At 45.4% G+C, this 144,179-nt stretch overlaps 3 protein-coding genes across 5 annotated transcripts; 2 read left to right on the top strand and 1 right to left on the bottom strand.

Annotated features, from left to right (window-relative positions):
• Nucleotides 1-54,431: 54,431 nt before the first annotated feature.
• CUNH6orf62 (chromosome unknown C6orf62 homolog) lies at nt 54,432-62,107 on the top strand. The gene is made up of 5 exons (XM_073566137.1): nt 54,432-56,020; nt 59,071-59,247; nt 59,737-59,859; nt 60,125-60,259; nt 60,847-62,107. Exons 1-5 carry the CDS (start codon nt 55,892-55,894, stop codon nt 60,970-60,972), a joined length of 690 nt encoding a protein of 229 aa, XP_073422238.1. The 5' UTR covers nt 54,432-55,891; the 3' UTR covers nt 60,973-62,107.
• Nucleotides 62,108-65,179: 3,072 nt separating this feature from the next.
• Nucleotides 65,180-89,943, bottom strand: ACOT13 (acyl-CoA thioesterase 13). The gene is made up of 3 exons (XM_073566136.1): nt 89,597-89,943; nt 87,176-87,360; nt 65,180-65,450 (listed from the first exon to the last, which is right to left on the bottom strand). The coding sequence occupies exons 1-3, from the start codon at nt 89,678-89,680 to the stop codon at nt 65,294-65,296; spliced, it is 426 nt and encodes a 141-aa protein (XP_073422237.1). The 5' UTR covers nt 89,681-89,943; the 3' UTR covers nt 65,180-65,293.
• A 31-nt stretch (nt 89,944-89,974) lies between these two features.
• TDP2 (tyrosyl-DNA phosphodiesterase 2) lies at nt 89,975-126,401 on the top strand. Of its 3 annotated transcripts, none has more exons than XM_073566134.1 (7): nt 89,975-90,106; nt 91,630-91,745; nt 95,257-95,433; nt 99,936-100,027; nt 107,699-107,817; nt 114,705-114,875; nt 125,862-126,401. In XM_073566134.1, exons 1-7 carry the CDS (start codon nt 90,101-90,103, stop codon nt 126,141-126,143), a joined length of 963 nt encoding a protein of 320 aa, XP_073422235.1. In that variant the 5' UTR covers nt 89,975-90,100; the 3' UTR covers nt 126,144-126,401. The 3 variants fall into 3 exon arrangements, with proteins under 3 accessions (XP_073422235.1, XP_073422236.1, XP_073422234.1); XM_073566133.1 differs by having other exon boundaries at nt 89,986-90,250; XM_073566135.1 differs by lacking the exon at nt 114,705-114,875 and having other exon boundaries at nt 89,981-90,250.
• The last annotated feature ends 17,778 nt before the right edge of the window (nt 126,402-144,179 follow it).

Raw genomic sequence — 144,179 nt, 5'->3', positions numbered from 1 at the left:
ATGATCCTCATCTAGCTGCCACCAATCCCGCAGCCCCGCTACCACTGAGGCCTTGTAATACGCCATCAAATTTGGCAATCCCATTCCCCCCAGATCATAAGGGTAATACAAAAGGGACTTGGCCACTCGAGGTGTTTTGTGGGCCCATATGTATTTGTTTGTTAAGCGCTGAAGGTTTGTTATAATTTTGCTTGGGACCCTCAAAGGGAGACATCTGAAATAATATATCTTGGGGAGAATTTTCATCTTGAAAATATTAATTCTAGCCACCCAAGAGGTCATAAACAGATGTAAGGTGTCCAGCTCAGTCTTTATCTGTCTGAATAAAGCAGTATAGTTCGCCTCTATGATATGTTGAGAGTGTGTAAGCTTTATACCAAGGTAAGGGATACCCTGATCAGTCCAACGAAAGGGAAACGTATTCTCTAATTCAACTTTGGTGACCAAAGGGACCGCGACAGGGAATACCAGTGATTTGGATGCATTCAATTTGTAATAGGATACTGACGCAAACTCCTCTAGTTCAACCATGACGGCCGAAAACGACCGCTCCAGGTCCACACAGGCTATGATGACGTCGTCCGCGTAAAGAGCGATCTTGTGAGCAGCCGGGCCCACCATCAGACCTGAGATATCAGAGTTAAGATGGATTTTCTCCGCCAGTGGCTCCATGCATAATGCAAATATAATGGGGGATAGTGGGCATCCCTGTCGCATCCCGTTAGTGATCAAAAAAGGGGTAGATACAAACCCAGAGGCTAGGACTCTGGCAGATGGGGTGGAATATATGGCTAAAATCGCCGAAAGGATGGGGCCCTCCAAACCAAACTTCCTAAGAACACTTCCCAAATATCCCCAGTGCACCCTATCAAAGGCCTTCTCAGCGTCCAAGGACAGGAATGCACTGGGAAGGCCCGACAGTTCCGCCACCCTAATGAGATTCAACATTCAGCGGGTACCATCCTTGGTTTACTTTTTTGTTAATTCTATAATTCCACATGTGTTAATTCATAGTTTTGATGACTTCAGACTGAATCTACAATTTTCATAGTAATTGAAATAAAGAAAACTTTTTGAATGAGGTGTGCCCAAACTTTTGGTCTGTACTGTGTGTATATATATATACACATACACTAACACTATGACTTATCTCAGCAAGACAAAGCCTAGATCCTCAGGCTACATTCACACCATGGGCGTAGCCAGGATCAAACCTGGGGGGGGCAGAACCTCATACTGCACACCTCAGCTGCTGCAGAACCTCATACTGCACACCCCTACACTTGAAAATAAAGCCTGCACCTTAAGAAGATGTGGTGGTGATGAATGCAGTCTATTAATTCCAACTATCAATTGATGTTGATGTTTTACTGAAGACGAGCAATGCCTGTCCTGGGCGTCCTTTTTGGCAGCTATGAGGTGTACCTGACTGGTGCTAAAAAAAAGGAGTGTTAGTCTGTGTACTACCCGGTTTTCATTCTTTTTGGTACAGATACGATATGGCTAGACAGATATGGATAGATAGAGCAGATTTCTAATCTGCTTTTGCTATTGAAAACATTATCTTTGAGCGCAAAAACCTTTCAGGTGATGCAGTTTTTTAATAAGCTGATCGGCTTTAGCAGCTGAAAAACGTATCCTCAAAAAACGCAGGAAAAACGCTGTGTGAATGTAGCCTTAGATCAGGAATATTACAGCCATTTATAGGACATTTCATAATCTCCCCAAATTCCTATGAAAAAATATTCAGCACATCCTGCATTGAATTACTGTACCCAATTTATTATATATTTTCGGAGTCGGTCCATTTTATACCGACTCCACCAAAATGAGCTCCGACTCCACGACTCCGACTCCACAGTCCTGTGTACCAGTCGTGACTTGTATTGTTTAAGATTACTGTACTTGTATGTATTATGTATACCCCTCCTCACATGTAAAGTGCCATGGAATAAATGGCGCTATAATAATATGCAGGGCTGTGGGGTTGCAGGGCTATGGGGGTACATATGCAGGGCTATGTGGGGGTAAATATGGGGTTTGCAGGACTATATGAGGGGTACATATGGGATTTGCAGGGCTATATAGGAGTACATATGCAGGGCTGTGGGGTTGCAGGGCTATGTAAGGGGTACATATGTGGGGGTTCATATGGGATTTGCAGGGCAATATGGGGGTATATATGCAGGGCTGTGGGGGTGCAGGGCTATATGGGGGTACATATGGAGGGCATGGGGGGTTGTAGGACTATGGGGGGTACATATGGAGGGCTGTGAGGTTGCAGGACTATATGGGGGTACATATGGAGGGCTGTGGGGTTGCAAAGCTATATGGGTATACATATGCATTGCTATATGGGGGGTTGCTGGACTATATTGGGATACATATGCAGGGCTATATGGGGTTACATATGCAGGGCTATATGTTGGGGTTGCAGAGGTACATGTGGGGTTGCAGGGGTACATATGCAGGGCTATATATAGTGGTTGCGGGTTGCAGGGCTATGTGAGGGTACATATGGGGGTACATACGCAGGACTATATGGGTGTACATATGCAGGGCTATATGGAGGTTGCAGGACTATGTGGGGGTATATATGGGGGTTGAAGGACTATGTGGGGATACATATACAGGACTATATGGGGATACATATGGAGGGCTATATGGGGGTACATATGCAGGGCTATATGTGGGGGTTGCAGAGGTACATGTGAGGGTTGAGGGATATATGTGGAGGTTGCAGGGGTATATATGGGGTTGCTTGGGCTATATGAGCAGAAACGCAATAAATCGCATGTAGCAAAATACTCATTGCAGAACCTTAGCCTGAGGCGCAGTCAGGAGGCCGTATAACTTGGATGACTGTCACATCGCAGTGCTCGGACTGGCTGGCGGCTCTCCTGACTTGAGCATATTTCTATACATCTGTCATGCTCGGTTGACGAGAGATACCGCCGTTGGTCAGTCCAAGCATTGTGATCGTCGTCGTCCGTGTTATTCGGCTGTATGACTGCATCCGGGTTCTGTCCAATTTTTATTTTTCCCATATTTGTCCCATAAAGTAGAATAGATGTATTCACACATTGTTACAACCATAGATCTGGTAGTGAGATCCCTGTAACTCAGAACAGGTCTTAATCTGACCTATCTGCTGATCAGACTTGGTCACTCAGGTCTATGGAGATCAATGAGACTAGCTGCAGATTGGAGACTTCACATTTTGCTTCCGTTTTTCATCATGGATTTGTTGCTTAGTGATAAACTTGAGTAAAATCGTGATCTTCCAAAGGCTTTTATTGCTTTGGAAGCATGGACTCCTCCACACACAGAAGCAAATAGGGACAACTAGGACGACACCTGAGGAAACATTGGCTGTTTATCTTGGATTTTATTTCTCACAATCGATGTGTGAATGTGGCCTTAGGGCTCATGCAGACAAGCATTTACAGCCTTTTGCTGTCTTGATTTGTGATCAGATTGCACACGGACAGCACACTGATCAATGTTATGCATTAGGACTGTTCAGTTGAACGATTTTTTTTTTTCACTCCGACTGTCCATGAGAATAAAATGTCAGCAGGCACTACTTTCTACTGAGTCTCAGATGAGACTCACACATTGAAGTCTTTGGGTGCGAGAAAAAAATCTGATCTCCCATGGAAACCTAGGAAACTGTATGTGATCATGGACGTGTTTTAAAGTAGTTGTATAAAAGCGGCTCTCACACGGACATAAAAAATGGACACACGGTTGGCGCATAGATTAAAATCTGATGAAAATTGTCCAAGTTTTCTGGATGAAACCCAGGTGACTTCTCATACGCTTGTCCCTTAGACTGCCAGCCGAACCCGGTGATACCGGCGAGTTTGGCCGACACTAGTCTGGGGTGTATGGGGGACTTTAACTAATATCTAAAGATAATGGGCACTTTTAGTATGGCTTATCAGTAGGGGGCGTCACGACTTAGAGTGCCTAGGGCAGCATGAACACCAAATACGGCCCTGCCAACAAAGCACATCAACGGACCTCCAGTCAAGGACATGATCATGAGTACACAACAGCGGAAGACCTAGGAGTAGTGGGTGCAACAGACCAGGCAGCACATAAAAAGCGATATTCTCCATATGCAGCACTCCTACAGGAAGGTTTACCTGCTTTGTAATAACTTGAACAACTTTGGATAGAGCCTTTCCCTTGATGGAGGACACCATTAAGGGATTCTGGAGGCGTCAGACGGGAATCTAATACCAATCCACCATGTTTTGCTGAAAAACATTTCCTGCTGAACCAGAATCTAGGTTTCAACAAACTGAGCACCTCTACATGATACAGATACATTCAGGGTCAATGGTGGAGAGGAACTACTCCTGCCCAGGTTCACTTCTCCTACAGACCCAAAGTTTTAGAGTTTCTCCGACTTCTTATGGCAAGCAGATGAGATGTTCCATGTTACCACAGTAGTAGCACAATTCCTTCGCAGTTGACTTGCATAGATTCAGAGTAAACCGCTGTCTAAGTAGGCGGTGCTTGTAAGGACGAGCCAGACACGACGGTTTCCTAACCTCTCTGGACCGTACTGAAACCTGACGTTTATGTGGGATAGTAAATATGTTAGTCTCTGCTAGGAGGAGGAAGAGGGAATATGTAGGGACATTGGCATTAGCATTACACATTAGAGAAGAATAACTATGTATATAGTGATGCCAATAGTCAATATAGTTTTTAACCCCTTAACCCCCAAGGGTGGTTTGCACGTTAATGCCCGGGCCAATTTTTACAATTCTGACCACTGTCCCTTTATGAGGTAATAACTCTGGAACGCTTCCATGAATCCTGGTGATTCTGACAATGTTTTCTCGTGACATATTGTACTTCATGATAGTGGTAAAATTTAATGTATATAACTTGTGTTTATTTGTGAAAAATTGGAAATTTGGCGAAAATCTTGAAAATGTCGCAAATGTCGCAATCTTGAAAATGTCGCAATTTCCGAAAAGTTCGATTTTGGCGCGCACGGCGCACCGTCAAAAGTGCGCAGCGCAGGTCAAAGCGCAACTAGCGCACGGCCTGCGCACGATCTGCGCACCCTATGCTAAAGATAGGGTGCGCCGATCGCAGGCGCCGCTGTCCGCTAGGAGGCGGCGCTACAAGCAAGGGGCGGGCACGCCGGGCAGAGAGCCGGCTCGGGGGAGGAGCTACCCCCGGCCGTGCGTGCACTTAAAAAGCGCTAATGTGAAACCAGCCTTAATAAGTAACATTTTCTACATGTTTACTTTACATCAGCACAATTTTGGAACCAAAATTTTTTTTTGTTAGGAAGTTATAAGGGTTAAAAGTTGACCAGCGATTTCTCATTTTTGCAACACCATTTTATTTTTACGGACCACATCACATTTGAAGCCACTTTGAGGCCTCTGTATGATAGAAAATACCCAAAAGTGACACCATTCTAAAAACTGCGCCCCTTAAGGTGCTCAAAACCACATTCAAGAAGTTTATTAACCCTTCAGGTGCTTCACAGGAATTTTTTGAATATTCAAAAAAAAAATGAACATTTAACTTTTTTTCACAAAAAAAATACTTCAGGTTCAATTTTTTTTATTTTACCAAGTGTAAAAGGAGAAATTGGACTGGAAAAGTTATTGTGCAATTTGTCCTGAGTACGCTGATACCTGATATGTGGGGGGGAACCACTGTTTCGGCGCATGGCAGAGCTCAGAAGGGAAGGAGCGCCGTTTGACTTTTTCAATGCAAAATTGGCTGGAATTCAGATCGGATACCATGTCACGTTTGGAGAGCCCCTGATGTACCTAAACAGTGGAAACCGCCCACAAGTGACCCCATCTTGGAAACTAGACCCCCCAAGGAACTTATCTAGATATGTGGTGAGAACTTTGAACCCACAAGGGCTTCACAGAAGTTTATAATGTACAGCAGTACAATTAAAAAATCATATTTTTTCCACAAAAATGATCTTTTCACCCCCAATTTTTATTTTCCCAAGGGTAACAGGACCCTAAAAGTTATTGTGCAATTTGTCTTGAGTACGCTGATACCCCATATGTGAGTGTAAATGACTATTTGGGCGCATGGCAGCGCTCAGAAGGGAAGCAGCGCCATTTGACTTTTTTGGCTGGAATTGAGATCGGACACCATGTCACGTTTGGAAAGCCCCTAATGTACCAAAACAGTGGAAATCCCCCACAAATGACACCATTTTGGAAACTAGACCCCCTAAGGAACTTATCTAGATGTGTGGTGAGCACTTTGAACCCCCAAGGGCTTCACACAAGTTTATAATGCCCGGGCGTGAAAATAAAAAAATTGTAGTTTTCCACAAACATGATCATTTAGTCCCCAATTTTTTCTGTTTTCCCAAGGGTACCAGGGGAAATTGGACCCCAAATGTTGTTGTCCAATTTGTCCTGAGTACGCTGATACCTCATGTGGGAGAAAACTACTGTATTGACACACGTCAAGGCTCGGAAGGGAAGTAGTGATGTTTTGGAATGCAGACTTTGATGGAATGGTCAGCGGGTGTCATGTGCGTTTCGAGAGCCTCTCATGTGCCTAAACTATTGAAATTCCCCACAAGTGACCCTATTTTGGAAACTAGACCCCCCCACGGAACGTATCTAGATGTGTGGTGAGCACTTTGAACCCCCAAGTGCTTCACAGAAGTTTATAAAGCCCAGGCGTGAAAATAAAAAATCATATTTTTTTTCCACAAAAATAATATTTTTGCCCCTAATTTTTTATTTTCCTAAGGGCAACAGGAGAAATAGGACCCCAAAAGTTGTTTTGCAATTTGTCCTGAGTAGGCTGATACCCCATATGTGGGGGTAAAACACTGTTTGGGCGCATGGCAGAGCTTGGAAGGGAAGGAGCACCATTTGACTTATTCAACGCAGAATTGGCTGGAATTGAGATCAGACGCCATGTTGCGTTTGGAGAGCACCTGATGTGCCCAAACAGTGGAAATCCCCCAATTCTAACTCCAACCCTAACCCTAATGGGAAAATGGAAATACATTTTTTTTTATTTTATTATTTTTCCCTAACTAAGGGGGTGATAAAGGGGGGTTTGATTTACTATTTATGCCGTTTTTTATATTTGGCAGCTGTCACACGCTAAGGCTGTGTGCCCACGTTGCGTTTTTTTTAAGAGTTTCCGCAGCGTTTGTGCCGGCTTAGATGCTGCAGAAAAGCTTAAAAGATGCTTCAAATTAATGTGCATGAGATTTTGTTTTTTTGTGCCAATGCATGCATTTTTAAACGCTCAGGAATCGCTTAGCGGCTAAAAACGCAGCATGCTCATTCATTTCCGCATTGCTGAGCATTTTTAGCCTTCCCCAATGTTCCCAGAAATTGCAAGTCAAAAAAAGCGCGGCTTTTTTGCAAGAAACGCGCGGAAAAAAGACGCGCGTTTTCTGGGAAGGGGATCAGGTTCCTGAGCGTTTAAAAACACTAGCGTGGGCACATAGCCTCAAAGACGCTTTTTAGTGTAAAAATAGTTTTTGCATCACCACATATTAAGAGCTATAATTTTTCCATATTTTGACCCACTGAGTCATATGGGGTCTTATTTTTTGCGGGACGAGTTGACGTTTTTATTGGTATCATATTCGGGCACATGACATTTTTTGATCGCTTTTTATTCCGATTTTTGGGACGCAGAATGAACAAAAAACAGCGTTTCATGAATTTCTTTTGGGTGGTGCGTTTATACCGCTCTGTGTGCGGTAAAATTGATAAAGTGATTTTATTCTTCGGGTCAGTACGGTTACAGCAATACCTCGTTTGTCATTTTTTTTATGTTTTTGCGCTTTTATGCAATACAAGCAATTTTATATAATAAATAATTTTGCATCGCTTTATTCTGCGAGCTATAACTTTTTTTATTTTTTCTCTGATGATGCTGCGTGGCGGCTCGTTTTTTGCGGGACAAGATGACGTTTTCAGCGGTAGCATGGATATTTATATGCGTCTTTTTGATCGCGCGTTATTGCACTTTTTGTTCGGCGGTATGATAATAAAACATTTTTTGCTTCGTTTTTTATTTTTATTTTTTAAGGGGTTCGCTAAAGGGGTTAACTAATGGGACAGTTTTATAGGGCAGGTTGTTACGGACGCGGCAATACCAAATATGTGTACTTTTATTGTTTTGGGTTTTTTTTATTTCCAAGAAATGAATTTATTAGGGAATAAATATATATATAAGTTATTTTTACACTTTTTTTTTTCTTACTTTATTAGGTTGTCCCAGGGGGACATCACTGTCCTGTGACAGATCGCTGATCTGTCACATCACAGATCACTGTGACAGATCAGCGATCTGACACAGGCATTGAAGAAGACTTCCTCTTGCCTGCTCTTTGCAGGCACTTAGGAAGCCAGCTCCCTGCAGGCCCCCGAAGGTCCCCGTCGCCATCTTGGATTCGGGGACCTGCAGGGAAGGAGACCCCCGCAGCAGCACTGCACATTGTGCTGCTGTGGGGGGCTCAGGGAAGCACGGAGGGAGCCCCATCCCTGCCGATGCTTCCCTTTAACCCCCGGTACACCGTGATCGTGTTTGATCGCGGTGTGCAAGGGGTTAATGTGTCGGGGGTGGTCCGTGACACAACTACTTTTTCAGATTTGCATCAGTCTGGAGCAATCAACTCTATGATGAATTTTGAAAATAACTTACAGCAGTAAGTTCTGAACACAGATGTATATTACACTTCATGTCTTCCTCAAAATGTGAAATTCATCACTGCTCAAGTAAAATGTATAGAACTCAAGCAGTGTGAGGGTCTACAGTATATAAATCACATAGGAGACACTGAGACTACACTATATACATCACATAAGAGACACAGACTACTGTACATACATAATAAAGGAGACATTGTGGCTGTAGTATATACAATACACAGGATACACTGGGACTGGAGCATATACATCACAAAGGATATGCTGGAGCTAGGGCATGTAAAGGGTGGGCCATTTATAAGGTTAGACCTGGGTGGGCCATTTATATGAAAACACCTAAATTAAATGGGAATGTTTGGTGATTTCAACTTCCTGTTTGTGGCACATTAGTACATGGGAGGGGGAAAAGTTTTCAAGATGGGTGGTGACCATGGTGGCCATTTTGAAGTCGGCCCACCCAGGTGTATCTATATAAATGACCCACCCAGGTGGGTGTATCCATATAGATGGCTTACCCTGTACATCACAAGAGACACTGGAGCATACCCGCTGAGACGCCTAGGGGTGGCGTGCTTCCAGAGTGGACCCTCTGGGTCGCAGGACCGAAGCTCCCCCGGGTGAGCGGACCAGGTGGAGCCAACCCCTATACAGCGATTGTTAGGGGCAGGCCAGAGGGGGTCAGCTACCGTGACAGCTGGCACCGAGAGGGACGGCTAAAGAAGAAACAAACAACTCGGACTAGACTAGTGGAACTGATGGAGACACAACTAGGACGGAGCGGGAGGCTGGGGACAACCAGGATGGAGCAGGAGGCTGGGGACAACTAGGACGGAGCAGGAGGCTGGGAACAACCAGGACGGAGCAGGAGGCAGGGAACACGGAGACAATGGCAGCCGACTGGCCTAGGAGAAACAAGCATAGACAGGGTTAAATGTGAATAGTGGGCAAGTAGCCACAAAAGGGGCCTAGACAAGTGTACAAGATGCGCATGATAATCAGGCTCCTCCATTATGGAGGAGACGCTTGATATACCCTGAGACAGCACCTGATAGGAGCGATAGCACTTCCGGATCAGGTGCTGCAGGGTTAAAGGGACGGCAGAGCGTGTGCCCACGGGCTAAGACGCATTCGCAGATCCGCCGCCGGCCGGGAGACCGACAGCAAAGGAGAGATTCGCCGGGACCCCTGACCAGCGGGAAGGCGGCTCGCCGGAATGGGGAGGTACATAGAGGAGCGTGAGGCGGGCGCGGCAGCTGCGGACATTACAGGTGGAGCGGTCGCAGCAGCCGCAGTCATGACACCCATCACAGGAGAGGCTGTGACATATACACATCACAGGAGGCACTGGAGCATATAAATTATGGGAGACTCGGGCGTATACATCACAGGAGACACTGGGAGCATATACATCACAGCAGATGCTGGGAGCATACACATTACAGGAAATGCTGGGGCATATACATCACAGGAAACGCTGGGGCATATACATCACAGGAGATGTTGGGGCAAATGCATCCAAAAAGGAGCATATAATTTACAGGCGATGCTGGGGCATATACATCACTGGAAACACTAGGGTATATACATCACATGAGAGGCTGGGACACATACATCACATGAGAAGGTGTGGCATATGTATCACATGAGATACTGCAGGCATACACCATGATAGCTACGATCCAATGTCTTATTCCAAAGATGTCCATGTTTTTCTTATATGTAAATGAACTGTTCAGGACTATTGACAAGACACTGATCTGCATGAGAACCTGCCTCTGGAGATTATAATAAATAAAAGGGGGAATAATCACTGTGAGACAAGTAACTAACACAGAACCGTAGAACTGAACTTTGCCTCATAACAGATTTGCAGCTGGAGCTCTCAGCTCTGCTGTATTGTAACAATAATTTAACCCTGTCCACCTGTGAGATGGAAGCTGAAGCTGAGAGGAACCTGCAGATGTGTCAGGTATAATCACACACAGCTCTGCAGGGAGATAAGGACAGCAGAGAGCTGCCAATACATATCATACTAGTATCTACCCCATTCACTTATAATAAGCTCTGAAGACAGATTCTCATGCAGATCAGTGTCAGGCCCATAGTCTGGAAAAGCTCATCTACATATAAGAAAAACATGGGTATCTCTGGAATCACAGATATCAAGGTGTCATTTTATTCCGTTTAAAGTTAGCATAACTTTCATTTCTTAATTCTTCTTGCATTTTTATTTTAAAAGAAATTGTAAATTGAGACACAATTAGTAAGATACCATGATGTAGAGCTTTTCCGAGTCTTGAGGCTACTCTGCTATTGTGTGTAGTAACACACAATAGCAGAGTAGCTTCAGGACTAGGAAAACAGCATTAGAAACATTTCCTTGTTACTGTTGGCTGGAAATTGGACAGTTGTTGTAAACAAGGAATGTACATTATACTGTTTTTCCCAGATTGGGTGTTTGGTGGTAAAAAGGACTTTATTTAGAACTTGCATTCTCATGCTCCCTCATGTAGAGCTATTGTAATTACAGTAATTGAATGTCTAATCTTCACCCTAAGGTGGTTAACATACAAAGCACATGGTCATTACCATTTTAAATGTGTGTTTCTTACCTTTATGACTCTTTCACAGGGGTAAAGAGAGGGATTTTGGTCAGTATTTGTAAGCAAAAACAATGTAATCAGAGGCGAGATTCAGCTGATTCATACCAGTTCGGGGGGGAACAGATTGCTAAAAATGCAACCGATTTCCCAAACCAGCAGGAAGCAGTGTCCTGATTGGGTTCTGGGGGCCCGCCAGTTTCAACAGAATGTGCATCCTTGGACGCACATTTAATTGAAATATGTAATGGTGCAAGAAGCCCTTCCTGCACCTTCATAATTAAAGTAGCCTATCAGAGGCTTGCAGCTGACGTTGGTGCACACGTTGCTGTGTATGACATCACTGCCATGCGCAGGCCCAACCACGCCACCAATGAAACAGGAAGAGGATGCTGCTGACAACAGACAGGTAAGAAGAATCTTTTTTTATTTTCTTACAGTAGAACGCAATATAAGGGACATAAAGTGACCTAGATAAATGGGACATATTGGGACCTGAATGAGTGACATATGGTATGGGGACCTAGATGAGGGACATATGGAATGGGGACCTGGATGAGGGACATATGGGGATCTGGATGAGGGACATATGGGGATCTGGATGAGGAAGATATGGGGACCTTGATGAAGGACATATGGGGACCAGGATGAGGAATATATAGGGACCAGTATGAGGGACATATGGAGACCAGGATGGATGACAAATGGGACCCCTGATGAGAGACATAGGGACTAGAATGAGGGACATATGGAGACCAGGATGGGGTCCATTATTACATAAAGGAGTAAAGATGGAGGATATTATTACAGGAAGGGGCCTAGAATCGGGAAATTAAGTAAAGGGTCCAGGAGGAGGGACATTATTACAGGAAGGGGCTAAGATGGTGATATTATTACAGGAAGGGGTCCAGGATGGGGGACATTAATACTGAAATGTGCCAGGACTGAGTAAATTATTACAGGATGGGGGGCATTATTTCAGGAAGGGACAGGATGCGTGGCATAATTATTGTATGGGGGCCAGCATCAGGAACGTACTGTAGATTATTAATTTATGGTGGCAATTGGGGGATATAATTACTGTTGGGGCCAATTTGGGGACAATATTACTGCTGTAAAATAATTTACTTTTAAGGATACAGTTTTACATGGAGGAAAAACAAAAGGGAGGTCCTCTTACTGTGCAGGGTGACACTATATTGCTTTTTTTCTTCATCTGGCGCAGTATAGAAGTCAGGGGAAAAGTGAGAAAGTTGCTCTAGAATCGATCACTTATAGATGATTGTGTGCTATTGTCTGCAGAGTCGAGTCCTGGCTGGAATAAGTGATAGCGGTCTGCACTGGATGAATGGGAAACGTGAATGACTTCAAATAAAGACGACACTGGTAAGTTAGTGCATTAACTGTACACTGAAAGTATTTGGTATATACAGAACTCCTGGGTATAATGTTACCAGTGATCACTGTATTACCTGTACACTATATACAGTACTCCTGTGTATAGTGTCACCGGTGATCACTGTATTACCTGAATACTATATACAGAGCTCCTGTGTATAATGTCACCGTGATCACTGTATTACCTGTACAATATATACAGAGCTCCTGTGCATAATAATAATAATAATAATATTTATTTATATAGCGCCAACATATTCCGCAGCGCTTTACAGTTTAAGTTTCAAAACACAAGTCATAAGTAACAACGTTAACAATACAATAATTAAAGCAAAATAAGACGAAATAAGACGACCCTGCTCGTGAGAGCGTGATCACTGTATTACCTGTACACTGAGACTATGTCACGCCGCCGCCGCATACTCACCCGGCCTCCGCTCCCACGCCGCAGCCCCCGCCGCCCGTCAGCCACGGCAGTCCCTTCTGACAGGCTCGCGGCCAACGAGGTCTCTGCATGCAATGCGCATGCGCTATAGACCGCGGCCGCGCCTCCCTCCTGTTACTTGTGCTCCGGCAATGCCCTGACCCAGAAGCACCTACCGACCAATGGCAGACCTGACAGGGCCATATCAGGCCGTTTCCCCCTGAGGGAGGCGCCTGATCGTTGTGTTTGCAAGCACACTGGGCCCTGCTTCCTCGTGTGCTCTCTGCTCCTGTCTTCAGTGATTCCTGCAGTAGCCTCGCAGTCCTGCCTTCTGTGGTCCCTGCAGTAGCCCCGCAGTCCGGGCTCCGTGGGTCCAGCTATCTATACTCCAGTCCTGTCTCCATCCTGCTATCCACACTCCAGTCCTTCAGTCCTGCTCCAGTCCTGTCTCCGGTGTTCCTGCTCCACCCTGCTATCCACACTCCAGTCCTTCAGTCCTACTCCATTCCTGCCTCTGGTGTTCCTGCTCCATCCTGCTATCCACACTCCAGTCCTTCAGTCCTACTCCAGTCCTGCCTCCGGTGTTCCTGCTCCATCCTGCTATTCACACTCCAGTCCTACAGTCCTACTCCAGTCCTGCCTCCGGTGTTCCTGCTCCATCCTGCTATTCACACTCCAGTCCTACAGTCCTACTCCAGTCCTGCCTCCCGTGTTCCTGCTCCGTCCTGTTGTTTATGCTCCAGTCCTGCAGTTCTACTCCGGTCCAGGCTCCAGTGATCCTGCTCTGTTGTCTATGCTTCAGTCACGCACTCCTACTCCAGTCCGTCCTGAGCCACCCCTCTTGGTACCGGCTATCTTGGTACCCGAACCCCTGGGCCTGCTCCTAACGATCCCTGTATAGGGGTCGGCTCCACCTGGCAGCTCGCCCGGGGCCCTTCGGTGCCACGGTCCAGAGGGTCCACTCCTGGAGATTTGTCTCCTGACCAGCCGTGGTAACAGACTATGTAAAGAGCTTCTGTGTATAATGGCACTGGTGATCACTGTATTACATGTATACTATAAAAAGCTCCTGTGTATAATGTCTCTGGTGATCAATGTATTACCTGTACACTGACACTATATACAGAGCTCCTGTGTATAATGTCTCAGGTGACCACTGTATTACCTGTACACTATACACTATATACAGAGCTCCTAAATATAATGTCACTGGGGAACCCTGTATTACCTGTACACTATATACAGAGCTCCTGTGCATAATGTCACCGGTGATCACTGTATTACCTGTACACTAGATACAGAGCTACTGTGTATAATGTCACTGGTGATCACTGTATTACCTGTACACTGACACTATATATAGAACTTCTCTGTATAACATCACTGGAGATCACTGTATTACCTGAACACTATACACAGAGCTCCTGTGTATAATGTCACTGGTAATCACTGTATTGCCTTATCTCTGAGAGTGGTTTCTGTACCACTATTCACTTAAGGACTTTTAAAGATATGGATTTATAATAAAGCTTGAAGATTTTTTTTATCTTCAGATGTGCTTATCCACTTTACACCATGTACAGAGCTGTTGTGTATAATCTCACTGGTGATCCATGTATTACCTGTTGTTAGGAACGGCGGAACGCACTAAATAAATAATAAAGTGTTTTCGCCGCTCGGGGTCCACCGTACAGAAAGTGTTAACACTGCTGCTAAATAATGGCGAACACTAAATATGGCGGTATTATTGCTCGCGGGTTGGACGTCACCCGGTGTGTGCTAAGCGTACTCTGTTAGCTTCACAGAGATGCCTAAGGTATTAACAAATGCTGAGCCTGTTGGACTCACAAGTCTCAGAGAAGTGCACGCACAGTATAAGGTCACAGGAGCTGAACCCTAGGCAGAGGGTCAGAGTCCGTCTAGACCTACCATGCGTGCGGTGTCGCAACTGCGGACGCCAAGAGGAGCTGCAGACTGCAGAGCGGCGACAGATACTGCCGCTAATCAACAATGCCCGATAGCTGGCGCACTGTCGGACGCTAGCACTGTGGAGGAAGCTGTTGTGGCTTGAAGCTTGCCACTGGCTGGTGCAGACTCTAAACCTAAGTCCCTATACACACTCGTAATATCAGAGGAAGGGGATCTTAATGAGTCATTCGCAGGTTCATGCATCCATCATCATTCACACAGTAGCAACTAGAGACTATACTAGCGCATGGCCGAGCGGCCATGCGGACCTTTTATAGCCGTGCGCTTCCGGGACCTTCCAGATCTCTGAGATGGACCAATGAGATCAGGAGAAGGACCAGAGCATGTGACTCCCGATCTCCAATGGGAGATCGTCTCGTGAGCATGCCCAGTAATGCGACGAGAGGACTTAGCCTCTGGAGCGTTTTGCTGCAAAGCAGCCTGCATTGATATTGCTGACCCAAAGGTGGCAGCAACAGCCAGACCCACAGAGCAGGTCTGGGCAGAGCGTCTGGGACGGTGAGACTGCTGAGCAATCTCCTCTGCAGTCGATAGACAATGAGAGACCGCAGAATGTGAGGCTCTGGATTCCAGCTGAGCCGCTGCAGGCTGCAGGAACCTGATGCCTAACATTACCCCCCCCTCCTAGGGCCCCCTCCCCCCTGAGCCTTCCAATCCATAAAAAAATTTTTTTTGCCACGTACCACCTTGTGTCCCATAGAGGCATAGGCCTCAGACTCGTCCGAAGACAAATCTGATGTCCCGGCAGATGACTCGGAAAACCGGGACATGTGAGCAGGTTTGAAAAGGGACATGTGAAAGGCGTCAGGGATGGCAAAGTCGCCAGGAGCAAAAGTTGGAGCGGGGTGCCGATATGTGTCGGCGGGCATCTTCATTCTCTCTTTAGAGGCTTGAGTGAACCTCCATTGCCCAGTCTGCCACCGGCAAGGGATACAGTAACCCAGCCGGCCTCTGTTTAGAGGAGCTGCTCTGAGTACAAGAGGCGCATGCCTGAATGTATTTTTTAGTGTCCCGAGCCCTGTGCGGCCACCAATAAGACCATGCCAGGAAGTTTTGTGGTCCGCTTGTAACCAAAGTGACCACCCATCCTGGACGCGTGTGCCCACGCGAGAACCTTGGACCGCAGGTGAGGTGGGACAAAGGTCTTGGCCAACGGCACTGATTCAAGGGCAGCCGTAACAGTGGACCTCAGATTCCCAGTGGAGGGCGCGGAATAACCCGCGGGCACCTCCACAGAGGCTACTTGGACACTGCTCCCCATGCACCTTCCCACACAGTCCTTGCTCCAGCCCAGTATACTCCCCGAGGACCACTCTATATCAGGGGAATGGCAACGGAGCCAGGGAAGTCCGAGAAGCACCTGGTCGATGCCCTTTGGCATAATGCGCAGGGACAAAGTCTTGTGATGAGATGGGGAGATTGAAAACCCCAGGGGTGCTGTCTGGTGGGTAATCTGAGATGGTAAGGTAGATCCGTTGACCACCCTGATGGTCACGGGGTGAGGAAGTGGCACCAGTGGAATAGCATGCTTTTGGGCGAAGGCCGAAGACATAAAATTTCCTTCTGCCCCAGAGTCCACCGTGACCTCTACCTCCCAGGTGGAAGCTCCACTGTCTAACGTCCATCGGAATACCGGTTTGGAGGAGAAAGTTTTCATATTAGGTAGATCCCCACCTACTGCGACGGACTCGGCTCCTGCTGAGCCCATTTTCCTTTTTAGAGTGGACCCTCTGGGCCGTGGCACCCACCCACCTAGGGCAAGCTGACCTAGTGAGAACCCACCCCCTGTACAGGGAGTGTCAGGGGCAAGACCAAGGGGGTGAGCCACCACGACTGCTGGGACCAGACGGCCGGCTCAGGGGGACACTACGGGAGTGTCTGACGACCAGGGACATGCAGGAAACAAGACAAGACAAGAGATAAGTGCAAGGTATCTTCATTAAGATCTTCAGGATCACATTCAGTGCAAACATGAAAACAAGCAAAACGTGCAAGGTGCACGTGGGCACGCCAAGGTCCATAGCATAGTACGTGCCAGGTGGCACGCCTAGGTACAGGTAAAGGCACAATGGCATCAGACTCCGGACTGCTGGCAACGATCGACATGATCAGGGCATCAGGCTGCAGTCATCCAGCTTACAATCTCTGGCAGCGATCGGCAGGTTCCGGGCATTCGGCAGGCAAACCAGGGTTCAGGCAAGGAGGCACGACAGATATCCAGGCATGGTGCGTGTTAGGGAACACGCCAAGGTCCAAGGCTAGGTGCAAGGCAAGGTGCGTGTAAAGGGGACACGCCAGGGTTCAAGGCTAGGTGCGTGTGTAGGGGACACGCCAGGGTTCACAAAACGAGACAGGGTGCGTGTGTAGACACGCCAAAGCATACGGTAAGAAAGAGTGCGTGTGTAGAGACACGCCAGGGCACAAGATAACAAAGCAGAGTCCTGCACGTGCAAAGAGGCACGCCAGGGTCAGGCAAGGCAGAGTCCTGCGCGTGCAGAGAGGCACGCCAGGGTCAGGCGAGGCAGAGTCCTGCGCGTGCAGAGAGGCACGCCAGGGTCAGGCGAGGCAGAGTCCTGCGCGTGCAGAGAGGCACGCCAGGGTCAGGCGAGGCAGAGCCCTTCGCGTGCAGAGAGGCACGCCAGGGTCAGGCGAGGCAGAGTTCTGCGCATGCAGAGAGGCACGCCAGGGTCAGGCGAGGCAGAGTCCTGCGCGTGCAGAGAGGCACGCCAGGGCCAGGGTTCCAGGACAGGGATAGGGCCTGTGCATGCAAGAGGGCACGACAGGGGACATGGCAAAGCCTGCGCGCACTTTTAAAGAAGCACGGGGAGGTATGCCATGGGCAGGCGAGACCTGCGCGTGCTATAGAGAGCACGTAGAGCCCAGTGCAGGAACAGCATGAGGTGCAAGAGAGCACAGAGAGCACGGCTGGGGCACTGGATAGCTGATCGGGCTGCGGCACTAACAGACGGGCAAGACTCCAGCGAACCCGACTGAGGCATGGCAGGCGACACAGCTGTCACTGACCGACGAGCACGGCTGAGGCACAAGTAGGTGGGCACGGCTAGGGCGGGCACGACTGAGGTACAAACAGGAGGCTAGGAAGGCCAGGCGCATGCAAAGAGCACACGAAGCAGCAAGGGAAGACAAGACAAGAAACCAGGCAGAGCTTAGACAGAGTACAGAACCAGGGACGGAAGCATAGGCAGAAACATGGAATCAGGTCAGAGCAAGAACAGAGCTAGCAGCGGAGCGTAGGCCGAAGCCCAGAGCCGGGCCAAGGGAGAACCTTGGGACTAGCCTAGAAACGTGCAAGAGAGCATAAAAGGAAAGAGTCTAGCAGCGGAGCGTGGGCCGAAGCCCAGAGCCGGGCCAAGGCAGAGCCTTGGGACTAGACATGGAAAAGAGCACAAAAGGAAAGAAAGGAGGGATGGTGCATGTGCCAGGGAGCACTACAGAGCACCATAGGAGAGAGCGAGGCAGAGCAAGCAAAGACTGAGACCATAGGGAGGAACAGGCAGAGCAAGGCAAGGTACGAAACAAGGCATAGCGAAAACAGGCAAGGCAGAGAATAACAGAAGGACCACAAGTCCAAGCAGGACAAGGACGAACATGGCACAACGGACAAACATAAGACAAGGCACGGGACAAGAGACGGAGTACGAGCACGGAGCGTGTACAGAGACGCACTACAGAGCTAGGTACAAGGGCACAGAATAGAGGGAGCGCCCCACAGACCAAGCAGCCATGCAGGGACACAACACAGGAAGAGGCGGTCTAATATAAGGCATAGCACCTCCTCTTCCGGGTCAGGACTAGGGGAGAACTTCCTAGTTCAGATGCTCCAGGATTACAGAGCACAGTCACATGATCAGAGTTTCAGACATGACGAGATGATCACAGAACCAGACAGTGCAGGATCTTAGGAAACGTCATATGATCAAGGTTTCAGACATGACGAGATGATTGCAGAACCAGACAGTACAGGATCCTAGGAAAGGTCACATGATCAGAGTTTCAGACATGACGAGATGATTGCAGAACCAGACAGTTCAGGATCCTAGGAAAGGTCACATGATCAGCGTTTCAGACATGACAAGATGATTGCAGAACCAGACAGTGCAGGATCTTAGGAAACGTCACATGATCAAGGTTTCTAGACGTGACGAGAAGATCACAGAAGGCAAAGCAGAAACGCAGGCATCTTGCAGCTCAGCAGACATGAGGTGAGTGTGCACACTGCTCTAGGGAACAAGCAGGATAGCAGACATGAGATGCGCGTGCACACCGCTCCAGGGTCAAGAGGCAAAATAGACATGGCGGACATAACAGACATGGTGAGCATGACACCTACTACTACGGGAGGTGAACTTTTTTTCGATCGCTGCGGACACCTGTTAGCCAGGTGACCAGACTGTCGACACAGGTAACAGCATGTGGAGCCCTGTGCCGGACGCAGTTTGGGACCGGTACGAGACACATCCATGGGCTCAGGAGGTATAACTTCCAGATCAGAGGGGTTAAGAAATTCAGAGAAGTCGGGTGCCAACCCAAGCTTCTGTCTGGATTGAGTACGCTCCAGCCCGCGCTCTGTAAAACGGAGGTCAATACGGGTGGCAATCGCAATCAACTCCTTTCGGCTTAAGGGAACCTCCCTGGTAGATAAAGCATCTTTGACATGCTCTGCCAACCCTCTCCAGAACACAGGGATGAGTGTTTTATCAGGCCACTCCAGCTCGGAAGCCAGTGTCCGGAAACGGACGGCTTACTGACTGACCGACAGGGATCCCTGTGTTAATGCAAGTAACTGGAGAGAGGTGTCGTGAGTGACCCAGGGCCCCAAAAAGACCTGCTTTATTGATTTCAGAAACTGAGCAGCACTCAGTACCACAGGGTCATCACGCTTCCATAGTGGCGTAGCCGATTCCAACACCCTGCCTGACAGGAGGGAGACGATAAACCCCACCTTAGCCCGCTCAGTAGGGAATCACACGGCCAGTAACTCGAGCTGTATAGAGCACTGGCTCATGAAACCCCTAGAGGTGGCGCTGTCACCAGAAAATTTATCGGGCAACGGGAGATGGGAAATTGTCGGCATGGGTGTGGACATGGACGCACGGGAGACAGCCTCTGGAGCGTTTTGCTGCAAAGCAGCCTGCATTGTTATTGCTGACCCAAAGGTGGCAGCAACAGCCAGACCCACAGAGCAGGTCTGGGCAGAGCATCTGGGACGCTGAGACTGCTGAGCAATCTTCTCTGCGGTCGATAGACAATGAGAGACCGCAGAATGTGAGGCTCTGGATTCCTGCTGAGCCGCTGCAGGAACCCGACGCCTAACACCTGTATACTATACACAGAGCTAATGTTTATAATGTCACTGGTGATGATAATAGTGTTATTAGTATTGTGGTTTTTCATTAATGATCAGTATTCGGTCACTATGTGGTGGTAATATGCGGTCTGATAATGGTGTGGCAGTATTTTGCACATATTTGGCCTGTAAATGCTGTAGAGATTAGGTGCTGCAGACAGTTGAGGTGACAGACAGGTGGTCATCCTTTTCTATTTGAGCAGTGTTCCTTTATTATTTAATTTTAAAAACTTTTAGAAAATCCTTTAATACTATTCACTATAGTAAGACATGACTGACAGTGACTGAAACAATGTGCACATGACAGGAGGCAATGAGACTAACTATGAGGTTAAAAGGGGAAAGCTCTTTTACTTTTAGCTCCTGTATTTCATGGTTGAGAAAATTGGGTGTTAAAATGGGTGTGGTTAACAAAATTGGTGTGGCTTTAAAATAGGTGTGGTTTCTTAACCTGCTTTTTAAAATTTGAATCTCACCCCTCGGCGTAAGTAAAGTTCCACACAAAGAAAATAGGAGACGTTTATTAGCATCCTGAATAGGACCTGTGCACAATATATACCGTATGGGAATAAACATGCTAGAAATAGGAGGAAACCACTATGGCTAAATAGAGCTGTAAGGGGTGCAATAAGAGATAAAAATAAAGCATTTAGAGAATTAAAGCAAGTAGGTAGTGATGAGGCATTAAATAAATACAGAAAATTAAATAAATTCTGTAAAAAGCAAATCAAAACAGCAAAGATTGAGAAAGAGAGACTCATTGCCAGAGAAAGTAAAAATAATCTCAAATAATTCTTTAACTACATAAATAGTAAGAAACTAAAAAATGATAGTGTTGGCCCCCTTAAAAATAGTCTGGGTGAAATGGTGGATAAGGACGAGGAAAAAGCCAATATGCTAAATGACTTTTTTTCAACAGTATTTACACAAGAAAATCCCATGACAGATAACATGATCAGTGATAAAAATTCTCCATTAAATGTCACCTGCTTAACCCAGCAGGAAGTACGGCGGCGTCTAAAAATCACTAAAATTGACAAATCCCCGGGCCCAGATGGGATACACCCCCGAGTACTGCAGGAATTAAGCACAGTCATAGATAGACCATTATTTTTAATCTTTAAAGATTCCATAATAACAGGGTCTGTACCACAGAACTGGCGTATAGCAAATGTGGTGCCAATATTCAAAAAGGGGACAAAAACTGAACTTGGAAATTATAGGCCAGTAAGTTTAACCTCAACTGTGGGTAAAATCCTGGAGGGTTTTCTAAGAGATACTATACTGGAGTATCTGGAGAAGAATAACCTTATGACCCAATATCAACATGGGTTTACAAGGGACCGTTCCTGTCAGACTATTCTGATAAGCTTTTATGAAGAGGTAAGTTCCGGACTGGACCAAGGGAATGCAGTGGACGTGGTGTACATGGACTTTTCAAAAGCTTTTGATACGGTGCCACACAAAAGGTTGATACATAAAATGAGAACAATGGGGATAGGGGAAAATATGTGTAGGTGGGTTAAGAGCTGGCTCAGGGATAGGAAACAAAGGGTGGTTATTAATGGAGCACACTCGGACTGGGTCATGGTTAGCAGTGGGGTACCACAGGGGTCAGTTTTGGGCCCGCTTCTTTTTAACATTTATTAATGACCTTGTAGGGGGCATAGAGAGTAGAATTTCAATATTTGCAGATGACACTAAACTCTGCAGGGTAATCAATACAGAGGAGGACAATTTTATATTACAGGAGGATTTATGCAAACTAGAAGCTTGGGCTGATAAATGGCAAATGAGCTTTAATGGGGATAAATGTAAGGTCATGCACTTGGGTAGAACGAACAAGATGTATAATTATGTGCTTAATTGTAAAACACTGGGCAAAACAGTCACTGAAAAAGACCTGGGTGTATGGGTGGACGACAAACTCACATTTAGTGGCCAGTGTTAGGCAGCTGCCAGTGTCAGGCAGCTGCTGCAAAGGCAAATAAAATAATGGGATGCATTAAAAGAGGCATAGATGCTCATGAGGAGAACATAATTTTACCTCTATATAAGTCACTAGTGCGACCACACTTAGAATACTGTGTACAGTTCCGGTCTCCGGTGTATAAGATAGACATAGCTGAACTGGAGCGGGTGCAGAGAAGAGCGACCAAAGTTATTAGGGAACTAGGGGGTCTGCAATACCAAGACAGGTTATTACACTTGGGGTTATTTAGTTTGGAGAATCGAAGGCTTAGGGGTGATCTTATTACAATGTATAAATATATGCGGGGACAATACCAAGACCTTTCTAATGATCTTTTTACTCTTAGACCTGTAACGGGGACAAGGGGGCATCCTCTACGTCTGGAGGAAAGAAGGTTTAAGCATACTCACAGACGCGGATTCTTTACTGTAAGAGCAGTGAGACTATGGAACTCTCTGCCATATGATGTTGTAATGAGTGATTCCCTACTAAAATTTAAGAAGGGACTGGATGCCTTTCTTGAAAAGTATAATATTACAGGGTATATACACTAGTTTCCTTAATATTGCGTTGATCCAGGGAGCTAGTCTGATTGCCGTATGTGGAGTCGGGAAGGAATTTTTTTCCCCAATGTGAAGCTTACTGTTTGCCACATGGGATTTTTTTTTGCCTTCCTCAGGATCAACAAGTTAGGGCAAGTTAGGATAGGATATGGGTTGAACTAGATGGACTTAAAGTCTCCCTTCAACCTTAATAACTATGTTACTATGTTACTATGAGCTCCAAGGAAACCTTTGGACCTCGGTCCCCCTACAACTACCAGTTTGTAGCTCTGAATCATGCGCCCTTGTGGCTCTGCTTGCATCTATAAAGCTAAATGTTGCTCCTCTCTCAAAAAGAAAAGATAACACAAATATATACAGAAAACACAGTCTTATAGTTATAAAATAAAATTACTATGCAAGTAATTAATACCACCATACAAAACTACCAATAATACTACCAATATTTTTTTAAAAATTATACCGTAACACCATGACCACATATTACCACCTCATAATTACCAAATAATGCCACCACACTGATCATTAATAATAAAAACACTGTACCAAGATCAATATTAAAACTATACAGTGATCCTTGGTAGATGCCAGTTTTACAGCAATGCTCTCTATAGCCTCTATGTGTGTAACGTACAGGTAACTCCAGTGACTCACTGGTGATGTACTCTTTGATTGTTCTCATTCAATTGTCCCATTCTTCTCAATCTGGCCCAGAACACCATGACAAATTATTCTTGTTTCTGCAGAATGTAAGCATAAGTTCCCACAACACATTTTTCTTAGTTTATGATACTGTATATTTCTGCTGTACAAAAAATGCAATATCTTAAAGTTCCAGGAAAGTAGATGGGATGTATAAAAAAGATTTTTATGTTGCATAAACTGACCTGCGGTGCATTTTTTAAATCCACAACATGTCAATTTCTCTTGCAAGTATGCTGCGTTTTATATGCACATATTCCCCGTAGAATTGCATTAGATGCAGAAAAAACACATTTTTCAGTGTTCTTCCATTGCAAAAACGCACTAAAATCGCAAGTATTCCAGACAAAACTATTTCAATATAGTTTTGTCAAAGCCAAATACCAGAGAGTATCCAAAACAACGCAGCTTAAATTAAAACACGACAAACCAAAAAGAGACGAAAACTGCAGAGTCAAATATGGGATAAAAATGTATGTAAAAGAATTACTCAAAAAGGCGATGAAAAAACTTAAGTCACTCAATTTAGGCTAGTTTCACACTAGCGTTTATGAGCGCAGCGACGGCCTGCGCACGGCCGCCGCTAAGCCCCGCCCCTGCCGCGCCTCCGCCGGTAGCACCGCCCACCGGCGCATGACGCTGCATGCGCCCTGTGTCCCCTATCTTTATCACTGGGGGCGCAGGCCGTGCGCAGTATGCGTTTGGCGGCGCATGCGTCCTTTTGACGGTGCGCCGACCTGCGCCAAACGCAACCTGCTGCAGTTTGGTTGCGTCGGCACACCGTCAAAAAGGCGCATGCGCCACCAAACGCATACTGCGCACGGGCTGCGCCCCCTGTGATAAAGATAGGGGACGCAGGGTGCATGCAGCGTCATGCACCGGTGGGCGGAGCTACCGGCGGAGGTGCGGCAGGGGGCGGGGCTTAGTGGCGGCCGTGTGCAGGCCGTCGCTGCGCTCATAAACGCTAGTGTGAAACTAGCCTTAGCTAACATATGCAGAAAATTCGTAACATAAAAAACTCATCAATTACCCATGGGAATGTAGTCTAACATACAGAAATCTTTTGCTCATCACTTTTCCAGTACCCTCCTCCCTTTTACCCACCTCTAAACAAAGCTTACCCCCCCGTAAGCTAAATTTGTCCTGTAAAACAGACCCCCCCCCCATTTTCACATTAAATACCGTATTTTTTGGACTATAAGACGCACCGGACCATAAGACGCACCCCAATTTTCAGAAGGAAAATAGGGAAAAAAATAATAATGTGTCAAATGGGGTCCGTCTTACAGTCCGAATTCCGCTTACCTGGGAAGGGATCCGGCACAGATGGAGGAGTGGTCACAGGGGTCATTCAGTGCTCCAGGCTGGTGCGGTGGCGGCGGCTCTGTGCTGGGGCAGGTGGGCTGTGCTGGGGTAGGTTGGTTGGGCTGGGGCAGCTGGGCTGTGCTGGGGCAGGTTGGTTGTGCTGGGGCAGCTGGGCTGGGCTGTGGCAGCTGGGCTGGGCTGTGCTGGGGCAGTTGGGCTGTGCTGGGGCAGCTGTGCTGTGCTGGGGCAGGTGGGCTGTGCTAGGGCAGGTGGCCTGGGGCAGCTGTGCTGTGCTGGGGCAACGGTGCTGGGGCAGGTGGGCTCTGTGGGGTGAGGGTGGCGGCGGGCTGTGCTCCGGTGCAGGGGCAGCGGCTCCGCCGGCATTTCCTCGAAGCCCGGACGCCCCCGCACATCCGTTGCTGGCTGCTGCCATGTTGCGGTGGCCTCCGGGAACATGGACGCCGGGAAGATGGCCGCCGGTCCGGGGACGGCGCATGTGTATGTTTAGATCTCGTCCCGAGATCTCGGGAGACGAGATTCAAATCTCGGCAGCGAGATCTCGGGACGAGATCTGAACCTGCGCATGCGCCGTCCCCGGACCGGCGGCCATCTTCCCGGCGTCCATGTTCCCAGAGGCCACCGCAACATGGCAGCAGCCAGCAACGGATGTGCGGGGGCCTCCGGGCTTCGAGGAAATGCCGGCGGAGCCCCCCACAGAGCACAGAGAGCCGCTACCCCTGCACCGGAGCACAGCCCGCTGCCACCACCGCACCACAGAGCCCCGCGGCACCCGCACCAGTCATGGACGGATGTAAGTATATTGCGACCATAAGATGCACCTCCAACTTTCCCCCAAAATTTTGGGGGAAAAAGTGTGTCTTATGGTCCGAGAAATACTGTATTCTTTATTTTCTTATTTTCCTCCTCAAAATTTGGGGTGCGTCTTATGGTCCGATGCGTCTTATGGTCCGAAAAATACGGTATATTGCTCAGACAACTAATCAGATTTCAGGTTTTTCATGATAGGGTTTGGGAATTGACATTATTGTCTAATGCATTCAGCAATGTCTTTTATCCGCTATGTTCCCACAGTGGATCAGATCCGCTGTTGAATAGACTGAAATAAGCAGCAAATTCTGCATATATGATATACAGCTTGTAATGAAGAGTTTCCAGTTGAATTTACCTATTGCATTATTATTATTATGGTTCTCTTATATAGCTCCATCGTATTCCACAGCGCATTACATACATTACCATACATACTGTAGTAGAGCATCTCACTTGGCTGCATGTAGAGGTAGACACAGGAACTCTGTTTCTTTAATTCTTCCACTGGTTTATTAAAGGTACTGTATCAACCAGTGCAGCATTAGCAAAATAAACACTGCCTTTCTGGCCTAACAGGAAAGCAAAACATAACATATGGCACAGTCTGTGTTGCTTTGGGAATTGGCCCACTCAGCAATAAACAAAAAAAGTTCAGCTTTCCTTGTCGTGAAAACACAGCTCTGGAGCTTGCACCTCCAGGCACGCTCAACACTGAATGAGCCAGAAGGCTGTGTATTTATCCTCTGAACTTGGCCCACTCTACAGCTGTTCACACAACCTAGCCCTGGCCAATTAGGTTAGTGTGCTGGAGCATTTTCCTAGGTTCATATCACTGAAGCTAACGACCGCAGTGATACATATCTCCCCTTCACTACTTTGCCAGTGACTTTGTCATATATTCTCCCCCCCTCTGCCCAAAGCTGGGGATTTTGGCACCTTCAGTCACCAAACAGTGAAGTGTACACAGGGCATCTTTGTTACCGTGCAGCTTCCCAGGCCTGTGATCCACATGAAAGTTGAAGTCCTTTAGCCTTAGAGACCATCTAGTCACCCAAGCATTCTTCCCCTTCCTTTCCCTCAACTATCTCTGTAGCGCATGATATGGCACTAGCCTGAACTTCAGGCTTAACTGGTAGTACCTCAGGGTGTCATTTGCCAATTTGATGGCCAAGCATTCTTTTTTGTAATGGCATAGTTGCTCTCACAGGAGGAGAGTTTCCTACTTAAATATATAAGAGGATGCTCCTCCCCATTTGCTTCCTGGGACAAAATAGTTCACCACCCTACCGCTGAGGTGTCTGTCTGGACCAAGAATTCCCTACTGAAGTCAGATGCGATCAAGACCGGCTGCTGACATACACAACCACAGTGATACATATCTCCCCTAAAGTACTTTGTTAGTGATTTTGTCACAATACATATGTAAGGCCTCTTTCACACTTCCGTTTTTGACCATCAGTCAAAATCCGCCAGTTTTTGAAAAAAACGGATCCGCCTTTTTTTGGCGGATCCGTTTTTTTCCCCATTGAGTTGCATTACCGGCGGATCTTGACGGATGGCCATCCGTTGGATCCGTTTTTTTGCGGATCCGCCAAAATGTTTGCGTCCGCCGGCATGCCTGGACGGACCCTGCAACGTTTTTTTGGCTGTAGGATCCGCATTTTTCAGTGCGCATGACCGGAGAAAGGAAGTCAGCCGGGGATTTAACCCTGAAATCCTTTCTGGCGGTGGAAAAAAAAATTCTCTCTCTCTCTGCGGTTCCTTTAAAATTCTGCATTCAACGGATCCGTCACAAAAACGGTCCGGTGGCATCCGTTTGCATCAGTGACAAACGGATCCGCTTTCTGCCATTTTGGCGGATTTTAACTGACAAGAAAAAATGGAAGTGTGAAAGAGGCCTAAGATAACGAGTAGGAATGCGGGATGCAGTGATGGTACGTAGGCAGCAGAGCAAGGGTTAGCAGGTTTATTTACAGGGGAATACTCCACGCAGGGAGGTAAAGAGTTAAACAGCATAAATGGAAAAAGATGTCTGGAGATAAAGAGTTAGACAGGGGAGACGAATGGTACATTAAGGAAAAGGATAAAACAACGGTTCAGATAACGGCAATGTGTTAGCACAGATGTAAGGAAGTCTTTAAACTGCAGCTCCTGCTGTGAATTCAACGGCGTCGGCAACAGCCGATGCAGTGTCCTTATTAATGGGGTCCGGCAAGCAAACCATACCCCTTCTTCTGGTAACAGTGGTCGGTCTCCGGTACCTTCCACTGCCCCTAGTTCATATACTGTAGATGCCTACAAGGTTACAGGCCACGGTACTGTCTAAGCCCAACTTGACTCTTGCACAACTCTCCTGACAGTCTCAGTCAAGTGGGCCCAAAGTGGCTGATGGTAATACGGGTCACGGTCTTGTACGAGGCCAATGTGGTTCGGCAGGTGTTTAATGGCCCAGCCAGGGTGCAAGTGTCTGTGCTGTCCCTGATTTTGAGACAGGAAAGATATATATCTTTGTTCCATGCTAGCCAGTATATCTACTATATCATCATCTAATTCTGTCTGTCTGTCTGTAACAAAAATCCCGCGTTACTGATTGGTCGTGGCCGGACGGCTGCGGCCAATCAGCGACAGGCGCAGTGCGCAGGCGCAGTCTGGAATTCGAAGGACGCACCCCACCGCTACCGTCAGGAGATCAGCGCCGCTAGCTGCTGATCTCCCGACGGTTGCCGCGGCTCTTCTCCGGCCACACTGATGTCAGCGGCGACGCAGCTGGGAGATGACCGGCGCTAGCCGGTACCCAGAGTTCGGAGGAGAGGAGACTCCTCCGGACCCTGGGTACCATAAACCTGTCGAAAATAGAATTAAAATTGAAAATAGTGATATACTCACCTTCCGACGGACCCCAGACTCTTTGTTTCTTCTTACCACGCGCCCGGCATCTCACGTTCCCAGTAATGCTTTGCGCGAAAGACCACGGATGATGCATATCCAAAAGAACCTCCATTGTTATTGTCTGCTGTTTTTTTCCCCTTTTGGGGTATGTTATCAGGAAACAATGAATATGTAGCCAATTTTAAATTTTGTTTAATAAAGTTCATGTTTTTAATATAATTGTGGTTCACTTCATTTTGGAGAATAAGGAGTAATATTCATGCGAATTGGCCATATTCTAGAATACCCGATGCATTAGAATTGGGCCACCATCTAGTAGAAAAATATTCAGAATTGAGAGTCCTCAGTCGTTGATACCTTTTAATGGCTAACTGAAAAGATGCTAACACATTGCAAGCTTTCGAGACTACTCAGGTCTCTTCATCAGGCTAGACTAATACAACATCTGAAAAATCACATATTTATACACAAAACAGCACAGAAATAATGCAATGGATAAGACAAGTGACATGAAGCAGAATTGTCATTATGGGAGAGGGATAAAAATAAATATTGGAACAGTTCATAGATAAGGTTATAAGGTGAAAGTTATATTGTCCTCTGATTGGTGTCTGGTTCTGTGTTGTGTGATGCCCCCAGAAGGTCTGAAGAGCAAATTCCTTAATTGATGTAAAAAGACATAAATCCATTTGACACATTCATTCCTGCACTGAGTGTGTCAAAGGTCGTCATAAATTTATACTCCCAGACCCTCGTGTCTCTCTGAGACTTGAAGTTACCTTTTAATACAAGTAATTTAATGTCCATCATGCTATGACCGGGGATACAAAAATGTTTGGCCACAGGTAGATCCATTCTTTTTTCTCTTATTGTGTGACAATGAGAATTCATCCTTGTTCTCAGTTTTTGCCTGGTCTCCCCTACATACAGACCCCCAGTTGGACATTTAGTACAAATGATTAGGTACACCACATTAGATGTGATTCAGCTGAAAGTACCTGGGATCTTGTAGCCCTGATGTGAGTTGGGGATCTTTATCTTGTCCGTGGTCATTATAAATGGACAGGTTTTACATTTTTTTCTAGTTGCAAGGAAAGGTTCCTGCAGCTGTTGGGGAGGACAGGGAGCTTCTGACAATGATGCTGCTTAAATTTGGGGGCTGCATAAAACAGTAGTGGGAGGTCTGGAAATATGAATTGTAATCGGGTATCTTTTTGCAGTAAAGGTTGCAATTTCCGTGCAGCTCCCCTTAGCACCTCCAAATTTTGATTGTAGGTGACCACTAGGGGCACCCACTTATTTTCATCTTTAGCTTTGTAATGTAGCAGGTGATTCCTTGATATTCTGGTGGCTCTTGTAATTTGGCTTTCAATTGTTCTTGGATGGTAGCTCTGATTCAAAAAGGTTTTTCTGAGGTGACCAAGGTGTTTGTCTCTATCCATGGGGTTGGTACATATACGATTGTATCTGATGGCTTGGCTGTAGACAATAATGTTTTTGTTTTTTATGTGTTTTGGATGGAAACTGTCCTGTTATGAATGGGTCACTGAGGAGGATGGCAGGAACAGGCTAAGCCACCAGAAGACCAGAGAGGTTGGTAACTAAGCGGATTGCAGACCCCTGATCCTATCCGCACAACTATCAGAAGCCGTGGAGCGTTCCTACGATGCCCTAGACACTTCGTCACAGCCGGAGGACTAACTAAGCCTAAAGACAGAAAGATGAAATCTAAACTGCCCCGGAGCAGATCCTCAAAGGAATAGACAGCCCCCAAACAAATATTGTCGGTGAGACTAGATGAGACACAAACACAGGCAGAGAACAAACTGAGCAAACGGTGGGGCCCAAGCTGTCTAGACAGGACAGAAAAAGATACTGTCTGCAATCACGTGCAAAACCCTGAAAAAGTCCAACACTTCTGATATACAAAAAAGACCTGCGATCACACGATCTTACCCCCGCTAGATCAGCACTCTGGTATAAACTGGCAGCAAGCAAAAAGATACTAACATAACAGGGGACTGAAAAAGCTGCAACATATGAAGCAGGGCCCAGCGCTGCCCCCAGCAGGGAGCACGCTGAACCCTAGCAGCAAAGCAGAAAAAAGACAATACCAGATTAGATGCAAAGTATTAGCAAAAGAATCACTTAGCTGAAAATGCAGATCAGGCAGTGGACAAAAGAGCTCCAAATGCACATAGAGGAAAAAATCACCAGCAACCTTCAAAAGCAGCCAGCTCCATTATATGCTCCCAGCCAGCAATCCCAGATTCCCAATTATCATCGTCAGGTGGAGAACCTCCATCCACCTGGCCCGTTCCACTACTCTCAGTAACCACCAGAGGGAGCAGAGGGAGCTTCGGCTCAGAAATCCGAGCAAGGGAGTTCACAACACTGTCCCATTTAAGGTACGTTGGACGGTGGATTGGCTTCTGATACAGAGATGTCTCTATTTCATTGTTCTTTAGCTTAATGATGATGTCTAAAAAGTTAATTTCAGTGCTGGAGTAGTTGATGGTGGAATGAAATTGATTAAACTGTTCGTGGAACGTCTTTAGCTGTTGCTCAGGCTCCCTGGATCAACCCAATATTAAGGAAACTAGTGTATATACCCTGTAATATTATACTTTTTCAAGAAAGACATCCAGTCCCTTCTTAAATTTTAGTAGGGAATCACTCATTACAACATCATATAGCAGAGAGTTCCATAGTCTCACTGCTCTTACAGTAAAGAATCCGCGTCTGTGATTATGCTTAAACCTTCTTTCCTCCAGACGTAGAGGATGCCCCCTTGTCCCCGTCACAGGTCTAAGAGTAAAAAGATCATTAGAAATGTCTTTGTACTGTCCCCGCATATATTTATACATTGTAATAAAATCACTCCTAAGCCTTCGATTCTCCAAACTAAATAACCCCAGGTGTAATAACCTGTCTTGGTATTGCAGACCCCCTAGTTCCCTAATAACTTTGGTCGCTCTTCTCTGCACCCGCTCCAGTTCAGCTATGTCTTTCTTATACACCGGAGACCAGAACTGTACACAGTATTCTAAGTGTGGTCGCACTAGTGACTTATATAGAGGTAAAATTATGTTCTCCTCATGAGCATCTATGCCTCTTTTAATGCATCCCATTATTTTATTTGCCTTTGCAGCAGCTGCCTGACACTGTCCACTAAATGTGAGTTTGTTGTCCACCCGTACACCCAGGTCTTTTTCAGTGACAGTTTTGCCCAGTGTTTTACAATTAAGCACATAATTATACATCTTGTTTGTTCTACCCAAGTGCATGTCCTTACATTTATCCCCATTAGAGCTCATTTGCCATCTATCAGCCCAAGCTTCTAGTTTACATAAATCCTCCTGTAATATAAAATTGTCCTCCTCTGTATTGATTACCCTGCAGAGTTTAGTGTCATCTGCAAATATTGAAATTCTACTCTCTATGACCCCTACAAGGTTATTAATAAATATGTTAAAAAGAAGCGGGCCCAAAACTGACCCCTGTAGTACCCCACTGCTAACTGTGACCCAGTCCGAGTGTGCTCCATTAATAACCACCCTTTGTTTCCTATCCCTGAGCCAGCTCTTATCCCACCTACATATATTTTCCCCTATCCCCATTGTTCTCATTTTATGTATCAACCTTTTGAAAAGTCCATGTACACCACGTCCACTGCATTCCCTTGGTCCAGTACGGAACTTACCTCTTCATAAAAGCTTATCAGATTAGTCTGACAGGAACGGTCCCTTGTAAACCCATGTTGATATTGGGTCATGAGGTTATTCTTCTCCAGATACTCCAGTATAGTATCTCTTAGAAAACCCTCCAGGATTTTACCCACAGTTGAGGTTGAACTTACTGGCCTATAATTTCCGAGTTCAGTTTTTGTCCCCTTTTTGAATATTGGCACCACATTTGCTATACGCCAGTCCTGTGGTACAGACCCTGCTATTATGGAATCTTTAAAGATTAAAAATAATGGTCTATCTATGACTATGCTTAATTCCTGCAGTACTCGGGGGTGTATCCCATCCGGGCCCGGGGATTTGTCAATTGTAGTGATTTTTAGACGCCGCCATACTTCCTGCTGGGTTAAGCAGGTGACATTTAATGGAGAATTTTTATCCCTGGTAATGTATCATGTATCCCCGGTCATAGCATGATGGACATTAAATTACTTGTATTAAAAGGTAACTTAATGTCTCAGAGAGACAGAAGAGTCTGGGAGTATAAATTTATGACGTCCTTTGACACACTCAGTCTCAGTACAGGAATGAATGTGTCGCATGGATTTATATCTTTTTACATCAATTAAGGAATTTGCTCTTCAGACCTTCTGGGGGCATCACACAACACAGAACCAGACACCAATCAGAGGACAATATAACTTTCACACTCTTTATCTATGAACTGTTCCAATATTTATGTTTATCCCACTCCCATAATGACATGCTTCATGTCACTTGTCTTATCCATTGCATTATTTCTGTGCTGTTTTGTGTATAAATATGTGATTCTTCAGATGTTGTATTAGTCTAGTCTGATGAAGAGACCTGAGAAGTCTCAAAAGATGCAATGTGTTACCATCTTTTCAGTTAGCCATTAAAAGGTATCAACCACTAAATATTTACTAAATACTAAATATTTTTCTGTCTTATCCCCGGTCACTCTTATGGCGCACATGTGTTGTACTCACAGACACGGATTGCTCTGAGTCTTGCTTACTGGTACTGCACGTCCCTCTCGCTCTCTGTTCCTGGCTGCTGGCGGCGGGAAATGATGGTCGCTGGTCTGCGGGGCGCTGGTACTCCCCGAACAAGGCACTTCTCTCTTTCTGACTGCAGCACGACCGGCTCTGCTCTGTTGCGGCTCTGCTCTGTTCTGTACCCGACTACTCTTGGCAGCGGTCCCGCTCTAGATCGTCAGAGCCTGCCTCAATGCCGGTACCCGGTGGGGGAAGGGGCAGCCGACTGCGCTGCTCACCACTCTGCGTTCTCACCAAAGTCCCATCGATCGCGCGCTTTTCCTTTTTATATGCCGGCTGCTGTGCACGCTTTCTATCTCTCGCTCCCCACCTCTCTGGGTCTTCAGGAAGGTCCCTCCCACTCAGGCTTCCCTCAGGCTGCAGGGGAAGGTCCACCTCCTCAAAGCTGTCCCCCAGGAACAGAGGATGCAGCCCTTCTATTTCGAACCCGGCATGCAGGTACCCATGGTCTGGTCTATCTACTTACATTCCCCCTCTCTTTTAGCTCATCATATCACTGGTGAGGACTCTTCGTACTCCAATATGCTCTTCTGAGGGCCGACAGATGCCCACAATTTCTACATATGCTCCTGCCTCTCCTGCATCCCAGTCTGCCAGTAAAGCTTGTTAGGGTCATTCCAAACCAGGTTGAGTGGCAGGGAATGGGGGTTCACCCAGGTCCCATGGAGTAGAAACCTCCGAGGCCTGTTCCTCTTCTGGATCAACATATGACAGGTCGAGAAATTCTCCCTCTTCATATTCCATAGCTGCAGGAGGAAACTTCTCAGGCACACCTTGCATCTCCTCTACTTGGTCAGGATCCCATGGGCTTGCGGGCGGCAAACCTTCCACTTCAGAGAAAAGAACAAGTGGTTCTTCCTCCTCACCATCAGAAACCTCGGGAATGAGCGTCGCAGGAACACGTGGAACTTTCTCCCCTTTTTCGGGAACTTGTGGTAGGCAAGGTAGCAAAACACTTCGATGGTTCTCGGGTGGACGTCCCTTCCTTTCCTTCGGGCTAACTCTCACAGATGGAACCTTCAGACCCAAGTTGGAGTTCAACCAGGCTCGCCTCCACGTCCCTGACCAATGCAGACACCTCACCGTAGACACTCGACTCTTTCTCCATCTCTTCTCAGCTCCCGACTTTGTGGCTCTGTCTTGCTCTGGGTGCGGCTGCTCTCTTCTCGCTGTACCATTTCTCCCAGGGACGGCATTCTCTCCAACTCGCAGGACCCTCGGAGGGAAGCATGCCCCTCTGAATTCGTTCTTCACTCCTCGACCTGGAAGCAAACTTCGGGACAACTACTGGGGTACCTCTGATGCTCCGCACCTCTCCCCTGACTTCCTTTAGGTTTTGCTGCGAGTCACCTTGGGGTATGGCACGGGACTCCAAGACAGCCGTAAGAGCTTCCTCCAGTTTTTCTCACACCTTCTGTATTCCCTAATTTTGGGGGACCATGCCAGCTCTTCCTCGTTTGGGCTGGGTACTCTGCAACACCGGACCATCGCTGTCAAGGCTGCAACCCCCTGCTCCTGCTTGCCTATGCGCACCTCTGCCCCAATTTCTGCAAAAGTCATGCGTAGGTTAGCCCCACAGGCGCTGACGCAACGCCCGCCCAAGCAGCACATCTCTCAGGCCTGTCACCAACTTTTCTCGCAGCACTATGACGGGGGGTCCTATGCCGTCTTTCTTAAGAATTGCAGTGTGTAACTCCTGTAGCACCTTCATGTACTGCATCACAGTCTCCCCCTCTTTGAATACGCCTAAATAAGCACGTGCGTAACTCCCCTACGTCCGTGGAGTCTCCGTGAGTCTCTTCGAGTATTTTCAGTACTTTGTCAAAGGTGTCTCACTCATGGGGAGGTCGTAGCATGATGGAATCCATGGCCTCTTCGTCTAGAGCTATCAGGGCAACCTCTGCCGCTAATGCAGGAGTCATGGGGTACATTCTCATCATCCCCCTGACCCGCTCACTCCAGCTCCATAACAGAACGTTGCTCCCTGTAAACTTGGGGAGGTTACTCAAAATTGTCCCCAGCGGTATACTGGTCCTTGGAGCTCCCCCAACCGCTTGGTCTGCCACCCCTGCGCCCGTAGACGGCATCCTGCCGACTATGCCAAGTGTAAGATAACGAGCAGGAACGCAGGATACAATGACGGTACGCAGTCAGCAGAGCAAGGGTTAACAGGTTTATTTACAGGGGAATACGCCAGGCGGTGAGGTAAAAAGTTAAACAGCATAAATGGACAAGGATGTCGGGAGATAAAGGGTTAGACAGGGGAGACCAACAGTACATTAAGGCAAAGGATACAACAACGGTTCAGATAACGGAAGTTCATTAGCACAGATGTAAGGAAGTCCTTAAACTGCAGCTCCTGCTGCGAACACAACAGCCTCGGCAACGGCCGACGTGGTCCTTATTAATGGGGTCCAGCAAGCAAACAATACCCCTTCATCTCGTAACAGTGGCCGGTCTCCGATATCTTCCACTGCCCCTAGTCCATGTACTGTAGATGCCTACAAGGTTACGGGCCACAGTACTGTCTAAGCCCGACGTGACTCTTGCACAACTTTCCTGACAGTCTCAGTCAAGCGGGCTCAAAGTGGCTGACGGTAATACGGGTCATGGTCTTGTACGAGCCCAACGTGGCTCCGCAGGTGTTTAATGGCCCAGTCAGGGTGCAAGTGTCTGTCCTGTCCCCGGTCACTCTTATGGGGCACATGTGTTGTACTCACGGACACGGAATGCTCTGAGCCTTGCTTACTGTTAGTCACCGGCACACACTGCACGTCCCTCTCGCTCTCTGTTCCTGGCTGCTGGCGTCGGGAAAAGAAGGTCGCTGGTCTGCGGGGCACTGGTACTCCCCGGACAAAGCACTTCTCTCTGACTGCGGCATGACCGGCTCTGCTTTGTTCTGCAGCGGCTCTGCTATGTTCTGCACCCGGCTACTCTCCTGGCAGCGGTTCCGCTCTAGATCGTCGGACCCTGCCGCAATGCCGGTACCCGTTGGGGGAAGGGGCAGCCGAGCGCGCCGCTCACCGCTCTGCACACTCCTCTGCGTTCGCGCCAAAGTCCCGTCTTTCGCGCACTTTTCCTCTTTTTATGCCAGCTGCTGCGCGCGCTTTCTAACTCTCTCCCCGCCTCTCTGGATTTGCAGGAAGGTTCCTCCAACTCAGGCTTCCCTCAGGCTGCAGGGGAAGGTCCACCTCCTCAAAGCTGTCCCCCAGGAACAAAGGATGCAGCCCTTCTAGTTCCGGACACGGCATGCAGGTACCCGCAATCCGGTCTATGTCCTTACACATACATAATTGCATAGCAATGGGTGATATATATGATAAATCCGTAAAGAAATCTGTTTATCTGAAAATTTGTAATATTCCCTTAAATCACAAGGGTTTTCTGCAGCATGTGAACAGTGTTTTAAAATCCATAATTCACACATTGTTAGTATGTAACTTATTTTAATCATTTACTGTATGATTTCAAGATCATTTCTTCTTACAATGAAAATATTCATACAGACACCTGAAGATGCTTTTTGGGTATTAAAAAACAAGTACTCTGGGAGCTGGGACTTTGGAGACTGCTAGAAATCACACGCCCATACCATATATTTCTTCTGATCTCACTCCACTATAACATAAATCCCAGACACTTCAAAGTGGAGATTACCCCTACTACTACAGGAGCACACACGTAATTGACAATGAGATTGATAAAAATAATAAAATATATAAATACATTTCCATAAAGTATAACATAGTAATTACACACATTGTCTTGTATTCTACCTGTGACTGCATGTAATCAGTATTGTATTTTACACATAGAGTTTGCAGAGGGATAGTACTCTGTTACCCTTCTGAGTAGATCCAGTATCCAGGGCTGGTTTTAGGCAAAGTGGGGCCCTAGACAAAGTTTAAATTGAGGCCCCAAATGCTAACATATTGCACATCACACAGAAGCATTTTGATTATATTTACATGCGCTGAGTTCAGGATGCTAAATGAGTGTGATCGACAATATTGAAATCTTTCAACACTTGTTTCCCGGCCTCTTTCCACCGTCTGAGAAAGAATGATGGGGACAGAACAATCACTAATAGATCAATCTGTCCCCATACAGTATCATGTTATCAGCAGCACATCTACAGTTAACACATATAGTATAATACACTCCTCATATTTCTCCATACAGTATAATGCACCGCCATAGTCATCCATGTAGTAAAATTCACTTCCCATAGTATAATGCACCCCATAGTTCTTCATATAATGTATTCCCCCTAGTCCTCGATACAGTATAATGCAGCCCACATATAGTATAATGCAGCCACCCCACAGAGTATAATGCAGCCCCGCCATACAATATAATGTAACCCCCCATAGAATAGAATGCAGCCCTTCTCTTATAGTATAATGCAGCCACCCCTTAGAGAATAATGCAGCCACTCCACAGAATATAATGTAACCCCCATAGAATATAATGCAGCCCCCCTCATATAGTATAATGCAGCCCCTCCATAGAATATATGGCAACCCCCTCATAGAGTATAATGCAGCCCCTTATATAGTATAATGTAGCCCCTCCATAGAATACAATGTAGCCCTCCTCATATAGTATAATGCAGCCCCCATAGAATATAATGTAGCACCCTCATAGTATAATGAAGCCCCCATACAATATAATCTAGCCCCCCATAGAATATAATACAGCCCCCCATAGATTACAATGTAGCCTCCTCATATAGTATAATGTAGCCCCTTCATAGAGTATGATGCAATCACCCTTCATAGAATATAATAAATATAATACAGCCCCCCCATAGCATATAATGTAGCCCCAAATAGAATATAATACAGCCCACCTCCCCATAGAATATAATGTAGCCCCCATATTATATAACACAGCCTCCCCCATAGAATATAATGTAAAATGTACCCCCCATGGTATATAACACAGCCGCACAGTATATAGTCCAGCACCACATGGTATATAGCCCAACACCACATGGTATATAGCACAGCCCCACCATGGTATATAGCACAGCCTACCATAGTATATAGCACAGTACCACCATGGTATATAGCACAGTACCACATGGTATACAGCACAGTACCACATGGTATACAGCCCAGCATGGTATACAGCCCACCATGGTATATAGCTCACCATGGTATGCAGCACAGCATGGTATATAGCCCCCCCCGAGAATGGCCCCACAGTCCAGTACTCACAATGATTTAAAAAAAACCAAAAAAAAACCCACACTCCTCAACTTCTTCTCATGCCCACGCTGCTTCCAGCTCCTGTCTCCTGCTCTGCCTGGTACACAGTGAGTGCGTGATGACGTTGTTACATGCCCACAGTGTCAGAAACAGAGCGGGGAATGATGAGAGAGGGAGCGTCAGCTGACTCTCTCTCCTCCATAATTGCTTTAAACTGTATCGGCGTCTATCTATCGGGCACCACATTTTAAAAAAGACATCAACAAACTGGAGCAAGTTCAGAAAAGAGCGACCAGAATGGTGACCGGTCTGCAAACCCTGTCTTATGAGGAAAGGTTGCAGGATTTGGGAATGTTTAGTTTGCAAAAGAGAAGACTGAGAGGAGACTTAATTGCTGTCTACAAATATCTAAAGGGCTGTCACATTGTAGAAGGCTCAACTTTATTCTCATTTGCACAAGGAAAGACTAGAAGCAATGGGATGAAACTGAATGGGAGGAGACACAGATTAGATATTAGAAAAAACTTTTTGACAGTTAGAGTGATCAATGAGTGGAACAGGCTGCCACGAGAAGTGGTGAGTTCTCCTTCAATGGAAGTCTTCAAACAGAGGCTGGACAGACATCTGACTGGGATGATTTAGCGAATCCTGCTTTGAGCAGGGGGTTGGACCAGATGGCCCAGGAGGTCCCTTCCAACTCTACGATTCTATGATTCTATGATTCTATGACTCCGGTATAGTTCAATGCGGCGGCGGGGGAGTCGGTGCTGGCTGTAGGTGGGAGCGGGGGCCCTAGGCAGCTGCCTGGTCTGCCTGCCCCTAACAATGGACCTGAATACACCCCATAGTCCTCCATATATTATAATGTGCACAACAGTTCTCCATATTGTAAAATGCACACCCCATAGTCCATCAAATAATATATGTCCTATAGTCCTCCATATAGTATAATACACTCCCCATAGTGCTCCATATAGTATAATACACTCCCTATAGTCCTCCAGATATTAAAATACACTCCTCAGTCCTCCATATAGTATTATACACTTCTCATAGTCCTCCATATATTAAAATACACTGCTCAGTCCTCCACATAGTATACAGTAATACACTCTTCATAGTGCTCCATATAGTATATTGCACCGCCATAGTCATCCTTGTAGTACAATTCACTTCCCATAGTATAATGCACCCCATAGTTCTTCATATAGTATAATGTATTCCCCATAGTCCTCAATACAGTATAATGCATCCCACATATAGTATAATGCAGCGACTCCATAGAGCATAATGCAGCCACCCCACAGTATAATGCAACCACCCCACAGAGTATAATGTAACCCCCCATAGAATATAATGCAGCCCCACTCATATAGTATAAAGTAGCCCCCTCATAGAGTATGATGCAATCACCCTTCGTAGAATATAATAAATATAATACAGCCCCCATAGAATTTAACGTAGCCCTGAATAGAATATAATGCAGCCCACCTCTCCATAGTATATAACACAGCCTCCCCCATAGAATATAATGTACCCCCATAGTATATAACACAGCCTCCCCCATAGAATATTATATACCCCCATAGTATATAACACAGTCTCCCCAATAGAATATAATGAAACCCCTAATAGTATATAGCATAGCCAGACAGTATATAACACAACCACATAGTATATAACACAGCCTCCCCCATAGAATATAATATACCCCCATAGTATATTATATACCCCCAATAGTATATAACACAGCCAAGTAGTATATAACACAGCCACATAGTATATAACACAGCCCACATAGTATATAACACAGCCCACAATTCCCCCCCTCGAGAATGGCCCCACAGTCTAGTACTTACTGTTATATTAAAGAAAACAAAAATACAAACCTCACCTCTCCTCGTGCTGCTCCCGGCTGGCTCCTGTCTCAACAGCTGCAGTCTGCCCGGCACACAGTGAGTGCGCGATGACGTCATAGCGCACCTGCAGTGTCAGAGGCACAGAGGAATGATGGGAGAGGGTGCATCAGCTGACGCTTTCTCCTCCATCATTGCTTTGAATTGTACCGGCAGACGCCGGTATAGTTCAATGCGGTAGGGGGAGTCGGCGCTGGCGGCGGGCAGGCCCCCCTACCTCACGGGCCCCATAGCGACTGCGTGATGTGCCGCTAGCTGGGGGCCCCTGGGGGAGCGGGGGCCCTAGGCAGCTGCCTGGTCTGCCTGCCCCTAACGTTGGCCCTGCCAGTATCTTATCAATGTGGTCTGTGTATAATAGTGTTATCAGTTTTACTGATGCTTGTACAGTGGCAGTGTTTCCTTTTTCTTGACTGAAAGAGCAGCTGTATGCCTGCCGCTGTGATTATTTCCATTTTCTATACACAGTACAATATGGCTGCGCTCTTATTTTTGGGGTATTTAAAGGGGTTGTCCACTACTAGGACAAGCCCTTCTTGATCTAAATGTTTGGCCCCTATAAAATAAAAAGCTTATAGTCACCTACCATGCCAGTGCTCTTCCTGCGGTGTTGGCACTCACTTTCCCCGTACCGTTGTTGTGACACGTGAGCCCGATGCCCAGTCAGCGCTGGCGTTACTGTCCCCTCCTTCTGTTGAATTGAACATGAAGAGGAAGTCTGGACTGTTGCTGATCTCTGACTCAGTGTAAAATACAAAATAATCTTGTAGATATAAGACCTTTTAATGGCTAACAAAAACTAAAATAAGAGATGGTAGAAAGCAAGCTTCCAGGACTTCTTAGGTCCCTTCCTCAGGCATGGTATAACAGAGTATATGAAGAAACACAAATATATGAACAAAAAAACAAACAAACAACAGAGGCATGGCATAATGGACATTTAAACTGAGTTCAGAAAATGAATCCTTACCGCACGGTATATAATACGTTCACACTAAATGAGTGGCACTATTTGCTTCCAGGAAAAAGCTAGAAGACCCTGAAAGAATGACAACTCTACGCTATACATTACAAACCAAAAAGCAACACTGCCACATATGGGCTATTCAGGAGAACTGCTTCCGCCATTGGAGGTCTGAACACAAGTTGAGAGAAAGTGTACATTTGAGTAACATAGTAACATAGTTAGTAAGGCCGAAAAAAGACATTAGTCCATCCAGTTCAGCCTATAAAATTCTGTCAGAATAAATCCCCAGATCTACGTCCTTCTAAAGAACCTAACAATAACTGTAAGATACAATATTGTTACGCTCCAGGAAGTCATCCAAGCCTCTCTTGAACCCTTCGACTGAGTTCGCCATCACCACCTCCTCAGTCAGGGAATTCCAGATTCTCACTGCCCTAACAGTAAAGAATCCTCTTCTATGTTGGTGGAAAAACCTCTCCTCCAGACGCAGAGAATGCCCCCTTGTGACCGTCACCTTCCTTAGTATAAACAGATCCTCGGAGAGATATTTGTATTGTCCCCTTATATACTTATACATGGTTATTAGATCGCCCCTCAGTCGTCTTTTTTCTAGACTAAATAATCCTAATTTTGCTAATCTGTCTGGGTATTGGCAAAATTAGGATTATTTGGCATCTGATGAAGTGTGCCACAACCTCTATAGGAGATCAGAGGAAAGTACACAGTATGGTCCCAAAATCTTCTCAAGTTGAAGAAGCCAAGCACCCATAGGACACACAAAGCCATAATATTGTACTGTAGAGAAGCTTGTAGTTCTATTTAGGTCTTATTCATACGTCCGTATGATGGCACTCTAGTGTGGAGCATCGATAGAGATCATAGAATGTTAAAGTTGGAAGGGACCTCCAGGTTCGTGTCCAACCCCCTGTTCAATGCAGGATTCACTAAACCATCACAGACAGATGTCTGTCCAGCCTCTGTTTGAATACTTCCATTGAAGGAGAACTCCCCACCTTTCGTGGCAGCCTGTTCCACTCATTGATCACCCTCACCGTGAAAAAGGTTTTTATAATATCTAATCTGTAATAATATCTTCTCCCTGTGCCCAGGGCATCTAATGCACCTTCCCTGTGCAGTTTGTACGGCAGCACACATCATAAAACACCTGATAATCTCACTGAAAATCATTTTTCTGATATTCTCACATTTTTTTTCCTTTATAACCTCAAGTAATGCACTAATCAGTAACATGGGGCAGTAAAGATAACTTTCTTATGCGCTCAAAAAAGCCTAATTCTAACCTTCATTGCTAAAAGACATGTTAAACTGGGTACAATGCTGCAACCACAAACCCTAAGTGGGGCCTAAAAAAAAAAAAAAAAATAATAATATAAAAGTAATATTTTATTTTTCAGATGTTCGGACTGGTTTTGTTTAGAAACCCATTTATGTTTTCATGATAGCAAACTGAAATGTTCCTAACTCTCCAACCAAAATTTTATTTTTCGAAATGATGCAAAAGCCAAGTTCTTCAACTAAATCAATAATAGAATGTATTTCCCTGCTGTTATGCTGTTATAAGCATCTGAAGCACTAAATATGGTACATAGCAAAAATATAAAGTGTTAAATAAAGAAAATCACCCTTAATATAGATAAAAATTACAGTTCAAAAGAGTTATCAGATTTTTTTTTAATAAAATAAGACCTAGCAAGGTCTATAATTAATTAAAAAAAAACCCTGTACATCTGTAACTCTTCTATATTATTGCCTGATAGTCTCCTTGCTGACACTTCCTGCTATGTGATCTCTGCAGCATATCACTGGCCGCCGCATTGGTCACTGTTGTGACCACTAACTGGCTGCAACAGTCACGTGACCAAGAGACCAGAACATAGAATACAGAGAACAGCTTTCTATATCCTGTTCTGGTTGCATGGACAAGTTAATGCTGCAGCCAATCACTGACTGACCACTTCTGTGGCCACTGATTGACTGCAGTGCTCACATACACATTCCCACAAAAAGAGAAAGCAAGGAGAGTGGACCTGGGTAGCTATTCATGCCAACAAAAAAGTAGTTGAGTATATATTTTTTATTATTATTTTTAGACTACCCTGAGGCCAGTTTTAGAAAGAAATGGATATCCCGTTGGCACTTATGGACGTAATTGTGCATTTGCGGGGGGCGCATATGTGAAGTTGGCTCCACACTCCACTCCGCACGCAGCTGGTGTCGACTATGATACACTGCCAGGATCTGTCTGTAACAGCATTGACTGGAGCTAGCTCCAATCGCTGCTGTTTAACAATTTAGATGCCACTGTCAATCACCGACAGCAGCATTTAAATGGAGAATTCGACAGTGAACGTAATGCATCGACTCCTATCAGCTCCCCACAATAAAAAAAGTTACAGCTCTTACACAAGCGGGAGGATAAAATGAAAGTGGCAGAAATAAAAATTGCTTGGATGTCAATGTGTTAGTTAATGCTTCATATATATGCCCAAAAGGTGCCATGAAAATAAATATAGGTTGTGCCACAAAAAAAAATGTAATAGAGCAATGTTGACAGAAAAACTTAAAAAAGTGCCTTTTTTCAGAATGCACTGGCATGACATGTCTTTGTGTATGTCACTCTTGCAGCAGACAAAACACAGCATTCTCATAGTGGCAAATAATTCACTATGAGAGTGCTGCTCCCACACTCTTCCGGGTACATAATTCACAAACATAGAATTCTGTCACCTCTGCCATGTTTCCAAACAGAAGCTGCTTTGTTATTTTGGTGTATAAAGACTGTTCCCTGGTATCTGGCATTCCTGTAGATAGCACAGGAATAATACAAAGCCTTTTGGAGAAAATATACAACTTATTTAGTCCAGTGATTGGCTGCAGAAATCACGTGCGCTTGTAGTCATGAGGTCACCACTGCAGGTTGTCAGTAAACACAGAAGAATGTGATCCCAGCCTTATACTGAAAGTGATCAGAAATGTTATGTATCCCAACAAAACCCCTAATTTATACCCAACCAAATTAGTCCCCACTCAGGTTTGTCATATAGAGTGTGGTGTAGTAACCACTGTGTCCACTAGGGGGCGCTGTGTGGATGTCCCAAGAGAGAGGATGAGTGGCAGAATACTGAATGGCCGTTATGTATCTCAAAGTGGGTGGCTTTGGGATGGAGACTTATGTGTTGATCAGCAGTGATACTGCTGAGGTGTTGTTGCAATGTGTAAGGGTGAAGTCTCCAGGTAACTAGAGAGATGGGCTGGCCTGATTACCTACAAACCCAACCAGGGGGTGTGTTGAAAGCACCATTGTAAAGAGTGTGTAAAGGCTTGAAGGACCTGTGATGAGGTCAGAGTCATGTGACCCGGTGGGCGTGGCTATGAGCCATATAATGTGGCCAGGGTAGGTCACATGGGGTGAATGTTGGGACCTGGTTGGTCCAGTGTGGAAGGTCCCATCTGAGTGAGATGGGGCTGCCTTCTGACAGCAATTGAACGCTGTGTGCAATGGCTGCACGTGCCTGGTAATTCCCTGGAGGGAATGGACATCTGCCGCATGATGGTGAAGGAACCATGAGGTGGGTGAGACAACCGAGGCTAGAAAGCCTGTGTATGCATAACCTGTGTGACTACAGAGTAACAGAGCTGAACTCTGTCACGGACGCTATGCTGTTAAGTGAACTTTAAGTTGCTGTTATGGGTTTATGCTGCTGAATAAATCACATGGACTGTTATGTCTTTATGGAAAACCCTGTGCCGGATCTGGTTTTGTGGCTGCAAGCGAGTGATCCCCTACTTACATGACAGCGCTACCTCACAATTGGTGGAGAATGCTATGGGCAGTGTTGTAGCCTTGTTGCTAGGGGCAACAGAAGAGGACTGCAAAATTCGGTTGCTAAGGGCAACGGTTTCCAAAAAGCGCATGTTGCAGTGCTGGCAACGCTGAACCAGGAGGGCTGATGGTTGGGGAAGCCACTGCCCGGCTGTGGTTCTGGAACCGTGGGGCTGCCTAGTGAGTAAGGCACTGTCCGGATCGGTGAGCCCAGTGCAGCCGTTTCCCCAGGAGAAAGAGACTTATAGGACACCTCTGCTGTAGAGGGGTCCGAGAACCTGCGCGGCCAGCAGGTGACAGTTGTGAAAGCCGTGTTGTACTGACCGGGGTCAGTGAGAAAGAGACTGGTGATTGCTATAGGGTGCCTCTGTGGAGAAGAGGTATCCGAGGACCTGTGTGGCCGACACAGGTAACGGACAGGTGTTTGTGTTGTACTGACCTGGGTCAGTGGGAAAGACTGTGTACCTGGAAGGTTCAGTGAGCAAGGTCCTGGAGGGTCAGTGTTGGGAGATTCTAGGAGAAGAATCGGATCACTGGAGCACGTGGTATGACCTTGGACCTGGTGAGGCGTGAGTGTTGGGCAGTCTCAGGCGGAGACGGATGTCCTGAAGAAGCACCCACTAAGCCCCTGGACCTGGTGAGGCCGGTGTGTTGGGAAACCCTGGGAGGAGGGCCGTTCCCTGAATAGCACCCGATGCGCCCTGTGTGTTGGACGGTCTCAGGCGGAGACGGAACGTCCTGAATAGCACACAGAAAGGACACGTGAGTTTTGTGTGGTGTTTTTTTTTTTCCTTCTCTTCTCAACTCAGCCTGCGGTGGCTCAGTGGGAGTCAAGAAGGTGAAAAGCGGCTTCCTGTAACTCGGCGGGGATACGAAGGGGACAAGCGGCTTCCGATAACTCGGCGGGGTTATGAAGGGGACAAGCGGTTTCCTGTAACTCGGCGGGGTTACGAAGGTGACACCAGTAGCCGGTGGTGTCGGTGATCGGTGACAGCAGGAGCTGTGGTGGTGCCAGCCAGGACTTGTGTGGTATCGTTAAAAGACAAACTGTGTTGTGTGAACTGTGGTCTGAGAAGACCGGTATAACGGATATGGGGAAGTCCCTAAAGGGGGCGGTGGCCCAAAGGGGGTGGAGTCCCAGAAGGGGGCGGTGACCCAAATTGGGGTGGTAACCCAAAAAGAAGTGGAGTCCCAGAGGGCGGCGGTGACCCAAATTGGGGGGGTAACCCAAAAAGGGGTGGAGTCCCAGGAGGGGGCGGTGACCCAAATTGGGGTGGTCCTGAAAGGGGCCGGTGTGTCAAAAGAGGAACAGCAATGTTCGTGTATGTTTTCTGAATGTGGAATATTCTTTCCGGATAATGACTGGCCACAGGTGTGTACCGTAATGCTGCACCGAGAAGGGGTCTCGGGTCGGCTGGACTCAAAGTGTCAGGTGACTCTGACAGGATCTCCTCTCACTTTCTGTCTGACCGAGAGAATGGTCCAGGTTTGCTGTAAACATGGGGTCACGGTGAACGATACGGTAGACAGAGTGATGTTTGAGGGGCCCATAGGTTGTGAGTGCCAAAGGGGTGGGATATGACGGGACTTAGTCTATGCCTTGGAGAGGGGCCCGGACTTTGTCGTGTTTGATGACATATGGCAGGAGGTTGGAGACGTTTCTACTGATATTGAGACAGTGACTGCTCCTGACGTGGACAGGTCAGAGGTAGAACTGACCGGAAGAAGCACATCTGCCCAACTTACGGACCTGACATCTCGTGATATGACGGATGGTGGGCTGGGAGATGAGATGACTGGGGAAAAACAGGGTTAGTGGGTAACTGGAAGGATTACTCGACAGGCCGGGGTGACTCAGACTCTGGGGGTGACTGTGGCTCTGAGAGAGAAAGAGAGCACAGAATGGAAGGGCTAGAGAAGGAAGTCTCTGAGCTCAGAGGTCACCTGTCAACGTGGCAAAACGTGAACAAGACGCTTAGGGAAGAGATGGAAGAACATGTCAAACGAGAGAGTCCTGAGACAACTGGCCGAGAACAGGGTCGAGGAGCTCGAGAAAGAAGTCTTGGAGCTCAAAGAAACTGTAAGAGGGTTTCTGCGGGAGAAAAAAGCTGAAGAAGACAGTCACCCAGTCGGGTCAACTGTAGTGAGGGAAGTGTCCGTGGTAAAGCCAGAGCCTCCTGGCCAGGAAGAGAGCAAGGCCATGACCTTCAAGTTTGTGATTGATGTACTAAAAGACATCCAAGAGGCCTGTGCTGAGGAAGGTGTACATGAGGCTTTCAAAGAGGCGGTCAAAGCGTGTTAGGTGCACTGGGCGCCTGAGACTCGGCAGTTGGTGATAATGTCAGCCAGGGAAGACACAGCAAAGCGGGTGGCTGTCCTGAAAAACATGCATCTGCAGTGTCTCCATGTCAAACAGTTGGTTAGGCAGAGTAATATGAAAGCTGCTCGACGCCTAGAGTTAGCAAGAGAGGCTATGGATCGGTTGAGTTTGCGGAAAGAGGTAGTTCCGGTTCCCAAAGGTCTGATTGGGAGAATCATTGGAAGATTCGGGAAGGTAATGCAAGACCTTGTAAATAGCTCCGCTGTGGTGAGGGTGAGGATCCCTCCTGATGAAGACCAGGTATCCAGTGAAGAGGGTAGGATTCCCGTCCTGGTGGTTGGCTCCGTGGAAAGCCTGAGAAATTTTCGGATGCTCTTGGAGTATCGAGTGGGGTACCTGCAAGAGATTGAGCAGTTGAGGCTGGACCGTCGGCGAATCAATAAAGAGGTTCGGAACACCAAGTGGCGGCCGCCTTCAACCCAAGATGTAAGGACCCGAAGGGTTCCGCCAAGAAGTGACATGGCAGATGGCCGAAGAATGTCAGCAAGTGGTAGTTCGACTGGCGGGACGACGTTGAGAGACCGTAGTTCCTGTGAGACGCTGAATGAGTCAGACTCGGGCTTAACTAAGATTTATGACCGCACTGACCGGGGGAGCTGGTCAAGGAATGTGGTGACTAAAATGTGTCTGATGACGCAGACAGGCTGTGACTGGAGGGCCAAAGATCAGGGCCGATATTCTGACCGCTGGGGGCGGGGGAGGCCTAACGAAGGAATGAAGCCGTATGACAGGCGGAGACAGTTCTCTCGACCTGTGGGGCAAGGTGTAATGAGTGCCTGGTCTCGAGAGCCTGGTGTAATGTTGTGTGTTCAACCCCACAAGTGTGAACAAAAGGGGGAGGTATGTGGTGTAGTAATCACTGTGTCCACTAGGGGGCGCTGTGTGGATGTCCCAAGAGAGAGGATGAGTGGCAGAATACTGAATGGCCGTTATGTATCTCAAAGTGGGTGGCTTTGTGATGGAGACTTATGTGTTGATCAGCAGTGATACTGCTGAGGTGTTGTTGCAATGTGTAAGGGAGAAGTCTCCAGGTAACTAGAGAGATGGGCTGGCCTGGTTACCTACAAACCCACCCAGGGGGTGTGTTTAAAGCACTATTGTAAAGAGTGTGTAAAGGCTTGAAGGACCTGTGATGAGGTCAGAGTCATGTGACCCGGTGGGTGTGGCTATGAACCATATAATGTGGCCAGGGTAGGTCACATGGGGTGAATGTTGGGACCTGGTTGGTCCAGTGTGGAAGGTCTCGTCTGAGTGAGATGGGACTGCCTTCTGACAGCAAGTGAACGCTGTGTGTAATGGCTGCACGTGCCTGGTAATTCCCTGGAGGGAATGGACGTCTGCCGCATGATGGTGAAGGAATCATGAGTGACCCTGACGTGGGTGAGATAACCGAGGCTAGAAAGCCTGTGTATGCATAACCTGTATGACTACAGAGTAAGGCTGTGTGCACACGATGCAGATTTGCAGCGGTTCCGCAGCGGATTTTACTGCGCAGAAACGTTGCATATCCGCATTGTGATGTACAGTAGCCTTAAAATCAATGTAGAGAAAAAAACGCTGTGCAGACGCTGCGGATTTTTCCGCGCGGTTTTCCCGCGGTACAAAATCCGCAGCATGTTACTTCTTTTGTGCGGTTTTCCATCTCCCCTGTCACCAAATCCGCAGGGGGAAAACCGCGATGGAAAACCGCACAAAAACCGCATGAAAACCGCATGAAAAATGGAAGAAATCCACAGGAAAAATGCAGGTCATTTGACCTGCGGATTTCTTCCATTCTGCGCGGAAAAATCCGCAGGGCCAAAAAGTACGTCTGCACTCAGCCTTACAGAGCTGAACTCTGTCACGGACGCTATGCTGTTAAGTGAACTTTATGTTGCTGTTATGGGTTTATGCTGCTGAATAAACCACATGGACTGTTATGTCTTTATGGAAAACCCTGTGCCGGATCTGGTTTTGTGGCTGCAAGCGATTGATCCCCTACTTACATGACAGCGCTACCTCACAGGAGGTTCCCAAGTTACTGGTAAAACAAAGACTCTGGAAAAGCCAAAAGGGAAAGGACAAAACATATGAGTTGTGCACACCTAATGAATCAATAAAAATATGTTTTTATTATGGACACCAATAAACAATCAAGTAAAACAATATAGAAACATTTAATACCATATGAAAGAAGCACAATGTAACAACACCCCTGAATCCACAATGGATACAACAACCATAATATTATAAGCAATGTAGACAATGTGCTAAATCTGCATATATAATCTCCTACAGTACTATAAAACTGGCGTCATATCCAAAATAGTGTAGACAGTAGATGCAGAGATAATCCAACAGTAAAATATAGAAAATGGCTGTCTCTCATGATGCTGACAACAGTGTAAATCAATGGACATCCCCATAAAACGTGCAGTGTGCACGATGTGCAATGACCAAGCTGATGGTAACCAGGATAGAAGTACACGACCTGTTCAGTCAGAAATGGCTGCCAAACTATGACCAGCAACTAGGGGGGATAGAAAGATGGCGAAGGAAGGTCATAATATATACACAAAAGAGTCAGGGTCCGTAACAATATACAGAATTCCATGAGAGTAGGCTATCAAGTAGAAGAAAGTCTAGCATCAACTCACAGAGGCACATGTAAGGGTAGAAATGGAAATGATTGATGGTTGCCCAGAGTGACAGGGGTGTAAGGCACAAGCGCCATACGTATCACTGCAACATAGCTTTGTCAGGGGATGTGTGGATACTGGTGTACAGGCACGTATTTAAGTGCAAAAGAGATTATCAGTTACTGGTGTTTCTGGCCACGTCCCCACTGACAGGAAGTGAGGCAAGCTGAAGCATGTGATCGGCGATTTGATTTGCCAGGTCTGTCATTCATTATAGTGAATATATATATATTTAGTATGGCTCTGGTTCTTTCAGAACTGCTAATCCAGCACCATATGGACATCCGGATTATGCCTAGAAGAGCACATCGAAATGTTATAAAGTTTTGTGAATCATCTGTAGGTTAAGGCTGTGTGCACACGCTGCGGATTTTGCTGCGGTTCCGCAGCGGTTTTGGCCGCTGCGGACCCGCAGCAGTTTCTGCTGCGGTGTACAGTACCATGATTCCCTATGGGAATCAAAAACCGCAATGCAGACGGTGCGGAAATTTCCGCGCGGATTATCTGCGGTTTTCAATCCGCAGAAAGAATTGACATGTCAATTCTTTCTGCGGATTCCGCTGCGGTTTGCCATCTCCTCCATTGAGGAGATGAAAAACCGCAGGGCAAAACCGCAGAGCAATCCGCAGGTAAAACCGCAGGTCTTTTGACCTGCGGTTTCACCTGCGGATTTTACAAAATCCGCGCGGATGAATCCGCACCTAATCCGCAGCGTGTGCACACAGCCTCAAAATGCTCAATACACCACTAGACTAATTCCTTAAGGGTTCTAGTTGCCAAAATGGGGTCACTTGTGGGGGTTTCTGCTGTTTTGGCATGTCAGGGGCACTGCAAATATGACATGGCATTCACAATCTTTTCCTGACAAATTTACACTCCAAAAATCAAATAGCGCTCTTGCATTTCTGAGCCCTATCATGATGACAAACAGCAGTTTTTGACCACATATGGATCATCATCACATTCTAAAGAAATTATGTTACAAATTATGGGTCATATTTCTTATATTCTATCCATTGTGAAAATTACAAATTTGGGGCTAAAAGAACATTTTATTGGAAAACATGTAGTTTTGGTTTTCACATCTACAGTTTGAAAAGTTCTGAGAAGCGCCTACAGGTTCAACACACCCCTAGATGAATTCCTGGATGGGTCTAGTTTCTAAAAAAGGGGTCATTTTGGGGGGTTTCTGCTGATTTGGTAACTCTGGGCTCTGCAAATGAGACATGGTGTCTGCAATCTATTCCACCCAAATTTACACTGCAAATACCAAATATCACTTCTTCCCTTTCGAGCCATGCTGTGTGTGCAAACAGAACTTTTTGACTACATATGGGGTATTGCTGCACTAACAAGAAAGTGGGTAACAAACTGTATGGTCCACTCTTATGTGTTACCTATTGCAAAAGTGAACAATTTGGGGCTAAATCAACATTTTCATTAAAAAAAATTACAATTTTTCTATATGTCAATCTAATGCTATTAAATTCTGTGCAATACCTGTGGGTTCAAAATGTTCACTATTCCCCTGGATAAAATCCTCGGACGGTGTAATTTCCAAAATGGGGTCACTTTTGGGGGGTTTCTGCTGTTTTGGTACTTAGGGGATCGGCAAGTGTGACATGGTGCCCACTGTCTACTTCAGACAAATTTGTGTTCCAAATTTCAAATAGTGCTCCTTCCCTTCTGAGCCCTGCCGTTTGTAAAAACAGAGGTTTCAGACCACAAGTGGGGTATCAGTGTGCTCAATAGAAACTGGGTAACAAATTGTGGAGTTAGTTTTTTGTGCTGTCTCTTGGAAAAGTGAAAAATTTAGGGCTAAAACAATATTTTTCAGGAAGAACTGCAATTTTTCGTTTATCATTCCAGTTTGCACTAATTCCTGTGTAGCAAAGATTTAACAAATTTCCTGACAGCAGTTTTGAAGTATTTGAGGGGTGCGGTTTTTAAAATGGCCGCACTTTTGGGGAGTTTACAATATATAGGCCCTGCAAAGTCCATATAAATCTGAAAAGGTCCCTAAAGAAACAGGTTTCGTAAATATCTGGGGGAAAAAAGAAAAACTCCTGCTAAACATTTACCGTAACTATTATAACACCCTAACAAATGAAATGACATTTGAAAAGTGATGCAGATGTAAAGTAGACATATGGGAAATGTTATTTATTAATTATAGTGTACAGCATGACTAACTTGTTTAGGAATATAAAAAGTGAACATTTGAAAGTTGCAAATTTTTCTAATTTTTTGCCAAGTTTCCGATATTTTTCCAAATAAACACAAAATATTGACCTAAATTTACCATTACCATAAAGTCCAATGTGTCAAAAAAACAAAACTCAGCATCACTGGGATATGTTGAAGCATTCCAGAGTTATTACCGCATGAAGGGACACTGGTCAGATTTCAAAAAATTAGGCCTGGTCAGGAAGGTGAAAATTGGCTCGGTCACTAAGAGGTTAAGTCTATTTATATGCTTTTACGCCAGGTATTTTTGCCACAGTTTTTTTGAACATGGGTCTTTTTTGCATTAAAAAGTTATAAAAAGGTTAAAAGAGAAAAATAAAAAGCATTTTTTTGACTTTCCGCAACATTTATGAACCGCGTGAGCCATTTTGACGAATATGGCACAAAACACGGCAACAAATACCACAGGACAAAAAAAGGCCCTGATTCATCATTTCTAGGGGGTTTTAAGTCACTTTTCACTTCTGTGCCAAATTTTTTTTACAATGACTCAGGCACTTCATGATTTCTGGGCTGTAACAACAGTCTTTATGTTTGTGTTTAACCTATTTTGTCAACTTTTTACAGCAAAAAGGGTCAGAAATTTCACAGACTAGCAGAAAAATGGTACTAAAAGAACTAGAGTACATTTGAGAGAAAAAAAAACTTGCAGCTTTTCAAAAAGTGGAAACCCCAAAGCCCACCCCGGAGGCAAACATAAGTGAGGGGAGCACATAAAATAGGATAAAAAAAAGGCAAAAACACCAACTTAGCAAAACACAGGAGCAAATGTAAAAATGAATCTTCTAAGGCCACGTTCACACGCTGAGTATATGGTCATTTTTTACCTCAGTATTTGTAAGGCTACTTTCACACATCAGTTTTTTGCCGTCAGGCATGATCCAGCTTTTTTTAGAAAAAACGGATCCGGTATAAATTTTGGAGAACTGTAGAAACGGATCCGTTTTTTTGCTGGATCCGTCTCTGTTCCTGGCGGCTGGCCAATTGGATCTGAGCATGCGCAGACTTAAAAAAACCGGATCCGGTTGCTGGATCCGTCTTTTTCTGGATCCGGCGCATTCTGGCGCCCATAGACTTTCATTGTAGCAAAAAGCTGGAAGCGCCGGATCCGGCGCTTCCGGCTTTTTCGCCGGAGACAAAAGACATTACAGTAGACGTTTTTTCAAGACGCCGGAATGAGACAAGTTGCCGGATCCGGCAAAAAACGGATGAACCGCAATGCCATCCGGCGCGATCCGGCGCTAATGCAAGTCAATGGGGAAAAACCGGATCCGGCATTGCATTTTGCCGGATCCGTTTTTTCCAAAAAAAGCCGGATCGCGCCTGAAGGCAAAAAACTGATGTGTGAAAGAGGCCTTAGCCAAAACCAGGAGTGACACAATCAGAGGAAAAGTAGAATAGAAACCCGTCACCACTATCAACCACTCCTGGTTGTGGCTTACACATACTGAGGTAAAACACTGACCAAATACTGAGAGTGTGAACATGGCCGAAATATTCTGGATTCAAAAGACTCCGCACAGCCTGAGGTGCCTGGTCTCCAGCTGACTGTTGTTCACTTCCATGTTAATAAAGTTTAGTGAGGCCCACACTAACCAGCTCTCCCGCTTATCATGTGGGGAGACGTCATCAGCTGCTCTCGACTAAACATAGGGATCTCCAGTCTGGGCGCTACCATTCGTGGAGGGGGGTGTCTTGCTGCCGCGTAGAGCTATTGCTATAGTATTCAGGTGCTAATTGTGGCGTGGTTTAATATTAGACTTTACATTTTGTCCTGTTTATGTTTTTAAGAATGGCGCCTGACCAGTCCAGTAATGTAAATAAGTGCGCCCTCTGCCTGGTAATGGTATAACCCGGAGGATCCCTGGCGGGAGAAGGCAGGAGGTGACGCAGCGGCGGCCATCTTCTCCTTCTGTGTGTGTGGTTGTGCTGCTGCTTGCTGTTTGCGGACGGCTCCCGAGCTGTGAGGACGCCTCTGCGTGTTCGCGCTGCCTTCTTGGAGAACATAAAGGAAGACGGGTCGGGGTTTTCGTCAGTTCTTGGACTGCGTGGTATCGAGGCCTTGGCCTGCCGCCTCCTCCCCCTCTCACAGCGAGACCCCCGGTCCGGAGTATGGGTGGGTCGGGGTGGAGTAGGCTGTACAGCCCGCTGAGCAGTGCGGCTCACAAGCAGAGGGGTCCGTTGGGGTCCCTGGTGTTTTCTTGACATGGATCCCCCCGGAGTCATCACTCTCCTCCTCGCCAGCCTGCCCCCGAACAGACCGCTGATCCGCCACCCTGACAGCAGCACTCCGCCTCCAGCAGACATGACAGGTAGCCGGCGTGGCTAGAACAGCAGACAGCCCCTCCTGACCTCGTGTAAGCCCCGCACTGATCGGCCGACTATCGCACAAGCCGTGTCATCTACTCTCTGTCGCCTGTGATCACGATATGCCCTCCTGTAGTTCATACCGTTGACCCCCTCAGGCAGCTGGTGACAGGGTCAGTCTCTCCTATTGTACGCCCGCCATCATGGTGTTCTTCCCTATGGGGTGTCGACTGATCTTCCACATGGGCTTCCTCTCTGCCCCCAAGCCCGGTATTTTGGGGCGACTCTGCTGTGAACACCCCACCCCCACCTGTCAGACGGAGAAATAATCTCTAGCTGTTCTTTTTTTTGCACTGTAGTAGGAGGACAAGGGGGATCTGTAAGTGCAGTGACGTCATCTCTTCTCATATGATGCAATCTCGGGGCTGGCAGAGCAGTTTTCCTTTCTGTGAACAGGGAGGCCTACCAAGCAGGATGGCTTTTGATTTTATGGTATAGGCTAGTAGCCGGTGACATCTTTGTTTTTTTTCCATTGTTGGCCCCCCACCTTAGCATTTTTTTAAGAGTTGTGTTTCTGGTTTTCCACATGTATATGATGCCTCTATTAGTTTCATCAGATGATAACCTCCTTCGTGTCATGGTTGTCTGGCCGCTCCGTTTCCTGACCCCGGTAGTATGACAGGCCTGTTGCTAGTAGTGCTGACCTGACTGAGTCATTGGAAGGAGGTAGCATGGCTTGTTCCTGTTGACTTAGGTGTCTCACATGCACAAAAAAGTACCCGAAATTTAGCGATAATTTTATAAGTTTCGTAGGCCTTTGTGGCGGCATTACAAAAATAAAAAATGGGGGACCCCAACTCGCGGAAGAAGCAGGCTCTGAACAGACTGCGCTCTCAGCTAAGGAAGAAGAAAGAGTCTCTAGCTGACCAGTTCGACTTCAAGATGTACATCGCTTTTGTGTTCAAAGATAAGGTAAATTGTCCTCCAGACAATCTGACGAGCGGCTACAGCACAAACCAAAGTTATTGAGTAGTTCATCTGTTCCAGGGGAAGCTGGAAGATGACGGCTAGGTGCGGGGGTGGATTCCTAAGACTGGGGTCACACTGCATTAATGCAGTCCGTTTAACGGATTGCGTTACACCGTGGCATAACGCAATCCGTTAATGGCACTGCCGTACACTGCCATTACCGACCGCATCACTAACACGTCATAAGCAGCATGCGTTAACGATGTGCTGTCATTCTGTGACGGACCCTTGAACGCGGTCTGCAGCATTCGAGGGTTCGAGCGGTATAGCATAATGCGATCGCGTTATGCTATAGCGTTAACGCAGTCCATCGTTGAACGGACTGCATTAACGCAGTGTGACCCCAGACTAAGTGGTAAATCTGTCACATGCAGAGATGATCTGTCTGCCCCAAAGCTAAGACTCTTGTCAATACCATAATGGCTGCCATATTGGTAGGAACAGACTGAATTGACTTATTGGAATATTATTTACTCCAGTCCAAATATTTAAAGGGACCTGTCTTTAAGATTCAAGCTGCCTTTCTCACAAGGGGCATGTATCAAAGCCTGGCTGAGCGATTGATCAGGTATATCTTACTCTGAAACGACCTGCTTTGTCAAGTGTCACACAGGAATGACTCCTCTCCACAGTTGACATCAAGGGGGGGGGGGGGCAGACAAAAAAAAAAAAAGCTTTCTTGAAATTCTGTAGTGTTTAAGTGAAACATACCTAGTTGCAATTGCACATCCGGGCACGGATTTCTTTAATTGACCAGTTTTGCTTTTGTTTTATTCCTGCTGCTCTCCTGAATATTCATTTTATTTTATTTTTTTTTTTTTCTCTTTCACTTAATCCACCATATAGTTCCAGGCATTTTTTATTTAGTGCTAATTTACATGGTGTTTTTACAGGATCCTCTCGGGGCATGTCTAGACTGCTTTGTTTATTGCTCCACACAAGCGGAAAAGAAGAGTATCAATCTCTCCCATCCATAATGAAGCGAACCAAGAATACGTAATTTTATTGAGCAAAAATAAAAAAACATAGGCTACAAATTCATTCTTTACAGGTTACATACCCCAAACAGGGATTAATAGCAGAAAATAATATTGGAGGTTTTTATCAAGTGTCATCTCATATAAAATTGCAACAATGCATCATCAATAATACACTGGAAATGACCTCCAATTTAATCTCAAACGAGCAATATTATCCCTATCCAGAAACTGCACAACCACATACCCCTAAAAGGGTCAATTCTCCCCATCTAGTCTAATATATAATAACATTGCTCGGATCCGTTGATCTTATGTATTATTCTCTACAAGGGATTCCTAGAATCCAAACATAGACAAAAAATACATTGCGGGTAATAGTGCAAATACCTGAATCAGATTAGGAGGTGCCTGTGGTCTGCGGTTTGAATCCCCGCGCCCTGACGTGTGTTTCGCCCTCATCTTCCGGGGGATGCTCCTGGCAAATGTAGACTCTCGCCTATTCTAATTATAGGAGCTGATCTGCAGGAGGTGACTACAGCTGAAGGTGGAGGATCCACTGCTAATCTGATGTTGACCTATGCTAAGGATTGTCAATGATTTCAAAGTGGCAGAAATTCCCCTTAAAGGGGTTGTCTACTATTAGGACAACCCCTTAATCATTGTTTGGCCCCGATAAAATAATTGGCATTCGCTGTTCCTGGGGCTCTAGTGCTGTTGTGACACGTGACGATGTCCAATCAGCGCTGGCGTAACTGTCTGCCTTCAGACAAATCGAACATGAAGAGGAAGACAGGGATCAGCTGCAGCTCAGACTTCCTCTTTATGTTGGATTTGTCCAGAGGCGGAGACAGTGACACCAGTGCTGATTGGGTGCCAGCGTCGCGTGTCACAACAGCATGGGAGCCCTGGGTAGAGCGAGCGCCGATAACGTGTGAACGGCGCAAAAGGAGTACAGTTTTTATAAATTTGTCGGGACTAAGCAAGGAGTTTGAGAAATTGTTCAAGTAGTGGACAACTTTAAAGATGTACAAGTTTTTACATTGGTAAATGTGCTTTATAACTCGCTATAAAATGATACTAAGGTATGTGAAAGAGGAAATCTCTTCATTATAGATGAGCAGATCATTTTGTGGCCTCTGGTTTAGGTCAGTGGCACCCGGGAGCTAGATAGAAGGTAAAATCTTAGTGCCTTCTGACGTCCCTGGATCAGCATTTGATTAGCCGGGTCTCGCACGTCATTTATGCGATGTGACGCATGTAAGAGATTCGTGGGCCTCCCGACTAGTTGCCAGGTACCACTGACCGGGGTTTGAACCGGAGTCCTGTGAATCAATAATCTCATCTTGTCTCCAGGAATTCTTGATAATTGAGAAACCATTAGCCAAAAATATAACTATCACGCAGTTAAAGCATGTCGGGGGAACTTGTGCGATCTCACTGACACAACTCGCAATAAGTACTGCCCATCACTGCCACGGTGACTGTGAAGCCATGGGGTATCTTTGATTGGCACACCAGCTTTGATCTAAGAGCCTCTATAGTAGTACTTGGTGTGTTCATAAAGAACATTCCTGTCTTGCCTATATGTAGCTAATCTCTACATATATCAGATAGTGTTCATGCATACCAAATTTAGGCTTTTGCCTTTGTTGCATCACAGAATATGCCAAAATGACAATCTTTCTGGCCCCAATAGGTGATGTAGGATCTCTTTGCATTTAGCATATCCTCAAACATAGCTTTCATGTGTGATATGATCATGGCCTAAGTTGTGTCCTCTTGATTCTAGTGGTTACATGGAAAAGAAAAAAAAAGTTAGTTTGCAATTAATATCTTGAGTTTAACTAAACATTTTTATGAAAACATAAAATGTGGCTGTGTAATTCTTCCGCAGCTTCTCCTTTTGCTGTGAACCCAGCTCAGAAGATTGCGCAGCTTCTCCTTTTGCTGTGAACCCAGCTCAGAAGATTGCACTTATTACATCTCATGCTGTCTTTTTTTTTTTTCTATTAGAAAAAGAAGTCGGCTCTCTTTGAAGTGGCTGATGTTATACCAGTTATGACTAATAACTACGAAGAAAATATTCTGAAAGGCGTGCGGGATTCCAGCTATTCCTTGGAGAGTTCCCTTGAGCTTCTACAGAAGGATGTAGTACAGCTTCATGCACCTCGCTACCAGTCAATGCGCAGGGTAAGGGCTCTATTAGACGAGCATGTTAATGGACTGTGCACAGACTTATAAACTAATGCACATAGGTAATTTAGTACACAAATTGATGGTCCACATGGAGCAAAATCACAACATGCATTAGTCTGGTCTGTTTTATTGAACAGAATAATGCATTCAGTAGAAGGTGGATAAGCACATAAAGCCAATCGTACCTGCAGTTAGTGGGTGGCTGGCTTTTTATTTTGTGCCATACTGCCATCTGAACCTGTCTAGAATCAGTCTTCTAGTTTCACACTTGGCTTCTGGATTTCCCTTTGTATTTTATCATTCACATGCGCAAAATGCAAATTCTTGAATTTGGAAATGCTACTTGTGAAAGGTCAATGCTAAACAATCTGTTCACTGTCCAAGGTATATTCTTCAGTGTTAATTACTATGTGAGGCACATTTAAATAAAAATTGCATTTTATTCATACAGATATAAATTTTAACACTTGTTGCATTTTATAGGATGTAATTGGGTGTACTCAAGAGATGGACTTTATTCTTTGGCCTCGGAATGATATAGAGAAGATTGTTTGTCTTCTGTTTTCAAGATGGAAGGGATCAGAGGAGCCCTACAGGCCTGTTTTGGCAAGTACTCTATATTTTGTGTATATATACTAGCTAGTGAAATGGACGCTTTTTCATACAGCCATGTGACTACAGAATAGGAGTTGTAGCAAACTTTTTGTCGTCCTGTTTGTACATGGTTGTCTTGGAACAACATGAAGCTTTAGGGTATGTTCACATGTGGCATCTACGCAAAACTCATACAGTTTTGCTGCGTTTACCAGTTTGTACTGATGGTGTCTTTATCAAACTTTTTTTTTTTTTTTTTTTCTTTTTCCTTTTATAGGCGAAGTTTGAATTTCATCATGGTGATTATGAAAAACATCTTCTGCATGTACTAAGCCGTAATGACAAGACTGGAATTGTTCTGAACAATCCTAACCAGTCAGTGTTCCTCTTCATAGACAAACAGCACTTGCAGGTTAGTCTCGCAAGTCTAACTGGTAACTAACTTGGAATTGCTTGAAAATTGCACTTCATATCTGCAGAAATCTTGCAATGCATTTTAAGTTGGGTTTTTAAAGAAAAAAATCTCACATTGATCTGCATGCGTATGTTGTTGCAAGGCCGGGTCACACTTGCGAGTGTGATGCGAGAAACTAGCGCATCAATACTCGGCACTCGGGACCGGCGTGTGCGGCTGCATGTATTTCTGTGCAGCCGCACACACCGATCCCGAGTATCGATGCGAGAGACTCGCATCACACTCACAAGTGACCCCCGGCCTGTGGATTTCACTTTGTCGAAATATACTGTTGTAATCTGCATAAAAAATTCCCATGTTGCATATAAAACTTGATCTGCAGCTGACTTTTTTTTTTTTTTTTTTTTTTTTTTTGTAGGCTTTCTGCCTGCAAAAAAACCCACACATTGTAATAGATTTGTGATCGATCTGTAAAAGTAACTGATGGCACATGTGCCAAAAAAGTGATGTGTCAAAAAAAGCCTTTAAATGTAAATTTTTCAGTGTCCAATATAAAAGTGACTTGTTCTGTTTCTTTTCTGCAGACTCCTAAAAGCAAAGCCACAATCCTCAAGCTATGCAGCATCTGCCTCTACCTGCCACAGGAGCAGCTCACCCATTGGGCGGTTGGAACCATTGAGGATCACCTTCGCCCGTACATGCCAGAGTAAGGTTGTGACCAGTCAAACTGGGAAGATCAGTTAATTTGTTTTCTTATCCAATCTCAAGAAGAATATGGACTCATGCTCAGAACACTTGTACGTTGTGAACCGTCTTGCTGGATAATTTTGTATTTTTATTTTTTTCACTTTTGTACCTGAATTATTTTTTTTTTCCTTCACCATACTTTTTTTTTTTTTTTTTTTTTTCTTTCGTTTTGCATGGACCTTGTGAAAGAAAGGATGTTCTGAAACATCTATGCTTTAGCCTTGTAAAATGTGAAATGATGGGACTTTGGCACACTGAATCAAATGTATCAGAAAGCACAAGGTATTATTTGTTTTTGTGGTCTTCCCATTTGCACTGGTCATATCCCCTTAACAAAGTTTCTAATGTTAGACTATAGTAGGGTGAAACATGAAAGTAACAGGTATAAAAGCGTCACTGCTTTACCAAACTATGAAAGCACTATCTGAATCGCTTCAATTAAGCAAGGATTTTCTGCAGTAAATAAAGGCTGGCCTTGGACAGATTTATAAGAAATCCTGCTAATTCAGAATTTGCTTTCATACCTTAGTTCTTATTGCAGGAATGAGAATAAAAAGTGTTCAGGCACTTGACATATTTGATCTCTTCTCCCAGTTGCTGCATACAATCTGCATTTCCCACTGTGGGTGCATTAACATTAATATAGCTTGGAAGTCTGCAGTGACTATATTAAATGTAAGTCAAGTATTTGGGAACACTGTGGAAAACACGCTCTGGATGGAGGAAATGATGCATAAACCTGCTGGTATCTGGGCAATTATTACTTTTTCTAGAGTAAAGTAATACTTCTATAATAGTAAACCCATGGTGGGTTCTTGAAACTAAGTTATAAAGCAGTTGCAAACTGTAATGGAAAGTTAAAGCGTGCCAAGTTGGATAAGGATATTTTTATTTTGTGCAATGAAAATAAAGTTGACTACTGTATTGTATTGAAAGAAAGCTTTGCTCAAAGGGTTTCAGTACCTTTATTGATTAAACTTGTATAGGCCTGCTCCTGTTGGCTAATACTAGTGCTTACCTGGTTTCAATTTGTATCTCTAGCTTTTGTTTGAAATTGGATTACATTGAAAATCTAAAATAAACAAGCTTGAATCTCCATGTCCACATTGTCTGTCTTTTATTCGCTATCCAATGATTGTGAGAATGTAAAGTAGTAAATTTGTAGTACTGTTAAGCAGTGTGAAAACAGTAATCAGGGGAATGTGGTCTGCACAGCAAGGACAACAGATGTGCTCTGAGCAAGCTCTGCTATACAAATCCTTTTTTCATAGTTCTCTACCAACATCCTGACAAACCACTCACCTGGTTGAGGTACTTGGTATGTCCCAAAGGTAAGGTTTGGTTACCTGTTTCAAGCTACAAAGGAGGCAGTTTCTGTACTAGAAGCAGTGTGGCGTGCTCCAAATGTGAGACCAGCAGCCTAGGCTGCAGTGAAGTCAGTGCTTGGAGAAACTGCAATAGTTTTCCACTGTGACTCTGGTATCCAAGCTAAGAAAGCTGGACAGTTGAAACAGAGAAGCTGCACAAGAGCTTTGTCTACTATAAGGAGAGGGGAGTTTCAGAGGTAAGGCAAAGGCACTGGGGAATTGACAGATCTCAGTCCTGTCAGGTGAGGGTGTCACTGAAGCTGCATAACTGGAGCTGGAGGAGTGATTTCCCTGCTATAACGCCCTGTGTAGTCAGTGGATGCCCAGTAGACATTGATCTTATAGTGCTGGCCTGCAGAGTCTCTGAGATGCTGTTTGTTAGCTTTGCTGCTTCTAGGCTACTCTTAAGTGAAATCAATGTGGCTGTCTCAGTGCCATCTCCTGATAAAAGCTTGAATTACAGCTGTATTATTGCACAATTAAAATCTTGCTCATGAGCCCCATCTATGGGTTAGCGCAGTGGTCCCCAACCTTTCTGACCTTGAGAACCACATTCAGCTTAGAGAGGGTCACGAGAAACATCCAGCCCCCCCAAAGTAGTGTCAACCAAAGCCCCATTACAGGTATAATGATAACCAAATCTTTTCCATAGAAATCACTCCAAAGCAGTACACTGAGATCCAGGGGTTCCCACAATACCCCCATTCAGTATTCTCCCATCAAGGACTCCCAACATAGTCGCATCCAGCTTCAAGAACCTCCTCTAACAGGTAGTACCATCCTCCAGCGTACCATACCTAAATCATCTCTAAACCCCCCAAGACCAGTAAAGCCTGTTTCACACATCAGTTTTTGTGTTCAGTCCAAATCTGCTAAAATGGTGGATAGCGGATCCGTTCCTGAACTGACCACAATGTTTGTCACTGGACCGTTATTTTAACAGATCCGTGAAAGGAAGAATTTTAAAGGAACTGTTGCCTGGGGAGAGATTTTTTTTTTTTTTTTTTTTTTCAGCCGCCAGAAGAGTTCAGGGTTAAATTTCCAGCTGAGTGAAGTCTTTCATCCATGCGCAGTGAGGTGTGGATTCCGCTGCCCGAAAAAAACATTGCATGGTCCGTTCGGGTATGTCTGCGGATGTCAAAATTTTGGCGGATCCGCAAAAAAAATGGATCCAACGGATGGCCATCCGTCTAGATCCGCCGGTAATGCAACTCGATGGGAAAAAAAAACGGATCCACCCAAAAAAATGGCGGATCCATTTTTTTTTTTTTTTTTTTGGCAAAACGGTGGATTTTGACTGATGGACAAAATCTGATGTGTGAAACAGGCCTAAATGTGCATCCAGGTCTGCTCTTCTGTGCAGGGCTACTCGCGTAAATCACTATTTTGTGATGTACGCTTTTGCTAGACCTGGAGCTAATGCACCGAGCTGGCACAGTCGCAAGCCACAATTCATGGGACCGTGAGCCACATGTGGCTCCCGAGCTACAGGTTGGGGACCCCTGGGTTAGCGAGAACTTGGTGTCCTAGCAACTATATCTCTAAATCTGAGCTCCACCTACTAGTCAAGATTACAATTGCAAGTGGTAATGTTGTTTAACACCTCATTGGCTCATGCCTCTTCAGAGAGGAAGTTGCCTTGAACCTGTAAAGCACCACCTGTAGTAACTTGTAGGATTGCCACTTCTATCAATCCTTTTTAACGAGTCTTGCAATATCACTTGGGATAGAAGCCAAATCAGAATCTGTTGGCAGTGTTTTGGGCTATTGGCCCTCATCAGTGCAGAGAATGCAATCAAATATTAAAATTGATTAAATTCAGTGATTTGCTCAATACACCCTGACCAAATGGGCTTTGGTTGCTCAACAACCCTTAATATACTTTTTTGGTTTTATATAAAGTCTACCAGCAACTTACTGCCACATCAGGTCCAGGGTGACTGTCTCCAAAGCATTCTATTTGAGACTGGTGTTTCTTGTTTCATACTCTACAGATTTTTGGTTCAGGGATATCTATTTCAGGGGTATGTCTTCTCTACACTAAACCAAACTCCCAGGCAATGGTGAATCTCAGATTAGTTACAACACGACACCAAGTGGGACGGCCATTTATTACCACTTTTTTCGCATTAGCATTCGAACCACTGGCAGTATATCTACAGCAGGACCCTATAAAACTCCGTTTTGATATACCCCCAGTGAGTGAAAGTTTATATGCAGAGGATGCACTCCTTTTATCTTCTAGATCCTGACTTGTCGCTCGAACGCCTTTATGGGTTGTCTACACTTCGGTTCCTTGTCTGGACTCTAGATTAATTGGTCCAAGTACAGTTTACATGTATATTAGCCTCCTTCTAGATCTGTGGCACATGTACCAGTATTAGGAGAATCAACCAACATGTTTGAGAGTCGTCTCCAGATCTGTGACACAATACAGCCAGCTTGAGGCAACTCTGCTTTTTCCCCACCTACGGTCTAAAATTAAAGATGGCAAAAACTCCCCATTATCGACCGCAGTTAGAATAAGTAAATAAAATGACCCTTTGAAACAATGTTGTGTTGCAGATATATAAATTATATATAACTTATTTCACGAGAGTGTAACTTAGACACTGGAGAGCACGATAGCTTCATTTGTGTGGAATAACGGCCGACACAGGGTATCCCCTAGATATCTTGTAGCGTCATGCGAGGCTGGGGGCATGGCATTACCAGACATGCAAGAAAACTGTCACCATTCCCATTTTATTTAGGTGTATCCATATAAATGGCCCACCCTGTACAATAAATGTGAAAGAGGACATTAAGCAGTGAATTTTATTAAATGGAACTATATGAAGAGAAAAAACAAACTGAAAGGAGTGATAATTCTCATTACATATTTTTTTTCCAAAGTCCTTCATGAGAATTGAAGGCTCTAACTTCCAAGATGTTTTGTGTGCCTTCCTTGTGCGATTAGTTTCCCCGTCTCTTTATTAATCAGATCCACAGTTGCAAACGCCAGCGTTCTTCCTTGTTTTAAAATTTGTGCAGTTATCAGAACTGATTCTCCAATTTTGGCAGCATTCATATACCTTTAAGAGAGCAAAGGAAAAGTTACTGATTATTTTTTGGAGCAGTTTTAAGAATACTTGGCCCCACAACCCTCCCAGAGTCCTCTCCTCTGAGTGGTCCAAAGGTCATGGAAACAATAGAAAACCCTGTGTGAACCCAGCTTTAATAATTCACAATCCAATCATTGCCTAGACAGTATGAATATTCATAACTAGATGTAATAAAGTTACCTTCTCCCTAACCCTTGTCATAGATTTCGCATGTTCTCTCACTAGCACAGGGACTTTGTCCAGGTTAAAGAGCAAGAAGTCCCAGTACTCAACATCTTAATGTTTATTTGTTTAAAATAGCTTTTTCAGTTTCAATAAGACAGATGCATGGATGCGTTTTAGCCCAACCTTTGTACTTTTTAACTGCCTATGGGTTGGTTGAAACAAATTAATGTATCTGTCTTGTTGAGACTAAAAAATGCCATTTTAAGAAAATTAAAAGTATTCTGAAAATGCAATGACCAGTCTCCTTGCCATACTGTTTGTGGAAGATCATATCCTCATCCAAAAGCAGCACTTCAACATACAGAGTGTAGCCTGAGCTACTTGACTATACAGTTTCAGCGATTGTCCAGGCTTATGATATGGACGACCTCACCTTGGGATAGATGATTAATATCAGATTGGAGGGCATCCGGAAACGTGGCTGTCCTTTATAAGGGTATGTGTACACGTTGCGGATTCATGTGTGGATTTTTCCACTCTGAATCGGCTAATTTTGGCAGAATCCGCAGGTCAAAATCTGCGTTTTTCCTGCTGATTTATTACGGTTTTTGTGCGGATTTGGCCTGCGTTTTTACACCTGCGGATTCCTATAATGGAATGGGTGTAAAAGCGCTGCGGAATACCTACAAAGAATTGACATGCAGCGGAAAATAAACCACTGCGTTTCCGCACGGATTTTTCCGCAGCATGTGCACAGCGGTTTACTCTGTCGCCTAATTGGGGGACACAGAACCTTGGGTGTTATGCTGCTGTCCACTAGGAGGCGACACTATGCATAATCTGAAAAAGATTAACTTTGGCTCCTCCTCTGCAGTATACACCCCTGGACGGCATCAGCCTTCTCCAGTTTTTGCTTAGTGTTGCAAGGAGGCACACCTTTTTTCTTCCGTTTTTTTCCTTTTTTCCACGGAAATACAGATGAAGAAAAGTGGGTCTCCAGCGAGACTCCCGGCATGGCTCCCTCCTCGGTCCCCTATTAGGGGTACCCGGTTGAGGTCGAGGTGGTTTTTTCCCCATGTCGCTCCCTCCCCAGTCCCTCGGGTCCTGGTTCGAGGTCGAGACCCCCCTCCTTCCCCAACCCCTTTAAGGGGTCTGGGTTGAGGCGAGGATGAAGACCCCCTGACGGTGACAGACGCACCCTCCCTAATCCCCCGCAGGGGGTATTAGGTTGAGACGCCTCAGGTAGGGTCGGAGATCAGGCGGCATTTCGCAGCTTCCAGGGACCCCAGGCTGGCTGAGGGATCCTGTTGCGGCCGGGGGAGGGTGCGGACTGGCTGGCACAGCAGAGACAGGGTTTTTCTGCGTCCCTGTCTCTGCAACAGCAGCGGCTCCATAGCGCTTCAGGGGCACCCAATACAAAAACCGCTACCCCTGCTACCCCCACTGCTATCCAGTTGACCATTCTGGGGGGGTCTGGTACAAATCCGCCCCCCCCCCCCCCCCCGGACTACCGCGCCGCTCTGGAGCCCTCCTGGGCATCAGGCTTCTAATTTAGGCCGCGGCTTCGGCCTAGCCGAAGCCGCCGCCTTTTCCCCGCCCCCCGGATGACCAAAATGACACGCTGGAGTGTCATAGAAGGGGCGGATTGAGGCAGAAAGGGCGCGTTTTTACACAGCCCATCGCGCCCTTTTCAGCTCTCCGCCCCCTCCTCCCTCTCCTCAGAGCCCCGGTGGCCATTTTTTCTGGATGAGATCCAGGAGAGGAGCATCACAGCGGTCTCCGGGGGGCACAGAACTTGGATCTGTCGGCGCTGGACCTAGGGGCACACCGGTGGGGTAAGCTCACAGCTGGGTTCTCATTACTCAGCTGTGAATCTATACTTCCTATAAGGCTTTCTGTGGGTTCCCTCTGCGTAGCCACCCCTGTACGATCCCTTATAGCCAGCCTCTGTGCACTATGCCGGGCTCAAGGAAGAGAACCAGGCAGGAATGTTTCTATGCATTCTGCACAGCCTGCAAAGCCACGCTCCCTAGTGGCAGCACGTATCCGCACTGCCGGGACTGCATCCAGAACTCTGGGTCAGAACCCCAGGGAGTCCCTACTGACGCTTCAGTGTCACAGGCCACGCCGGAATGGGCAACTCAGATGTCTCAGTCTATGTCACAGTCCATAGACATCCTAACTGCTACATTACTGCAAGCTCTGCAGAGTCGGGCCCCGGCTATGGACGGTACACAGCAAACGGACAGCTTGTCTCAGGAACATGCTGCTTCCGACTCTCACAGTCGTAAGCGGACCCACAGGTCTCGATCACCTAAGTCGCACTATAGCACAAGGTCGTCCCCCTCTAGGGAGAGACAGCGTCATTCCAGGTCTCCTGGGCAGTCCCCTGCCACAGACAGACAGTGCAATTTACCACAGGGATCCCCCATCACAGAAGACCCCCGCCCCAGGTCGCCCTCCAGGGATCACCTTAGCGAGGCACAGGATTCAGAGGGCATCTGTGACTCCGACTCAGATAATGAAACGGTCAGGTCCGTGGTACCTTCTCCCCCTAGCAATACAGCGCTACTTGAAGACATAATTTCTGCCATTCATCGGGTGCTAAAAATTCCAGAGTCGCCCCCGGAAGTCCCAGAACATAGGATTTGCTTCGAAAGTGTTCAAAAACCACCTAAGGTCTTCCCTAATCACGATGAGTTTGAGAAAATACTTACCAAACAGTTTGCGCAGCCTGACAAAAAATTCGATAATCGCAAATATTTGGAAGCGAAGTACCCCTTCCCACAGAAAGACACCAAACAATGGACAGATCCACCTGAAGTGGACCCTCCGGTTTCTAGGCTAGCAGCGCAGACTTTACTCTCTCTGCCGGATAGCTCAACCCTCAGGGACGCAGCAGACCGGCAAGTAGATCGCATGGCTCGTTCTATTTTCGAAGCGGCAGGCGCCTCTCTGGGCCCTGCATTTGCTTCAGTTTGGGCATCCAAGGCCATCCTGGCTTGGGCCAAAAAGCTACAGGAGGGTCTTCAGGCTTCAAATCCTGAACTCTCGGACCAAGCGGTCCAGATGGCAGTGGTAGCAGACTACATGATTCATGCAGCCCTGGATTCCGCCAGAGGTGTAGCGGGAATAGCATCAAACGCCATCACGATCCGACGCATCCTCTGGCTGCGAGAATGGAAAGCGGATGCGGCCTCAAAGAAGTCCCTCACGCGACTTCCGTATTTTACTGGAAGACTTTTCGGCGAAAAGTTGGACACCATGATAGCCAATGCCACTGGGGGTAAGAGTACCTCTCTCCCTCAACTAAAACCGAAACGCACGTTTAAACGAAGAAACCAGACGCGATTCCGATCCTTTCGGAATTCCTCAGGCTGGTCCGTTTCGCGCCCAGTGCAAAACCGCAACCGTTCTCCACGCAGAGACAACCCACGGACTCAGCAGCGACCGTACAGGGCTTGGCAGTCGAAAGCAGGCCAAGCGAAACCCAAGGGAGGAAAACCTCAGAACTTCACTTCATCATGACTCGAGACCTCCGGAAGACACCCCACCAGTAGGCGGCCGACTTTTACTCTTTCAGCAAGTCTGGCTGCCTATTACAGAAGACAGGTGGGTCAGGGAAATAGTGTCTTCCGGATACAAGATAGAGTTCACTTCCGTTCCACCGAACCGGTTCTTCCTTTCTGTTCCTCCAACACAACCAGAAAAGGCTCGTGTTTTCCCACCAAGCGGTTTCCTCTCTCCTTCAATCAGGAGTTGTGGTGCCGGTTCCCGCGAACGAGAGATTCCGAGGATTCTACTCAAATTTGTTCGTAGTCCCCAAGAAAGGAGGCGGCGTCCGACCCATACTGGACCTAAAACAGCTCAACAATTACGTACGGGTCCGTCATTTCCGCATGGAGTCCCTCCGGTCCATCATTGCATCCATGGAGCAGGGAGAATACCTCGCCTCCATAGACATACAGGATGCGTATCTCCACATACCAATTGCTCCCGCCCACCAAAGGTTTCTCAGGTTCGCGGTCAACCAAAACCACTACCAGTTTGTCGCCCTTCCGTTCGGACTCGCCACGGCTCCAAGAACGTTCACCAAAGTCATGGCGGCCACCATGGACGTCCTGCACTCAAGAGGCATCCTAGTCGTCCCGTACCTGGACGACCTCCTCGTCAAGTCTCCCACTTTCAAAGACTGCGAGGTCAGTGTCTCAATCACTCTAGACACTCTGAGTCGCCTGGGATGGCTAGTCAACCTACAGAAATCGTCGACCATCCCAACTCGGACTCTAACATTCCTGGGAATGGTATTCGACACCGCCAGGGGCCTGGTGCTCCTTCCCAAGGACAAGACACTGGCCATCCGTCTGGGAGTCCTTTTGGAAGTGCATTGAGCAGCAAGGTGGTGTGCTGGTAAAAGGGGAAAAAAAAAAAAAAAAAAAACTCTTTTAAATCTTCTTCCTGAGCGAGTGTGAACGAGCTGAGTGTGACCTGAGTGTAAGTGCGAACTGTGGTAAGTGTGTGACTTGAAATTCAGTGACTTTAGATTCAGGGAGTTTCCAAGGGAGGTCTTACTGAATTGCTGTTATATTAATTCTTTTTTTTTTTTTTTTAATTTATTTTTGCTTATCTTATTGTCTGGTGCAATCCCCATTAGGATGTGCTCCACTATTGCCAATGCCATCCAGTGCACGTCTTGCCGCATGTATGAAATCCTTGAACAGCCGGTCGAGGGTGCATACTGCTGTGCGAGATGTGAGCACGTTGTGCATTTGGAAGCCCAGATACTGGATCTAAATGTGCAGCTGGCAACACTGAGATCCATAGACAATATGGAAAGGAGTCTTCTGCTCACTGAGCAGACGCTCAATGGGATAGATGAGGGGGGGGATGCTAGGTTGGAGCTGCAGGAAAATGAAGCAGCTAGCTGGGTGACAGTTAGAAGGCGGGGTAGAGGGAAGAGCACCAGGGAGGCTAGTCCTGATCTGGCACACCCCAATAAGTTTGCTAAGTTGGCAGATGAGGGGAGTGTTAGTGCAGGAGTAGCACTGCTGCAGCAAGGCATGTCCTCTGAAAGCCGGAGGAGTGTCTGCTCCAGTAAGGGGGGAAATAGGAGAGCAGGGCAGGCCAGACAGGTTCTGGTAGTGGGAGACTCAATTATTAGGGGAACAGATAGGGCAATCTGTCACAAAGACAGGGATCGTCGAACGGTGTGCTGCCTACCTGGCGCTCGAGTCCGACACATCGCTGAGCGGGTTGACAGATTACTGGGAGGGGCTGGAGAGGATCCAGCGGTCATGGTGCACATTGGCACAAATGACAAAGTTAGAGGTAGGTGGAAGGTCCTTAAAGATGATTTCAGGGAATTAGGCTGTAAGCTTAAAGCAAGGACCTCCAAGGTGGTATTTTCGGAAATACTTCCTGTACCACGTGCCACACCAGAGAGGCAACGGGAGATTAGGGAGGTTAATAAGTGGCTCAGGAATTGGTGTAGGAAGGAGGGGTTTGGGTTCCTGCAGAACTGGGCCGACTTCTCAGTTGGCTACAGGTTCTACGCTAGGGACGGGCTGCACCTCAATGGGGAGGGTGCCGCTGTGCTGGGGGAGAAAATGGCTAGAAGGTTGGAGGAGTGTTTAAACTAGGGACGGGGGGGAGGGTATTCCTTTTATAGGAGGGGAAGACAGTGCAGATAGAGACCTGGGCACAAATAATGACATTGGGGGTGGAGGTGGCATGGGGGGTGGGGTTAGAACAGTTAATAATTTAAGAAAGAATAGAGGTACAGAGAGATACATAAAGTGCATGTATACTAATGCCAGAAGTCTCGCCAACAAAAAGGAGGAATTGGAGTTAATGTTGTTGGAACATAATTATGACATGGTGGGGATATCTGAGACATGGCTGGACGAGAGCCAAGACTGGGCGGTTAATTTACAGGGCTATAGTCTGTTCAGAAATGACCGAACAAATAAGTGAGGGGGAGGCGTGTGTTTATATGTAAAATCATCCTTAAAACCCATCCTTCGTGATAATATATATGAATCTAATGAAAATGTAGAGTCCCTGTGGGTAGAGATAAGGGGAGGGAGGAAAAATAATAAATTACTGATAGGGGTTTGTTATAAATCTCCAAAAATAATGGAAGCTACAGAGAATATCCTCATAAAGCAAATAGATGAAGCAGCGACTCAAGGAGAAGTCATTATTATGGGGGACTTCAACTACCCTGAAATACATTGGGGAACCGAAACCTGCAGTTCCAGCAAGGGTAATAGGTTTCTGACAACGATGAGAGACAATTACCTTTCACAACTGGTTCAGGACCCAACAAGAGGGGGGGCACTGCTAGACCTAATATTAACCAACAGGCCAGACCGCATATCAAATGTAAGGGTTGAGGGTCACTTGGGTAATAGTGATCACAAATTAAAAAGTTTTCATGTATCCTTTAATAAGACGTGTAGTAGAGGGGTTACAAGGACACTAAACTTCAGGAAGGCAAATTTCCACCGGATGAGAGATGATCTTGGTGCAATTAACTGGGACGATATCCTGAAACATAAAAACACACAAAGAAAATGGGAGACATTTATTAGCATCCTGAATAGGACCTGTGCACAATATATACCGTATGGGAATAAACACGCGAGAAATAGGAGGAAACCACTATGGCTAAATAGAGCTGTAAGGGGCGCAATAAGGGACAAAAATAAAGCATTTAGAGAATTAAAGCAAGTAGGTAGTGATGAGGCATTAACTAAATACAGAAGATTAAATAAATTCTGTAAAAAGCAAATCAAGACAGCAAAGATTGAGACAGAGAGACTCATTGCCAGAGAAAGTAAAAATAATCCCAAAATATTCTTTAACTACATAAATAGTAAGAAGCTAAAAAATGATAGTGTTGGTCCCCTTAAAAATAGTCTGGGTGAAATGGTGGATGAGGATGAGGAAAAAGCCAATATGCTAAATAACTTTTTTTCAACAGTATTTACACAAAAAAATCCCATGACGGATAACATGATCAGGGATAAAATTCTCCATTAAATGTCACCTGCTTAACCCAGCAGGAAGTACGGCGGCATCTACAAATCACTAAAATTGACAAATCCCCGGGCCCGGATGGGATACACCCCCGAGTACTGCAGGAATTAAGCACAGTCATAGATAGACCACTATTTTTAATCTTTAAAGATTCCATAATAACAGGGTCTGTACCACAGGACTGGCGTATAGCAAATGTGGTGCCAATATTCAAAAAGGGGACAAAAACTGAACTTGGAAATTATAGGCCAGTAAGTTTAACCTCAACTGTGGGTAAAATCCTGGAGGGTTTTCTAAGAGATACTATACTGGAGTATCTGGAGAAGAATAACCTTATGACCCAATATCAACATGGGTTTACAAGAGACCGTTCCTGTCAGACTAATCTGATAAGCTTTTATGAAGAGGTAAGTTCCGGACTGGACCAAGGGAATGCAGTGGACGTGGTGTACATGGACTTTTCAAAAGCTTTTGATAAGGTGCCACACAAAAGGTTGATACATAAAATGAGAACAATGGGGATAGGGGAAAATATGTGTAGGTGGCTTAAGAGCTGGGTCAGGGATAGGAAACAAAGGGTGGTTATTAATGGAGCACACTCGGACTGGGTCACGGTTAGCAGTGGGGTACCACAGGGGTCAGTTTTGGGCCCGCTTCTTTTTAACATATTTATTAATGACCTTGTAGGGGGCATAGAGAGTAGAATTTCAATATTTGCAGATGACACTAAACTCTGCAGGGTAATTAATACAGAGGAGGACAATTTTATATTACAGGAGGATTTATGTAAACTAGAAGCTTGGGCTGATAAATGGCAAATGAGCTTTAATGGGGATAAATGTAAGGTCATGCACTTGGGTAGAACGAACAAGTTGTATAATTATGTGCTTAATTGTAAAACACTGGGCAAAACAGTCACTGAAAAAGACCTGGGTGTATGGGTGGACGACAAACTCACATTTAGTGGCCAGAGTCAAGCAGCTGCTGCAAAGGCAAATAAAATAATGGGATGCATTAAAAGAGGCATAGATGCTCATGAGGAGAACATAATTTTACCTCTATATAAGTCACTAGTGCGACCACACTTAGAATACTGTGTACAGTTCTGGTCTCCGGTGTATAAGAAAGACATAGCTGAACTGGAGCGGGTGCAGAGAAGAGCGACCAAGGTTATTAGGGAACTAGGGGGTCTGCAATACCAAGACAGGTTATTACACTTGGGGTTATTTAGTTTGGAGAATCGAAGGCTTAGGGGTGATCTTATTACAATGTATAAATATATGCGGGGACAATACAAAGACCTTTCTAATGATCTTTTTACTCTTAGACCTGTGACGGGGACAAGGGGGCATCCTCTACGTCTGGAGGAAAGAAGGTTTAAGCATACTCACAGACGCGGATTCTTTACTGTAAGAGCAGTGAGACTATGGAACTCTCTGCCATATGATGTTGTAATGAGTGATTCACTACTAAAATTTAAGAAGGGACTGGATGCCTTTCTTGAAAAGTATAATATTACAGGGTATATACACTAGTCTCCTTAATATTGCATTGATCCAGGGAGCTAGTCTGATTGCCGTATGTGGAGTCGGGAAGGAATTTTTTTCCCCAATGTGAAGCCTACTGTTGCCACATGGGGTTTTTTTGCCTTCCTCTGGATCAACATGTTAGGGCAAGTTAGGATAGGATATGGGTTGAACTAGATGGACTTAAAGTCTCCCTTCAACCTTAATAACTATGTTACTCCTTCGCAGTCCTCCTCGATCTCTCCGGTTTGCCATGAGAGTCCTCGGCCGGATGGCAGCAGCAATAGAGGCAGTGCCATTTGCCCAGTTTCACCTCAGGGTCCTTCAACTAGCCATGCTCAGATCTTGGGACAGGAACCCCTTCTCCCTCGACAGGGAGTTCAGGTTGACGTCATCAACCAGGAGGTCCCTGCATTGGTGGCTCAAACCAACCTCGCTTACACAAGGGAAGCCATTCCTCTCAGGACAATGGAAGATCCTGACTACCGATGCAAGCCTGACAGGCTGGGGGGCGGTGCACCTACATCACAGGGCAAGTGGTCACCGAGGGAAGTGACATTGCCCATCAATGTTCTGGAAATCAGGGCCATTCTCTTGGCACTGAGAGCCTTTCATCACTTGCTTGCAGCCTCGCACATACGGATACAGTCGGACAATGCCACGGCTGTGGCATACGTGAACCACCAAGGCGGGACCCGCAGCGCCCAGGCGATGAGAGAAGTGGCTCATATCCTCCGCTGGGCGGAAGACACAAGGTCGGTACTTTCTGCGGTACACATTCCGGGTGTAGAAAACTGGGAAGCCGACTTCCTCAGCAGGCAAGGAATGGACTCGGGGGAGTGGTCTCTCCATCCCGAGATTTTTTACCAGATCTGTCAACGCTGGGGAACCCCGGATGTGGACCTAATGGCATCCCATCTCAATACCAAGGTTCCCAATTTCATGGCCAGGACACACGACCCGCGGTCGCTCGGAGCGGATGCCCTGGTCCAGGACTGGTCCCAGTTCAGACTCCTGTACATTTTTCCACCCCTCCCCCTAATCGCCAGGGTCGTGAGGAAGATCAAGCAAGAGGGAGTTCCGACCATCCTCATCGCGCCCGACTGGCCCAGACGTACTTGGTACGCCGACATCGTCCAACTTACGGCAGACGCCCCCTGGCGTCTACCCGACCGTCACGACCTTCTGTCTCAAGGTCCGTTCTTCCACCAGAATTCAGGGGCTCTCAATTTGACAGCATGGCCCTTGAAACCTGGATTCTAACCCAGGCAGGTTTTTCACCGGCAGTCATTACAACTATGATCAGAGCAAGGAAGCCTGCCTCCGACAAGCTCTATTATCATACCTGGAGAGCTTTCTTTTCTTGGTGCGAATCTCATGGACAAGTCCCACTCCCTTATTCCCTCCCGAAGGTACTAAGTTTTCTTCAATCGGGCCTAGATGCCAAGCTATCCTTAAGTTCGCTTAAGAGTCAGGTGTCGGCGCTTTCAGTCCTTTTTCAAAAGCGCATTGCTATTAAACCGCAAGTAAGGACTTTCATCCAGGGAGTTTCCCGATTGGTTCCTCCCTACAAACGTCCGCTGGATACGTGGGACCTCAATCTGGTCCTGACAGCATTGCAAGCTCCACCCTTCGAACCTCTTAGAGGAGTTCCACTCTCCATTCTGTCTCAGAAAGTGGTTTTTTCTAGTGGCGATCACCTCGTTACGCAGAGTGTCGGAATTGTCAGCACTTTCCTGCAGACGGCCTTTCCTAGCCTTTCACCAGGACAAGGTGGTTCTCCGCACGGTACCATCCTTCCTTCCGAAGGTTGTGTCCAACTTTCACCTTAATGAAGAGATTTCACTGCCTTCCCTTTGCCCGGTTCCGGTTCATAGAGTGGAGAAGGCTCTGCATACGCTTGACCTCGTCAGAGCATTGCGAATTTACGTGTCCAGGACTGCACCTTTCCGGAAATCTGATTCCCTCTTCATTCTTCCGGAAGGTAGTCGCAAGGGGTTGCCGGCTTCCAAGGCTACCCTTGCCAGGTGGATCAGGTCCACCATACATGAGGCCTACCGACTTAACAGTTCCCCTCTTCCGGCCGGTATCACGGCACACTCTACACGGGCAGTAGGGGCCTCCTGGGCCATTCGGCATCAGGCTTCGGCACAACAAGTGTGCAAGGCGGCCACTTGAACTAGCCTACACACGTTTACGAAACACTACAGTGTTCATACCCAGTCCTCAGCGGATGCGAGCCTGGGTAGACTGGTTCTGCAGGCGGCAGTACCCCAAGTCTAGGGGACTGTCAGCACAATATTCGTCCACTGCTTCCCACCCAGGGACTGCTTTGGGACGTCCCAAGGTTCTGTGTCCCCCAATTAGGCGACAGAGTAAAGGAGATTTTTGTGTACTCACCGTAAAATCTCTTTCTCTTAGCCTTTAATTGGGGGACACAGCTCCCACCCTGTTGCCCTTACGGGCCGTTGTTTCCTGTTGAGTTCTCATATTGTTCTTTGAGCTCGTACATAGTAGCCTTCTTACAGGCATGGTTATGTTATTTGGTTACGTTCCTCCTTATGCTTTGGCACAAAACTGGAGAAGGCTGACGCCGTCCAGGGGTGTATACTGCAGAGGAGGAGCCAAAGTTAATCTTTTTCAGATTATGCATAGTGTCGCCTCCTAGTGGACAGCAGCATAACACCCAAGGTGTCCCCCAATTAAAGGCTAAGAGAGATTTTACGGTGAGTACACAAAAATCTCCTTTTTTTTCCTCGCCATAGAATAACATTGTACCGTATTCTCTTGTGGATCTGCAGGGCCAAATCCGCTGCGGATCCGCACAGCAATCTGCAACATGTGCACATACGCTAAGGATGGCGGGTGTTCATTAATATCATAAGCAAAGACATCCCCTTTGGCAACTATTTTTCTCCATGTTTGCCAAGGTAGATGGGGTGGATAAGGGTATATTAGGGAAACAAAAACAAGTACTTGATTGTTGTCCTCAGAATGGACACTCATAAAAGTTACTTTAAAGGTATGTGCACACTTTGCGGTTTCCGCAGTGTTTTTGGCTCTGCAGAAACGCAGCAGATTCTGCTGCATTGTACAGTACCTTTATTACCTATGGAAATAAAAAAAAGCTGTGCACATGATGCGTTTTTTTCCGCGCGGTTTTGCTGCGGTTTTCAAAACGCAGCATGTCAATTGTTTGGTGCAGAAACGCTGCAGTTTTAAACACCTCATCCATTATGAGGTGTAAAACTGCAGGGCAAAACCGCAGATAAACCGCAGCACTTTGTCCTGCGGATTTCCTGCAGTTTTCTCTACAAAATCCGCAGAGACAAAAAACCTATGTGTGCACATACCCTAAAGGGTCATTCCCATCTCCAAGATCTTGCTGTAATAATAATATTAGCAAATAACTCCAATAAGAAATGTAGAATAGTTCTTCCGATTCGCTATGTCTCTTTCTTTCTCGCTTCATTGGGGGACACAGGTTACCATGGGTGTATGCTGCTGTCGCTAGGAGGCTGACACTATGCAAATAAGAAAGTTAGCTCCTCCCCGGCAGTATACACGTACCGACAGGCACAAATTACCCCAGTTTTTGCTTGGTGTCTGTAGGAGGTGGACCTGGATCTAACACCAGATCCGCAGTGTCTTTTACTTTACAGGTTTTTGTGTGTTTATTAATCATTTCACCTTTGTTTTTCAGATACAGCTCGTCGGGTAACAGGGTGCAGATTTCTCACCCTGTTTTCCCACATTTAAGCGACCGAGAGAGCAGTGTGGTATCGCCCACTCTCGGACCCGCTGGCAGGACTTTGTCCCCCATCCCCCCTTTGGGGTGTTTCAGGGTGACTCGCTGGCCAGTCCTTGCCTATTCCCCTCCTCACCCCTCTCCTCGGATCCTCGGAAAGGGCCGAGAGGAAGACGGTGGTCACCGGTGGTGGCCTTCCCCCTAGTTCCTAAGGGGTTGACGCCGTCTTCTGCACCATCTGGAGATGTGTGGGAAGGCAGATCTTCTCTCCCAGGACCCTCTCCATCCCGAGGGCTCCTGATGTGATCCTCAGCTATGAAGAGGAGCCGGATTCAAGAAGCAAATTAGTATGACCCCGCTCACCGGTATAGGCCCAGCAGCTCCTGTGCTCTCCTTCTACCCAGGACCAGATTTCAAAATTCACACCCTTTTTTCTTAGCCAGCGTGCTCAGTCTGACATTTTTCAGCCGTATTCTTAACCCGGCTGTTCTCGTTAGGCCATGCCTCTCGATATTCACCCTATCAGCGAGCTCCGCTCCTTGCCGCACACGCCCCCCAGTTTGGCTCGGCAATTTTCCCCTGCACATCCTCAGTCCCGGCCATGCCCCTCTGCCAGCCTCAACCAATGTGCGCGGCGCTTTCGTTTTTTGCCAGCGCCGGACAACCGCCCCCCCCCCCCCCTGGCCTGCGCGTCGGTCCCGACGCTGGTGTTGGGCACATAACAGGCTGGTCACGCCCCCACAGGCATGCCAGCCTATTAGGATGCTTTCTCTTTTCTGCGCGCCCGACCTGACAGGCCAATGACAGGGAGTCTCTGACTTACCTCTTTCCTCAGGACGATAACCCCGCCCACCACTCTCCTCAGCGCATCTCGTGGTCACAGGACAGCGTCCATCTTCCACCTGCTCCGGCGGCGTCTGTGCCACGGGGGGGAGGGGGGGGTCACAGCTTCCTGCACTTCTGCAGCATCCATCAGGGATCCAGTGGGGGACACTGCTACCTTCATCGCTGGGTGTCTGGTAGGCTCTGCATTTTCCACTCCCCTGGCCATTTTTGTTACTCTTAGCTCCCCTCAGCAGTATCGCCTTCATAGCGTGCTGCTGCAGTCTTCACATAGGCTCTACCTATGCCCAACTCTACAGGGGCTTCTGGCTATATCCCTACGGTAATTGACTACGCTTGTGCCCGCTATAAAAGAGAAAGTGGGCTTCAGGCCAGCCATCCCTCTTCTGTCCGTCCTGCAGTCCTTCCACCATGTCTGCCCCTCAGGAGACCTCTAACGCCTGTGATGAAAGCACCCCCCCCCCCGGAGTGGGCTGTTGCCGTGTCCCAGTCGGTCTCAGGTTTGACTGTTGCCATGTCTAAGTCGGTTTCCTGGAACGTATGCCGCATCTCACTGCCGCCACTAATGCTCCGAACACCTCACATGGTGAGTCGCACGCAGGGACAGATCTGGAGAGAGGTCTAGGAAGTTGATTCTGTCTAGCTCCTCTTCAGATTCGACAGCACCAAGGGTACCCCTCTCTGTCCGTTCCCCCTCCTCGGAGGCGGACGTCTGGTCAGATGTAGCCTCTCTGTCAGATTCTGACTCTGATGCAGATCAGAACTCTGGAACGCAGGACATGGTAGATGGCCTTATTTTGGCTATTATTCAAACCCTCAAAATAAAAGAAAACGCTACTGCTCAGGACCAGTCAGTTTCATTCAAACAGGTAAAACATCCTTCCAAACTTTTTCCCAATCACGAGTTTGTGGTCACTACCTCTAGACACTGGGAACATCCCGGCAAACGCTTCCCGGGAAGAAAACGACTAGACATCCTTTACCCTTTTAGTTCAGACCTTGTCAGAAAATGGTCTGAATCTCCTAAGGGGGACCCGCCGGTTTCACGCTTAGCATCTCACACAGTCCTGTCCATTCCCTATTCGGCGTCTCTCAAGGACCCTACGGACAGACAGATTGAGGCTCTAGCCAAATGAGCCTTTGATGCGTCAGGCACTTCTTTCTGCCCAAACTTTGCCTCCACATGGGTGGTGAAAGCAATATCTGCCTGGGCCAAGATACTTTGTCGAGGCATTGTGGCGGCAGCTCCCACAGAAGAGCTAGCAAATTTGGCAGACCAAATTGCCCATGCGGGTAAATACCTGTTGAATACCTCCCTGGATGCTGCTGCTTGCTCAGCAAGAGCAAACAGCAACATTATTGCTATTCGCCACATCCTTTGGTTGAAGGCATGGAACGCAGATCCAGCTTCCAAAAAAATCTCACTGGCCTATCGTTCCAGGGCTCCAGGCTCTTTGGGGCCAAGCTAGACCAGATCATTTCGGATGCCACCGGAGGCAAAAGTACTTCTCTGCCCCAATCCAGGCCAAGACGCCCCTTCAACAGAAAGGGCCCCCAGCCTTTTCGACCTCTCTCTTCCTCAGGCGGATCCTCCCAGCAGGACCGTTCTTCCGCACAAGGGGAAAGAAGGAAACCTTCCTTCAAACCTACCCCTCTCTGGAGGTCTAGGAGCTGTCCCTCTAAGCCCTCCGGTTCTCACGGCCACAGATTTTCCTCAAAATGACGGGTCACCCCCACCTAGGAATCTTTCCAGGGTGGGAGGCAGGCTTCTTCTTTTCAAGGAGACTTGGTTGGCGGCGGTTGACGATGCCTGGGTCAGGGAGATTGTCACATCAGGCTACAAGATAGAATTTTCTTCGCCCCAAAAGAATGTTTCTTCCTCTCTCGTTCACCAAAACAGCCCTCTCAGGTCCCAGGGCGTCTCTTCCCTCCTAAGCTCAGCAGTAATTGTTCCTGTTCCTTGGCACGAACGGTTTTCCGGGTTTTACTCAAACCTGATCGTAGTCCCAAAAAAGGACGGTTCTCTTCGCCTGATCTTGGACCTCAAGCAGTTGAATCGCCACATTCGCGTTCGCCACTTTCGAATGGAGTCCTTGCGCTCGGTGATCGCCTCCATGGAACCGGAGGAATATCTTTGCTCTGTGGACATTCAGGATGCTTATTTGCACGTTCCTGTTGTGTGCAGCATCAGAGGTTCCTCCGGTTTGCCATACAGGAGTACCATTACCAGTTCACAGCTCTCCCATTCGGTCTGGCGTCCGCCCCCAGGGTCTTCATGAAGATCATGGCAGCGGTCATGGCCATCCTTCGTTCAAAGGGGATTCTTACAATCCCTTATCTCGACGATCTCCTGGTCAAGGGCCCTTCTCGCCGAGACTGCGATCACAGCCTCCAGATCACTCTGGACACGCTGCGCCGTCTCAGCTGGAAAATCAACAAAAAGAAGTCCACCCTGATGCCAACTCAGCGTCTCGTTTTCCTGGCCATGGGATTCGACACCATCCAAGTTTCCTTCTTCCTTCTAAAGGAGAAATTTTCATCCCTCTGGCAGGGGATCAAAGCCCTAAAGCGCCCGGTCCCTCTTCCCCTTCGGCTCTGCATGAGAATCCTGGGGAAGAGGATTGTCTCCATGGAAGCAATGCCGTATGCCCAGTTTCACTCCCGCCCTCTCCAGCTGGCCCTCCTGTCTGCCTGGGACAAGACGACGATTTCCCTAGACAGACCGGTACTTCTGCCTCCCAAAGTGAGGCAATGCCTAACCTGGTGGATGCTTTCCAACTTGGTCCTACGCGGGAGATCCTTCCTTCCTGTTCGGTGGCAGGTCATCACCACCGATGCCAGTCTCCTGGGGTTGGAGAGCGTTTTTTTCTCCACCTCACAGCGCAGGGCTGCTGGGATGCTCAGGAGAATCTCCTCCCAATCACTTGGAGATCAGGGTAATCCTTCTTGCCCTCATCCGCTGGCAGCCCCTCCTCGAAGGCAAGCCAGTCCGCATCCAGTTGGACAATGCCACTGCCGTGGCGTATATAAATCACCAAGACAGAACTCGCAGCAAGCAGATCATGCTGGAAGTGGCAAAGATTCTGCGTTGGACGGAAAGCCATGTTCCCGCTGTATCGGCCGTCAACATTCAAGGGGTGGACAACTGGGAAGCCGATTTCCTGAGCCGTCAGGGGCTCGTGTCAGGCGATTGGTCTCTCAACCCCGCAGTCTTCCACCAAATTTGTTTGAGGTGGGGTGCTCCGGATGTCGACCTCATGGCGTCTCGAACAAACCACAAGGTTCCCCGATGCGTAGCCAGGTCTCGGGATCCGATGGATGTCGGTTGCGACGCACTCGTGATCCCGTGGTCCCGGTTTCGCATGCCTTATCTGTTCCCACCTCTTTCCCTGATTCCAAGAATCGTGAAAAAGATAAAGGCAGAAGGGGTCCCCGTTCTGTTAGTAGCTCCAGATTGGCCACGGAGGGCCTGGTATGCGGAGCTAGTGAACATGCTCTCGGACGTTCCCTGGAGGCTTCCAGACCGTCCAGAACTTCTATTGCAAGGGCCCCTCTTCCACCCGAATTCTCGGCCTCTGAATTTAATGGCACGGCCGTTGAGGTCGCGGTCCTGAGGGATGCAGGTTTTTCCCACAAGGTCATCCAGACCATGATTAAGGCAAGGAAGCGTCATCACGCATCTATCACAGATGTTGGAAAGCCTTCTTTCGGTGGTGTGAGGTCAACAGTTTGTTTCCTATGACTTTTTCTCTTCCCTCCATTCTGAGTTTTCTACAGACGGGTCTCGACTCCGGCCTTTCCCTCAGTACCATAAAGGGTCAGGTGTCCGCTCTGGCTATCCTCTTCCAAAGAGATATCGCTTCTCTTCCCCAGGTGAAGACTTTTCTTCAGGGCGTCGCTCACATAGCGCCTCCTTACCAGTCTCTGGTCGATCCATGGGCTCTAAATCTTGTTTTGAGCGCCTTCCAGCGTGCGCCCTTTGAGCTGATTCAGTATATTTCTTTTTCCGTCCTCTCATGGAAGGTGACCTTCCTGGTCGCCATCACCTCCATTAGGAGGGTCTCAGAGTTAGCAGCATTGTCCTGCCGTTCTCCTTTTCTAGTTTTGCACCAGGATAAGGTAGTCGTCAGACCGGTTCCTGCCTTTCTGCCAAAGGTAGTCTCTGCCTTTCACATCAATGAGGACATCGTCCTCCCCTCTCTGTGTCCCTCTCCAACTCATCCCTTGGAGAGATCCCTCGACAATTTGGACTTGGTCAAGGCAATTTGCGTCTACCTTGCTAAGACTGCTTCCTTCTGTCAGTCCGATTCCCTGTTTGTCGCCTCTGAAGGTCGTCGGAAAGGGTTTCCAGCCTCCAAAGGCGTACCGTGGTCCCGGACAAACAGCCTCCTCCGGGGTGAGGACTCACTCTACCCGGGCTGTGAGCTTCCTGGGCCATTCGTCACCAGGCTTCGGCCTTGCAAGTTTGCAAGGCTGCTACCTGGTCGTCCCTCCATACCTTTGTGAGATTTTACAAGGTAGATACGCCTCTGCTGATGCAGGCTTGGGTAGGAAGATACTGCAGGTGGCGGTCTCCCACCGGCTGACCTAAGTACCCTTCTCTCAGCATTTCTTTCCCACCCTTGGGACTGCTTTTGGACGTCCCATGTAACCTGTGTCACCCAATGAAGCGAGAAAGAAAGAGGGATTTTTGGTACTTACCGTAAAATCTCTTTCTTGGAGCCTTCATTGGGGGACACAGCACCCTCCCTTAATGTTGTGCCGTGTTGGCCAATGTACCGTTTGGTTGGTACATAGTGTGGTGCAGTGACCACTGCGACAGCTAGGGGGCGCTGTATGGGTCATGCACACAGGCATATCCATTGTGGTAATGGAGGTAGGATGAATGCCAGGATGGTAAATGACCGTTATGTATCCCGGGGGGGTGGCACTGGGATGGAAGCTTGAATGAGTGTTGATCAGCAGAGGTACTGCTGAGGTTTTTGTTACAAAGTATGAGGGAGAGCTTTCAGGTGGCTGGTGAGACGGGTGGGACCAGTCACCTACAAACCCACCCAGGGGCGTGTGTCTAAAAACGCCCATAGTAAGCCTGTATATGTATGTATGCATGCATGGGTGTCTGATATAGGACCTGCAATGAGGTCATAGCCATGTGATCCGGTGGGCGTGGCTACGGACCATATAAGGTGACCAGGGTAGGTCACATGAGTGAGCGCCTGGATCTGATTGGTCCGTGTGGAAAGGTCCCGGAAGGCTGTCATGCTGGAAGGTGGGCTACCTTCCTGAAGCGCACATGTGGACGCCACTGACCGTGTGTGGCCTGTGTGTAATAGCCTGTGAGTACTGGACAGTCCCCAGGAGGGAAGGGACGTCAGGACTGAGAAGCAGCCAAGAGGTAACCTGGACAGGGGGAATTAACTGAGATTGTAAAGCCTGGTTGCTGGACAAAGCACAGCCTGTGTGACCACAGGGATAAGGGAGCGGTGCTCCACTATGAATCTTCATTTGGTCTGATGTAAGACTGTTGCTGCTATATGGTTTATGCTGCACAATAAACCTGATGAACTGATTTATGTGAACAACCCATGCCTGACATGATTAATCCGCTGCCAAGTGAGTGTCTCCGAACATGAACAATAGGCACTACCTTACAATAGGTTGATTTCTTATAGTTGCTCCTACTACTGCTTTTGCACCATCTGAGGTAATTTGTGCCTGTCGGTAGGTGTATACTGCCAGGGAGGAGCTAACTTTTTCTTATTTGCATAGTGTCAGCCTCCTAGTGACAGCAGCATACACCCATGGTAACCTGTGTCCCCCAATGAAGGCTCCAAGAAAGAGATTTTACGGTAAGTACCAAAAATCCCTCTTTCCTCATGTTCAGGCATTGCAGGACCATGGTTATGACCACTGATATAGTGACAGCTGGTTGCTAGTGGTCGTAACCATGGATACCTAAGGCCCTGCAATGCTCTTTACATGACGACAGAGACCGAGCGAACCAGAAAATCTATACTACATTTCTAATTGGATGTATTTGCTAATATTATTGTTATTACTACACATGCTACATATTGGGATAAGGTCTTGGAGATCGGAATACCATTTTAATTACTTCAAATATGTACCCAAGTCCCGGACTGGCATATATTTCTTATGCTGGCGCATGACAACAACAAAAATGAACCATATTCATGCTGCAAAGAATTTCACGCATCTTACTCCATTGTAACAAAATGCCAGCCTTGATCAATCACGGCTAACGAATACAGTGGAGCCTCTGCAGTTCCCTAAATCTCTTTGCGAAGATGCATGCGCCCTCAGAAATGTTTATATTCACTTCTCTGAGGACCCACTGGCAATTTCCACCAGCTTCGTTCCTCATTCTTCAGCTGTCAATGTAGCAATGAAGGATATCCTTTCAAAGAACAGAATGCATGGTAACAATGAGCCCTTCAGAACAAGGGCTGCTCTACGTTGGTGGCTTAAAGCGTTGCACCAATGTTGTATCTTCAGGAACGCATCACTCCCAGCCCCCGGCTTCTTGCTTTACTAGGAGTGGTGTGCTCCTGAAGGCTGACTGCTCAGACCAGCAGTGTGATCCTGCCGCCAGTTCAAACACTGCACTCTCCCAGGCTGTAGCAGTGGCTGCATGAGAGAAGCTCAAGGGCACAGACTGGTTGGATTCAATGATCCTGGCAGCTGCAAAGCGACATGAGCTGGTTCTTAAGCCTAGAATCTGCAAGTGGTACAAGTAGCGCATGACTAGAAGTATGCGATTTGCATACATGCAGTCACGAGCTGATCGGATGTGTGCGGCCTCGCTCAATAAAAGCGTGCACATGTGTAGTTGAAATGTGGCCTAAAGTATGAAAATTGCATACTTGTGGTCATATGACTGCCCATTCCTGGCACCAGAAAATCCTGACAGCTTGCACTATGCACGTTGTGAGGATTCACTAGTCTGCAGTCACAGAGTGACTACAAATTTGAGCCAGAGGCTTGGACAACCCCTCTAACTGGCATATGGCCAAATCCATTGGGTTAAAGGGGTTGTCCAGTCCATATCGATAAGTCTGCAGTCACTCTGTGTGACTGTAGACTTATGAAACTCTTCAGCGCAAGCACTATGGGGTGAGTGTGATTTCTAACCTGGGATCAAGGGTATGCATGAGTTACACATACTCCAGGTCTAGTCAGAGCCCCTCTAGTGGCGCGGCCTCGCTCTATACACTAATATTGAGTGAGGCTGCACCCTGTCTAGTGACGTGGGCGTGGACGACTAGAGGGCACGGACTCGCTATATACAAGTGTATGGAAGCAAGGCCGTGCCCACTGGCTCGGAGTATGTATAACACATACATACCCTCAAGTCCCGGGTCAGAAACTGGCAAATTCCTGCAGCCCACACTGCGTGTGCTGGTGAGATTCACACCACCAGCGGAACACCGTCGCGAACACGTTGCTGCCGAGATCAGCCGAATGATTCACTGACTGCCGCCATCTCTGTACAGGAGCGCATGCGCAGTTTGAATGTGACCGCCGCTATCTGTCTACACAAAGATGGCAGCGATCTGATTTACTGCGCCTGCGCGAATTACGCGCAGGTGCAGTGAATCATTCGGCTGATCCCAGAGGCAGATGCGCAATGTGTCTACAGGCTGAGGAAGCCGGTCACATTAAAGGGGTTTTCCCACGAACAAAAGTTCATTTTAAAAATTGACTGTGTCTAACCGTGTACAGAGCATACCACATCTCCTGGGCAGGGGAGGAAGCATAAGACAATACTGACATTACAGCAGGGGATCACAGTGGATTCATTTTTGGAGGTAAACTATTTCACTGACTGTTTTTAAAAAATATTTTACCTCACAAAATGTGTCCTGCGATCTCCTGCTGTAATGTCAGTATTGTCTTTTGCTTCCTCCCCTGCCCAGGAGATGTGGTATATTCGGTACACGGTCAGACACGTGGGAAAACCCCTTTAAAAAACAAATATCAATGCCAACATGGCTCCTCCTAAAAAGTACGCCAATGACAATGAAAGGAAAGCAGCAAAGGCACAACATCAAAGACAACAAAGGGCAAATGAGACTCTGGAAGAGCACATGGGGTGGGGAGAGATTCAACGATACAAAGCCTGCCCCCGTAGCGACATTACCGCCCTCCCGATGCAATTGCACCGGGCCTCCATCTAGTAGTAAAATAAGTAGCGGTGCACATGATTAATCCCTATACTACTCAGGACCCCCTGGTGTAGTGATCAGTGAAGCACTGAGAGATACATTTATCGTCTTTCCTGTGGACAGGTTATAAATTGTCATTACTTGGGCAAAAACCTCCTGCTTGTCACACCACGAAGCCAAACTCACGTGATGTTCATGTCCACACTGACGCCCGGAGCTCCTCTTTCTGTGTGCATCAGTGCAACAGTAGAAACGGTGTCCACCAAGGTAGCCGTGCAGCCGCCGTGCATCGTGCCACCACGATTTGTGTGCTCCTCATCAACTTTCAGCTCACAAACAATTTTCCCAGGACTTTCCGACACAAGCTGGAGCTGAGGAAACACCAAAGCAACACGAAACATGGAAACACATCTGTTGTTCTCACACAAAAAAGAAAATCATAGCGACATGTTCATTTCTTCCTAGGCCGTGCTGAACATTGCAGCTCAGCTGAAAGTAAATGTTGTGGGAATATTTATATTTAGTCGCAGCACAGTGCATAGACCCCCGCGATTCCCATTCCCAGGGCTCACAGGTAAATAAGCCTCACAGTAATGTGGCACTATACATGTCGGTGTGGACACATACTCAGAACACTCCCGGGTCTATCTAACCTAGAAGCCTCGGCCTAGTGCGTGAGGCCCAGGGATGTTAGCATGCCCAGTGTCGGTGATGAGGGCTGGAGGGTGGCAGTGAAGAGCGGAGCGGCTGGAAAAGTGAAAAGGATTTTATTTTTTTTAACCCTTTATGGTTCAGGAAGATGCCAGCCAACAACAGCCAGTTTACTAACTTAGTGCGGAAGCAAATTGTAAGAAAATGCACAAAATTCTAGTAGAATTCAATTCCACTCAGACTTATTGCTCATTTCCAGCACATAGGTCACTGAAGGCCAAAGCCATCACCCCTCTATATATTCTGCACAAATCACTTTTATCCATATGGAAAAAAGGCGTTAAGTTCTCTGGCCGTGACAAAGCACTCCCCGAGCCCCGGCCGCCAGCGGTGATTTTCTCACCCAGCGCCGGCCTCTTTTGCTCCATTGGTAGCTCATCGTCTGTGTGATGTAAAACACCAAACAAAGAACTAAGGCCGGGATTATATCAATGGCTGGAATTGGGCAGGGAAGTGCTCCTCGGTCAACCCCAGAGCACATAGCGGCTCATTTGCATGAGATTGACACCATTTCCTCAGGAATGCAGCAATAGATACTAAATATAAAGGTGTGGATGGATTTCCATGCCCTTAGGTGTGTTTTTTTTAGGGGGTGGGGGTAATCTTACCGACAGATTCTCTTGACCTCAAAGCATAAGACAGTCTTATTAGTCTGAGGGTATGTGCACAAGTTGCGGATTCCTGTGCGGACTTTTCCACGCGGAATCTGCACAATCCGCAGGTAAAATGACCTGCATTTTACCTGCGGATTTGGCCTGCGTTTTTACACCTGCGGATTCCTATAATGGAATAGGTGTAATAACGCTGCGGAATCCGCACAAAGAATTGACATGCTGCAGAAAATAAACCTCTGCGTTTCCGCACGGAATTTTCGGCAGCATGTGCACAGCGGTTTTTTAATTTGCATTGGATATAATGGTACTGTACACCGCATGAGAATCTGCTGCGGATCCGCACCAGAATCAGCAGTGTGTGCACATACCCTTAGGGTCCCGTCTCACTTAGCAATGCACCACCGATCCCGACAACGATACAACTTGGAAAGGATCGCTGGTGCGTCGCTAAATGGTCGCTAGTAAGCTGCCAAACAGGCAGATCTCTTCAGCGACGCAGCAACGATCCGTTGATCCTTATAACGACCTCGCCGGTCACTGGTACCTTGTCACGGCAGCTTTTCAAACGATTCCTGCATCCCTGAGTTCTGCGTCACCAACGAGGTCACTCGTCGACGTCAAACACAGAGATGCGCGACGATGACGAAAAAAATGGCCCAGGACATTTGAGCACGATCAGCGATATCCAGCGGGGGTGGCGGTCAGCACTGCGTGTCACATGTAGCGAGATCGCTGTTGAGTCACAAAATCGGTGACGCTTCAGCGATCTCGCTAGCGATCTCCCTATGTGAGAACAGGGCTTAAGGGTTGAAAAAAAATACTTAACGGGATTCTGTCACCTATTTTTTTGCCGGATCTCTCGCGGCGCCTGTGCACTGCAGGACTCTGCCCTGCCCTCTACAGGGCAGAGCAGTGCGCCTGCGCAGGAGCCACGACGGGAAGCAAAGAAGAGGACGGCATCGTTAGAAAATGGGAGGCGCCAAACCAGACCCGGACCTCCTCTGGGTGAGTATAATATAACTCATTTTTCTTATCTTTCAGGATACATCGCGGGCTTATCTACAGCATTACAGAATAATGCCCCTGATGGCGGTGCCTGCAGCTGATACTCCAAAAAATAGGTGACAGATTCCCTTTAACACTGACAGAAGTAGAGGCGTTGCCCGTCGCCACCAATCAGAATCCAGGGTTCATTCTGTCAGCCCAATGTTTTGAATACAAGCAGTAATCTGATTGGTTACTGTAGGATGAGTGCAATGACTCCGGTCACGGCGCTGTATACCTTGCTCAGGACTCGGTCAAATCCTGCCCCCTCTCCTAAGACTTTGATCAACGATCGTAACGTGCTCGTGGTTAAAGCGCTCATGACGGGTCAGCACAATCCCGGCACCAATATGCGGGGTCTATACAGTGCAGGTCACCTCCAAGGGAATTCACGCGCTGACAAGCCCCGCCCCCAACACGTTAAGGGCGTTGCTAAAGGGGCTTCCGAAGCCGGCTCTCCACTCCCCAGCACAGAAGCGGAATTACTTCACCGAGGACCAGTGCCAGCACTACAACGAGCTATGCAGAAACGACCCAAGAGAGCACAATAATTAACATGCGCTACTTCTACTTCCGCGTTCCACAGTGGAACGCAGCACGTGATTAAACGTTATAGTACGTGCATCTCACGATAATCCTCGCTGAGCTTTCCCAACCAATGGGATAGTGGCTCAGTGCAGCTCATACGCTGATTGGTGGACGGTGCTGGAGGCGCGCAGCTACAGTGGCTCCGGACTGTGGCATGGAGGTGCCCGGTGCTGTGGGGTTCTCCCCGGGGGATGCGGCCCTGATAACGGACAGGGAGCGCAGATGTGCCGAGTTCTCCACCGTTGTGGGCTGTGACCGGGCTGTGGCGCAGTGTTACCTGGCGGAGAATGACTGGGAGCTGGAAGTATGGCTGTGCGCTGGCTACTCCCAGTAGTGGCAGGGAGGGAGGGTTCATGTGGGGCATCCTATGTGTACGCGTATACCGCTGTGTGAGCACAGCCAGCAGCTCCTATCACTGCCCTGTGATCAGGGGCTATTGGTATCGGTCGCCTAATAAACCTCCTTTCAGGGTGGAATGAATAGTAATAAAGTCATGTTTGGCTCAGTAACCTATGCCGTGGCGCAGTACAATCTCGTGGCTGCAGATGTCTCCACCAGGTGGTGAGAAATTACAGAAGTCCCGAGTGAATAAAATTGGTAAATGTGAAGGGAGTAAAAAAAATGCCCAAAGTTCTCCCCTTACGGATGTTTTTTTTGAGATGTTAAGTGACCAAAAAACAAAAGTTCTGCAATTCTCACTCCTAGCATTTGTCCTTCTTGTTTGTTTTTTTAATAGTGAATTCACCATGTGGGCTAAATCCCGTGATAGTTCGGACCTCCCGACCCCACAGCGCACAATGTTTTTTATTGTTTTGACGCTTTTCTTATAACCTTGCTCGTTTACATCTTGTGAGGGTTATTTAATGTACAGTATATGAAACTGTTCATAAATTGTTGGACTCCTCGGAGACCCCGGGATCAGACGTTCTACGCAGTGGAACTGCCAAGGACAGATTTTACCGTCTGCTGCACGGCCTTAGTGAATAGGTAGTTTTATAGCGGAGCAAGGTTAGCTGTGCTGTGGAGAAGTCATGTCCCCCTTGAGTAGGGAAAACTCATTGGGGGCGCTTCACACTGCAGTATTGATGAAGGGATTGCTGGAGTACGATGCTCAGAATTCATTAAAGGTAACACCCCGTAATGAATTAGGTGCATTTATGGCATAAAAATTGCCAGGTTTGATGGGTGGTCATGGCCACATCCCGTCTGGCTCCAACCTGTGGTCAGAATGTTGATCTGTATATAACCCCACTCACACTCCTGATTACTGTGTACATGGCAAACTGCGAATCAGTTGTGTGGATGGGGGTTATACACAGGTTAGCTGGACTGTCTGGCAGTGATAATCTCCTGCTAATAAAACGCTAATTATATTGAAACAACATCAAGTTGCTGAGCAAGTGACATGTCCCTGGAATCAGGGTCTCTGCCCTTACATTATGCTGTTCTCAGATTACATGGCAAAAACCTGCTGACAGATTCCATTTAAGTTTTCCCAGAACTGTACTGGCTGTCAACATCGAAACATTATTAACAGATCTATGTAGATTATGTCTCATAAGAAAGATGTAAAATATATCTTTGTCATTATGTAGTCGTTTTAGAATGTGCTTTTGTTGTGTTTTTTTTTTTTTTTTTTTGTTTTTTTTTAATATAAAATATATATATTTTTTTAATTTTCAGAGAGCGATTAACTCTTACTTTGAACCAGAAGTTGAGATTCCTCCAAGGGAAGAGGCTTCAACTAATTTAAGTCCACCTACATCAGAAACCATGCCTGTAACATCGTCAGACACATGGTGAGGTTAAATGGGAGTTAAATTGCTGTATTGTACATGAAGATGTGAAGATAATTGGACAGCGTGTGCTGCCAAAGTTCTTAAAGGGAATCTGTCACCCCCTTCCCAGGGCCTATTAAAGTAAAAGCTACCTTCAGCAGCACTAAGGCTTCATGCTGTTAGGGTCGCTCTTATGTTTATTATCCCTAGGAACGGTGAAATGATGACTTTTTTTTTTATAAATTGCCTGCCATACCTCTATTGAGTCACGGAGGTATCTTTTCTCCCCCTGTCTCAACCGCCTCGCAGCCGTCCATCATCCCCCTCTTGCCTCCGTGCACCTCCTCCTCTGTTTCTTGTTACATCGCCTGCGCTCTGCAATCATTTCTCGGGCATGCACTGTGCGCGCTGCCCGTGAACTTGCATCAGGTGATGTAAGGATATCGCGCCTGCGTGTAGTGGAGGCCCCATATTCTGCCCCGCAGTGTGTTATGATGTAGTCACACTGTGGGACTGGGAATCTGGTGCCTGCGCAGTGAGGATCTCTGCGCCTGTCCCCATCTCCCTCCTCCTCTTTCCTCCACCGGAATACGTCGGCAGCGTCATAGTTCCTCACTGCGCAGGCACCAGATTCCCAGCCCCGCAGTGTGAATACATCATAACACACTGCAGGGCGGGATCTGGGGCCTCACACGCAGGTGTGATATCCTTACATCATCACCTGATGTAAGTCCCTGGGCAGCGTGCAGGGCGCCGGTGACGTAACGAGAAACAGGAGGCGGCGCACGGAGGCAAGAGGGAGATGATGGACGGCTGCGAGGCGGGTGAGACAGGGAGAAAAGATACCTCAGTGACTCAATAGAGGTATGGCGGGCAATTTATAAATGTCATTATTTCAGCGTTCTTAGGGATAATAAGCATAAGAGTCACCTTCACAGAATACAGCCTTAGTGCTGCTGAAGGTGGCTTTTTTACTTTAAAAGGCCCTGGGGGAGGGGTGACAGATTCCCTTTAAGTGGCTGGAGAACCCGCCATCTACAGTCTTCTAGGGGCACTTGGCTCTTGATTTGTGTTTGATACTTGTCCATGTAAATACTTATGTCCCCCAAAAAAAAATTGAGACAAGTATTGAAGCAGTGATACCTTTATTGGCTAAGCAGAGAAATTATATTTGCAAGCAAGCTTTCAGGGCTCAAAAGGCCCCTTCATCAGGCTAGATTACAAGTGAATAACTGAGAAGAGATGGCAACATTTAAATAGAAATTACAACAGGACATGAGGTGATACAGGCCAAGGAAATTAAATTAAGGTTTTTGTTACACATGTAAATGAGGTGGCAGTGTTCTATTAGAGATCTGAAGACCTTCTTGTGGAGGTGTGAACTGTGTCCATGTAATGAGTCATGAATCCAGGTGTAAAATTCAGTCCTGTTGTTAGAGAATGAAACATTTATAAAATTATACTCCCAAATTTTCCTTTCTCTGTCACTATTAAAATGACCTTTCAATATTAGGACTTTTAGATCTGCCAAGCTGTGTCCAGGTCTGGAGAAGTGTATTCCTACAGGTGTGTCCAGCTCACTTTTTATCTTATTTCTATGCAGATTCATCCTTGTTTGTAGTTTTTGCTTCGTTTCTCCTATGTATATCCCTGCATTGCACCTTGTACATTGTATCATGTATACAACATTGGAGGATGTACATGAAAAATAGTCCATGATCTTATAGTCTTGATTTGTGTTGGGTATGGGGACTTTATCTGTTGGTGATATGTGGGTACAGGTCTTGTATTTCTTACTGTTACAGGGGACTTTGTCTGTCCCTGATGGTGATGCGAGGGCACATCTGACAAGGATATTCCTTAGGTTGGGAGGCTGTTTGTAGGAGAGCAGTGGCAGTTCTGGGAATATTGCTTTCAGTCTGTGGTCTCTGTGGAATATGGGTTGGAGGTCAGCGCCAATTTTCCTTAAAATGTTCATGTGAGGGTTGTACGTGACCACAAGCGGCACCCTGTTGTTATCCTCCTTCTGTTTGTAATCCAGGAGGCTGCTCCTTGTAGCTCTGTGGATTTGTTCATCAATTACAAGTGGATGATATCCTTGGTGTAGGAATGTTTTTCTGAGTAATAGTAGTTGTCGTTTTCTGTCCTCGTTGTCTGAACAGATCCGAATGTACCTTAGAGCTTGACTGTAGATTGATTTTTTTTTTTTTTTTTTTTTTTGTGTGTGTGTGTGTCTCGGATGAAAGCTGTTCCATCTCAGGTATGCCGGACGTCCTGTGGGTTTATGGTAAATAGTCGTTTGTACGGTATTGTCTTTGATGTGTATAGTTGTGTCTAGAAAATGGATTTGGGATTTTGAAAAGTTGATGGTGAGCTTGATGGTTGGGTGGAACTTGTTGGAAGTTTTTGTGGAAGGTAGGCAGGTCCTCCTTTGAGCCTTTCCAGATTATTAGTAGGTCATCAATGTAGCAGAAGTATGATAGTGCAGGATGCCAAAAAGTCTTGTTCTAGTTTAGCCATAAACAGGTTAGCATACTGTGGTGATATTTTGCTTCCCATGGTGCTTCCCATGCACTGTTGGTATATATTGTTTCCAAAGGAAAAATAGTTATGGTGGAGCACAAACCAGATGAATTGTAAGGCTGGTTCCGTGGCCAGATTGTGTTTGTTTTTTTTTGTTTTTTTTTGTTTTTTTTTTTTTTTTTTAGGAAATATTTGCATGCAGCAATCCCATCTCTGTGAGGAATGTTGGCGTATAGGGACTCTATATCCATGGTGGCCAATATTGTCTCCTCTGGAAGTGGACCTAGTGCTGACAATTTGCAGAGAATGTCTGTGGTGTCCTGGATGTAGCTGGGTGTTTGCCTCACCAAGGGTTTCAAAATGTTCTCCAGCCAGCCAGAGATATTCTCAGTTAATGTCCCAATACCAGAGATGATGGGTCTCCCTGGATTACCTTCTTTGTGTATTTTAGGTAACATGTAGACGGTACCTATTTGGGGGTTGTCTGGTATTAGGTCCAGTAGGGAGGATGACATAGAGTCAAACCCATAGATGATCTTTGTTAATTCTTCTTTGCATACTTGTCCATGAAAATTTTTGCTGAGCACAACTAAGAATTGGCCATTAATTGAAATATTGTAGCTAGGTCACATTCAAATGTCTGTGTTTCACATGCGTGTTCTTTCACATACGTGTTCTCTTTTTATTTACAGATGCAATACATAACGATTATATTTTATGGGGCTTTTCATGTCTATTTTCTTGTAGGCCAATTAATCTACAAATTGTTCTTACTTGTACATTTATACACCTATTAAACCAATGGCTCTGTGGGAAAATGTATACCCCATGGATGTCATCAGAGTACCTTTTCCTTTTTGCATTAATGAAAAAGTCCTTTGTTCTTCCTAAGGAGAAAAAAATTGAATTCTGAATGAGGCCTTATTTTTCTTTTACATCCAACGCTACACTTGTTAGAGTAGGTGCTCAGAGTGCCATTAATAGTGATGGTTTTGGATTTCTTATCTAGCATTGACTTGACAGAAGACGCACCAGTTGTCATAAAGCAGGCACCTGTCATAGAAGGTCCCAAAACTCTGAACCAAGAAGACGAGAGCCACATTACTCTCCTTACCTGGAATGTTGATGGAATTGACCAGTCCAACCTTCAAGAGCGAGCTCGGGGAGTGTGTTCTTATTTGGCTTTGTAAGTCTATTATGTCGGTATTTTTGTTCTGATCATCCCTAATTTAGAGTTTGGATAAATAATATGAATAGCAGATGAGACCTTACGTAGTAGATTTTTTTGCCAGGCGTGATGTGGGCAAACTTCACGTCACTAAGGTTGGTGTACAGATGTCTTACAAAGCTGTTGAGTTTAATCAGGAGACATGAGGCCAGTACGGACATCATGACTCATATTTGGACTGTGGATGTGATGTGTGAATCCGGCCTAATAGCACAAGTTTTGATGAATAGTAAAATAAGAATTTATTACTGATCACTAAAGTTTTGCCCTGGTACTCCGCCAGCATGAATATCTTATAGATGCAATGTGATGTCACAGGATAGAGATTAAATGTGACATTTTGTTGTAGTAGGCTCGAAATGCAGGAAAATAGAATAAAAATAAACTTGAAAGCGAGAAGCCGTGTGTCCTCTACCACCCTAGTTTCTGCACTAGACCTAATAATGTATAAGTTTTATCTTGAGGGTCCCTATAAACCTATTGTTTAACCCCTTAACCCCCAAGGGTGGTTTGCACGTTCATGACCGGGCCAATTTTTACAATTCTGACCACTGTACCTTTATGAGGTAATAACTCTGGAATGCTTCCATGGATCCTGGTGATTCTGACATTTTCTCGTGACATATTGTACTTCATGCTAGTGGTAAAATTTCATTCATATAACTTGCGTTTATTTGTGAAAAAAACGGAAATTTGGCGAAAATTTTGAAATTTTTCCTACTTTGAATTTTTATGCCCCTAAATCACTGAGATACGGCACACAAAAAACTTAATAAGTAACATTTCCCACATGTTTACTTTGCGTCAGCACAATTTTGGAACCCAAACATTTTTTTTTTTAGGAAGATATAAGGGTTAAACGTTGACCAGCGAGTTCTCATTTTTGCAACACCATTTTATTTTTACGTACCACATCACATTTGAAGCCACTTTGAGGGGTCTATATGATAGAAAATACCCAAAAGTGACACCATTCTAAAAACTGCACCCCCTTAGGCTGTGTGCACACGCTGCGGATTAGGTGCGGATTTTGTAAAATCCGCAGGTGAAACCGCAGGTCAAAAGACCTGCGGATTGCTCTGCGGTTTTGTCCTGCGGTTTTTCATCTCCTCAATAGAGGAGATGGCAAACCGCAGGAGAATCCGCAGAAAGAATTGACATGTCAATTCTTTCTGCGGATTGAAAACCGCAGATAATCCGCGCGGAAAATTCCGCACCGTCTGCACTGCGGTTTTTGATTCCCATAGGGAATCATGGTACTGTACACCGCAGCAAAAACTGCTGCGGGTCCGCAGCGGCCAAAACCGCTGCGGAACCGCAGCAAAATCCGCAGCATGTGCACACAGCCTTAAGGTGCTCAAAACCACATTCAAGAAGTTTTATTAACCCTTCAGGTGCTTCACAGGAATTTTTTTAATATTTTTAAAAAAAAAATGAACATTTAACTTTTTTTCACAAAAAAATACTTCAGGTTCAATTTTTTTTTATTTTACCAAGGGTAGCAGGAGAAGTTGGACTGCAAAAGTTATTGTGCAGTTTGTCCTGAGTACGCTGATATGTGAGGGGGGGAACCACTGTTTCGGCACATGGCAGAGCTCAGAAGGGAAGGAATGCTGTCTAATTTTTCCAATGCAAAATTGGCTACAATTCAGATCGGACGCCATGTCACGTTTGGAGAGCCCCTGTTGTACCTAAACAGTGGAAACCCCCCACAAGTGACCCCATTTTGGAAACTAGACAACCCCCCCCCCCCCCCCCAGGGAACTTATCTAGATATGTGGTGAGAACTTTGAACCAACAAGGGCTTCACAGAAGTATATAATGTACAGCGGTATAATTAAAAAATCATTTTTGTGGAAAAATATGATCTTTTCACCCCCAATTTTTATTTTCCCGAGGGTAACAGGACCCTAAAAGTTACTGTGCAACTTGTCCTGAGTACGCTGATACCCCATATGTGGGTGTAAATGACTATTTGGGCGAATGGCAAAGCTCAGAAGGGAAGCAGCGCCATTTGACTTTTTTGGCTGGAATTGAGACCGGACACCATGCCGTGTTTGGAAAACCCCTGATGTACCAAAACACTGGAAACCCCCCACAAATGACACCATTTTGGAAACTAGACCCCCCAAGGATCTTATCTAGATGTGTGGTGAGCACTTTGAACCCCCCAGTGCTTCACAGAAGTTTATAACGCCCGGGCGTGAAAATAAAAAAATCGTATTTTTTCCACAAACATGATCTTTTAGTCCCCAATTTTTTTATTTTCCCAAGGGTACCAGGAGAAATTGGACCCCAAAAGTTGTTCTCCAATTTTTCCTGAGTACGCTGATACCCCATATGTGGGAGAAAACTACTGTATGGGCACATGTCGGGGCTCGGATGTACCTAAACAGTGGAAACTCCCCACAAGTGACACCATTTTGGAAACTAGACCCCCCACGGAACTTATCTAGATGTGTGGTGAGCACTTTGAACCCCCAAGGGCTTCACAGAAGTTTATAACGCCTGGGCGTGAAAATAAAAAAATCATCATTTTTTTTCCACAAAAATGATATTTTTGCCCCCAATTTTTTATTTTCCTAAGGGTAACAGGAGAAATTGGACCCCAAAAGTTGTTTTGCAATTTGTCCTGAGTACGCTGATACCCTATATGTGAGGGTAAAACACTGTATGGGCGCATGGCAGAGCTTGGAAGGGAACGAGCACCATTTGACTTTTTCAACGCAGAATTGGCTGGTATTGAGATCAGACGCCATGTTGCATTTGGAGAGCACCTGATGTGCCCAAACAGTGGAAACCCCCCAATTCTAACGCCAATCCTAACCCCCAACACACCCCTAACCCTAATGGGAAAATGGAAATAAATACACTTTATTTTATTATTTTTCCCTAAGGGGGTGGACGCTTTTATTGGTACCATTTTCGGGCACGTGACATCTTTTGATCACTTTTTATTCTGATTTTTGGGACGCAGAATGAACAAAAACCAGCGTTTCATGAATTTCTTTTGGGGGTGCGTTTACACCGTTCCGCGTGCGGTAAAATTGATAATGCGGTTTTATTCTTCAGGTCAGTACGGTTACAGCGATACCTCATTTAGGTCGTTTTTTTATGTTTTGACGCTTTTATGCAATGAAAACCATTTTATATAAAAAATAATTATTTTTTGCATCGCTTTATTCTGCGAGCTATAACTTTTTTTTATTTTTTCACTGATGACACTGTATGGCGGCTCGTTTTTTGCGGGACAAGATGATGTTTTCAGCGGTACCATGGATATTTATATGCGTTTTTTTGATCGCGCGTTATTGCACTTTTTGTTCGGCGGTATGATGATAAATCATTTTTTGCTTTGTTTTTTATTTTTTAAGGGGTTCGCTAAAGGGGTTAACTAATGGGACAGTTTTATAGGGCGGGGCGTTACGGACGCAGCGATACCAAATGTGTACTGTTGTTGTGTTTTGTTTTTTGTTTTTTTGTTTTTTTTTCCAAAAAATGAATTTATTAGGGAATATTTTTTTTTTTTTTTTTTTTTTTTTTAATTTAGCGATTTTCTTTTTTACTTTATTGCATTGTCCCAGGTGGGACATCACTGTCCTGTGACAGATCGCTGCTGTGTCACATCACAGATCACTGTGACAGATCAGCGATGTGTCACAGGCACTACACAAGGCTTCCTCCTTGCCTGCGCTTTGCAGGCATGAGGAAGCCAGCTCCCCGCAGGCCCCCGAAGGTCCCCGTCACCATCTTGGATTCGGGGACGTGCAGGGATGGAGCCCCCTGCAGCAGCGCTGCACATTGCGCTGCTGTAGGGGGCTCAGGGAAGCGGGGAGGGAGCCCCCTCCCTGCCGATGTTTCCCTTTAACCCCCGGTACACCGCGATCGTGTTTGATCGCGGTGTGCAAGGGGTTAAATGTGTCGGGGCGGTCCGTGTCCGCCCCTGACACATTGTGCTGGGTGTCAGCTGTGATAATCAGCTGTCACCCGGCCGCGATCAGTGGCGCTCACCACGTGGACACTGCTGATCGCTGTGACGTACTATCCCGTCCCTGGGTATTAAGTCCCAGGGCACATGGACAGGATAGTACGTCACATGACAGAAAGGGGTTAAATAAGGTGTGGTTTGTTTTTTTTTATATACAGTTTATAGACTTTCATCAGTCTCAGAATCATCACAGAAGGGTCAGAGTCAGTGTACTGCTGCTAATGTCTGTCACTGCTGAATAGAACAGGGAGTAGAAGTCTAATATTAGGCCTAGTGGCCATGAAAAATCACAAGATGTCGCTTTTTTATTCTTTAATATAAATAGTGAGTTGTGGTTTTTTTTTTTTGTTTTTTTTTTTTTTTTAAATACATTTAACATAAAAGCTTGATTTAAACAATAGATAATTTTCTGATGACACATAATGTGGGTTAGTTTATCGGTAATTTGTTCTTACTATCTGTGCTACTGCAGGTACAGTCCTGACATTGTGTTCTTGCAAGAGGTTATTCCACCCTATTACGAATATCTGAAGAAAAGAGCTGTCAGCTACACAATCATTGCAGGTAGATATTCTAACAACTCATTTTTAGCTTCATTTATCTGGTGTCTGTAGAAAGTTGTTTTTTTTTTTTTTTGTTTTGTTTTTTTTTCTCCCAAATTCTTTCTCTGGTTATGGCATCATCTTAGAAATACACCAGTCCTGTATGACATGCACAGTGCAGTAGGGTGTGTAATTGTCATGGTATATAAATATCATGCATTGTTACAGTTGCGATCAGGGAATAACTGTATAATGTTTGGCTTCTGCCTTATCTAGGCCTCAGCAGAACAATAAGATCCTTATTAAGGGGACACGCAACATTAAATATCCCAGCAATTCCTCCCTCAATTTTCTAAATTTCACTGATCTTATTTTGTCCCAAATTACAGCTAAAACCGAGAAATTGAGAAATATGTAAATAAATATTTTCCATTGTCTCCAGAGTTAAGCCATGCTCCTCCTAAGGCCTGTTTCACACTTCAGTTTTTTTACGTCAGTCCAAATCCGCCAGAGTGTGAAAAATCGGATCCGTTTTGCCACAAATGGATGTCACAGGATCCATTTTTGGAGGCAAGGTTATGAAATTTAAAGGGAAAAGAGAGCAAGAGATTTTCCGCCGCCAGAGCAGAGTTTGGGGTTACATTTCTGGCAAGATAGTTCTTCCGGGCATGCTCAGTGTCAAAAAGCGGATCCGTTGCCTGATTCCGTGAAAAACCGGTTGGCAACGGATCCGCCACCCATAGGCGACTATTATAACCAATGGCAGCTAGCGGCAGATCCGTTGCTATCTGCTATTTTGACGCAGCCAGAAAAAGGTTTCATTGTCCGTCAACTCAAGTCAGCAGACGCCAGAATTATGGCGGATCCGTCAAAAAACGGATCCACTAATTCAATGGGGAAAAAAATGGGGGGGGGGGGGGGGGGGGGGGGGGAATCCGTTTTCTTTTTTTTTTTTTTTTTTTTTGCAAAGCGGCGGATTTTGACTGATGGCAACAAACGGAAATGTGAAACAGGCCTAATCCTTACTGTCCTGGATGCGGTGCCCAATGTATGCAGTAAGTCAGGAACATTGCTCACCCCAGCCCATGGTATACTTTAGTCGGCCACAAGTCAAAAACAGAACTGGCATACAAATTAACCCCTTAATGACCTGGTCCATTTGATTAACAGTGAAGAAAGCTGTGCGAGTTCTTATATTTTTTTGCAGCACGTGCATTTTTCATTACCATCATGTTGGGGCAAATGTCCATTATTGATTAGCTTCTATTATTATTTTGGGATTGTTTTTTAAAGGGAGAAAAAAAAACAGCTTTTTTTTTTTCTTAGGGCTCATTCACACACCTGACTTTACTGGACAAGTGCTCTCTGTGGTTTTCATGGATGGGAATCATCCCCATGTTATTCTATGGGGCTGTGCTTACTCATGTCTGGGTTTTTATTTTTCCTTGGTCCGAGGACATTTTTTCTGGGACATGTCCAGTTTTGATCTAAGTGTCCGGTCAAAATTGGCATTGCAAGTCTATGGGTCTGTGTAAAACATCAGACCGCACACAGATGACATCCTAGTGCAGTCTGATGTTCATGGACTGACTTAATGGAGAAGGTGGAGAAACTTTTTTTTTTTTTTTCTCTCCACCTTGAGTAAAATTGATCCCACCAATTAAACGCTGATCAGCATAATCGGGCAGATTGTTTTCTCTCCATGCTAATAAAAAAAAATTGTCTGCCCCTGCCCTTAAACCATTTATTGTGTAGAAAGAATATCAGAGTAACATTGTTCTACGGGTTAGTATGACTCCAGTGATAACAAACACCTTCATGGGTTTTATTTATTGTATTTTTGCACTATTAAAGCATGTTTATTGAAAGAGGATTTTTGTGTCATTGCATCCTCAGGGCCATAACTCCTTTTTCCAGGACGTCCACCTGACAGCACCATGGAGGACGTCCTCCTCCTCCTTACAGGGACAGGAAGCACACGAGAGGTTAAAGGTCACGTCCCACCCCCTCTCCCTCAGTGTTTTTCCTGTCCCTGCATGGAGGGACACACGAGAAGCTTACCGGAGGGGCTCAGGGGATCGTACGGCTAGTCCAAGCCTTCCCCTGTCAAGAGGTCCCGGGGCCGAAACTCTCCAGTGGGGAGTCCCTCTGCCCCAAAGGCCAGGAGCAGGACGACGCTCCTGGAGGGAGCCGTTCCTCCCTATGGGAGGCTCTCGGCTCCAAAAACTCACCGCCACGGCAGGTGATGGTCGGCTCCCCGCAGGCGGCTGGCTGGGCGGGCACCGACGGACGACTGGCGCTGGGAGGCAGGAATGAGGCCTCCGCAGTCCGCCATAGCAGGCAAAGAGGCCGGAGTGGCAGTCCGCCGCAGACGGATGGGGGTTGGCTCCCCACGGCGGCAGGCCGGAGGAGGCCGCCATAGCCGCGCGCAGAGCAGGAAGTGGAGGAGGCGGCCTAGCGCGAGAGGCCGCGCGTCACATCCGGTGACGTCAGACGCCGGCCTTTGAATCCCGCGCGCGCTTCTGAAGCCACAGAGCGCTCGCTGCAGAAACCACACAGCGCTCGCCTCTGGGGTCCACAGCGCGCACTTCTAAGGCACAGAGCGCGCTTCTGGAGATCCAGGGAGCACGCTTCGGAGGTCCATAGCTCCCTGCGGACCGCGCCAGGATGGAAGGGGTCGCTCCAGCAGGCGGAGGGGTAAGTGCGCATAGCGCAGACCACCCTCTCCCACCCATTACCCCAACCCAGATCTGAGTAGGTGCCCCTTCTGTATTAGGAGAAGGGAGCCCCGACAGAATCCCCCTTGGGGGCGAAGGACCCGGCAAAGGCCACCTCCAAATCGGTCAGATGCCCAGTATGCAGAGTAAAGCTGCCAGACGCATATAGCAAGACCCTATGCGGACCCTGTACCTCAAGGGCCGTAGGCGAGGAACAGCCATCCCTCCTAGCCGAGATGAGATCGCTGATAAGGGAGGAAGTTCGGGCCTCTACATCCAGCCTCGCACGGCGTCAGTCCCCCAGCCCAGGGCCGAGTCGCAAACGTCCAAGGTGGAGTGAGAAGTCCGAATTCCGGGATTCGGATCAGGAAGAAGGCGAGATCCGGGGGGATAGACAAGATCAGAGCAGGAAATACCTATTCAGACTGGAGTACACGGACGAGTTGGTCCAAGCAGTCAGAAATACTATGCAGATAGTGAGGTCCCTAAACCACAGCCCAGACAGGACTTAATGTTCGGAGGACTGGTGGCCCGGAGACAGGTAGTGTTCCCTGTAAGTGAACACATCAAAACGATGGTCCAGGAGGAGTGGAAGGAGGCAGAGCGTCGACTGACACTCTCCCGAGACTTTAGAAGCAGACTGCCTTTTGATCCTGAGGAAACCCGGGCATGGGAGGAAATTCCTAAAATAGATGTCCCAGTCGCTAAAGTTACCAAAAAGACGGCTATCCCATTCGAGGACTCATCAGGTCTTCGAGACCCGATGGATAGGAAGGCAGACGTCTTATTAAAAAGAGCGTGGGAGACGTCGGCGGCTCTCATTAGGGCCAACATAGCAGCCACCTCGGTGGCCAGGTCTATGTTTTTGTGGATGGGGCAGTTGGAAGAGCACCTAACCAACAAGACCCCTAGATCAGACATCCTAGCATCCCTTCCGCTCATGAAATCGGCTACGGCATTCCTATCAGATGCGTCAGCCGAATCGGTAAGATTTGCAGCCAGAAACAGCTCCCTCTCCAACGCATGAGGGTATTCGGGCCAGCCCTAGATAACATTCTAGAGCTGGTGTCTGATAAAAAGAAGGGATTCCCGGAGGAAAAACCCAGACGACCCCAGTCCTTTCGGAGAGGCTCCTTTTCTACGAGGCAGACCGAGTTCAGGGGTCGGGCAAGGTCCAGTAGAGGCTCCTATAAGGGCTCCTTCAGCCAGACCGGAAGGGACAGAGGTCCTCCATTCACATCAACCTCTAGATCGAGGAGGCAATGACGCCATAGGTATTGGGGGGAGACTTCGCCACTTCGCAACAAACTGGTCCCGAGTCACCCACAATCAGTGGGTCCTCAGAACCATCGCGGAGGGCTACAATATAGAGCTTTATTCACCTCCCCCCGAAAGATAAATTACCCCCACTGTCGTCCTGGAGGACTCCGCAATGTGGACGGATCTACAGGACATGGTAAAATCAAAGGTCATAGTACCAGTTCCCCCGTCAGAAAGAGGGAAAGGGCACTATTCGTCCCTGTTCTCGATCACAAAACCGTCTGGCGAGGCCCGTACCATCATAAACCTGAAACCTCTAAATGCCTGGGTCAAGTACAAGAGATTCCGGTTGGAATCGGTCCGATCCGCAACCCTCCTGATAGATTGGGACGCCGTCATGTGCACCCTAGACCTAAAGAAGGCCTACTACCAGGTCCCTATCCATCCCTCATCCCAGAGACTGCTAAGGTTTGCGGTCAGTTTACCAGCCCGGACCTGCCACTTCCAGTTCCAGTGTCTTCCATTCGGGTTGGCCTCAGCTCCCAGAATCTTTACAAAGCTGGTGGGAGAAGTAGTGGCCTACCTGAGAGATCAGGGTATTGTGATCATACCCTATTTAGACGACTTCCTACTGGTGGCAAGATCCAGGGAAGCGCTCGTTCGCGACAGAAACCGAAGATCACTGCAGAAAGAGATCCTTGCGAGGTGGGACAGAAGTCAGGCGTCGCTAGACAGACCTCTAAGGCTGCCAGAACAAGTAAGAGAGTCCCTTCGGTGGTGGACACGGTCCAGAAACCTTCAGGTGGGCGTATTTTGGACAGCCTCTCCATACGTGGTAGTCACCACGGACGCCAGTGTGTGGGGTTGGGGAGCCCACATAGAAGGGAAAATCTTCCAGGGGAGATGGCCAATAGACATCAAGACCAGATCCTCCAATTTCAGAGAACTCTACGCGGTCTGGGAAGCGCTACGGCGGAACCAGTCGATACTAGAGAATCGTCATGTCCGTATACTATCCGACAATATGACGACAGTGGCATTCCTGAAGCACCAGGGAGGACCCAGACATCAACCACTACAGGACCTAGCGGGAAAAATATTCGCTTGGGCAGAAAGAACAGTCCGATCAGTGACCGCAGTACACCTAGAGGGTTCCCAGAACGAAGTAGCAGACTACTTGAGCAGACAACGGATCCTCCCGACAGAATGGGAACTGAAGGAAGAGATCTTCAACCATCTCTGTCAGCGTTGGGGGACCCCCAGTATAGATCTCTTTGCAAGCCGAAAGAATTCGAAAGTCCCCAGATTCTATTCCCTGAATCCGATGGACCACCCAGAAGGTGTGGATGCCCTGAGTCAGACCTGGGGAGAATCCCTCTCCTACGCATTCCCGCCACTGGCCCTCATACCGACAGTGCTCAGGAAAATACGCGAGGACCACGCACGAGTGATGTTGATCGCTCCATACTGGCCAAAGAGAAGCTGGTTTCCCCTTCTAGGAGCCATGGCAGTCGGAAATCCAGTCGAGCTACCCCTGTGGAAGGACATCATCCACCAGGGCCCGATCTACCATCCAAACCCAGCAAGACTTCATCTATCGGCTTGGATCCTGAGAGGGACATCCTGAAGACAAAGGGATTGTCGGACCAGGTCATATCCACCCTACTGGCCAGTAGGAAACCGGTGACATCCGCAATCTATAGAAAGATATGGAAAAGAGTCTGTCTGGCGGGTGGCAGGTCCGATCTCGTGGCAGGCACCCCTGACCTCCCTAGCATACTAAGTTTTTTGCAGGCAGGTTTTAATAAAGGCCTTAAGCCTAGCACGCTAAAGGTCCATATTTCAGCCTTATGCGCCTTCTTCGATTACCAGCTAGCGGCTCATCCCTGGGTAATAAGATTTATAAAGGCCACGCAGCGCCTGCGCCCCACGATTAGGCAGCTCACCCCGCCGTGGGATCTGGGTCTGGTACTCAGGTCCCTCTGTACAGACCACTATGCCCTAGGGGAGAAAATAACATCTCTGCCCTCACCCGTAAAACGACCTTCCTAGTAGCCATTACCACGGCCAAAAGGATAGGGGAGTTCCAGGCCCTGTAAGAACAGCGTCTTCACTCGCTGGATGTGAGGTGCGCGGTGCTAGACTATCTAGAAGCCACCGATAGCTGGCGCATTGACCCAAACTTGTTCATCCTTTTTGGGGGTAAAAATAAGGGGAAGAAAGCCTCTAAGGCGTCTATCGCGCGCTGGATTACCTCAGTAATCTCTGACGCCTACCAAGCCAAAGGCGTTAGCCCGCCAGGGTCCATAAAAGCCCACTCTACGAGGGCGGTATCAGCCTCATGGGCTGAACGGGCGGGGGCCTCGGTTGACCAAATCTGTAGAGCAGCAACCTGGGCCAATCTGAATATATTCTGCAAGCACTACAAGCTTGACGTGTTGGCTGGTCAGCAGACCGCATTCGGGAGAAAAGTTCTCCAGGCGGTAATCCCACCCTGAGGAGGTGCTTTGGTACTCTCCATGGTGCTGTCAGGTGGACGTCCTGGAAAATAGGTATTAGACCTACCGGTAATGATGTTTCCAGGAGTCCATCCTGACAGCACGGGTATTTCCCTCCCTGTTATGTTATGCTATGTTGTATTTTGATATGTCATATGCTGTAATATGATTGTTTCATTAAACTGTTACTAGCATCATCCACCTTGCGGTACTTGTTAAATCACTGAGGGAGAGGGGGTGGGACGTGACCTTTAACCTCTCGTGTGCTTCCTGTCCCTGTAAGGAGGAGGAGGACGTCCTCCATGGTGCTGTCAGGATGGACTCCTGGAAACATCATTACCGGTAGGTCTAATACCTATTATTTTTTTTTTTTTTTTTTTTTTTAAATCTCAAAGGTACCTACATGAGTCCTTGTTTGTTTGATACCATTTTGGTGTACATATTTATTGCCTATTAGTTTGTTTTCTTTTATGCTGGTAAAGAAGACAAGTGAACTTGCTTATTTATCAATTTCCTTTTTTTGTGTGGTGTTTGGTATATTTGCCAATTTAACTTTTAATCTATGGGGTAGAATAACTGTGACCATAACAAATCTGTTTATTTTTTCTTTAAAACCATTGTTTGATGGCTTGGATAATGCTTTGAAATACATAGTATTCCACAGCATTATAACCTTTCAGACTTGGAAGACCTGGAAGCAAATTTTAGTCCCCTAGCTACCGTTTAAACCCATCAGCACCCTTTGTTCACAGTGGACTACAGGCTGACAGAGGAAGAACTCTTGTAGTTACAAGTCCATATTACAGTTGGTATTATGTGCGGCATTTAAACGGTTAAACTGACATTGCTGGTAACTTCATGGTTTAAACCAAGGAGAAAAAAGGTAAGTTAGTGTTCTGCTAGCACACTATCCCTCTAATGATGGTGACAGAATGATCTTTTTTGACTACTGTAGTGACCAGTGTGACAGAAACGGCAACATTTCAAGATTTATTTAGCTAGATACTTATGAGGAAAAAAAAGCCCATATTAAAAATCTGATTTAAAATGTCTGACACACATTTTCTGCTGAGACATTAATTTTCTTGCCATAGTTATTTCTCGTATTTCATGGTATGAAATTGACTAGACTTTTGTGTAAGTTTGTAATGACTGTGTTAGGAACATTGTAAGGATATTTTGTAGTGTTGCTTTTTTATTATTTCCTAACTTTTCTAGGAAATGAAGATGGATATTTTATTGCCATCATGCTGAAAAAATCAAGAGTAAAACTCCTCAGTCAAGAAATGGTTCCATTCCCGAGTACAGTTATGATGAGAAATTTGCTGATAGCAAATGTAAGTATCTCTGTTGTAGTCTCTGTTCCTGCTAAGCTGGAAATGATGGCTAAATGTTTTATACTGTGCAGACCAGAGCTGCTGTTAGGCTTGTTATCCTTTCCAGCATAGGGTATGTTCACACACAGATTTTTGGGTTTTAAGAGATTACAATTGATAAAAAAAAAAAAAAAAAACCCAACAAAAATACCTTTGAAATACCAGTCAGCTTCCTTGACCAGTTTTAGAAAGTTACAATAAAACATCATTGAATTGGTTACCCGATATGATATTGGAAAATGGTCCTCTAAAAGGGGCCGCGCCTCCATAAAATAACGATTATCGAGCTTCTTTTTTTTTTAGAACCATTTCTGCCACCCTTCTGTTATTTCCAATGCAAATGTATGACTGCATTGACAACTGGGATTTAGCATTGCCCTTGTTAATGGGTTGTGTCCCTCCACAATGATACCTTCCAAACAGAGCTTGCAGTGTCAGTAGGACACACCCAATTGCCAATAGGGAATGAACGCTCTCAGTTGTGGGGTTTTTTTTTTTTTCCCCCTTTGTTTCTATGGGGAATAACAGAGGAAAGGCCCAATTAGAATAAAAGAAAATGATATAGAGATATCTATATAATATACTTGTCATAACCCTGAGAATTTAAAAATGTAATGTGTAGTTAATATAAATTAACTGATGCTTATAACAATATAGTATTCCAGATTTAACCCTTAAATGATTTCAATTGTGCCTTTTTACTGTAGTCTTTATTAGGGCTTATACTGAAGCACCATGTTTTTACAGCGGCACTTCATATGTTCATTCCAATCGTTAATTTACAGCCGGGGTGTAGAGGAAGGCTTTGATAGGCTTATCTGTCATCACTGTGATGGGCTCATCACAGCCTGGGAAGAAACTGGGCTGCGTTCCTATCCTCTTAAATGTAATTATGTGAGCGTAAAAGATGAGAACTGGGCCTGTAAAAATAAAATATTTTATACATTTTCTAGAATATTTTTTTTTAAATTTATAATAATAATTTACTAAACTTTACACTACTTTTTCTAACTGAGTAGGGTTAGGTTTATAAAAAATGCTTACAGTTAAAAAAAAAAAAAAGAGAGAAAAAAGTAATATTGTGACAATGTGGAATTTTATTATTACATGTAGAATATATCAATGTATTTTAGATCATGTGCGAGTCCAAACAAAAAATACACCAGCGTGATATCTATGTAATCTGAACACATAACAGAATAAATCTAAAGGCATACATTAGTAAAAATGTAATTCAGTTTAAAATTGTTACACGTTAAATTAACAAAATCTGTGTTTTTGCACTTTTTTTTTTTTTATCTTAAATAGAACTGTTTTCCTGCTTTTTAGCACCAAAAGAATGCACTGTTTCTTTTGAAGAAAAATATAATTAAGTTCATGTTGATAAATGAAAAATTGCTATATTTGCTTTGGACATTAACCTTTTCCCGACATAGCTAATATTCCATTTTTGTTTTAATTTTTAACTCCTCTTCTTTCCAAGAGCCATAACTTTTTTTTTTTTTTTTTTTTCTGTCCACATGATGGCTTTTTTCTCGAGGGGCGGTTTGTACTTTTGAATGACAACATTCATGTTATCTTAGTGTAGTGGAACGCAGGAAAAAAATCAAGTGTGGGGAATTTGCAAAAAATAACCCACAATTATGTCTTTTTTTTTTTTTTTTTTTTTTTTTTTTTTAGTCTTTATGACGTACAGTGTGTGGTAAAAATGAGCTCGCAATATGATTCCTCTTCAAAAGCACAATTATGGCAATGCCAAACTTGTCCACTTTTCTTTAAATAGTTTTGTTTGTTTTAGGGACGGAACAAAAACAAATCTCCAAGACCCGTAACATAACGTTTTAATTTTCAGCCAGTAGCACTGTGTGAGGACTTATATTTTGCAGGGTGAAACAATGGTTTTTATTGATACCATTTTGGGATACATATATTTTGTTGGCTTCTAAGGGCTCATGCAAACATCCATGCAGCTTGGTCCGAGAATGGACCGTAAGGCACAGATTGGCCACAGGTCTCCTGACTGAAGCGTGACAGCCTCATAGAAATATATGACGCTGTCATGTTTGTCAGTAGACCCACGGCCAGTATGTGCGTTGTGGTCCATATTGCACGGACGTCTGCATGAGCCCTTACAGCATTTATTTTTCAGCAACCAAATAAACACAATTTTGACGCATTTCAATATTTTTTATTTATGGTGTTTACCAATTGAGTTAATTACTATTATACTTTGGATTGAATTTTTCTGTCTGCGGTAATACTAGTGTATATTTTTAATGGGGGGAAAGTGAGTGATTTGAACTTTGTTTGTTTTTCCATATTTTTTTCTAAACTTTTAAAAAATGTTTTATTGTACTTGAGCCTCCCATTGTCTTATACCTTATTATTGATGAATGAAGTAAAAACCAGCCTTATTGAAGCCCAGCCATGTAATGGATTTTAACCCCTTAACCCCCAAGGGTGGTTTGCACGTTCATGACCGGGCCAATTTTTACAATTCTGACCACTGTCCCTTTATGAGGTAATAACTCTGAAACGCTTCCATGGATCCTGGTGATTCTGACTTTGTTTTCTCGTGACATATTGTACTTCATGATAGTGGTAAAATTTCATTCATATAACTTGCGTTTATTTGTGAAAAAACGGAAATTTGGCGAAAATTTTGAAAATTTCACAATTTTCCAACTTTGAATTTTTATGCCCTTAAATCAGAGATACGGCACACAAACCACTTAATAAATAACATTTCACATATGTTTACTTTACATCAGCACAACTTTGGAACCCAAATTTTTTTTTTGTTAGAAAGTTATAAGGGTTAAAAGTTGACCATCAATTTCTCATTTTTGCAACACCATTTTATTTTTACGGACCACATCAAATTTGAAGCAACTTTGAGGGGTCTATATGATAGAAAATACCCAAAAGTGACACCATTCTAAAAACTGCACCCCTTAAGGTGCTCAAAACCACATTAAAGAAGTTTATTAACCCTTTCAGGTGCTTAACAGGAATTTTTTGAATATTTTTTTTTAAAAAAAGAAAAAAATGAACATTTAACTTTATTTCACAAAAAAAGTACTTCAGGTTCAATTTTTTTTTTTTTTATTTTACCAAGTGTAAAAGGAGAAATTTGACTGGAACAGTTATTGTGCAATTTGTCCTGAGTACGCTGATACCTGATATGTGGGGGGGGGGGGAAACCACTGTTTGAGCGCATGGCAGAGCTCAGAAGGGAAGGAGCGCCGTTTGACTTTTTCAATGCAAAATTGGCTGGAATTCAGATCGGATGCCATGTCACGTTTGGAGAGCCCCTGATGTACCTAAACAGTGGAAACCCCCCCCACAAGTGACCCCATTTTGGAAACTAGACCCCCCCCAAAGAACTTATCTAGGTATGTGGTGAGAACTTTGAACCCACAAAGGCTTCAAAGAAGTTTATAACTTTCAGCAGTACAATTAAAAAATCATATTTTTTTCCACAAAAATGATCTTTTCACCCCCAATTTTTATTTTCCCAAGGGTAACAGGACCCCAAAAGTTATTGTGCAATTTGTCTTGCGTACTGCTGATACCCCATATGTGGGTGTAAATGACTATTTGGGCGCATGGCAGAGCTCGGAAGGGAAGCAGCGCCATTTGACTTTTTTGGCTGGAATTGAGATCGGACACCATGTCGCGTTTGGAAAGCCCCTGATGTACCTAAACAGTGGAAACCCCCCACAAATGACACCATTTTGGAATCTAGATCCCCCCAAGGAACTTGTCTAGATGTGTGGTGAGCACTTTGAACCCCCATGGGCATCACACAAGTTTATAATGCCTGGGCGTGAAAACAAAAAAAATCGTGGTTTTCCACAAACATGATCATTTAGTCCCCAATTTTTTTTTATTTTCCCAAGGGTACCAGGAGAAAATGGACCCCAAAAGTTGTTGACCAATATGTCCGGAGTACACTGATACCCCATATGTGGGAGAAAACTACTGTATAGGCACACGTCGGGGCTCGGAAGGGAAGTAGTGACGTTTTGGAATGCAGACTTTGATGGAATGGTCTGCGGGTGTCATGTGCGTTTGGAGAGCCTCTGTTGTGCCTAAACTATTGAAACTCCCCACAAATGACCCCATTTTGGAAACTAGACCCCCCCATGGAACTTATCTAGATGTGTGTTGAGCACTTTGAACCCCCAAGTGCTTCACAGAAGTTTAGAACGCCCAGGCATGAAAATAAAAAAAATCATTTTTTTCCCCCAAACTTTTATTTTCCTAAGGGCAACAGGAGAAATTGGACCCCAAAAGTTGTTTTGCAATTTGTCCTGAGTAGGCTGATGCCCCATATGTGGGGGTAAAACACTGTTTGGGCGCATGGCAGATCTTGGAAGAGAAGGAGCACCATTTGACTTATTTAACGCAGAATTGTCTGGAATTGAGATCAGACGCCATGTTGCGTTTGGAGAGCACCTGATGTGCCCAAACAGTGGAAACCCCCCCCCCCCAATTATAACTCCAACCCTAACCCCAACACACCCCTAACCCTAATGGGAAAATGGATATAAATACATTTTTTTTTAATTATTTTTCCCTAACTAAGGGGGTGATGACGGGGGTTTGATTTACTATATATGGCGTTTTTTATGTTTGGCAGCTGTCACACGCTATTTTATTGTAAAAATAGTTTTTACATCACCACATATTGAGAGCTATAATTTTTCCATATTTTGACCCACCGAGTCATGTGAGGTCTTATTTTTTGCGGGACGAGTTGACGCTTTTATTGGTATCATGTTCGGGCACGTGACATTTTTTGATCGCTTTTTATTCCGATTTTTGGGACGCAGAATGAACAAAAACCAGCGTTTCATGAATTTCTTTCGGGGGGTGCGTTTACACCGTTCCGCGTGTGGTAAAATTGATAAAGCGGTTTTAGTCTTCGGGTCAGTACGGTTACAGCGATACCTCGTTTGTCATTTTTTTTTATGTTTTGGCGCTTTTATGCAATAAAGGCAATTTTATATAAAAAATATTTTTGCATCGCTTTATTCTGCGAGCTATAACTTTTTTATTTTTTTCTCTGATGCTGCGTGGCGACTCGTTTTTTGCAGGACAAGATGTTTTCAGCGGTACCATGGATATTTATATGCGTCTTTTTGATCGCGCGTTATTGCACTTTTAGTTCGGCGGTATGATAATAAAACATTATTTTTTACGGGGTTCGCTAAAGGGGTTAACTAATGGGACAGTTTTATAGGGCAGGTCGTTACGGACGCAGCGATACCAAATATGTGTACTTTTATTGTTTTTTTTTTTTTGTTTTTTTGTGTTTTTTTCCAAAAAATGAATTTATTAGGGAATATTTTATTTCTTCATTCATTTAGCGATTTTATGTATTTTATTATTTTTACACTTTTTTTAACTTTATTAGGTTGTCCTAGGGGGGACATCACTGTCCTGTGACAGATCTGTCACCGGCATTGAAGAAAACTGCCAGCTCCCTGCAGGCCCCCGAAGGTCCCCGTCGCCATCATGGATTCGGGGACCTGCAGGGAAGGAGACCCCCGCAGCAGCGCTGCACATTGCGCTGCTGTGGGGGGCTCAGGGAAGCACGGAGGAAGCCCCCTCCCTGCCGATGCTTCCCTTTAACCCCCGGTACACCGCGATCGTGTTTGATCGCGGTGTGCAAGGGGTTAACGTGTCGGGGGTGGTCGGTGACCGCCCCTGACACATTATGTCGGGTGTCAGCTGTGATAATCAGCTGACACCCGGCCGCGATCAGCGGCGCTCACCACGTGGGCTCCGCTGATCGCTGTGACGTACTATCCCGTCCCTGGGAATTAAGTCCCAGGGCACATGGACGGGATAGTACGTCACAAGGCAGTAAGGGGTTAAGGAAGTGCCGGAATAATTGGCACAGAGGTCTTTAACGGACCCCTGGCTGTCATAGGAACACATTGGCGTACCGCGATTACATTTTGGCCACTCTGATGGATGCATAGAATGATGCGCCCCCATGCCGGCATGCTGTTAATGCTGCTGTCAGAGTTTGACAGCGGATTTGATAGGTTGAAATTTGTGGATGGAGCTCTGTTAGAGGTAGATCCTGGTTGTGACACACAGCAATTACTCTGGGCATGGGACAAGCTCACCCCCTGAACCCGCACCATACACCCACTACTGACTTGAGCCAGCGGATGTAATTAAGGGGTGGAAGAGCGGGTCTTAGCCCAAAGTGACAGTACAAACTGAGCACATGGGTAGGTAGGGAATGTAGGCAGGTGCTGGGCACCTCTGACCTTTCCGGGCACCCGTGCACTTCAGTGCTTTGTGTTGCCCTCAACAGGACAGATAAGTACGTCTGCACAGGAGCGCGATGCTGAGGAGATTGTGTGAATGATGCCGAGACGTGTCATCCACACGAACCAAGAAGGAGGACGAGCATTGCAAGAAGAAGGGAGATGCCGCACCAAGAAGAGTAACACTCCTCAGGTGAGTATAAAAAAAGAATGCTGTATAGCAACCCTGAAAGGTGGTGGCTGTAGCTCATATCGGCCAAACCTGGTGACATGTTCCCTTTAAGGCTTGGGATGCATTTAGGAGGGGGGAGAGAAGGGGTTTATGATATTTTTAAAGTGATTTTCATCTTGAAACAATATTCCATTCATTAATTAGAATATCTGTGTACTTGGGTTATTAAATGTTTGTGTCTCGTCCCTATTTTCTTTTCTGTGCCTTGAGCATTCTGTTTTTATGGTAGAAATCCTTCCAACTCATTCCTTTTTGTATTTTGTGTTCTTTGTTTATTTTTCTTTAACGTGAAGAGTAAATGTGACTCGTGTTTGCTTTTGTAATAGGTTGATATCTGTGGGCAGAATATTTGCCTTATGACCTCCCATCTAGAAAGTACCAAGGAACATGCAAGTGAACGTCAGAAACAGCTGCAGATTGTATTGAAAAAGATCCGGGAGATGCCTGCTTCAACCACTGTCATATTTGGTGGAGATACTAACCTGAGGGACCAAGAGGTCTGTTCCAATCACCAGTTTAAACTCTTCATTGAAGGGGTTTTCCCGCATTGTCCATAGGATAGGTTATTATTATGAGATTGGTGGGGTTGTCGGTGTGAAGCAGAGCAACTGTGTACATTGCTTAGTCGCTATTGTCTAGTACTTCATTATATTATCTATTCAAGTGAATGGAAGATAAATTGCAATACTTGCTGGCGACCACTAGGCAGTGTATGGGTCTGCTGTGTTCAATGCTTAGTACCATCCTGTACAGGTTTCAGTGTGAAACGGTCACTGGCAGGCTCTCTGGTTATTTACCAGCTTGTTTTTTTAAGCTAATATAACTTGACACCAAGGCTCCAATTGTCTGGTCTTGTGGTCAAAGTCTCTGTCAGCCCATGTGGGGCAAGTATGGGATTTGATTATGTGTAGTGGAGTCATATAATACCTTTAAAAACATGAAACTTTAATAAATTGAGGTAAAAAACACCCCCCTAGTGCAATAACACAATTAACAAACTCTATACAATAACGTACGATAGCCCTACACTAGCCTGCTATCCCTTCCTGACAGTGGAGGTTGGCACCCTAAAAGATACGATTTGGCACTCCCACTCCGCGGCGGCTGTCCCAGACTCGCCCTAATTGACCCTTTTAAACTACAGGTGGGAAAACAATAAGCAAATAAGAGATGAAAGATAGTGCTTTATATAATACACAGGCTATTAATGTACAATATATAAAAGACAGGCTATTACATGTAAACCTAGAGAAACCTCTTGTATAACCAATAGATAGTAGCAAGTCTTGTCTTTTTGGGTATTAATAAACTACAGAAAACATAGATTCCATATGCATTATCAAATAAAGCCAAAAACAATCTCTGCAGTAAATCGGACAAGCACAAACAAGAGGAAAAACATAGCGTGGTTCAATAAAGGAACATCAGAATTATATCCATATTGGTTCCCATAGAAGGCAATGAATGATATCAATTGCCAGAAAAAAATCAAAGAAACAGCTGGGGGTTAACCCAAACTTAGCTTCCAGCCTCAACGCGTTTCCCCGTCCACACGGTTCATCAGGAGGCACAATAAGGAACCAGCCGATTTCATGGATGTGAGGTGTCCAGATAGAGAGGCAAACCTGATATATTGTGCCTCCTGATGAACCGTGTGGACGGGGAAACGCGTTGAGGCTGGAAGCTAAGTTTGGGTTAACCCCCAGCGGTTTCTTTGATTTTTTTTTTTTTTTTTTTTTTTTTTTTTCTGGCAATTGATTTCATTGCCTTCTATGGGAACCAATATGGATATAATTCTGATGTTCCTTTATTGAACCACGCTATTTTTTTCCTCTTCTCTGTGCTTGTCCAATTTACTGCAGAGAGATTGTTTTTGGCTCTCTCATAATGAATTTGGAATCTGTTTTCTGTAGTCTATTAATACCCAAAAAGACCAGATTGCTACTATCTACTGGTAGCTTATGGAATCTATATTTTCTGTGGTCAATTAATACCCAAAAAGACAAGACTTGCTACTATTGGTTATACAAGAGGTTTCTCTAGGTTTACATGTAATAGCCTGTCTTTTATATATTGTACATTAATAGCCTGTGTATTAAGCACTATCTTTTTCATCTTTTATTTGCTTATTGTTTTCCCACCTGTAGTTTATAAGGGTCAATTAGGGCGAGTCTGGGACAGCCGCAGCGGAGTGGGAGCACCAAATTGTATCTTTTAGGGTGCCAACCTCCACTGTCAGGAAGGGATAGCAGGCTAGTGTAGGGCTATTGTAGGTTATGTATAGAGTTTGTTAATTGTGTTATTGAACTAGGGGGGTGTTTTTTACCTCAATTTATTAAAGTTTCATGTTTTTAAAGGGATTATATGATTGCACTTTTGATATTTCTTCCCTGGTCCTATGGACATTTTTTTTTTTTTTATTTTCTTATGTGTAGTCACGTGCCAACTAGATGTGCTCGGCCTCTTTAAATACAGTGTGTCCGTAAAGTCATGGTGCACTTTTGACCAGTCACAGGAAAGCAACAAAAGACGATAAAAATATGAAATCTGCTCCAAATAAAAGGAAAACCCTCCCAGTTTCTGTAGGATGATGTGGCAGCATGTGCACATGCGCAGATGATGACATAACACTGTGTACACAGACGTTATTCACTCTGTTACACCAGACGTCCTTACCCGTGTGTGGCAAGAACTTCACTATCGTTTGGATGTGTGTAGGGCAACAAATGGAGCCCACATCGAACGGCACTGAATAGGTATGAAACATGGCAGAGTTTTTCTTTTATTTGGAGCAGATTTCCCATTTCTATTTTTTTTTTTTTTTTTTTTTTTTTTTTTTTTTTTTTTTTTCTTTCCTGTGACTGGTCAAAAGTGCACCATGATTTTACGGATACACTGTACTAGTGAATTGAGCGAACTTGTGGATGTTCAGGTTCGATGAATATACAGTATTAAGTTCAGTTCGGGTCCGAACTTGACCCTGGATACGAACCTAATAGAGAGAGGTCAATGGGGACCCGAACCTCGGTGCTTTAAAATGGCCATACACAGGGCTAGGGGGGCAGCAGAAGGAAGCTAAATGGGGGAAGGAGCAGGACAATTACCCTGCGAACAAATGTGGATAGGTAAATTACTTAAAACACAGAATATTTTTTTTTTTAAAAAAAGAAATGATAATCGTAGACCAGGAGGTGGAGGAGGAGGTGGCAGTGTAGGTGCAAGAGGCAGGGGAGGGGTATTCAACGCTGTGTTTGTGGGTTTTATTTTTTTTTGTTAGGGAACTGACTTAACCCCTTAACGTCCATTGACTGACAACAGTCCGTCATTGGAAGCCTCCCCCTGTTTGGTGTGGGCTCCGGCAATGAGCCTTTTGCGGCATATGAAAGCTGATCTGATTAGCTGACGTGCCCTGAACAGCGGGTCGCCGATACCCCATATCAGCAGGAGACCCCTCTGGTTCTCATAGCCAGATAGCTATGAGTGCTGCCTAGCGGTCGGCGCTCATAGCAAGTGAGCATATATGCTACATAGAGCATGGCTGCTGCCCTGCTCTATGTAGCACAAGCGATTGGCTTATGGCAGCTTCTAGTCTCTCATGGACACTATTGAAGCAAGTAAAGTAGAAAATTTTTTTTTTTTTTAAATATAAAAGTTCAAATCACCCCCCCATTGCACCCCATTCAAAATAAAACAATAAAAAAAGTCAAATATACACATATTTGGTATTGTCACATTCAGAATCGCCCGATCTATGAATATATAAAAGAATACAGTCGGTAAACGGCATAGCGAGAAAAAAAATGCTCAAAACACCAGAATTACTTTTATTTTGGTCAGTGCAACATTGCATAAAAATGAAACTGCAATAACGGGCGATCAAAAGATATGTCTGCACCAAAATATCAATAAAAACGTAAGATCGGCGCACAAAGAATAAGCCTTCACCCAGCCCCAGATCCTGAAAAATGGAGATCATATGGGTCTCGGAAAATCGCAACTTTTTTCTTTTTTTTTTTTTTTACACAAACTTTGGAATTTTTTTTACCACTTAAATAAAAAAGAACCTATACTATATGTTTGGTGTCTGTGAACTCCTAATGACCTGGAGAATCATAATGGCAGGTCAGTTTTAGCATTTAGTGAACATGGTAAAAAAAAAATTCAAAAAAACAATTGTGGAATTGCACTTTTTTTGCAATTCAAAAGAACATCTTGGCACACAAACAAGCCCTCACATGGCCATATTGATGGAAAAATAAAGAAAAAGTTATGGTCGTGGGAAGAAGGGGAGCAAAAAATGGAAACGCAAAACGGAAATACCCCTGGTCCTTAAGGGGGTTAAAAGAACAGCAAACTAAAAAAGAAAATGACCATCTAGAACGAGGAGGAGGAGGTCCAAGTGGAGGAGGTGGATGAGGAATTATTCAACACTTTTTTTGTTTGTTTCGGGTGTGTACTCTGAAAACAGGCCAGTCTCTCTGTATACAGGCCATGTAATAGTCTGCACCTTTTTGGTGTCAAAACACTAAGTAGAGCATCAAATGGGGAACATGTCGGTGGTGGTGTAGCTGCTGCAGGGAGGAAGAGGATATGGTTGATTTGTGCCTGTTACACACCCAAATGAAATGCCTTTCTCTGCTGCATGCAGGTGCCAGGACGTTCTGCATAATTTCATGGGCACCAGTAACTCTGGACGACTGAAGCCAGAACAAGTAGAGGTGGTTTTAGATTCGTTAGCTTAGGTTGCCTTCAGTTCCTTTGCTTTTTCTTCCACACGGTTCCCTGCTGAAAGTGCAGATTTTTCACCTGTGGCCCATGGGCATTTGTCTTCCACCTCACCCCTTTGCAAATCAGGCAAGCTGTCTTAGCCCCAAGTCATGCAGCAGTCCCTTCTGATTTATGATTGCTCGGCTGGCTGTGGGTCTGTGGTCCCTGGCCCTGCCCCACAGGTGGAAGAGATTGAGTGCACTGATGCCCAACCACTTGTTCTGTTGGAGTATGAGCACATGGGAAGGGTAGTGCAAATGCTCAGCTCTGCACCGCAGCACATCTCTGATGATGAAACACAGGCGTCAACTGCTGCAGCTCAGCGCTGTGTGTAGTCCGGCAAGGAGGGCAGGGATGAGGGCTGGGTGGAACATCAAGTGGAGGATGATTAATTTTTTATTTTTTTTAGAGCACCATCGATTACTTGGTGCTATACGGAAGAGGTTGCATACAAAACACAAATCGAAATTACAATGAACAGACTAATGGTGACACAGGTAAAGAGGGGAGCGGACCCAACCCTTGTTGCCTTAGATTCTACAGAGTAATAGGGAAGGAGACTGTGAGGTGGCAGCGGGTCATTGCGGGCTGTACATTGTTCTAAAGACATGGGTTTTCAAGATCTGCTTGAAATTTCCGAATGTAGGGGTTAATTGGATGTGTTGCGGCACAAAATTCTGCAGGATAGGGGTTACTCGAGAGAAGCCTTGCAGGTAATTGGATGAGAAACGTACAATTGTGGAGGAGAGAAGGAGGTCTTGGGAGGACCAGAGATTACATGGTGGGAGATATGAGGGAGACAACTGATGGCTTTGTAGGTCTCTGTTAGTAGCTAAAAGCGGATAGGTTGTGGAATTGGGAGACAATGAAGGGATTTTCAGAGGGGAGATAGAAGAATAGAGAGGACAGAAGTGGATTATTAGATCAGCAGAGTAACAGACTGGAGAGCCACTGTGCCACCAGCCGCAGCCAGCCGTTGTTAGACTCCACAGCAGTTTGTTTGTTCCAGTTTCCATTCACAATGTTTTTTGGGCCTACCCACTTTTTTTTTTTTTTTTTTTTTTTTGTAAAGGGTGTTTTGCAAATTACACCCACAGGCTGTTTTACAGAGTAAGCCCGCAGAGATGCGTGCAGAGTACACACAAGTTTTTTTGGCACAGTATTCCCACTGCCACGGTGCAGAGTATAAAACCCCCGTCTCACATAGCGAGATCGCTGGAGCGTCACTGATTTTGTGACACGTAGCGTAGCGGCGATCGCCCCCCCCCCCCCCCAGATATCGCTGATCGTGCTCGAATGTCCTGGGCAATTTTTCATCGTCTGTGTCCAGCTGGCCAGCGCGCATCACTGTGTTTGACCCAACGAGTGACGCAGAACTCAGGGACGCCAGGCTGGAATCGTTCAGAAAAGCTTCTGTGTGACAAGGTACCAACGACCGCCGAGGATCGATGGATGGTTGCTGCGTTGCTGAAGAAATCTGCTTGTTTGGCAGCTTACTAGCGACCATTTAGCAACGCACCAGCGGTCCTTACAGGTCGTATCGTTGTCAGGATCGCTGGTGCATCGCTATGTGAAATGGGACCCTAAGTATTTTTTTAGGCCTTCAACTCGTACAGACACAGCTGCACAGTACTAGAGGCTTTTTGTTACAGTGCACACAGAGGATTTTCGGCACAGTATGCACAGACTGGATTGCAGAGGCTCACAGGCACAGTGGTAGAGTAGAATACCTTATATACTCGAGTATAAGCCGAGGCACCTACTTTGCCACGGAAAACTGGGTAAGCTTATTGACTTGAGTATAAGCCAGGTATGCATTGTCCCTTTATCCCTGTCCTGAATGCATGCCTCCCCCATCCAGTTCCTGTTTGTGTGTCACCCCTGTCTGTCCCTGTATGCATGGCTCCCCCCTCCCCTCCCTTTATGCGTTGCTCCCCCTTCCCTGTATGCATGGCTCCTTATCCCCTACCCCTGTTTGCTTGTTTCTTATTGAAAAAAGAAAAACATCCTACGTGCGCGCCCTGGGTACTGGCACTACATCTCTTTCCGGCTGCCAGCTTCTGCAGCTCTTCCCGCTTATTAAGATAATGAATATGCGCTCTACGCCTATGGGAGTGGAGAGCAGTGCATATTCATTACCTTAATGAGTGGTGCCACATGACCGCTCGGCAGGAAGAGCTGCAGGCACCGGCGTTCGGAAATGAGATGCAGTGCCAACACCCATTTTGCTCAGGTAGGTGAGTATGACATCTGTGTGCTGGAAGGCGGCTGGCACTGTGCACTATTACAGCAGCGGCACAGGCTTTAGCCACAGCCTCTGGCTCCTGCCTCTGTGACCCGCTCCACCGCTCCCCCTCTGACCTTCTGGGACAATGACTTGTGTATAAGCCAAGATGGGTGTTTTTAGCACACTACTCGTATAGACACAGCAGTACAGTAAAAGTATTTGTTTGGCCTACAAATGGAAAAGAGATGTCTACAGCTGAGATTTATTTGTCACACTACTAGAAAGCACACAGGGGTCATGAAAAATTTATTTTTTTGGCCTACAAATGGCAACTAGATGGCTTGTGCTAATTATTTATTTCTCAGACTTCTAGAAAACACAGCTGCTTAAAGTAACAGTACTCCCACAGGAGGGGGTGCAGAGTATACACAGCGGTTTAAAGGACAGTACTCCTGCAGGAGTGGTGCAGAGTATACACAGCGTTTTTTGTAAACATCATTTTTATTGACTTTGTAATGAAGTTGCATATTACATGTTATAAACGTTGCATTGAATTGTTACAAAGAACATATTTAAACATGCTTATCAACTAAAGGGCCTGTCACACTAAGAGATATCGCTAGCAATATCGCTATAAATTGTGACGTTATAGCAATATTGCTAGCGATATCGCTGTGTCTGATACTTACCTACGACCGGCTCCCCCGCTGGTTATCGCTGATCGCGCGAGAACGTCCAGGACTGTTTCTCGTCGTCAGCTTCCTGCGGCGCTTCCTGCTGTGACGACGAGCGACGCGTGGAGCCGGGCGGGAGGACGCAGGATCGCCTAGTGTGACAGGTAAGTAGCGACCCCCGTCCCCAGCGATGTCGCTAGTGAGATCTGCCTGTGTGGCAGCTCACTAGCGACCACCTAGCGATGTACCAGCGATCCTGACCGCGTCATATCGCTGGTCGGGATCGCTGGTACATCGCTAAGTGTGACAGTACCTTAAGCCTGGATAGAAGCAAAAATAAACTTAATTTTATATTTGTTATCAAACCCCCTTATGTCCACATTTTCATAGATTACATTGACTGAAGTCAGACACCTTATCTCCAGCTCCACCTTATCCTCCGTATAGCTCATATAACACATTTCAGTTTACCCAGATTACCACTCAAATCCTCTAATAGATACCACTCCGAATCCACAAAGGCGCTCATTAAGTCTTGAATTTCTCTGGTGGTCATTGATGTTTCTATAAACACTCTCCTTTTTTTTTTTTTTTTTTTTTTTTTGTTATTTTATCTTTCTTTCTGTTTTCTCTTTTTTCCAAAAATAAGACCAATGTTAAACCTTCCTTGATCTCTTTTATCCCTGGGAGTGATTTAGCTAGCCAGTGTTGCAGAATTAGACGTTTTGTCACCATTGCAATGGTGTGAAATAAGTCATGTAGCCGTCCCCCCTCTTGTTTTACCCGTCGTAAAGTGAAACAGCCAACACAATGGATCTACTTCTACCCATATCCCACATATCTTCAGATACATATCCTGGACTTTTAGCCAGAGTTCTTGTGTCCTGGGACATGACCACAATCCATGTTCTGTGTCTGTTTTGGGCATTGTACATTTTAGGCAACTTGTCTGCCTATCGGGATTCTGCGGAGTCGGAGGTATATTGAAGCCACATATTGTTTTATGCATTATTCTGAACTTACTATCTCTCCATTGTTCATTGATGATATGCTTTCTTACCAATTCCCAGCCCTGCAGAATCTTATACATGATGAAGAACTTGAGCATATGTTTTTCCCATTTGTGAAATATTTTGCCCTTCCCTTTAGGGCATAATATGTCCCTCAGCATCCCATATATTGTGGTGATAGATATTTCTCCAATGTCTTTGGTAACCAAGTCCTCCCATATTTCTGAATCGATTTCCTTCCTCACATCCTGAAGGAGGTCTAATACATAATACTTTAATTGACTATATAACATCAAATGAAATATCGGCAGCTCAAATTTGTCTATCACTTCCAATCCTGTTAACCAGCGGCCTTCTTGTAGATGTAGTAAGTCCCATAACGTCTGTATAATTTATTTTCTCCTCCTAATCTAAAGGCAGGAAATGCCCAAGGATTCAGGTGTTTCGACACTCTCCACAACATATTTAGTTTTTTTTTTTCTTACTGCCTTCCATGTGGCAATGGTATCTTTACATATTACCGAATATTTAATGTTTGGCGGTATATGTGACAGCGGCGTATGTAGCAGCGCCGTCAGGTCCCACAAACCACAAAATTCCATTTCCAATTTGTAGTCAGTATATCGCCCCGTTTTCTTAATCCAGTCTATTACATTCCTCATTAAACACGATAAATTATATCCCCTAATATTTGGCAATCCCACTCCCCCTCCCTCCTTTGTGTGCATTAGAGTTCTTATAGCCAATCTCGCTCTTTTACCCCTCCAGATGAATTTAGAAAAGGCCCTGTTTAATCTGAGAACATCTGCGTGACAAATTAACATTGGGATAGTTTGCATTGGGTACAATAATCTTGCAAAGCTTGTCATCTTGATTAGGTGGCAGCGAGAGGGGTAGATTTCCCCACCTCTCCAACTCTTTCTCTATTTTGTCTATGATAGGCTTATAATTGAGATCATAAATCTGTTTCGGCGTTCTCCCCAAATATATTCCCAAGTACTTTATAGATGTTGTCGCTTTCGGGATACCCATTATATTACTCTCCTGGCCACGTTTCACCTCACTCCTCATGAACAGAATCTCACATTTAGACTTATTTAAACGAAAGCCCGAGAATTTTCCAAACTTTTCAATTTCAAGCAGCAACATAGGGAGATCTTCCTCTGGGTTGTACATGAACAGAATTATGTCATCTGCAAATAGGGCATTTTTGACTGTCTCATTTCCCACCTCTATCCCTTTGTAGGAACTGCAATCACTTAAATATCTCGACATAGGTTCTATCGCCAAATTAAACAGTAAGGGGGACAGCGGGCACCCCTGCCTCGTTCCCTTTTTCAGCTCGAAGGCATCTTGGAGAAACCCCGGCGTGTATACCCTTGCTTTGGGATTCTGATATAGTACCGCCAAAAATTGTCTAAACTGACCTACCAGATTTATTTTATCCAACACTTGACGCAGCCATGGCCACCTCTCATTATCGAACGCTTTTTCTGCGTCCAGAGTGACCATAGCTGGATCCTCTCCCTTTTCCAAATGCTTCCCTCTAATCTTGCCTAGCAGTAACATGGCTTTCCTTATATTAGTAACGGCTGATCTTCCCTTCACAAAACCTGTTTGTTGCTTTGATATCAATCTAGGCAGTATCCTAGCCAGCCTGTCTGCCATTATTTTTGAGAGAAGTTTAACATCTTGATTTATTAATGATATCGGTCTATATCCCGAAGGGTCTTCCAAATCCTTCCCTCCCTTCGGGAGAAGCTTTATGTAGGCCGTATTCATCCCTTCTGACATGGCTTTCCCTTGCTACACAGCGGTTTAAAGGACAGTACTCCCACAGGCAGGGGGGTGCAGAGTACACCCAGCAGCTTAAAGAACAGTGTTTACATAGATATGGTTGCAAAGTACATGGCAGCTTCAAGAACAGTACTCCCACAGGTGATAGGGGGGTGCAGAGTACACACAGCAGCTTAAAGTAACATAACTTCCACAGGTGTGGGGGTGGATTGTACACACAGCGGCTTTTAGCACGGTACTACCACAGATATGGGTTGCAGAGTACAGTGTTTTGTTCTTTTTGTTTTTTTGCATAGTGCACAGTTACTATCTGTCCCTCACTCCAGCTGCGTCCTACCGTACACTGAGAGCATAATGGTGGCGGCATGTGTGATCCAGCCTTTATACAGGCTGTGTCACGTGCTGTGCCGGCCAATCACAGCCATGCCAATACTTGGTATGGCTGTGATGGCTCAGGAAGTGCACAGCATCTAAAAGCTTAATTGGCTGCACTGCAGCCTTTCAACAAGCTTTATTAGACTGGCAAACCCGAGCAGAAAACTGGATGTACAGTTAGTCCGTGTTCGGGGTACGGTACTTAGCACTAGGTGTACTGTACAGAATCCAAACTTTCCCGTTTGGATTCGCTCATCTCTAGTGGTCACATGACTGCCCGCTTTCGTTGGTAACACCGGAGAATCCTGATGGCTTTCGGTGCGCGCGATAAGGATTCAAAAGTGTACAGTCACAAAGTATGACAGCAGACTTTCACCACAAAAACCCCTTTAAGATTGGCCTTTCCTACGCCATTCTTAATGAGGGTCATGCAGGAGTAAAATGCGCCTAATTCATAAAAATAGAGATGCGCTCCACATAATTATATATATTATATAATAATTTATGGAATGGAAGCCAAGACATCAGACTAAGCCTACTAATTTATAACGAGGTTCCATTGTTTTCATTAGTGAAGGTGTATGTGAACAGAGTCTAACTTATCGCTGAAATATATTTTTCCCTCTGTTACAGGTTGTAAAAATTGGAGGTTTGCCAAGTAATATTTTGGACATTTGGGAGCTTTTGGGGAAACCAGAACATTGTCGCTATACTTGGGACACAAAGATGAATAACAATCTGAAAGCCTCATATACTTGCAGGTTACGGTTTGACCGTATATTCTACCGAGCTGCGGAGGACGGGAGCCAAGTTGTTCCGCACTCTCTGGATTTAGTCGGCACTGAAAAGCTGGATTGTGGAAGGTTTCCTAGTGATCACTGGGGTCTCTTTTGTGACTTTGATGTGATTTTGTGAAAAGTCCAACTGAAGTTAACCTGCTTTTAAATCTCATTTAATTAAACTGTTTGATTTAGACCTTTTCTTCTTGCTTTGCCAACTATTTATATGCAAAATTGAGTAATCTCTTGTGTGGGAAATCTAAATATTTTTTTATCGCCTGTACCAATATAATTAGGAATGTTTTTATTGTGTTTCAAACCATGTTATAAATTTGATTTTCTTTTATATATTAAGCAAATATGTAAACGAATAAAACGCGTTGCACAAAACTTATATTATGTAAGGCCTCTTTCAGACATCAGTTTTTTTCCATCAGTCGCAATCCGTCGAATTTTGAAAAAAAAAACGGAACAAGCGACTGATGCCGCTGGATCCGTTTTTTTCTCATAGACTTGTATTAGCGACGGATGGCCCCACGTTTCATCCGTCGTGCGCTGGATCCATCGGAGATTCTATGTCCATCGGCCGGAGACAACGCACAAAGCTACGTTTTTTTGTCTCCGTCGAAAAGTCGGACAGCGACGGATCCGTCGTCTGCTAGAATGGACGCCTATGGGCGACGGATCCGTCGTAGTCCGTCAAATGACGGAATTCGGCGACGGATTCCGGTTTTAACTGAGCATGCTCAGTTTACCTCTGGTCACTGGTGTCGGCTGATGGGACAACTGATCCCATCAGTCGACACCTACTACCACTAATTGCAGTGAGAGCAAGAGCGGCGGATGGGAGTTGTCACGGGGTCCTTCTCTGGTATCACACAATCAACAGAGCAAGCGAAGAGTGAACAATTCCAAGACCTTTATTCAGGCAAAAATACGAAAAGGTCCATATTCAGTCCACCCCACAAAGGATAGATGGTCCAGAATCTGAATGCAGTTCAGTAACAGTATAACATGTCCAGGGAGATGAGTCCAAAATCCAGCTGATAGTGGATAACATGTTCCATATATTCTTCTTTCTCTCAAGTCCTGTCTTCACACCATGCTCTGCACACAGCCACTCACTTGCCCAGCCCCTGTCCTGCCCAGCCCCTGTCCTCCCCAGCCCACTCATTATGTCCAGGGGGAGTCAAACAGGCTGGGGGGCGGTTTTCAGGCCTCCCAGACTTGACAAAAGGTGCCTGTTATTATGACACTACAGGGGGTCATCAAGAGTCATAGATAAAAGTCAGGCTGCAGACATACAAGGCATCAAGATTAACACTATGCAAATCAGTGAAATAGCAATATACACAAAATGATATCCATATAGCATATCACACCATCACAACCTCTCCCCCCTCATAATAAGTGAGCATGCTATGAGGTCTACACAGACCTCTGGCCTGCTCACTATAGTCCACATTGCTCAGTCGTTTATAGTTCCTTGCACAGTGGCAGGGGTTGCAATAATTATAAGCACTTGATGTCCTTCCATAAATTCCCGGGTCCTGGCGTTACGGTCATACCAGGTTTCTTGACTGGACTGGGCCATTTGCTGTTGATTATTAGCCACTAGCTGGGCGAGATGATCTCTGAACTCTAAACTCTAGAAGGTAGAGAATGATGGGCATTCCAATGTCTGTGACATCTCCCTCCAATTGTTCTTTCAGAAGAGTGAGAGGCCCACGGACCTTCTGGCCAAACAGATTGCTCCTTAGTGGGGTCCAGATGTTGTGGTGTTTGAAGGGCCTGTAGTCGGGTGACTGCTCCCACAAAATGACACTAACTCCCCAATGTCGTTCCCAAGGAGGATATCTGCAGGAAGTCCTCCCATAACTCCAATCCAACACAGTTTTTCTCCAAAACCATAATCCAAACGCACCAAAGCTCGCTGTATATATTTGCGGACACCCCCCGCCAAGACAATGGGAATTCCTGCACCCTGGTGAATTGCCTCGGGTCGAACCACACGGGTGTCAGCGATAGTCAGAAATGCCCCCGTGTCTCTAAATCCTGACACTTTGTATCCATCAATTAAGACATCCTGCAGGTGGCGTTGCCGTTGCTCTGGGTAGCCAAAGGACAGAGGCCGAAGTGCGTACACTCCAGGAGTAGTATCTATGGTGCCGTGGTCGGTGGTCCACTCTGGTGGGGATGGTGGTAGCTCTTCCTCAGGCGGTATGGAGTGCACCAGATGCACTGGACGAGGTGGGGCTCCCTCCGAATCCTTGAGGGACATCCAAACTGCAAATGTCCAAGTTGCCCACACACATAACATCTCTGTGATACCCCCAGGTCGTGGTCGGAACTGTTGGGGCCCAGGATTAGGAGGCGTGACAGTCAGCGGCTTGTGACTAGGTGGAAGGGCAGATATAATCTGAGGGGGACAGGGCGTGGGAGCAGGCCGTGGTTCATTGTCCAGAAGCCACCTCCATTGCGGTCGGATAGTAAGGGCTTCATCGGCCAGGACTGCAGCTTTATCCACGGTACACGGCGTGCGCTCCCGGACCCATTCCCGTACCTCCGCGGGGCACTTGGCAAGAAATTGTTCTATAAGGAACGTCTGTATAACATCATCCACAGTAAAGGCGTTTTCTGCTTCCAGCCATCTCCGACATGCCTCGGACATCTTATGTGCATACATCCTAAACGATCCCCCCCATGGTGCATGGGAGGTCTCGGAACTTGGCCCTATATGAGTCTGGGGTGATAGCATGGTAATCCAGGATAGTCCGCTTTACAATGTTATAATCCCGATTACGCTGTGCGTCAATGGTTCGGTAAGCCTCCGCCATGCTTCCGTTCAGGAGCCCCACTAACAAACGCATCCAGCTAGAGTGGGCACCTCCATCACAGCACACTTCTGCTCAAAGTCCTTGAAGAACCCCTCCACATCTCCAGAAGCCTCATCAAATGGCTTAAACTCTGTCCGGGTGATCCGTACAGGCTCCCGGATTTTTGGGGTTACACTCCACATTGCATTACTCCCTCGTTCAAGCTCCATTGCTTCTTGTCTCCGCTGTGCCCGGCGGACAGCTTCTTCCTTATACTCCTGAGAGACTCCGGGGCCCAGAACCCCTATCTCTTCTTCGTACCACAACACCCACTGGCTTTTGGGGTTGGGGATCCCTGTCTCCAGTGCTCGTCCTTCAGACATATGGGAGGAGGTGGTCTGACTAGCACCCACCAGTAGGTCAATTAAGGCTTCTTTAGTCAGTCCCTGGAAGTTCAGGCCCAGGTCTCTGGCTCTCTCCTGCAAACTGCATACAGTCCAATTTCTGTACTCACTGTGGGTGGTTCTCCATTGGGTGACGCTCTGTTGATCCCACTGCTGCCACCAGTTGTCACGGGGTCCTTCTCTGGTATCACACAATCAACAGAGCAAGCGAAGAGTGAACAATTCCAAGACCTTTATTCAGGCAAAAATACGAAAAGGTCCATATTCAGTCCACCCCACAAAGGATAGATGGTCCAGAATCTGAATGCAGTTCAGTAACAGTATAACATGTCCAGGGAGATGAGTCCAAAATCCAGCTGATAGTGGATAACATGTTCCATATATTCTTCTTTCTCTCCAAAGTCCTGTCTTCACACCATGCTCTGCACACAGCCACTCACTTGCCCAGCCCCTGTCCTCCCCAGCCCACTCATTATGTCCAGGGGGAGTCAAACAGGCTGGGGGCGGTTTTCAGGCCTCCCAGACTTGACAAAAGGTGCCTGGTATTATGACACTACAGGGGGTCATCAAGAGTCATAGATAAAAGTCAGGCTGCAGACATACAAGGCATCAAGATTAACACTATGCAAATCAGTGAAATAGCAATATACACAAAATGATATCCATATAGCATATCACCATCACAGGAGTGTTCTTCTGCTGCTCTAGTGCTGAATATAAATAAATAATAAAAACTAAAGCCTTGGGTCTTCCCCTATTTTTGATAACCAGCCAGATGAAACTCAGCTGGGGGGTGCAAACCTCAGCTGTCAGCTTCAGCAAGGCTAGTTATCAAGAATAGAGGGGTTCCCACGCCTTTTTTTTTTACTATTTGAATAAATTTAAAAAAAGCGTGGTGTTTCCCCACCCCTCCCCATTTTTGACAACCAGCCTGACTAAAACTCACAGCTGAGGGCAGGTATTCTCAGGCTGGTAAGGGGTCATTGATCTTTGGGGGGGGCCCCCCAAGCCTAAAAATAGCAACCCGCAGCTGCCCAGATGGCGTGTCTATTAGATGCGACAATTCTGGCGCTTTGCCTGGCTTTTCCCACTTGCCCTGTAGTGGTGGCAAGTGGGGTAATAAGGGGTTATTGTCACCTTGCTACTGTAAGGTGACATTAAGCCCAGGTTAGTAATGGGCACCTATCCATTTATTCCAGAATTTACACTCATGTTGAAAGTTGGTAGGTTACATATTGGAAATTCGAACTTATTACGCTCTATGCAGAGGTCTGGATTTAGGTTTGCTGTCAGAACTACATGAGATACTAGAGTAGGGTCAGCAACCTTTTTTGCACATAGTGGCGAATAAAAATAAATCAAATATAAAGTACGCCCATCATATAACGCACTGTTATGGCGACATTGGGCCAGCTGACTACATGTGCTTTGATCATTTGCAAATAGAAACACCAGCAAAAGACGTCAAATGCCCATGCTACAAGGCGACTCAATATCATACTACAATGAAGGAGGAACAACGAGTAAATGTAGCCAAAAATTTAAAGAAATAATTATATTTATCAAACAAGTTAAACTTTAACAAATATTTGTAATACAAACATCATATATAAAACAACATGCATGGGCATATATCAATGTCATGTGACTGACTCCATAGGTCAATATAATGACCAAGAAAAACGGGACCCACAATGTGAATAACATATGTACTATTCAAAAAAGAAAAAAAGTTTTTTCTATATAAAGAAATTAGAATATATTTTTTAATTCACATATTCTCCAGGGATAGGGATTTAGACGGTACTAACTTCCCCAAAACCCACTATTGCTATACCGCTAAGTGAATAGCTTCACATAGACACAGATTAGCTCCTTTATGATACAGTGCACAATAAAGAAAGGTCTATAAGAAGGTAAGTGTAGAGTAATTACCCATAGCGGCGTGTGTGCAGTCCCGTCTGAACCTCGGTCAGATACCCCGACGCGCGTTTCACGATGTCGCTTCCTCAGGGGGCGTGGCCTAATCCCGGTCTCGGTCGAGCTTTTATGACAAGTGAACCTGGTCACGTGACTAAATTGTGAGGTGAAAAAAGTGCGCCAATACGGATCATAGACGTGCTGTCCACTGCTTCCAAACCTCGGTCTCGGCACACATAAGATGGTCACATGATGGGGCTGGTACCAAGCACCCAGCGCGTCACACACTTGCTGCGCCATACCGAGGGTAAATGCAATGGAACATTGTGAGTGAAAATATATATAAAATAATACACATAATGAGAAATGTGAGAATAATAAGAAATAGTGCCGTGAACAAAAGTAAAAGTGAAATCTAATTTTATTGATTATATATAAATATATGTGAATAAACTATGCCTTAATAAAACAAAGCATAAATAATACAAAGTGACAAAATATAATATGACATATGCATAATATATGTTGTTCATCTCTTATACTCTCTCATAACAAATAAAACACATATTGCCAATCATACATACAAATATTAAAAAGGGGGACTTCTGTGCATACATATGCTCAAAACAATAATAATCAAATATGTAATCATTTGAGCAATAATAGAACTATGTATATTTTTCCTATTTCTCTAGAGACATTGTTTTTACAGTACAACAACTTGCATATTATTAAATTACATAAAGTCTCAAAAATATAGTGAAATATTAGTAGAGAAATTTAGTTATATCCTTTAATATGTCCCTTCCCTTAAGGTAATAATCTCCACTATCTTCATTTTATTTCTTTCTTCATTTCAAACTTCATTTTTCATATTTCTTATCTTCATCTTTATTACTCAAAAATAATGCTGTCAAAAATTGCTGAAGCAAATGATGCACAACTCCATCGCACACCTACACTAAAAATAAAAAACCAAGACAAAAATTATTATAAAAAACAGTGACAAGTAGAGATACCGTACCTCAGATGAAAATAAAAATGTATAATATATACACATTTTTATAAAAAGGGAGAAAACCCATGAGTTTCGTTGAGACCCCTAGGAGTCATGGTGTCCAATATTGTGATCCACTTACACTCTCTTTGTGCAAGGAGGCGTTGAATATCGCCTCCTCTGATTCCACATTGGACATGATCAATCCCCCGCACCGAGAGAAACCTAGGATCACATCACATTTATTTATGTATATTTATATATAATCAATAAAATTAGATTTCACTTTTACTTTAGTTCACGGCACTATTTCTTATTATTCTCACATTTCTCATTATGTGTATTATTTTATATATATTTTCACTCACAATGTTCCATTGCATTTACCCTCGGTATGGCGCCGCAAGTGTGTGACGCGCTGGGTGCTTGGTACCAGCCCCATCATGTGACCATCTTATGTGTGCCGAGACCGAGGTTTAGAAGCAGTGGACAGCACGTCTATGATCCGTATTAGCGCACTTTTTTCACCTCACATTTTAGTCACGTGACCAGGTTCACATGTCATAAAAGCTCGACCGAGACCGGGATTAGGCCACGCCCCCTGAGGAAGCGACATCGTGAAACGCGCGTCGGGGTATCTGACCGAGGTTCAGACGGGACTGCACACACGCCGCTATGGGTAATTACTCTACACTTACCTTCTTATAGACCTTTCTTTATTGTGCACTGTATCATAAAGGAGCTAATCTGTGTCTATGTGAAGCTATTCACTTAGCGGTATAGAAATAGTGGGTTTTGGGGAAGTTAGTACCGTCTAAATCCCTATCCCTGGAGAATATGTGAATTAAAAAATATATTCTAATTTCTTTATATAGAAAAAACTTTTTTTCTTTTTTGAATAGTACATATGTTATTCACATTGTGGGTCCCGTTTTTCTTGGTCATTATATTGACCTATGGAGTCAGTCACATGACATTGATATATGCCCATGCATGTTGTTTTATATATGATGTTTGTATTACAAATATTTATTAAAGTTTAACTTGTTTGATAAATATAATTATTTCTTTAAATTTTTGGCTACATTTACTCGTTGTTCCTCCTTCATTGTAGTATGATATTGAGTCGCCTTGTAGCATGGGCATTTGACGTCTTTTGCTGGTGTTTCTATTTGCAATTGATTATTTCTGTGTTTTTCACAGCATTCAAAGCCAGTTCAAACATGGATTATAAAGCCCGTGAACAGACGTGGCTGACACAGTTGAATGATGTTTTCTGTGATGATCCAGGGGTTTTACCAATGGGTCATGGTAGAGACAAACAGGATATTTTTAATAAATTAAAAGATGTTTTGAATAAACGTATGAGGACCTGGTGGAACCGGGCCTTTTTAAATAAATACCTTGAGAAAGGATTAATACCCAGAGGTCTTGGGGTTCAAGTGTTTCCCTCATTTGAGGTTGATGACCTCACTTTTCGTCAAAAATGGGAAGATTTGGCCACAACATGCTCCAGGGGATTCATGGAATTGTTGGTATCCAATAATCAGACTACTCTGGAGAATTTGGATAAAGACATTGTGGAACTGCAAAATCAATTAAAACAAGATTTATCTAATGAGGGTTTAGTTAAATTTAATACTGAACTTGAAAATGAATTTGTCAAATGGGAGAAAAATATTTGTGAAAACAAATCAAAGAAATTCCAACGGGATATGAGTGATCAACAATCTAATATGGTATACAGATGGAATAAAAAACCATATCATGCCCGAGGACCCTCTCGTGCCAGATCTGCCTCTACTATATCGGTAACTTCAAGTGAAGGATCTAATAGATCACATCCAAAATATTATGACTTACGTAATTCCGGCTTCAACCGTGAAAGACAAGCTACTAAACGTAAAACTTCTCAAGTCAATCAGCAAAATAGAAAAGAAGGGTTTGGAGGTAATTAATTTATCAAATCATATTCTCTCTATTGATCAGCTGGAGGTATTGGAGAAAGGTTTATCGTTCTCTCCAACTAATAATTTTGATCTTTTTACAGCTACAAAAGATTTACATCTCTTCTCAAGGAAATTAATCTTGAAAAAATTACATGAAAAAGACGCTAATATGCCAGCGATAGAGAATATAGAATGTGAGGCACTCATGGCACTTGAGGATCTTCTGGATGAACAATCTTCAGGTACAAAGAATATTTTTCCTCAGAATTGTTATCCTAGATCGACTAGGTTTCCCCCTTTGTCTCTGTGTCCGGCGGTGGAGGTCTTTACAAAAATGGTATTACAGGACTTTCAAAATATATCTAGTAGGCGTAGACGTGATAACTTGACGTTTAAACAAAGATCAGCTCTTGAAAAATTAAGGACATATGACGATATTGTCATAAAACCAGCAGACAAGGGGGGAAACAGTCTTATGGCCCAAAGACCTTTATAAGAGAGAGGCACTGAGACATCTGAAGGATAAACAAACATACTATACATTGGATCACAATCCCATTGACAGATTCAAACAAGAATTGGAAGTTATTCTAATGAATGCGTTTGAGAAGGGAACAATACCCAAAAAAATTGTGGATGGACTTCTAACAAAAAAACCCAAAGTTCCGACTTTATACTTTATCCCCAAAATACACAAAAATCCCACTGACCCTCCTGGCCGTTCGATCGTCTCGGGGTTAGGGGGCTTAAACGATCCTATTTGCAAGTTTGTTGACTTTTATTTGAAACCTCTTGTGGAGACACTTCCCTCCTATGCCCGGGATACATCGGACGTCCTATGTAGGATCAATGGGATTCAATTGGAGGAAGATATGTGGCTGGTGGTTGCTGATATAGAGTCTCTCTACACATGTATTCGGCATGATGATGGTTTACGGGCGGTTCGCTTTTTCTTAGATGCAAGCAACTGGGATGTGGATATTTGTGATCTTGTTGTTGAATTGTTGACATTTATTCTGACTAAGAATTTTTTTGTCTTTAGGGATGTCTTTTATCTGCAGCAACGCGGCACTGCCATGGGCGCGGCCTGTGCGCCTTCTTTCGCCAACCTCTTCCTGGGTTACTGGGAAAGGGAGGTTTTTGGTGGGGGAGACGCGCGGGTCGTCGACCATGTGCAGTGCTGGTTGCGCTATATTGATGACTTATTCGTCATATGGCAAGGATCAGAGGATATGTTGCATAAATTTATGCAGCAATTGAATGATAATGGGTACAATATCAAATTGACCTATCAAATGAGTAGGGAGGCAGTGGACTTCCTGGACATAAAGATTGAGGTGGATGAGAATCGTTATTTGCAGACTGATGTGTACAGGAAGCCCACGGCTGTTAACTCTCTGCTACATGCGGATTCAGGTCATCCCTACTCTACAATAAATGCCATCCCGGTTGGTCAGCATCTGAGAATGAAGCGTATCTGCTCCTCAGCTGCCAGATTTGAATTGCAAGCTGAGGACTTGAAATCTAGATTTAAAGCAAGGGGATACAGTAATAGATCCATTAGGAGAGGATATGAAAGGGCTAAATATCAAACGAGAGGATTTATTATGCCCACGGATTAAGATGAATAAAGAAAAAGATGTTGTCCGTTTCATATCCACATATAATGGAGAATGGGTCTCAATGAGAAATTGTTTACAAAAACATTGGGACATTCTCCTTATGGATCCAACTTTATCGAAATATTTGACTAGATATCCATCTATGACCTCCAGACGTGGTAAAAATTTAAAAGATTTACTTGTATCGAGCCATTATGTCCCAATGCCTAAACAAAATATTTTTGGTTCACGTGGTCTACCTAGGGGATGCTTCCCATGTGGCAACTGCATAGCTTGCAGTAATGTTTGTCGTACAACAGAATTTGCATCATCAGACGACAAAAATATTTTTTCTATCAATTTTCATATTACCTGTGGAACCACCCAGGTAATATATTATGCGAGATGCAGTTGTCCTAAAATATACATAGGAATGACATCCAGACGCCTAGGTACACGAACGCGGGAACATGTACGTGATATAATGGCGGCTGAAAGTGCCACTGATATAGCACAACTAAAAACGTTACCACGTCATTTTTTGCAGTTCCATAAATGTGATCCTAGGTTTCTCTCGGTGCGGGGGATTGATCATGTCCAATGTGGAATCAGAGGAGGCGATATTCAGCGCCTCCTTGCACAAAGAGAGTGTAAGTGGATCACAATATTGGACACCATGACTCCTAGGGGTCTCAACGAAACTCATGGGTTTTCTTCCTTTTTATAAAAATGTGTATATATTATACATTTTTATTTTCATCTGAGGTACGGTATCTCTACTTGTCACTGTTGTTTTTTATAATAATTTTTGTCTTGGTTGTTTTTTATTTTTAGTGTAGGTGTGCGATGGAGTTGTGCATCATTTGCTTCAGCAATTTTTGACAGCATTATTTTTGAGTAATAAAGATGAAGATAAGAAATATGAAAAATGAAGTTTGAAATGAAGAAAGAAAATGAAGATAGTGGAGATTATTACCTTAAGGGAAGGGACATATTAAAGGATATAACTAAATTTCTCTACTAATATTTCACTATATTTTTGAGACTTTATGTAATTTAATAATATGCAAGTTGTTGTACTGTAAAAACAATGTCTCTAGTGAAATAGGAAAAATATACATAGTTCTATTATTGCTCAAATGATTACATATTTGATTATTATTGTTTTGAGCATATGTATGCACAGAAGTCCCCCTTTTTAATATTTGTATGTATGATTGGCAATATGTATGTTTTATTTGTTATGAGAGAGTATAAGAGATGAACAACATATATTATGCATATGTCATATTATATTTTGTCACTTTGTATTATTTATGCTTTGTTTTATTAAGGCATAATTTATTCACATATATTTATTTATGTATATTTATATATATATATAATCAATAAAATTAGATTTCACTTTTACTTTAGTTCACGGCACTATTTCTTATTATTCTCACATTTCTCATTATGTGTATTATTTTATATATATTTTCACTCAATGTTCCATTGCATTTACCCTCGGTATGGCGCCGCAAGTGTGTGACGCGCTGGGTGCTTGGTACCAGCCCCATCATGTGACCATCTTATGTGTGCCGAGACCGAGGTTTGGAAGCAGTGGACAGCACGTCTATGATCCGTATTAGCGCACTTTTTTCACCTCACATTTTAGTCACGTGACCAGGTTCACTTGTCATAAAAGCTCGACCGAGACCGGGATTAGGCCACGCCCCCTGAGGAAGCGACATCGTGAAACGCGCGTCGGGGTATCTGACCGAGGTTCAGACGGGACTGCACACACGCCGCTATGGGTAATTACTCTACACTTACCTTCTTATAGACCTTTCTTTATTGTGCACTGTATCATAAAGGAGCTAATCTGTGTCTATGTGAAGCTATTCACTTAGTGGTATAGCAATAGTGGGTTTTGGGGAAGTTAGTACCGTCTAAATCCCTATCCCTGGAGAATATGTGAATTAAAAAATATATTCTAATTTCTTTATATAGAAAAAACTTTTTTTCTTTTTTGAATAGTACATATGTTATTCACATTGTGGGTCCCGTTTTTCTTGGTCATTATATTGACCTATGGAGTCAGTCACATGACATTGATATATGCCCATGCATGTTGTTTTATATATGATGTTTGTATTACAAATATTTATTAAAGTTTATCTTGTTTGATAAATATAATTATTTCTTTACATTTTTGGCTACATTTACTCGTTGTTCCTCCTTCATTGCAGTAATGTGCTTTGATCATGTTGGCAGAGCTCTGACAACTAGTGATGAGCGAATATACTTGTTGCTCGGGTGATTTCCGAGTATTTGGATGTGCTCGGAGATTTAGTTTGTCGCCTCAGCTGCATGATTTATGGCTTCTGGACAGCCTGAATACATGTGGGGATTCCCTAAAAAACAGGTATTCCTCACATGTATTCAGTCTGTCCAGCAGCCATAAATCATGCAGCTGCATCGACAGAAACTAAATCTCCGAGCACGCCAAAATACTCTGAGGCCACCCGAACATGCTCGGGGAAACCCAAGCAATGAGTATACTCGCTCATCACTAGTGACAACCCTTGTGCTTGCTCTTTCCTACATTTTACTTGGGACACTGGAGAGACGTCACATCCTATAACTGACATAATGCAGTGTTTCCCAACTCCAGTCCTCAAGAGCCACCAACAGGTCAGGTTTTAAGGATTTCCTTAGTATTGCCCAGGTGGTGAAATTATTGCCTGTGTCACCTGTGCAATTTTAAGGGAAATTCTGAAAACATGACCTGTTAGTGGCTCTTGAGGACTGGAGTTGAGGAACACTGATACAATGCAATCTTTTAAATGTAATTTGTCACCCGAACAAACAATCTCATTTAAGCCCTAATGGTAGTTTCCGGGCAAGGAAGAAAGGTAGCGTTCATTGTCATCCATGTTTCTTGTACCTTATTGGCACATCTTACTAGCCTCAGCCACATTTGCTTGGTATGTATCTTGATATTCTCCTATTAAACATTTTTTGATTGTGCACCTTACGACCTTGGTATTATACCCAACTGGTTATTCTATTAATAAAGGCTGCTATCTCTTTAGATTGTCTGTCTTTTTCTTGCTGCTACCATAAAAAACAGGCCAACCCACAGTTGACCAATGAGTTTTGGATAACCCTTATGTTGACCATCTAGGTATGATCAGTCCCTTAAGCATGACTATCAGCAGACTAAAGATGTACTTAAATAGATTGCTAATGACTTTGAAGAAAAAAAGCTGTGTACGGTGTGAAGCAGGACTGTTAAGACAAATGAATCAGCTTGAAATTGGTATTAACACAACCTTCTGGAATGATATCCTGCAAAGAACAGATGCTACTGTACTAGTAAAAATCTACAACACGCAAAGCTCGATCTAAACACTGCTGTGGCCGTCACTGACCAGCTTACAAAACTATATCGCATCAAAGCGTGACTCCTTCAAAATTTATGAGAAACAAGGCGAAGAGCTGTCTGGTTCATCTGAGTATGTTCAAACGATAACTCGACACAGGCGCCGAAACGATTTTCTCAAACCATTGGATTATGGCCATACGGAAGAAGTACAACTCATAGTAACATAGTTTTGAAGGCTGAAGGAAGACCTTATGTCCATCTAGTTCAGCCTATTTTTAGTGCAGCTGTTCTGCATTGTTGATCCTGGGGAAGGCAAAAAACCCACAGAGTAGAAGCCAATTTTCTCCATAGGAAAAAAATTCCTTCCCCTAAGCTGGGTCAACCATCTACCTATAATATTCTGTTATTCGTAACCTTCTATACTGTTACAAGAAAGGCATCTATTCCTTTCTTTAATTCATTCAGTGAGTTGGCCATCACCACTTCCTCAGGAAGAAAATTCCAGAGCCTCACTGCTCTTACCATGAAGAACCCTCTTCTATGCTGGTGCAGAAATTGTCTTTCCTCCAAACGAAGAGAATGCCCCCTTGTTCTTGTCACAGTCCTTGGTACAAACAGTTCATTGGAGAGATCTCTGTATTGCCCTCTGATATACTTGTACATATATATTAAGTCTCTCTTTTCTAGAGTAAATAGACCTAATTTTGATAACCTTTCTGGGTATTGTAGTGAACCAACTCCACTTATCATTTTAGTAGCCCGCCTTTGAACCCTTTTCAAGTTCAGTAATGTCTTTCTTGAGCACCGGCGTCCAAAATTGCACACAATACTCCAAGTGTGGTCTGACGAGTGATTTGTACAGAGGGAGAATTATGTTCTCATCTCGTGTCCCCAGACCTCTTCTAATGCATCCCATGACCGCATTTGCTTTGGTGGCAGCTGCCTGACACTGGGCACACCAATTTAGCTTCTTATTGACTAAGATGCCTAAGTCTTTTTCCATGTCTGATTTCCCCAGCAGTTTCCCATTTAGTAAGTAATTATAGCATCTGTTTCTCCTTCCCATGTGCATAACCTTACACTTATCTGTGTTAAACCTCATTTGCCATTTTTCAGCCCAATTCTCCAATTTACTCAAATCTGTCTGTAGTTGCAAACTGTCCTCCTTTGTGTTAACTACCTTACATAGTTTTGTATCATCTGCAAATACAGATATTTTACTGTGTAAGGCCAGTTTCACATTTGCGTTTCAGGGCGCAGCGACGGCCTGCGCACGGCCGCTGCTAAGCCCCGCCCCTGCCACGCCCCCTCCGATAGCTCTGCCTCCGGGCGCATGACGCTGCATGTGTCATGCGTCCCCTATCTTTATCACTGCGTCCTTTAGATGGTGCGCCGAGCGCAACCAAATTGCAACAGGTTGCGTTTGGCGCTGGTCGGCGCACCGTCAAAAGGACGCAGGCGCCGCCAAAACGCATACTGCGCACGGCCTGCGTCCTCAGTGATAAAGATAGGGGACACATGACGCATGCAGCGTCATGCGCCCGGAGGCGGAGCGATCGGAGGGGGCGGGGCTTAGCGTCAGACGTGCGCAGGCCGTTGCTGCGCCCTGAAACGCAAATGTGAAACTAGCCTATGCCATCCACTAGATCATTAATAAATATATTAAATAGTAGGGGGCCCAGTACAGAACCCTGTGGTACCCCACTAATAACCCTGGCCCAATCAGCCCTTCTGAAAAATACAGAACAGAAACTTTCTTGCCTATCATTGATCAGTTTATCGCTTCTCTTGACCAACGTCTTCAAGCATATAAAGATATATCAATTAAATATAGCTTTTTTAGTAATCTGAAAGAACTGTCTTCAGACGAGCTTAAGGCCACAGCAGAGCAACTCGCCAGGTCTTATTCAGATGACTTGGACATTACATTTATCGATGAACTGTGTCAGTTTGTAACATTTGCCAATTTATTCACAGAAGAGGAGCCAAAAGATATCAACACTGAACTTTTCATTTACAAGCATATCATGGAAAAGGGTGTGCAGGACACTTTCCCAAATATTGAGATAGCTCTAAGGATATATCTAATTTTGATGGTAACAAACTGCAGTGGTGAGTGTTCCTTCTCAAAACTCAAATTATTTGAAAACCGATTAAGGACATCCATGAAGCAGGAACGACTTGTAAATTTGGCTATCATGAGCATCGAGTCAGATATACTGCGTGAATTGGACTTTAGTGATATCATTAGTGATTTTGCAGCACAAAAATCAAGGAAAGTGCCTGGATTGCTGGATTGCAAAAAATGAATGATTTTACCTGAATTACTCTGTGTAAATGATTTTTCTAAATAAACTTGCGTTCGTTTCATTTTGTGTTTTTGCATTACATATTGCAACACCTTGAAAAATGGGCCTCCCACCAAAATGGGACCCGGGCCACCCACCTCTTAAATCCAGCCTCGTCCCTGAGGGTGTTGTCTATGCGTTTGGTTTTGCTCCCATTGAATTGAATGGGATTCGGATATGTTCGGCGAGCAATGGGACGATTGACAAACCGAGCTTTGAAAGATTCGCTCACCTTTAGCCCGGCCCCACACACTTCTGGGACGGCTTCCAATAATATTGTCACTATTAGTCCAGGCACTATTATAATGTGTCGCTATTAGTGTTGAGCGATACCGGTCGATACCCAAAAATATCGTATCGGATGGTATCGCCCGATACGAAAAAAATATCGGGTATCGCCGATTCCGATACCAGAAGTCCCATTCAAGTCAATGGGACTTCCGGTATCGGAATTAAAAAAAGCCCTTTATTTCCTTGTTGGCTAATTCTACATAATTGAAAACAAATAAGAATCATGTAGAATGTATTGTGGGAGGTGGAGGAGACATTAAAGGCATAGTGGTTTATTCAAATCACATGGCATAGCATTAATTCCAATTTTTTTTTTTCAAGACGTTCAGAGTTAAAAAGATATTGACTATGTTAACGTTTTTATATTTTGTCAGATATGTATGTTTCACAACTTCCATGCTCTTCACCTTCTTTTGTACTTCTCCCACACTTTCTCCTTCATGATCCGCCGCAGTAGCATTTTTTTCATCAACTTTTTCTTCACCTTATTCATCTTCTTCTTCACCTTCTTCCCATTAATTTTTTTTTTTCCCATTCTTCATATTCTTCTTATTCAGCTATTATTAATTTTCATATGCTATTTCTTCATCTTCTTCCTATTCTTCTTTTTCTTCATTTTCTTATGGTGACAGGCATTCCTGTAGTACTTATCTATAAAAGTTATAAGATTACACCTTACGTTCTGCCTGTCACAAAAGATTTACAACAGGATTTGTCTGCGTTCAGTTTGGCCTGCAGCAGCAGCCATTTTCCAGGGGCACCACGAGGAGGAACAGACTCATCCCCATTTACTGCTTAGTCTTCTTCTGCTTATAATTTTGATATCTTCTATGCTGATTTTTAGTCTTATGCTTAATGTTCTTCTGCTTTCTGTTCTTCTGCTTTTGCTTCTTCTGCTTCTTGTTCTTCTGTTCTGTATCTTGGTGGTTGTCTTCATGTTCTTTGTCATATTATTTAGGGTCATATTTCTGGTCTTCTTTGGTGTGGTCTTCAGGGTCGTCGTCATCAGGGTCGTCGTCATGGAGATCAATAAGGATTACCAAAGACAATTTCAAAAAGCTTGATCTTAGAAATGTAGCAGAAGGTACAAGAAGGCTGAGAAACTGGCGAGAACCAGCTGACAGTACTGGAACCCGTAGTGGCAGCAGAAGGAACAAGAGCAAATGGCACTACTGAGGAACAGCTGACGTTGCTGGACCCCGGTTACTAAGCGGAAGGTACCTGTGCTAAAAAGCATTACCAAGGACCAGCTGATGGTGCTGAACTTCGGATACCGAGATGGAGGCACCTAGGCCAAAGGCTCTGGCGAGAACCAGCTGACAGTGCTGGCACCCGGATGGGTAGCAGAAGGAACAAGAGCCAATGGCACTACCGAGGACCAACTGACGGTGCTGGACCACGGTTACTAAGCAGAAGGTACCTGTGCTAAAAAGCACTACCAAGGACCAGCTGACGTTGCTGGACCTCGGATACCTAGATGGAGGCACCTAGGCCAAAGGCTCTGGCGAGAACCAGCTGACAGTGCTGGCCCCCGGATGGGTAGCAGAAGGTACCCATCCAAAGCAAAGTAGCCAGGCCGCAAGCTGGCTGCAGTTACCGAAACTCACAGTCCTACAGGGGGTCCATGTCCCATTGGCACTACGGATCCAGCTTTCAGTGCCAGATCCCGCAGTCCACATAGGAGTCACCTAAACTGCAGGCACCGTAGAGTCGGCTAACCCGGCCGCAAGACGACAGGACAACGGATTGGTGGCAAAGTGACCTTGACACTACCCGGAAACAGCTGGCGTGCTGAAAACAGGCTGGGCAACAGGGAGTACCCGTGCCAAAGACACTGTCGAGAACCAGCTGACGGTGCTGGAACCCAGATGGGTAGCAAAAGCTACAAGAGCCAATGGCAGTACCGAGGAACAGCTGACGGTGCTGGACCACGGTTACTAGGCAGGAGGTACCTGTGCTAGAAAGCACTACCAAGGACCTGCTGACGTTGCTGGACCTCGGATACCGAGATGGAGGCACCTAGGCCAAAGGCTCTGGCGAGAACCAGCTGACAGTGCTGGCACCCGGATGGGTAGCAGAAGGTACCCATTCAAAGCAAATACACAAAGGAAAAATTTTTTGTCAGCTCACCAAACCGTAGCAAATGCGAAGTCTGGAGGAATGCAATCAATCCTGGGCAGTGCAGGGAACTTGGATTCCGGAAAATCTTGTAGGCACAAATACTTAGGAGATGTTCCAGCAACTTCGACCAAAGGATGGTTAAAATCAAAAGACTTTATTCCAAAAAATGATTAAAAACAGAATAGATGCATAAAAAACATATGGTTCACCAATGTGGCAGACGCTTACGCGTTTCGGACTAGAGGGTCCTTACTCATAGCTTAACATCTTACAAATAAGCATATACCTATATACACTTGCTGGCTGAAGTAAAGTGGGAGGGAAACAAAATGGGCGGAGGTCCACAATAGCAGGA

Source organism: Dendrobates tinctorius, unplaced genomic scaffold (genome assembly GCF_039654945.1).
Source record: "Dendrobates tinctorius isolate UK_male_01 unplaced genomic scaffold, ASM3965494v1 ptg000004l, whole genome shotgun sequence".
NCBI classification, from domain to species: domain Eukaryota; kingdom Metazoa; phylum Chordata; class Amphibia; order Anura; family Dendrobatidae; genus Dendrobates; species Dendrobates tinctorius.
This window is presented reverse-complemented; position numbering and strand designations above follow the sequence as displayed.

Excerpts from the sequence above, each read along its gene's own strand:
- CUNH6orf62 (XM_073566137.1), top strand. The coding sequence starts at position 55,892 with ATGGGGGACCCCAACTCGCGGAAGAAGCAGGCTCTGAACAGACTGCGC. Across the intron at positions 56,021-59,070 it reads CTTTTGTGTTCAAAGATAAG|AAAAAGAAGTCGGCTCTCTT; the intron begins GTAAATTGTCCT and ends TTTTTCTATTAG. Across the intron at positions 60,260-60,846 it reads TAGACAAACAGCACTTGCAG|ACTCCTAAAAGCAAAGCCAC; the intron begins GTTAGTCTCGCA and ends TCTTTTCTGCAG.
- ACOT13 (XM_073566136.1), bottom strand. The coding sequence starts at position 89,680 with ATGAGCGCTTTAACCACGAGCACGTTACGATCGTTGATCAAAGTCTTA. Across the intron at positions 87,361-89,596 it reads TTGACCGAGTCCTGAGCAAG|CTCCAGCTTGTGTCGGAAAG; the intron begins GTATACAGCGCC and ends GTGTTTCCTCAG. Across the intron at positions 65,451-87,175 it reads AGTGTGGACATGAACATCAC|GTATATGAATGCTGCCAAAA; the intron begins GTGAGTTTGGCT and ends GCTCTCTTAAAG.
- TDP2 (XM_073566133.1), top strand. The coding sequence starts at position 90,101 with ATGGAGGTGCCCGGTGCTGTGGGGTTCTCCCCGGGGGATGCGGCCCTG. Across the intron at positions 91,746-95,256 it reads GTAACATCGTCAGACACATG|CATTGACTTGACAGAAGACG; the intron begins GTGAGGTTAAAT and ends TTTCTTATCTAG. Across the intron at positions 114,876-125,861 it reads CTAACCTGAGGGACCAAGAG|GTTGTAAAAATTGGAGGTTT; the intron begins GTCTGTTCCAAT and ends CCTCTGTTACAG.